This window comes from Pseudophryne corroboree, chromosome 8 (genome assembly GCF_028390025.1).
Source record: "Pseudophryne corroboree isolate aPseCor3 chromosome 8, aPseCor3.hap2, whole genome shotgun sequence".
Taxonomy (NCBI): Eukaryota; Metazoa; Chordata; class Amphibia; order Anura; family Myobatrachidae; genus Pseudophryne; species Pseudophryne corroboree.
Window position 1 is genome coordinate 48,622,737 of NC_086451.1, and position 144,179 is coordinate 48,766,915.

At 49.1% G+C, this 144,179-nt stretch overlaps 2 protein-coding genes across 4 annotated transcripts in view; both read left to right on the forward strand.

The window, feature by feature from the left end:
- The first annotated feature begins 4,829 nt into the window (after positions 1-4,829).
- Positions 4,830-88,537, forward strand: LOC134948394 (HAUS augmin-like complex subunit 7). Of its 3 annotated transcripts, XM_063936334.1 has the most exons (10): positions 4,848-4,994; positions 24,877-24,992; positions 42,890-42,957; positions 48,525-48,586; positions 49,066-49,175; positions 77,399-77,542; positions 82,316-82,406; positions 84,734-84,943; positions 85,047-85,158; positions 88,299-88,536. In XM_063936334.1, exons 1-10 carry the CDS (start codon positions 4,938-4,940, stop codon positions 88,358-88,360), a joined length of 1,032 nt encoding a protein of 343 aa, XP_063792404.1. In that variant the 5' UTR covers positions 4,848-4,937; the 3' UTR covers positions 88,361-88,536. The 3 variants fall into 3 exon arrangements, with proteins under 3 accessions (XP_063792406.1, XP_063792404.1, XP_063792405.1); XM_063936335.1 differs by lacking the exon at positions 24,877-24,992 and having other exon boundaries at positions 4,895-4,994; positions 88,299-88,537; XM_063936336.1 differs by lacking the exons at positions 82,316-82,406; positions 84,734-84,943; positions 85,047-85,158; positions 88,299-88,536 and adding an exon at positions 78,701-78,989 and having other exon boundaries at positions 4,830-4,994.
- A 55,560-nt stretch (positions 88,538-144,097) lies between these two features.
- Positions 144,098-144,179, forward strand: part of LOC134948396 (E3 ubiquitin-protein ligase RNF12-like) — a 10,225-nt gene continuing 10,143 nt past the window's right edge. Inside the window, exon 1 of the mRNA XM_063936337.1 lies at positions 144,098-144,179. This exon is cut by the window's right edge and continues 186 nt beyond it. The gene's annotated coding sequence lies outside the window, so the exon portion shown is untranslated.

Genomic DNA, 144,179 nt, shown 5'->3' on the forward strand with positions numbered 1-144,179 from the left:
TCCGCCCAGCGAAGAATCCCTGCAGCTTCTGCCATTGCCCTCCTGCTTCTTGTGCCACCCTGTCTGTTTACGTGGGTGACTGCCATGATGTTGTCCGACTGGATCAACACCGGCTGACCTTGAAGCAGAGGTCTTGCTAAGCTTAGAGCATTGTAAATGGCCCTTAGCTTCAGGATATTTAAGTGAAGTGATGTATCCAGGCTTGACCCTAAGCCCTGGATATTCCTTCCCTGTGTGACTGCTCCCCAGCCTCGCAGGCTGGCATCCGTGGTCACCAGGACCCAGTCCTGAATGCCGAATCTGCGGCCCTCTAGAAGATGAGCACTCTGCAACCACCACAGGATGGATACCCTTGTCCTTGGTGACAGGGTTATCCGCTGATGCATCTGAAAATGCGACCCGGACCATTTGTCCAGTAGGTTCCACTGGAAAGTTCTTGCGTGGAATCTAACGAATGGGATTGCTTCGTAGGAAGCCACCATTTTTACCCAGAACCCTTGTGCATTGATGCACTGAGACTTGGTTCGGTTTTAGGAGGTTCCTGACTAGCTCGGATAACTCCCTGGCTTTCTCTTCCGGGAGAAACACCTTTTTTCTGGACTGTGTCCAGGAACATCCCTAGGAAACAGAAGACAAGTCGTCGGAACCAGCTGCGATTTTGGAATATTGAGAATCCAATCGTGCTGCCGCAACACTACCTGAGATAGTGCTACTCCGACTTCCAACTGTTCCCTGGATCTTACCCTTATCAGGGAATCGTCCAAGTAAGGGATAACTAAAATTCCCTTCCTTCGAAGGGATATCATTTCGGCCATTACCTTGGTAAAGACCCGGGGTGCCGTGGACCATCCCTACGGCAGCGTCTGAACTGATAGTGACAGTTCTGTACCATAACCTGAGGTACCCTTGGTGAGAAGGGTAAATTTTGACATGAAGGTAAGCATCCTTGATGTCCCGAGACATCATGTAGTCCCCTTCTTCCAGGTTCGCAATCACTGCTCTGAGTGACTCAATCTTGAATTTGAACCTCTGTATGTAAGTGTTCAAAGATTTTAGATTTTAGATTTAGAATCAGTCTCACCGAGCCGTCTGGCTTCGGTACCACAATAGTGTGGAATAATACCCCGTTCCCTGTTGCAGGAGGGGTACCTTGATTATCACCTGCTGGGAATACAGCTTGTGAATGGCTTCCAAAACTGCCTCCCTGTCAGAGGGAGACGTCGGTAAAGCCGACTTTTGAAAACGGCGAGGGGGAGACGTCTCGAATTCCAATATGTACCCTTGAGATATTACCTGAAGGATCCAGGGGTCTACTTGCGAGTGAGCCCACTGCGCACTGAAATTCATTGAGAACGGGCCCCCACCGTGCCTGAGCTTGTAAGGCCCTAGCGTCATACTGAGGGCTTGGCAGAGGCGGGAAAGGGTTTCTGTTCCTGGGAACTGGCTAATCTCTTCAGCCTTTTTCCTCTCCCTCTGTCACGAGCAGAAAAGAGGAACCTTTTGTCCGCTTGCCAACAAAGGACTGCGCCTGATAATACGGCGTCTTATTTTGAGAGGCGACCTGGGGTGCAAACGTGGATTTCCCAGTTGTTGCCGTGGCCACCAGGTCTAAAAGACCGACCCCAAATGTCCCCTTTCAAAGGCAATACTTCCAAATGCCGTTTGGAATCCGCATCACCTGACCATTTTACTGGTAGAATTGGACAACGCACTTATACTTGATGCCAGTCGGCAAATATTCCGCTGTGCATCATGCATATATAGAAATGCATCTTTTAAATGCTCTATAGGCAATAATATACTATCCTTATCTAGGATATCAATATTTCCAGTCAGGGAATCCGACCATGCCAACCCAGCACTGCACCTCCAGGCTGAGGCGATTGCTGGTCGCAGTATAACACCAGTATGTGTGTGAATACATTTTTGGATACCCTCCTGCTTTCTATCAGCAGGATCCTTAAGGGCGGCCATCTCATGAGAGGGTAGAGCCCTTGTTCTTACAAGCGTGTAAGCGCCTTATCCCCCCTAGGGGGTGTTTCCCAACGCACCCTAACCTCTGGCGGGAAAGGGTATACAGCCAATACTTTTTAAGAAATTATCAATTGTTATCGGGGGGAAACCCACGCATCATCACACACCTCATTTTATTTCTCAGATTCAGGAAAACTACAGGTAGTTTTTCCCTCACCGAACATAATACCCCTTTTTGGTGGTACTCGTATTATCAGAAATGTATAAAACATTTTCCATTGTCTCAATCATGTAACGTGTGGCCCTACTGGAAATCACGGTTGTCTCTTCACCATCGACACAGGAGTCAGTATCCGTGTCGGCGTCTGTATCTGCCATCTGAGGTAACGGGCGCTTTAGAGCCCCTGACGGCCTATGAGACGTCTGGGCAGGCACAAGCTGAGTAGCCGGCTGTCTCATGTCAACCACTGTTTTTTTATACAGAGCTGACACTGTCACGTAATTTTCAACAGTACATCTACTCAGGTGTCGACCCCCTAGGTGGTGACATCACTGTTACAGACACTCTGCTCCGTCTCCACATCATTTTTCTCCTCATACATGTCGACACAAACGTACCGACACACAGCACACACACAGGGAATGCTCTGATAGAGGACAGGACCCCACTAGCCCTTTGGGGAGACAGAGGGAGAGTATGCCAGCACACACCAGAGCGCCATATATATATATACAGGGATAACCTTATATAAGTGTTTTTCCCCTTATAGCTGCTGTATGTTTTAATACTGCGCCTAATTAGTGCCCCCCTCTCTTTTTTTTAACCCTTTCTGTAGTGTAGTGACTGCAGGGAAGAGCCAGGGAGCTTCCCTCCAACTGAGCTGTGAGGGAAAATGGCGCCAGTGTGCTGAGGAGCAGGGCCGGTTCAAGGGCGCAGAGCGCCCCGGGCAGGAAAGGGGCGTGGCCTAATACAGGGGGCGTGGTGAGTCACGCCCCCTGTACATTGAAAGCGCCGCTTGAATGCTGAGCGGTGCGCGATGACGTCATCGCGCACTGCACAGCAAAAGGTCCTCTCCACGAAGAGAAACTAGACGCTATGCGTCTAGTTCCCTTCGTGGAGAGGACCTTTGCTGTGCGGTGCGCGATGACGTCATCGCGCACCGCTCAGCAGTTACTCTCCACGAAGGGAAACGACGCATAGCGTCTAGTTCCCTTCACAGGAGGCGCCGAGGACGGGGACGGCAGCGGGCAGCGGAGGCGGACGGGGGACACAGCGGGCAGCAGTGGCGGATCTTGCCACGGTGCGGCGCCCTCCGGATGGCGCCAGCGCCCTCCGGAAGGCGGCGCCCCGGGCAAAAGTCCTGCTTGCCCGTGGCAAGAACCGCCACTGCTGAGGAGATAGGCTCCGCCCCCTTTTCGGCGGCCTTATCTCCCGTTTTTCTGTATATTCTGGCAGGGGTTAAATGCATCCATATAGCCCAGGAGCTATATGTGATGTATTTTTATGCCATGTAAGGTATTTTTATCATGTTTTATTGCGTCTCAGGGCGCCCCCCCCAGCGCCCTGCACCCTCAGTGACCGGAGTATGAAGTGTGCTGAGAGCAATGGCGCACAGCTGCAGTGCTGTGCGCTACCTTATTGAAGACAGGAACGTCTTCTGCCGCCGATTTTTCCGGACCTCTTCGCTCTTCTGGCTCTGTAAGGGGGCCAGCGGCGCGGCTCCGGGACCCATCCAGGCTGGGCCTGTGATCGTCCCTCTGGAGCTAATGTCCAGTAGCCAAGAAGCCCAATCCACTCTGCACGCAGGTGAGTTCGCTTCTTCTCCCCTTAGTCCCTCGATGCAGTGAGCCTGTTGCCAGCAGGTCTCACTGAAAATAACAAACCTAAACTAAAACTTTCACTAAGAAGCTCAGGAGAGCCCCTAGTGTGCACCCTTCTCGTCGGGCACAGAAATCTAACTGAGGCTTGGAGGAGGGTCATAGGGGGAGGAGCCAGTGCACACCAGTTAGTCCTAAAGCTTTCTTTAGATGTGCCCAGTCTCCTGCGGAGCCGCTATTCCCCATGGTCCTTACGGAGTCCCCAGCATCCACTTAGGACGTTAGAGAAATTGGAATTGGGGTTACTATTGTGTGGCCATGCCCCTTGCCAGCAAAAACACACCCCTTTTTGGGCTATGCGCCAAATGTGCGAGCTGTTCCTATTTAAAGTATAGGGGGTACAAATGCCAAAATAAGGACTGCTATAGGTGAGGGGTAGTGGTGCTGGGAAAGAGGTGCAAGGTCAGAGGCGGAACCAGCGGTGGTGCTAGGGGGCACCAGACAAAATCTTGCCTAGGCATCATATTGGTTAGGGCCGGCTCTGCTGCCAGGGCACAGATTCTAAACTGGAGTCTGGAGGAGGGGCATAGAGGGAGGAGCCAGGTCACACACTTTGAAAGTCTTAAAGTGCCCATGTCTCCTGCGGATCCTGTCTATACCCCATAGTTCTTGAAGTGACCCCAGCATCCTCTAGGACGTATGAGAAAATACGTAACATGAATTGGTATTATCTTGTTGCCACTACCCCTTTTTTACATAGAAGGGGGGGGGGGGGGCTTGGATGTAGGACAAGGTGCGCCGATATCCTATCTTGCATACAGCGCTAAGAATGTGTAGTTACGGCACTGGTATAACCCTGTATAAGACACAGTGCTTGGCATCAGCCCCCTAACACAACTGCAATGCACAGACACTAGAACGGCGCAGCCTGGACAAAACACGAGTCTCCTAGCAACAGCAGCGCCCGGTGTACTTATTACAGAGAACTAGGAAGTTGGAACTTGAAGCGATTGCCCTGGCAACCAATAACAATGGCAAGGAGGCGGGAAATGGAACAGTAGCCAATCAGCTCTCTGGAAAGTCAGAGTTTAGAAGCGGCGACTGCTGGCACGTTAGCCAATGAGAATGTGAGCCGGGGACAAGTAATGATGGCGGGAGATGCGGAGCTGAGGAAGGCGGTCTGCCTGTATGAGCGATTACAGGTGACCAGGGCGGCTGGGGGGGGGGTAGGTAATGGTTACTGTTATCGCCGGGGAAAGGTGTCTCGTGTCTGTGTATTGTATAGGCGGTGTGACTCTCCATCTGCAGTGTTATAAGCCATTCTGGGACTTGTAGTGCTGCTCTACTTCTGGTGCCAGTTTGTATAAGGACACACGTACAGTAATGTACAACTACACAAATAAACTATACCATTTCTTTTCTTAATAATTGGGAATGTTCTGAATTAATATAGATTTGGGGCACTAGTTATGTCTGTGCTCGGGACCTAATATATAACTGTAAAACATTCCAGAAACAGACTACAGACTCTGGGGGCAGCTCAGTGAGGAGCGAGCTGGACCCTGGAACCATTCTTACACCATATATTCCCATTGCGGATTGTGTTTGTGGTTCAGTTCCAAACTTGCGTTGCAAAGTCACAATGTTTTGGGAACCCGCAAATATCTGGCTGGAAAGCCGTATTCTCAGCAGTAGGAAGCCAGTTGTTCTAAGCAGGTGTGCTATGGAAGGTATGTAGTAACTAGGTCGACCACTATTGGTCGACAGGTCAAAAGGTCGACCTGAGTTATTTGTTTATTTTGTGTCGGTTTCTTCGTAGAGTGACCGGGAACCCCTATTAGTGCACCGTGTCCCCTCGCATGGCTCGCCATGCTTCGCGTCGTAGTCAGGCTGCGCTGCCAGGGGTCAACCTTAGTTTGATGCACCCGCAATCTAATTGCGGACGCGTCGGTAGGCGGCCCTGTCCTGTGATGGGCGGTCCCCAGCATGTGAGGAGGTGGACGCAGATCTGTCTGCGTATTCAGTGATCTGCGTCCATCTCTCCATCAGCCCCTAAGCTTTGGAGAGAGAAGTACCAGCCAATCAGCTCCTTTACAGTATTACAGGCTGTGTTTGAAAAATGACAGATAGGAGCTAATTGGTTGTTACTTAAACTCCCTCTCAACTTTATCATTCTCCCAGGCTTAGTACATCTGCCCCAATGACCCTCTGTGATCTCAGCCTTGTGGGTGGGGGGATATCAAAATACTGTATGCCGTTGTCTGGACACTTAAAGCTCAAGATTTCTGGTCTCACAAAATTGTCATCAAAAATATTCCCCATCTCCTGATGAAGGAGCTCCAGCAAGGTGTTAGTGGCTCCTGTGGCTGCTCTCAGGAAATGGGGTGTAAAGCGGGTACACACTAGGCGATATATCGCGGGGCGGTTGGCGGGTGTATACAAGAGATAGCTCTATGAACAACGCCGTTTACAGACATATTGCGTCAGCTGTACAGGACAGCCGATATGTCTTCAGGTATACCGGCGTATCTGGCTGTGTGTACGGTAGGTCCGTACCCTTGCTGCAGGGGCTTATATCACAGCTGGGCAGGCAATTTCAAATGCTGGATGACCAGACCGACGCATCGGGCGGCTGATTGGTAAGTGTATATGCTTACCTGGATCAGCCGCTCTATCCGCGATGGCGGGTCAGCCGGGTCTGGGACTCCAGGTCGACAACAAAAAGGTCGACACACCTTAGGTTGACGTCAATTGGTCGACACACCTTAGGTTGACATGGACAAAAGGTCGACAGGAACAAGGTCGACATGGAAAAAGGTAGACATGATTTTTTTATGTTTTTTTTTGTTTCGATTTCTTCGTAGAGTGACCGGGAACCCCAATTAGTGCATCGCGTCCCCTCGCATGGCTCGCTTCGCTCGCCATGCTTCGGGCATGGTGCCTTCGCTCGGCACAGATTACCGTTCCAATCGTAGTCCACGTGGATCGTTAAGTATGAAAAGGTTCCAAAAAACAAAAAAATTTGTGAAAAACTCATGTCGACCTTTTTCCATGTCAACCTTGTCCCTGTCGACTTTTGTCCATGTTGACCTAAGGTGTGTCGACCAATTGACGTCGACCTAAGGTGTCGACCTTTTTGTTGTCGACCTGGAGTCCGGATACCGGTCAGCCGACGTGTCGTTGCAATGTGGACCCTGCATTACTCTGTCTTTATCTAGAAATACCATCTGTGTGACCGGAAAATCGGAGCATATTGCCCGAACTAGTCATGTGATCTCATTCCTACGGGAAAATGACTGAATCATCAATAGGGGAGTACAGATAAACCCTGCACAAGGATACCAGGATGTTGTCCGTCTGGAAGTAGGATTCGTTGTCTATAGATCGGGGTGTATTGCGATGAGAACCGAACTGCATTGAGCTCACTACAGATTCCAGAGCTATATGTTGGTGCGTTTACCTACTTACAAAAATGGTGCAGGGAGTGTGGATCCAAAGGGAAATACGGCAGCAGCACGGAAACCTCTTGGAGATGAGGGCAGTCTGGCACGTGATGCGGATCTTTCAGCTTGTTTGATGACACAAACAACTCGCCATCTTTTTTTCAACACTCTGACAGTAGTTGCTTTTACAAACTGTTAAGTCGGCACCAGGAGCTGCAACGTGACGGCAGCAGTGTCGGTAGTCGTGGGGTGGAAGACTATTTCACATATACTTTTCTCTATCGTCCTAGTGGATGCTGGGGTTCCTGAAAGGACCATGGGGAATAGCGGCTCCGCAGGAGACAGGGCACAAAAAGTAAAGCTTTAGGATCAGGTGGTGTGCACTGGCTCCTCCCCCTATGACCCTCCTCCAAGCCTCAGTTAGATTTTTGTGCCCGGCCGAGAAGGGTGCAATCTAGGTGGCTCTCCTAAAGAGCTGCTTAGAAAAGTTTAGCTTAGGTTTTTTATTTTACAGTGAGTCCTGCTGGCAACAGGATCACTGCAACGAGGGACTTAGGGGAGAAGAAGTGAACTCACCTGCGTGCAGGATGGATTGGCTTCTTTGGCTACTGGACATTAGCTCCAGAGGGACGATCACAGGTACAGCCTGGATGGTCACCGGAGCCTCGCCGCCGGCCCCCTTGCAGATGCTGAAACGAGAAGAGGTCCAGAATCGGCGGCAGAAGACTCCTCAGTCTTCTTAAGGTAGCGCACAGCACTGCAGCTGTGCGCCATTTTCCTCTCAGCACACTTCACACGGCAGTCACTGAGGGTGCAGGGCGCTGGGAGGGGGGCGCCCTGGGAGGCAAATGAAAACCTTTTTTGGCTAAAAATACCTCACATATAGCCTCCGGGGGCTATATGGAGATATTTAACCCCTGCCAGAATCCGTTAAGAGCGGGAGACGAGGCCGCCGAAAAAGGGGCGGGGCCTATCTCCTCAGCACACAGCGCCATTTTCCCTCACAGAAAGGCTGGAGGGAAGGCTCCCAGGCTCTCCCCTGCACTGCACTACAGAAACAGGGTTAAAACAGAGAGGGGGGGCACTAATTTGGCGTTAGAAATATATAAAAAAGATGCTATAAGGGAAAACACTTATATAAGGTTGTCCCTATATAATTATAGCGTTTTTGGTGTGTGCTGGCAAACTCTCCCTCTGTCTCTCCAAAGGGCTAGTAGGTCCTGTCCTCCTATCAGAGCATTCCCTGTGTGTGTGCTGTGTGTCGGTACGTGTGTGTCGACATGTATGAGGACGATGTTGGTGAGGAGGCGGAGCAATTGCCTGTAATGGTGATGTCACTCTCTAGGGAGTCGACACCGGAATGGATGGCTTATTTAGGGAATTACGTGATAATGTCAACACGCGCCAAGGTCGGTTGACGACATGAGACGGCCGACAAACAATTAGTACCGGTCCAGACGTCTCAAAAACACCGTCAGGGGTTTTTAAAACGCCCGTTTACTTTAGTCGGTCGACACAGACACAGACAGGGACACTGAATCCAGTGTCGACGGTGAATAAACAAACGTATTCCTTATTAGGGCCACACGTTAAGGGCAATGAAGGAGGTGTTACATATTTCTGATACTACAAGTACCACAAAAGAGGGTATTATGTGGGATGTGAAAAAACTACCGTAGTTTTTCCTGAATAAGATAAATTAAATGAAGTGTGTGATGATGCGTGGGTTCCCCCCGATAGAAAATATGGGCGGTATACCCTTTCCCGCCAGAAGTTAGGGCGCGTTGGGAAACACCCCTTAGGGTGGATAAGGCGCTCACACGCTTATCAGAACAAGTGGCGGTACCGTCTATAGATAGGGCCGTCCTCAAGGAGCCAGCTGACAGGAGGCTGGAAAAATATCATAAAAAGTATATACACACATACTGGTGTTATACTGCGACCAGCGATCGCCTCAGCCTGGATGTGCAGAGCTGGGGTGGCTTGGTCGGATTCCCTGACTAAAAATATTGATACCCTTGACAGGGACAGTATTTTATTGACTATAGAGCATTTAAAGGATGTATTTCTATATATGCGAGATGCACAGAGGGATATTTGCACTCTGGCATCAAGAGTAAGTGCGATGTCCATATCTGCCAGAAGATGTTTATGGACACGACAGTGGTCAGGTGATGCAGATGTAGCAAGGGCCAGTGTACTCGTGCGGTCACTGGCCCTGCTACTAGCGTGCGCGTCCCTCCTCACCTGGGACGGCCCGGCGCCGTCCCTCCTCACCTGGGACGGCCCGGCGCCGTCCCATGTGGCCGGGGGTAGCGCGGGCTTCGGGCGGTGCTGGGGACCGGATCTGGTCCGGTCTCCACCTGCCCCGCTGAGTGCAGAGTTCGGCAGCGGGCGTGGGGGCGGCGGTGCATACCCACCGCCGCTCCACGCGGGTGATGGCGGCGGGCCTGCATCCTCCGGGACGCAGACCCCGCCAATCGCCGCCCGGCATTTTGAATTTGGCGCCAGCCGCGAGCCAATCACGGCTCGTGAACTGGCAGCCAATCGGGAGTGGCGGCGGCGAGCCAATCCCGGCTCGCCGCGTCATAGCCCCGCCCCCCGGCACTGGCTTGTATTAGCCAGCGCTGGGCGCGAGGGCTCGGAGTCGTCGGCTGGGAGGGAGCAGCGAAGAGCTCCCGAAGACGGAACCGAGACGACGGCGCCAGAAGTCCTGGAGGGCGGCGGCACGTGCAAAAGAGCTGCTACACGCCGCCGCCCGCCGGGTGAAGTCCTCGGAAGCCCTGGGCCAGCGGTGTGCAACGCAAAAGAGCTTGCACCGGCCACCGCTGCCCAGGTGAAGTCTCCAGGAAGCCCGGAGGTGGTGGGAGCCATCCCGCCTCCGGCGAAGACAACGCGGTGGGCGTGGCCGGACCAGGCTTGGTCCGGCCGTGGCCCTTTGGACGGGTAAGTGCAGGTGCCCCCCTCCCCTAGACCACCAGGGATCGGGCAGTAGGCCCGTGGGCATAGTCAGGCCCTTCCGGCCTGTGGGCATAAAGTCGGGCCCTCCCGGCCCGTGGGCATTTCTGGACGGGCCCTCCTGGCCCGTGGCACGGTTGAGCGGGCACTAGGCCCGAGGGGATAGTCAGGCCACCGGCCTGTGGCACCAGTAGGCGGGCACTAGGCCCGTGGGGCAAAAACAGGCACTAGGCCTGAGCTGAAGTCGGCACTAGGCCGCAGGTTGCTGAAGTCGGCGCTAGGCCGCAGGTTGCTGAAGTCGGCGCTAGGCCGCAGGTTGCTGAAGTCGGCGCTAGGCCGCAGGTTGCTGAAGTCGGCGCAAGGCCGCAGGTTGCTGAAGTCGGCACTAGGCCGCAGGTTGCTGAAGTCGGCGCAAGGCCGCAGGTTGCTGAAGTCGGCGCTAGGCCGCAGGTTGCTGAAGTCGGCGCAAGGCCGCAGGTTGCTGAAGTCGGCGCTAGGCCGCAGGTTGCTGAAGTCGGCGCTAGGCCGCAGGTTGCTGAAGTCGGCGCAAGGCCGCAGGTTGCTGAAGTCGGCGCAAGGCCGCAGGTTGCTGAAGTCGGCACTAGGCCGCAGGTTGCTGAAGTCGGCGATAGGCCGCAGGTTGCTGGAGTCGCGCTACGCCGCAGGTTCGCGCAAGTTGGCGCTACGCCGCATGTGTGATGAGTTCTCAGTTTTCCCCACAGCCAGGCCCCCATGAAAGGTAGGCTGTCGGAAGTACGCGTTGGTGAGTACCACAAGGTTGAAACAGTATTACGGTGTTGTGCTATAACCTTTGTATAAGTGTCTCTCCGTCATAAAGCGTAAGCAGCGCCACGTCCCGTGGGCTGTGTTGTGTGTTCTCTTACAGGAGCAAAGAAGAAGGGCCAGTCGTCTGGCGGAAGCCGAGTATATAGCTGGTGCGCATAAAGGTGTTTCGTGTGTGTTTGTGGTGTATGTTGCCCCTCCCCCACTTCCCCTTTGGGCGTTTTCGTTCAGGGTCGCCCCTGGTGCTCCGCACCACTACGGGGGCGCCCAGTCTGAGGCCACAAGTGCCAATGATGACCCTCCACTGAGCCCAGTGTAGGCCACCCCAGCGTCGTGTGCCCCCCCCCCCCCCCATATTCGTTTCAGGTGACCCAGGAAGTTCTTCTCCGTGTTTGAACGTGTGCCAGTATCGTCTGAGCTACCTCGACGGACTGAAGGTGGAGGACGGGAGGCGTGCGGTACGTAGGTCTGGTAAGTGATCGATCCGAATTTTGTTCTCCAGGGCCCCACCCCCGTGCCTCTTACATTTGGCGTAGCTGGCAGGATCCGCGGACGACAGACACGATGTGGAGAACGCCACCAGAACGGATCCACCCCCTGGCATGTGAGGATAGAAGTAACTGGCCCGTCCTCACGTCCGCTGACCTACTACGGGCAGTGCAGCAAGCCGTAAAGCGTAACCGAGAGGAGCGCCGCCAGAAGAAGCGTCATCAAGCCACTTCCGACCCCTACCAGACGGGCCAGCAGACGGAGGAGGACCCCCGGCCACCTGCTGCTAGGGTGGATGTCGAGACGCAGCCGTTGGTCGCAGGGTTCCATAGCGGCGGGCGTTACTGCACAACCGAGCCCCCAAGATCAACGATCCCCGTGGAACATAGGGATTGGCCCCGAGAGGGCAGCGACCAAGCCGTCCAATCGGAGGGGCCACACTGGACCCAGCAGAGCTTGGACGAGCCCTGGTGCGCGCTCTGTGGAGAAGTGGACCATGAATCGCCGGATTGCCCACACGCCTCAGCCCGGGCGATTAGGAATTGGCGCCAAGGGCAAGCCGAGAGGAAGGGAGCGTCGGACAGGCACCAGGAGGAGCGTCGGATGCGGGAGGTCAACTGGTCTGCCTGTGACGACTACAGCGGCGACCACAAGGGCTACACCTGGGACGACGACCCGAGCGAAGGGGAGGTAGAGAGATGTACGGGCTGCGGCGATCCCGACCACGAACGGCCCGAGTGCCCCTGGCCTAGGGACGACCTATCCCCCAGCTGGACTGACCTGGAAGACCCCGACGGCGATGGGTGGGAGACTGTGTCATCTGATGAAGAATCCAGTGTCCCCGACCAGCTTATGGATATCCTTGAAGAATCCAACAACGACGAGTGGGAGACCGTGTCATCCGATGAGGAACCCGGTGTTGCTGACCAACCTGCAGACGACCCGGATGACGACGACGGGTGGGAGGATATGTCACCAGATGAAGAATCCAGTGTCCTAGAGCGCCGGAACCAGCTCCAGGAGGCCACCACCCTCACCATGGAGGGTCTACCACCCACGGTGGTCCCCGAGGGGATAACACCCCCAGGCCAAAGGGGGAAGGTGAGTTTTCCCTCCACAGATGCAAGCGCAGATACACCGGATGGGGCACCTGAACAGGGGCCAACTGCCAAGACAGGTGACGGAGGCCCCGACGCCGGAACCAGGGTGATGGCCAGCTTTGTGGGGACCACAAAGGAAAAAGCCTGGAGGAATGTAGCAAGGGCCAGTGTACTCGTGCGGTCACTGGCCCTGCTACTAGCGTGCGCGTCCCTCCTCACCTGGGACGGCCCGGCGCCGTCCCATGTGGCCGGGGGTAGCGCGGGCTTCGGGCGGTGCTGGGGACCGGATCTGGTCCGGTCTCCACCTGCCCCGCTGAGTGCAGAGTTCGGCAGCGGGCGTGGGGGCGGCGGTGCATACCCACCGCCGCTCCACGCGGGTGATGGCGGCGGGCCTGCATCCTCCGGGACGCAGACCCCGCCAATCGCCGCCCGGCATTTTGAATTTGGCGCCAGCCGCGAGCCAATCACGGCTCGTGAACTGGCAGCCAATCGGGAGTGGCGGCGGCGAGCCAATCCCGGCTCGCCGCGTCATAGCCCCGCCCCCCGGCACTGGCTTGTATTAGCCAGCGCTGGGCGCGAGGGCTCGGAGTCGTCGGCTGGGAGGGAGCAGCGAAGAGCTCCCGAAGACGGAACCGAGACGACGGCGCCAGAAGTCCTGGAGGGCGGCGGCACGTGCAAAAGAGCTGCTACACGCCGCCGCCCGCCGGGTGAAGTCCTCGGAAGCCCTGGGCCAGCGGTGTGCAACGCAAAAGAGCTTGCACCGGCCACCGCTGCCCAGGTGAAGTCTCCAGGAAGCCCGGAGGTGGTGGGAGCCATCCCGCCTCCGGCGAAGACAACGCGGTGGGCGTGGCCGGACCAGGCTTGGTCCGGCCGTGGCCCTTTGGACGGGTAAGTGCAGGTGCCCCCCTCCCCTAGACCACCAGGGATCGGGCAGTAGGCCCGTGGGCATAGTCAGGCCCTTCCGGCCTGTGGGCATAAAGTCGGGCCCTCCCGGCCCGTGGGCATTTCTGGACGGGCCCTCCTGGCCCGTGGCACGGTTGAGCGGGCACTAGGCCCGAGGGGATAGTCAGGCCACCGGCCTGTGGCACCAGTAGGCGGGCACTAGGCCCGTGGGGCAAAAACAGGCACTAGGCCTGAGCTGAAGTCGGCGCTAGGCCGCAGGTTGCTGAAGTCGGCGCTAGGCCGCAGGTTGCTGAAGTCGGCGCTAGGCCGCAGGTTGCTGAAGTCGGCACTAGGCCGCAGGTTGCTGAAGTCGGCGCAAGGCCGCAGGTTGCTGAAGTCGGCGCTAGGCCGCAGGTTGCTGAAGTCGGCGCAAGGCCGCAGGTTGCTGAAGTCGGCGCAAGGCCGCAGGTTGCTGAAGTCGGCGCTAGGCCGCAGGTTGCTGAAGTCGGCGCTAGGCCGCAGGTTGCTGAAGTCGGCGCAAGGCCGCAGGTTGCTGAAGTCGGCACTAGGCCGCAGGTTGCTGAAGTCGGCGATAGGCCGCAGGTTGCTGGAGTCGCGCTACGCCGCAGGTTCGCGCAAGTTGGCGCTACGCCGCATGTGTGATGAGTTCTCAGTTTTCCCCACAGCCAGGCCCCCATGAAAGGTAGGCTGTCGGAAGTACGCGTTGGTGAGTACCACAAGGTTGAAACAGTATTACGGTGTTGTGCTATAACCTTTGTATAAGTGTCTCTCCGTCATAAAGCGTAAGCAGCGCCACGTCCCGTGGGCTGTGTTGTGTGTTCTCTTACAGGAGCAAAGAAGAAGGGCCAGTCGTCTGGCGGAAGCCGAGTATATAGCTGGTGCGCATAAAGGTGTTTCGTGTGTGTTTGTGGTGTATGTTGCCCCTCCCCCACTTCCCCTTTGGGCGTTTTCGTTCAGGGTCGCCCCTGGTGCTCCGCACCACTACGGGGGCGCCCAGTCTGAGGCCACAAGTGCCAATGATGACCCTCCACTGAGCCCAGTGTAGGCCACCCCAGCGTCGTGTGCCCCCCCCCCCCCCCCTATATTCGTTTCAGGTGACCCAGGAAGTTCTTCTCCGTGTTTGAACGTGTGCCAGTATCGTCTGAGCTACCTCGACGGACTGAAGGTGGAGGACGGGAGGCGTGCGGTACGTAGGTCTGGTAAGTGATCGATCCGAATTTTGTTCTCCAGGGCCCCACCCCCGTGCCTCTTACACAGATTCCAAACGGCACAAAGGTGTATTGCCGTATAAAGGAAGAGGAGTTATTTGGGGTCGGTCCATCGGACCTGGTGGCCACGGCAACTGCTGGAAAATCCACCGTTTTTACCCTAAGTCACATCTCTGCAGAAAAAGACACCGTCTTTTCAGCCTCAGTCCTTTCGTCCCTATAAGAGTCATATCTGCCCAGGGATAGAGGAAAGGGAAGAAGACTGCAGCAGGCAGCCCATTCCCAGGAACAGAAGCGTTCCACCGCTTCTGACAAGCTCTCAGCATGACGCTGAGACCGTACAGGACCCCTGGATCCTACAAGTAGTATCCCAGGGGTACAGTTTGGAATGTCGAGACGTTTCCCCTGCGCAGGCTCCTGAAGTCTGCTTTACCAAGGTCTCCCTCCGACAAGGAGGCAGTATGGGAAAAAATTCACGAGCTGTATTCCCAGCAGGTGATAATTAAATTACCCCTCCTACAACAAGAAAAGGGGTATTATTCCACACTATATTGTGGTACTGAAGCCAGAAGGCTAGGTGAGACCTATTCTAAATCTAAAAAAATTTGAACACTTACAAAGGTTCAAATCAAGATGGAGTCACTCAGAGCAGTGATAACGAACCGGGAAGAAGGGGACTATCTGGTGTCCCGAGACATCAGGGATGCTTACCTCCATGTCCCAAATTTGCTCTTATCACTAAGGGTACCTCAGGTTCGTGGTACAGAACTGTCACTATCAGTTTCAGACGCTGCCGTTTGGATTGTCTACGGCACCCCGGGTCTTTACCAAGGTAATGGCCGAAATGATGGTTCTTCTTCGAAGAAAAGGCGTCTTAATTATCCCTTACTTGGACGATCTCCTGATAAGGGCAAAGTCCAGGGAACAGTTGGAGGTCGGAGTAGCACTATCTCGGATACTGTTACAACAGCAGGGGTGGATTCTAAATATTCCAAAATCGCAGCTGATCCCGACAACAAGTCTCCTGTGCTTAGGGATGATTCTGGACACAGTCCAGAAAAAGGTGTTTCTCCCGGAAGAGAAAGCCAGGGAGTTATCCGAGCTAGTCAGGAACCTCCTAAAATCAGTGCATCATTGCACAAGGGCTATGGTAAAAAAATGGTGACTTCCTTCGAAGCAATTCCAGTCGGCAGATTTCATGCAAGAACTTTTCAGTGGGATCTGCTGGACAAATGGTCCGGATCGCATCTTCAGATGCATCAGCGGATAACCCTATATCCAAGGACAAGGGTGTCTCTCCTGTGGTGGTTACAGAGTGCTCATCTTCTAGAGGGCCGCAGATTCGGCATTCAGTTTTGGATGTTGGTGACCACGGAGGCCAGCCCGAGAGGCTGGGGAGCAGTCACACAAGGAAAAAATTTCCAGGGAGTGTGATCAAGTCTGGAGACTTTTCTCCACATAAATATAGCTAAGGGTAAAATTATAATGCTCTAAGCTTAGCAAGACCTCTGCTTCAAGGTCAGCCGGTATTGATCCAGTGGGATAAAACATCACGGCAGTCGCCCACGTAAATAGACAGGGCGGCACAAGAAGCAGGAGGGCAGTGGCAAAAACTGCAAGGACTTTTCGCTGGGCGGAAAATCATGTGATAGCACTGTCAGCAGTGTTTCATTCCGGGAATGGAAACTGGGAAGCAGACTTCCTCAGTAGGCACGACCTCCACCCGGCAGAGTGGGAACTTCATGGGGAAGTTTTCCACATAATTGTAAACCGTTGGGAATTACCAAAGGTGGACATGATGGCGTCCCGTCTGAACAAAAAACGGGACAGGTATTGCGCCAGGTTAAGAGACCCTCAGGCAATAGCTGTGGACGTTCTGGTAACACCGTGGGTGTACCAGTCGGTGTATGTGTTCCATCCTCTGCTTTTCATACCTAAGGTACTGAGAATTATAAGACGTAGAGGAGTAAGAACTATACTCATGGCTCCGGATTGGCCAAGAAGGACTTGGTACCCGGAACTTCAAGAGATGCTCACAGAGGACTTATGGCCTCTGCCGCTAAGAAGGGACTTGTTTCAGCAAGTACCATGTCTGTTCCAAGACTTACCGCAGCTGCGTTCGACGGCATGGCGGTGGAACGCCGGATCCTAAGGGAAAAGGCATTCAGGAAGAGGTCATTCCTACCCTGGTCAAAGCCAGAAAGGAGGTGACCGCACAACATTATCACCACATGTGGCGAAAATATGTTGCGTGGTGTGAGGCCAGGAAGGCCCCACGAAGAAATTTCAACTCGGTCGATTCCTACAGGAGTGTCTATGGGCCTCAAATTGGGGTCCATTAAGGTTCAAATTTCGGCCCTGTCGATTTTTCTTCCAGAAAGAATTGGCTTCAGTTCCTGAAGTCCAGAAGTTTGTCAAGGGAGTATTGCATATACAACCCCCTTTTGTGCCTCCAGTGGCACTGTGGGATCTCAACGTAGTTCTGGGATTCCTCAAAACACATTGGTTTAAAACCAGTCAAATCTGTGGATTTGAAGCATCTCACATGAAAAGTGAACATGCTCTTGGACCTGGCCTGGACCAGGCGAGTGTCAAATTGGTGGTTTTTTTCTCAAAAAAGCCCATATCTGTTTGTCCATTCGGACAGGGCAGAGCTGCGGACTCGTCCCCAGTTCTCTCCCTAAGGTGGTGTCAGTGTTTCACCTGAACCAGCTTATTGGGGTGTCTTGCGCCTACTAGGGACTTGGAGGACTCCAAGTTGCTAGATGTGGTCAGGGCCCTGAAAATATAGGTTCCAGGACGGCTGGAGTCTGGAAAACTGACTTGCTGTTATCCTGTATGCACCCAACAAACTGGGTGCTCTTGCTTTTAAGCAGACTTTTGCTAGTTGGATGTGTAATACAATTCAGCTTGCACATTCTGTGGCAGGCCTGCCACAGCCAAAATATGTAAATGCCCATTCCACAAGGAAGGTGGGCTCATCTTGGGCGGCTGCCCGAGGGGTCTCGGCTTTACAACTTTGCCGAGCGGCTATTTAGTCAGGGGCAAACACGTTTGTAAAATCCTACAAATTTGATACCCTGGCTAAGGAGGACCTGGAGTTCTCTCATTCGGTGCTGCAGAGTCATCCGCACTCTCCCGCCCGTTTGGGAGCTTTGGTATAATCCCCATGGTCCTTTCAGGAACCCCAGCATCCACTAGGACGATAGAGAAAATAAGAATTTACTTACCGATAATTCTATTTCTCGGAGTCCGTAGTGGATGCTGGGCGCCCATCCCAAGTGCGGATTATCTGCATTACTTGTACATAGTTACAAAAATCGGGTTATTATTGTTGTGAGCCATCCTTTCAGAGGCTCCGCTGTTATCATACTGTTAACTGGGTTCAGATCACAGGTTGTACAGTGTGATTGGTGTGGCTGGGATGAGTCTTACCCGGGATTCATAAATCCTTCCTTATTGTGTACGTTCGTCCGGGCACAGTACCTAACTGAGGCTTGGAGGAGGGTCATAGGGGGAGGAGCCAGTGCACACCACCTGATCCTAAAGCTTTACTTTTTGTGCCCTGTCTCCTGCGGAGCCGCTATTCCCCATGGTCCTTTCAGGAACCCCAGCATCCACTACGGACTCCGAGAAATAGAATTGTCGGTAAGTAAATTCTTATTTTCTGTAGTCCCTCACCCCGTTAAGTAGATATAGGGGGCGACAGTTTGGAACACCACAGTTTCTTGATTATACTGGTGTAACGGGGACACTATGTCAGACAGGATATGATATTTTGTCGCTGTAGTGGATGTTCCAGCTCTGCTATACAGTACGTTCCCTCATTTTCTATACCTTGTAGGAAGTCGCAAAGACAGCGGGGAAGGAGGCGTCGCATTATATACAGTAGCTCCCTAAGGTGTTTCCTTGTTCCGCTCGCTACTCAGCTCACTAGGGAGTATTAGAAGGAAATACATTTCTATAATTCTCTCTAGAATACTTAATTTGTCCGGTAGTAGTTATTAACTGCTTATTTTTCTGTGTTCCATGCGTCTGTAAATGAAGCACCCTTGGGTAGCTGAGATTCCCAAATTTCAACCCTGTGTACTATTGGTGATAGATTTTAATGATCCTCCTTTAACTTCTTTTCTTACTTTTGTTTTCTCTAACGTCCTAGTGGATGCTGGGAACTCCGTAAGGACCATGGGGAATAGCGGGCTCCGAAGGAGGCTGGGCACTCTAGAAAGATCTTAACTACCTGGTGTGCACTGGCTCCTCCCACTATGACCCTCCTCCAAGCCTCAGTTAGATTTCGTGCCCGGCCGAGGTTGGATGCACACTAGGGGCTCTCCTGAGCTCTTAGAAAGTTTTAGTCTTAGAATTTGTTTTTTTCAGTGAGACCTGCTGGCAACAGGCTCACTGCAGCGAGGGACTAAGGGGAGAAGAAGCGAACTCGCCTGCTTGCAGCCGGATTGGGCTTCTTAGGCTACTGGACACCATTAGCTCCAGAGGGATCGACCGCAGGCCCAGCCTTGATGTTCGGTCCCGGAGCCGCGCCGCCGTCCCCCTTACAGAGCCAGAAGCAGGAAGATGGTCCGGAAAATCGGCGGCATGAAGACATCCTGTCTTCACCAAGGTAGCGCACAGCACTGCAGCTGTGCGCCATTGCTCCTCATACACACTTCACACTCCGGTCACTGAGGGTGCAGGGCGCTGGGGGGGGGCGCCCTGAGGCAGCAATAAAAACACCTTGGCTGGCTAAAATACCTCAATATATAGCCCCTGGGGCTATATATGACGTAAATACCCCTGCCAGAATCCCAAAAAAAGCGGGAGAATAGGCCGCGAAAAAGGGGCGGAGCCTATCTCCTCAGCACACTGGCGCCATTTTTCCCTCACAGCTCGGCTGGAAGGAAGCTCCCTGGCTCTTCCCTGCATTTCTACAGTACAGTAAGAGGGAAAAGAGAGGGGGGGCACTAAATTGGCACTGTATACAGTATAAGCAGCTATAAGGGACATAACTCAGTTAGTCCCTGTGTGTGTGTGTGTGTGTGTGTGTATATATATATATATATATATATATATATATATATATATATATATATATATATATAGCGCTCTGGTGTGTGCTGGCATACTCTTACTCTGTCCCCCCAAAGGGTTTTTGTGGGTCCTGTCCTCTATTTGAGCATTCCCTGTGTGTGTGGAGTGTGTCGGTACGGCTGTGTCGACATGTTTGAGGAGGATAATGATGTGGAGGGGGAGCAGATGCCTTTAGCAGAGATGTCACCCCCTGCGGGGCAGACACCTGAGTGGATGGTATTATGGCAAGAAATGAGTGCACGTATAGACTCCTTACATAAAAAATTTGACGACATGCCGACTGTGGGACAGCCGAGTCTTCAGCTCGTGCCTGTCCAAGGGTCTCAAAAGTCATCAGGGGCTCTAAAACGCCCGTTATCTCAGGTGGCACAAGTAGATGTCGACACGGATACTGACGCCAGTGTCGACGACGATGAGTCAAATTTAATGCCCGTTAAGGCCATTCGCTGCATGATTGAGGCAATGAAAGAGGTGTTAAATATTTCTGATTTACATCTAGGTACCACAAAAAAGGGTATTATGTTTGGGGAGAAAAAACTACCTGTAGTTTTCCCCCCGTCAGATGAATTAAATGAAGTGTGTGAAGAAGCGTGGGCTTCCCCTGATAAGAAATTGGTGATTCCTAAGAAATTACTAATGGCGTTCCCTTTCCCGCCAGAGGATAGGTTACGTTGGGAAACACCCCCGAGGGTGGATAAAGCGCTCACACGTTTGTCAAAAAAGGTGGCACTACCGTCCCAGGATACGGCCGCCCTTAAGGAACCTGCTGATAGAAGGCAGGAGGCGATCCTGAAGTCTGTATATACACACTCAGGCATTATACTCAGACCAGCGATTGCGTCAGCTTGGATGTGCAGTGCTGCCGCTGCATGGTCAGATAACCTGTCAGAAAATATTGACACACTAGACAGAGACACGATCCTGTTAACAATTGACCATATCAAAGACTCAGTCTTATACATGAGAGATGCACAGAGGGAAATCTGCCGGCTGGCATCTAAAGTAAGTGCACTATCTATCTCTGCTAGGAGATGCTTATGGACTCGCCAGTGGACTGGAGATGCAGATTCCAAAAGGCACATGGAAGTTTTGCCTTATAAAGGGGAGGAATTATTTGGGTATGGTCTCTCCGACCTAGTTTCCACAGCAACGTCTGGGAAGTCAGCATTTTTACCCCATGTCCCCTCACAGCCTAAGAAGGCGCCATTTTATCAGGTTCAGTCCTTTCGATCCCAGAAAAACGAGCGGGGAAAAGGAGGGTCTTTTCTGTCAAGAGGCAGAGGCAGGGGAAAAAGGCTGCAGCAAACAGCAGGTTCCCAGGAACAAAAGTCCTCCCCCGCTTCCTCTTCCAAGTCCGCCGCATGACGGTGGGGCTTCACAGGCGGAGCCAGGTACGGTGGGGGCCCGTCTCAGGAATTTCAGCGATCAGTGGGTTCGCTCACAGGTGGATCCCTGGATCCTTCAAATAGTATCTCAGGGATACAGGCTGGAATTCGAGGCGATTCCACCCCGCCGTTTCCTCAAATCCGCCTTGCCGATTGCTCCCTCAGACAGGGAGGCAGTGCTAGCGGCAATTCACAAGCTGTATTCCCAGCAGGTGATAATCAAGGTACCCCTACTTCAACAAGGCCGGGGTTACTATTCCACACTATTTGTGGTACCGAAACCGGACGGTTCGGTGAGACCCATTTTAAATTTGAAGTCCTTGAACACATACATAAAAAAATTCAAGTTCAAGATGGAATCGCTCAGGGCGGTTATTGCAAGCCTGGACGAGGGGGATTACATGGTATCCCTGGACATCAAGGATGCTTACCTGCATGTCCCCATTTACAATTCTCACCAGGAGTACCTCAGATTTGTGGTACAGGATTGCCATTACCAATTCCAGACGCTGCCGTTTGGACTCTCCACGGCACCGAGGGTATTTACCAAGGTTATGGCGGAAATGATGATACTCCTTCGAAAAAAGGGAGTTTTAATTATCCCATACTTGGACGATCTCCTAATAAAGGCACGATCCAAGGAACAGTTGTTAGTGGGAGTAGCACTATCTCAGGAAGTGCTGAGCCAGCACGGTTGGATTCTGAATATCCCAAAGTCACAGCTGGTCCCCACGACACGTCTAATGTTCCTGGGAATGATTCTGGACACGGCCCAGAAAAAAGTGTTTCTCCCGGAGGAGAAAGCCAGGGAGTTGTCTTCTCTAGTCAGAGACCTCCTAAAACCAAAACAGGTATCGGTGCATCACTGCACGCGGGTCCTGGGAAAGATGGTAGCTTCTTACGAAGCAATTCCATTCGGCAGGTTCCATGCCAGAATCTTTCAGTGGGACCTGTTGGACAAGTGGTCCGGATCGCATCTTCAGATGCATCGTTTAATAACCCTGTCTCCACGAACCAGGGTGTCTCTTCTGTGGTGGCTGCACAGTGCTCATCTTCTGGAGGGCCGCAGATTCGGCATACAGGACTGGGTCCTGGTGACCACGGATGCCAGCCTACGAGGCTGGGGGGCTGTCACAAAGGGAAGAAATTTCCAAGGACTATGGTCAAGTCAGGAGACTGCCCTTCACATAAATATTCTGGAACTAAGGGCCATTTACAATGCCCTAAGTCAAGCAAAATCCCTGCTCCTACACCAGCCGGTGCTGATCCAGTCAGACAACATCACGGCAGTCGCCCATGTGAATCGACAGGGCGGCACAAGAAGCAGGACGGCGATGGCTGAAGCCACAAAAATTCTCCGATGGGCGGAGAATCATGTACTAGCACTGTCAGCAGTGTTCATCCCGGGAGTGGACAACTGGGAAGCAGACTTTCTCAGCAGGCACGACCTCCACCCGGGAGAGTGGGGACTTCATCCAGAAGTCTTCCAAATGATTGTAAATCAATGGGGTCGTCCACAGGTGGACATGATGGCGTCCCGCATAAACAAAAAACTAGAGAAGTATTGCGCCAGGTCAAGAGACCCTCAGGCGATAGCGGTGGACGCCCTAGTGACACCGTGGGTGTACCGGTCAGTGTATGTGTTCCCTCCTCTACCTCTCATACCAAAGGTACTGAGAATAATAAGAAAGCGAGGAGTAAACACAATTCTCGTGGTTCCGGATTGGCCAAGAAGAGCGTGGTACCCGGAACTTCAAGAGATGATCTCAGAGGACCCTTGGTCCCTGCCGCTAAGACAGGACCTGCTACAGCAGGGCCCCTGTCTGTTCCAAGACTTACCGCGGCTGCGTTTGACGGCATGGCGGTTGAACGCTGGATCCTGAAGGAAAAGGGCATTCCGGAGGAAGTCATTCCTACGCTTATTAAAGCCAGGAAAGATGTTACGGCAAAACATTATCACCGCATATGGCGGAAATATGTTGCATGGTGCGAGGCCAAAAAGGCCCCAACAGAGGAATTTCAACTGGGTCGATTTCTGCATTTCCTGCAAGCAGGAGTGAATATGGGCCTAAAACTAGGCTCCATTAAAGTACAGATCTCGGCTCTGTCGATTTTCTTTCAAAAGGAACTAGCTTCAGTACCTGAAGTTCAGACATTTGTGAAAGGAGTGCTGCATATTCAGCCCCCATTTGTGCCTCCTGTGGCACCTTGGGATCTCAACGTGATGTTGAATTTCTTGAAATCACATTGGTTTGAGCCACTAAAAACCGTGGATCTGAAATATCTCACGTGGAAAGTGGTCATGTTATTGGCCCTGGCATCAGCCAGGCGAGTGTCAGAATTGGCGGCTTTATCATGTAAAAGCCCTTATCTGATTTTTCATATGGATAGGGCAGAATTGAGGACTCGTCCCCAGTTTCTCCCTAAGGTGGTGTCAGCGTTTCACCTGAACCAGCCTATTGTGGTGCCTGCGGCTACTAAGGATTTGGAGGACTCCAAGTTGCTAGACGTTGTCAGGGCCCTGAAAATATATGTTTCCAGGACGGCTGGAGTCAGAAAATCTGACTCGCTGTTTATCCTATATGCACCCAACAAGCTGGGTGCTCCTGCTTCTAAGCAGACTATTGCTCGTTGGATTTGTAGTACAATTCAGCTTGCACATACTGTGGCAGGCCTGCCACAGCCAAAATCTGTCAATGCCCATTCCACAAGGAAGGTGGGCTCATCTTGGGCGGCTGCCCGAGGGGTCTCGGCTTTACAACTTTGCCGAGCAGCTACTTGGTCAGGGGCAAACACGTTTGCAAAATTCTATAAATTTGATACCCTGGCTGAGGAGGACCTGGAGTTCTCTCATTCGGTGCTGCAGAGTCATCCGCACTCTCCCGCCCGTTTGGGAGCTTTGGTATAATCCCCATGGTCCTTACGGAGTTCCCGGCATCCACTAGGACGTTAGAGAAAATAAGAATTTACTCACCGGTAATTCTGTTTCTCGTAGTCCGTAGTGGATGCTGGGCGCCCATCCCAAGTGCGGTCTATCTGCAATACTTGTACATAGTTATTGTTAACTAAATCGGGTTATTGTTGAGCCATCTGTTGAGAGGCTCTATCGTTTCATACTGTTGACTGTGTTTCATATCACGAGTTGTTCGGTGTGATTGGTGTGGCTGGTATGAGTCTTACCCGGGATTCAAAATCCTTCCTTATTGTGTACGCTCGTCCGGGCACAGTACCTAACTGAGGCTTGGAGGAGGGTCATAGTGGGAGGAGCCAGTGCACACCAGGTAGTCTAAGATCTTTCTAGAGTGCCCAGCCTCCTTCGGAGCCCGCTATTCCCCATGGTCCTTACGGAGTTCCCAGCATCCACTACGGACTACGAGAAACAGAATTACCGGTGAGTAAATTCTTATTTTTATCCTTTAAGAACTACCAAATGATCTGTATATATAATTTACAAGTGATGAGTGCCTGTAGATAATCTTTGAGATTAAAAACAAACAAACAAACTTACTTGTATACTATATGTAATACATACTCCATTGTGACTTATTGTGGATATTAGAGGTTACCTCAGACTTTGTTTGGCCTTGTCCCATTTTACTTTACGGGCACTCCTTGGGGACATCTAATATTACATAGGCGTGCACTACCCCCTACAGCAGCCATGTTTGTCTCATGCTCTCTCATCAGCACCATTAGCCTGCTGTTAGCATGTCCCTTTCTGCTCTTACAGAAGCTGTCATGTCCGTCTCTGGAGGGAGTTTATATAACTGAGCCACAAAGCATTCATGAGCTGTTATGCACCCCCTCTGTCCGACGCCTTGATGTACTGGAGTGGATATGTACAAGGTAAATGTCACCATTCTACAAGCACAAGGTGCGGCTTCTATTATTGTACAGAGGGCTAACGCTCCGTCTTGGGAAAATGTCTGCAGAACTTTCCCAGCCGCCAGATCTACTTTTATCTCTGCTGCTTATATTTCTCAGCCTAACTCTGAACCTGATAAGTAGGAGAATCTGTGGCCAGTGAGAGCTGAATGCTGATGTGGCCATAATATTACACCCACAGATGTGACCTTGTACCCTATTGCCACAGTCACACCAGACAGACCACCTCGGTGCACCGGGTCCCGCTAGACTTGGCTGGCATCTAGCATCTTTTATGCGTCATTTTAGCTCGTATGTGCATATTAGTCCTAATGGGATGAACAAAACCACTTCTTTAATTAGCTTGATAAGTGACACTTATATGTATGTGACGAAGTCTGAGTCTGTATACAAAGTGCTGTGATGCAGCCGCGGGGGATTTTTCTAGCGCCAAGTTCCATTGTGCATCATCTGTGACTTATACATATATGAAACTGATTCCCGTGCGGTTAAAGTCGCAGACTGAGTGGTGTTTCACTGCGTTCTGAATAATATAAATGAAAAGTCTCTGAGCTACAAAGCTTGGTGTAGCTCACTGGCGCCAGGTGTCTTGTGCCGCATGGTGTATGAGGACACGTCTATATGCTGAGCAGGTAACGCGTATAGCATTGTCTTCTAGAGAAAAAATACAAGTGGTCTTTAATCAATATTGCACTCATATTTGCATGGTAGTGAAATTGATGTTCCCCTCTGTCTGGCATATGTACCACCCTGTATTCAACCAATGAAAGCAATATATTGGGGTAAAGTTTCTGTATTCAAACAATGAAGGCAATATATTGGGGTAAATTTCCTTTAAAGCTGTGGATTAAGTCAATTTATTTTTTTGTGAAGCTGATGTTTGTATTCATCATAGTAATTATAACATTTCTCTTAGGTTGACAGTTTTCCATGTGAATAATAACAATTACCCATTCTTGCGGGCCATGGTGTATAAAGACACGTAAACCTGAAATTGTACTTTTATTCTGACCGCTGTCGCTACTGCTTCCGTCTGTGATTACTGTTTCTGCAGCGGGGTACACTGGGCTCCACAGGGAATAACATCAGTGTGTAGAGTAGGATCTTGATCCGAGGCACCAACAGGCTAAAAGCTTTGACTGTTCCCAGAATGCATAGCGCCGCCTCCTCTATAACCCTGCCTCCCTGCACAGGAGCTCAGTTTTGTAGTTGGTGCCATGCAGTGCAGGCATACAACAGGTAGGGAGCAGCAGTCCTCAGAAGAGCTTTTTTAAGTGAAATCTGAAGACTTCAAGGGCTGCAGCAGAGGCACTGTGTGTGTTAGATGTCAGTCAGACATCTGCTGCAGCTCCATCACCTCCCCCAGCGGCGCTGTATACTCCTGTGCCCTGGTTGCCGGGTACTTACAGCGGAGGCTCCGGTTTGCTTCAGTCAGTCACACACCCCATCGATGCTCTCTAGGATCGCGTGGCCGCACTTTGTGAGGAGGTAAGATGGTCCCCCAGGTGGGACCCGCTGGAAACCGCAATCCGGCGCGGCCGGTGGGAGGCGGGCCGCGCGCGCTGGCGTGGACACTGTGGTAGTACAGGGACCCCACTAGACCACCAGGGCAAGGGCACAGGTCGGTTTTGCTAAAAACCGTTTGTTACATAGCCCACAGTACCCGGTGGTGAAGCCCAGCAAGGGGATAAGGCTTTGACATGTGGCCCCTCCCCCAGGGCGCCATTTAGAGTAAATGTTATCGTCCTGGAGCTGCATATCTCCCTCTCCCTCACTTCCTGTCAGCGTTTGGGCGCCATTATAGCGAGCAGAGCTGATCCTGGGACTGTTTGGGCAAATCCTCCTCTGTAAAGCTGGCTGCATGTCAGCGCTGTGCATTTTTCTACATGTCTGCTGACAGTGTTAGTTAAGAAATAGTGCATTTAGTCAGGGTTATTTAGTACAAGTAACACACCTGTGATATACATCCAGTCTTTACTGTGCATTGTTATATCCATTGATTATATAGCTGTACTTAGTATTACTTTGTATTGCTAGTCCAGTGCAGTTTTATTGCATGTCATAATTTGTGCATTGTACATGTGACTCTGTGTGTGTGTGTGCATATAGCTGCTGTGTGACTTCCATTTCGTGTATCTCACTCAGATTGCTATCCCTATATTCTGTAATCTGAGGGGGCTAAGTGCATCAGCGTTATTGTTTAATATAGGTGTTTCACAGGTTATACTTACTGTGTATTTTTCTCTGTGATTTTCAGTCACCATATAACTCTTGAATTCTCTGTCTGTGCTCGTACACTGCACAGGGGGTTCTTGTTAAGGTATTAGGCTGCTGATATTGTACTGGGTTGCCCGTGAATTGAGCTTTCAAATATGTCAGCTACAAGGGGCGACGGAGCTGGGGCTGATCCCACATTGCGTGGTGGTGACGCTGCAGACATATTAGAGGAAAACATAGCAGCAGAGGGTTCAGGTTCTGGGGGATCCCTGCCCCCCAGTGGAACTGTAGAAAAGGGGGTTCATAATGACCCACCTTGGCCTACTTTCTCCACGTTATTAAGTACGCTGGTGACTAGACTTGCGCCCCCTAAGGACCTCCTGTGCCAGTACAACCGCTTATGGTCCCTGCGGTTAATCCGCCTTGGGCAGATCAACTGTCCGCTCAGTTGCAGCAATTGAACCACTCACTGACTAAACAGACGTCTAACCCTCGCCCACCTAAGACCAAGGGGTCCTCTAAGTGGACCATTACTTCCTCACAATCCACCCACGTCCCAGACACTTCATCTGATGAAGAAGGTGTATATACTGACCCCAACAGACACTGATCCAGATAATTCTGATGGGGAATCAGTCTCTCAGGTGGATGTTTCTGACTTATTGGAGGCTATCAGGCTAATTCTTCAAATTACTGATGATCCAGAGCCTGATGCTACCTCCAAGAAACCGGACAGAAGGTTGTTAAACAAGTTTCTTTTTCATCCACAGGGGGCACTGGAGTACTCTTGGGATATGGACGGTGCGTAGCAAAGGAAGGCACATTTAAATATTTAAATGAGCAACCCTCCTCTTCCCTCCTCCATACTCCCAGGATCCTCAGTGTTTTTATGTGCCTCAAGGAAGCACATCATGAGCTGAAAGCTCAAGTTTGATTTTACTTTTTACACTTTCATTTTTGATTGATTTTACAGACAATACCTTCCCCACTTACTAAGAAGTGTGGGTCCGGAATTGTACTGCCTCCAGCCGCTGCTGACACGTGGGCGCTTGCAGGAGAAGCACGGCCGTGTCAGCCAGGCAGCATGCGGTCCCTTCCCCACTTACAGAGAAGTGAGGGTCCGGGATTGAGCGGCCATCTCCTCCACATGTACACGCTGGGTGGAGGAGATTTCAGAGGAGTCATAATTTTTTTCTAACAGGCGCTTTCAGCGCTGCTGCCGCAAGACAGAGAGACTGCATGCGGTTAGCTTCCGCAAGGTTAGTGCACTCCCCCAGTACTGCACGCTCCCAGACACAGCCCGCTCCATGCTCCCCGCTGGCCGCCGCTACAGACACCCCGCTGGCCGCCGCTACTTAAACCCTGCTAGCCGCCCGATGCCTGCCTCACTGCCCGCCCGGCGCTCAGGCCGCACATCGTTCTCAGCGGGAGCACTCTGATCACAGTGCGTTCCCGCTGCCCGCTATTCAGCCCAGCCGCGGACAGACAGGCTGCCGCCGCTGGCCTTCTGCATCCGTCCCCCGCTGCTCTCCGGCTCCCCTCCGCTAGCTATGTCCGTGGGAGAGGGGAGAGCACTACGGCTGCACAGGGGGAGATCGCGGGACACGGGGGGAGATTATATCCGCAGGTATCCCGATTGCAGGCATATGTTATAAATAATATGCATATGTTATATCTAATATATGCATGGTAATTTATTACACATATTGTAGTATGTCCTATATACGTAGGGAGTATATTACATATGTATATATAGGCGGTAATAACATTACTGTAAATTGGAAATTGATTTCTATTGTTTATTGTTCTTATGCTTAACATATGGTGAAAGCACATGGCACTACGCACATGGCTGGACACCATTTTAACTAGAGATGAGCGGGTTCGGTTCCTCGGAATCCGAACCCCCCCGAACTTCAGCCTTTTTACACGGGTCCGAGGCAGACTCTGATCTTCCCGCCTTGCTCGGCTAACCCGAGCGCGCCCGAACGTCATCATCCCGCTGTCGGATTCTCGCGAGACTCGGATTCTATATAAGGAGCCGCGCGTCGCCGCCTTTTTCACACGTGCATTGAGATTGATAGGGAGAGGACGTGGCTGGCGTCCTCTCCGTTAGAATAGATAGAGACACTTGAGTTGATTACTTAGTAATTTTGGGGAGCATTAGGAGTACTCAGAGTGCAGAGTTTTGCTGATAGTTACTAGTGACTGACCACCACCAGTTTTATTTATTATTTAATATAATCCGTTCTCTGCCTGAAAAAAAACGATACACAGTCACATACCATATCTGTGCTCAGCCTCAGTGTGCTGCATGATAATATCATCTATGTATATCTGACTGCTGAGTGCTCACTGCTCACACAGCTGAATTGTGGGGGGAGACTGGGGTGCAGTTATAGCAGGAGTACAGTGCACACTTTTGCTGCCAGTGTGACTGACCAGTGACCACCAGTATATTGTCTGCCTGAAAAAGTTAAACACTCCTGTGGTTTTTTTTTTTTTTTATTCTATAAACGCATTCTGCTGACAGTGTCCAGCAGGTCCGTCATTCATTATATTATATAAATATTTACCTGCAGTAGTGTTATATTTTTTTTGTTCATCTCTATCATCTTTATCATCTCTATATTAGCAGACGCAGTACGGTAGTCCACGGCTGTGGCTACCTCTGTGTCGTCAGTGCTCGTCCATAATTGTATACCTACCTGTGGTGGGTTTTTTTTTTTCTATCTTCTTCATACTAGTAGTTTAGGAGTCTGCTGACAGTGTCCAGCAGGTCCGTCATTATATTATATATACCTGCAGTAGTGATAGATATATATATATATATATATATATAATATTTTTTTTTATATCATTATCATCTCTATACTAGCAGACGCAGTACGGTAGTCCACGGCTGTAGCTACCTCTGTGTCGTCAGTCACTCGTCATCCATAAGTATACTAGTATCCATCCATCTCCATTGTTTACCTGAGGTGCCTTTTAGTTGTGGCTATTAAAATATGGAGAACAAAAATGTTGAGGTTCCAAAAATAGGGAAAGATCAAGATCCACTTCCACCTCGTGCTGAAGCTGCTGCCACTAGTCATGGCCGAGACGATGAAATTCCATCAACGTCGTCTGCCAAGGCTGATGCCCAATGTCATAGTACAGAGCATGTAAAATCCAAAACACAAAATATCAGTAAAAAAAGGACTCAAAAATCTAAAATAAAATCGTCGGAGGAGAAGCGTAAACTTGCCAATATGCCATTTACCACACGGAGTGGCAAGGAACGGCTGAGGCCCTGGCCTATGTTCATGGCTAGTGGTTCAGCTTCACATGAGGATGGAAGCACTCAGCCTCTCGCTAGAAAAATGAAAAGACTTAAGCTGGCAAAAGCACAGCAAAGAACTGTGCGTTCTTCAAAATCACAAATCCACAAGGAGAGTCCAATTGTGTCGGTTGCGATGCCTGACACCTTCCCAACACTGGACGTGAAGAGCATGCGCCTTCCACCATTTGCACGCCCCCTGCAAGTGCTGGAAGGAGCACCCGCAGTCCAGTTCCTGATAGTCAGATTGAAGATGTCAGTGTTGAAGTACACCAGGATGAGGAGGATATGGGTGTTGCTGGCGCTGGGGAGGAAATTGACAAGGAGGATTCTGATGGTGAGGTGGTTTGTTTAAGTCAGGCACCCGGGGAGACACCTGTTGTCCGTGGGAGGAATATGGCCATTGACATGCCTGGTGAAAATACAAAAAAAAATCAGCTCTTCGGTGTGGAAGTATTTCAACAGAAATGCGGACAACAGGTGTCAAGCCGTGTGTTGCCTTTGTCAAGCTGTAATAAGTAGGGGTAAGTTCGTTAACCACCTCGGAACATCCTCCCTTATACGTCACCTGCAGCGCATTCATCATAAGTCAGTGACAAGTTCAAAAACTTTGGGCGACAGCGGAAGCAGTCCACTGACCAGTAAATCCCTTCCTCTTGTAACCAAGCTCACGCAAACCACCCCACCAACTCCCTCAGTGTCAATTTCCTCCTTCCCCAGGAATGCCAATAGTCCTGCAGGCCATGTCACTGGCAATTCTGACGAGTCCTCTCCTGCCTGGGATTCCTCCGATGCATCCTTGCGTGTAACGCCTACTGCTGCTGGCGCTGCTGTTGTTGCTGCTGGGAGTCGATGGTCATCCCAGAGGGGAAGTCGTAAGACGACTTTTACTACTTCCACCAAGCAATTGACTGTCCAACAGTCCTTTGCGAGGAAGATGAAATATCACAGCAGTCATCCTGCTGCAAAGCGGATAACTGAGGCCTTGGCATCCTGGGCGGTGAGAAACGTGGTTCCGGTATCCATCATTACTGCAGAGCCAACTAGAGACTTGATTGAGGTACTGTGTCCCCGGTACCAAATACCATCTAGGTTCCATTTCTCTAGGCAGGCGATACCGAAAATGTACACAGACCTCAGAAAAAGACTCGCCAGTGTCCTAAAAAATGCAGTTGTACCCAATGTCCACTTAACCACGGACATGTGGACAAGTGGAGCAGGGCAGACTCGGGACTATATGACTGTGACAGCCCACTGGGTAGATGTATTGACTCCCGCCGCAAGAACAGCAGCGGCGGCACCAGTAGCAGCATCTCGCAAACGCCAACTCTTTCCTAGGCAGGCTACACTTTGTATCACCGCTTTCCAGAATACGCACACAGCTGAAAACCTCTTACGGCAACTGAGGAAGATCATCGCAGAATGGCTTACCCCAATTGGACTCTCCTGTGGATTTGTGGCATCGGACAACGCCAGCAATATTGTGTGTGCATTAAATCTGGGAAAATTCCAGCACGTCCCATCTTTTGCACATACCTTGAATTTGGTGGTGCAGAATTATTTAAAAAACGACAGGGGCGTGCAAGAGATGCTGTCGGTGGCCAGAAGAATTGCGGGACACTTTCGGCGTACAGGCACCACGTACAGAAGACTGGAGCAACACCAAAAACGCCTGAACCTGCCCTGCCATCATCTGAAGCAAGAAGTGGTAACGAGGTGGAATTCAACCCTCTATATGCTTCAGAGGTTGGAGGAGCAGCAAAAGGCCATTCAAGCCTATACAACTGACCACGATATAGGAGGTGGAATGCACCTGTCGCAGTGGAGAATGATTTCAACGTTGTGCAAGGTTCTGCAACCTTTTGAACTTGCCACACGTGAAGTCAGTTCAGACACTGCCAGCCTGAGTCAGGTCATTCCCCTCATCAGGCTTTTGCAGAAGAAGCTGGAGACATTGAAGGAGGAGCTAACACTGAGCGATTCCGCTAGGCATGTGGGACTTGTGGATGGAGCCCTTAATTTGCTTAACAAGGATTCACGGGTGGTCAATCTGTTGAAATCAGAGCACTACATTTTGGCCACCGTGCTCGATCCTAGATTTAAAACCTACCTTGGATCTCTCTTTCCGGCAGACACAAGTCTGCAGGGGTTCAAAGAACTGCTGGTGAGAAAATTGTCAAGTCAAGCGGAACGCGACCTGTCAACATCTCCTCCTTCACATTCTCCCGCAACTGGGGGTGCGAGGAAAAGGCTCAGAATTCCGAGCCCACCCGCTGGCAGTGATGCAGGGCAGTCTGGAGCGACTGCTGATGCTGACATCTGGTCCGGACTGAAGGACCTGCCAACGATTACGGACATGTCGTCTACTGTCACTGCATATGATTCTCTCACCATTGAAAGAATGGTGGAGGATTATATGAGTGACCGCATCCAAGTAGGCACGTCAGACAGTCCGTACGTATACTGGCAGGAAAAAGAGGCAATTTGGAGGCCCTTGCACAAACTGGCTTTATTCTACCTAAGTTGCCCTCCCACAAGTGTGTACTCCGAAAGAGTGTTTAGTGCCGCCGCTCACCTTGTCAGCAATCGGCGTACGAGGTTACTTCCAGAAAATGTGGAGAAGATGATGTTCATTAAAATGAATTATAATCCATTCCTCCATGGAGACATTCACCAGCAGCAATTGCCTCCACAAAGTACACAGGGAGCTGTGATGGTGGATTCCAGTGGGGACGAATTGATAATCTGTGAGGAGGGGGATGTACACGGTGATGAATCGGAGGATGATGATGAGGTGGACATCTTCCCTCTGTAGAGCCGGTTTGTGCAAGGAGAGATTAATTGCTTCTTTTTTGGTGGGGGTCCAAACCAACCCGTCATATCAGTCACAGTCGTGTGGCAGACCCTGTCACTGAAATGATGGGTTGGTTAAAGTGTGCATGTCCTGTTTATACAACATAAGGGTGGGTGGGAGGGCCCAAGGACAATTCCATCTTGCACCTCTTTTTTCTTTCATTTTTCTTTGCGTCATGTGCTGTTTGGGGAGTGTTTTTTGGAAGGGCCATCCTGCGTGACACTGCAGTGCCACTCCTAGATGGGCCAGGTGTTTGTGTCGGCCACTTGGGTCGCTGAGCTTAGTCATCCAGCGACCTCGGTGCAAATTTTAGGACTAAAAATAATATTGTGAGGTGTTCAGAATAGACTGAAAATGAGTGGAAATTATGGTTAGTGAGGTTAATAATATTTTGGGATCAAAATGACCCCCAAATTCTATGATTTTTAAGCTGTTTTTTAGGGTTTTTTTGAAAAAAACACCCGAATCCAAAACACACCCGAATCCGACAAAAAAAATTCGGTGAGGTTTTGCCAAAACGCGTTCGAACCCAAAACACGGCCACGGAACCGAACCCAAAACCAAAACACAAAACCCGAAAAATTTCCGGTGCACATCTCTAATTTTAACTCAATTTCCTGTTTCTTTGTCCAGGAAATTTTTCTGCGGTCCTACAACACTTCCCCACTAGAGGAGCAGGGGTGGTGTTAGGACTTTTCTGTCACAAGAAAGTGTGCAGCAATACTTTTCTAGTTTATGTACACGTTACTTATCTAAGGGAATCCACGTGCACAGTGGGAATACCAATCCGCATCCGTACATATATCCTAATCCTATTTGGGCGGCTACATCTAACTGTTTATAACGAAGTCACATGCTCATCTGGAGGGTCATGTTTTCTCTGTGAGAGCGCTGTGGAATATGTGTGCGCTATATAAATAACTGATAATAAATAATAAATAAACAGTACCCATCAGAGGGCGCATGCTAACATCGGCTGGGGGGTACAAAAAGATTCAATGCCAGACGCAAGGTTCTGAGTTTTTAATGCCACTAAGGAACCTATTTCAAATGCAAGCGTTCCTATAGGATAGAACGCAGCGAGCGCCTGTGCGGGTGTGTGTGTGTGTGTGTGTGTGTGTGTGTGTGTTCATTGTTCTAATTCTATTATTCAACCATTCACTATACCAGAGTCTATGACAGCATTTCTTGGTGTCAAAACTGTCCAGGTCCCACTTGCACCTACACTTAATGACTAGTCAGAGTGGACATTCCACCTATGCTAAAGGCAATGTCTATGCTGTAGTTGGGGTTTGGGTTACCGACATTATAGTCGTAGTTAATAGCTAGTTCTGGCCTCAGAACAGTTTCGACGGCTTGTTACTCACATTGGTATATCGCCTGAGAATTATCCGCATGTCTGCTATAGCTGTCAGCCATGTTAGATCTCGTAGTCCACCATCACTCTTTGTGGTTGACAGACGCTTTGCGTGGCCTTACACGGAAATGTGTTATTTACACCTAAATTGGAAAGTTTCAGTTCTCACGCTCCGGCGTGAGAGTCTATTTACAGCCATTGCCACACCAGTTCTTACAAAACTGCACCAGGGTTCAAATCTTTTAAACCTCAGTCTTTTCCAGTTGTCCTACAACACACGACACGACTACACGTGGTCGAGAAGGTGGTTTAACCGTCGTTCAGACACAACGGCTGCTGACAAGCCAATGGCATGGCAAGTTTTTTAATTGTCTTGTTTCTTCTTTTGTGCAAGCAATTCTTCTGATGTCTCATTCGACATTATTACTGAAATCCACAGATCTGCTATTACATAATTAGTGTTCAATCACACATAGAGTTCCATTGTCTACCACCTTTGCTGTGGTTTGTCAAGGCTAGATCCAAAACTAGCCAGCCTGTGTCAGAAGACACAAAGGCAGTTCTGTAGACCGCAATTCAGTGTCTCCTAGATTCAAGGTTATTACAATATTTTTTGTAGTACCGCAGCCGGCCGACTGTTATATACCGAAAGTGGCTCAATCAGTGGAATTCATGCAGTCAGTGATTGCAGGTTTACAACCACTGAAATCATATTCTCCCTAGAAGTCAAGAATGCGTTCTTACACGTTCAAAATTTTGCCACTTCATCTGGCATACTTAGACGTTAGCAGTCCATCATTCAAGCTCTCCTGTTTGGTTTCTCATCAGCGCCTCGGGTTGTCACAGGGGTGATGTCTGTGATAAGTTATTCTCAGATACCGGCTGGTGATAATGGTTCTGTGCTTAGATAACCTTCTCATCACAGCGCTAGTTCAACAAATACTCCTTCAAAATACATTACTAACGTACAATGTACTAGTTCAACACGGTGGAATTGTCAACTTCAAGAAATCACTTCTGAATTCGTCTCAATGACTTCAATTCCTAGGAATGATTCTCGATACGGTAGATCAAAGAAATTACCTACCAGAACATAAAGTACAGAGTATTCGTCATCTGGTACAATTCGTGCTCAAGCCACGCACAGTCTCGGTACATTTGTGCATTCGCCTCTTAGGCACAATGGTGACGGCTTTCGAAGCGCTTCAGTTCGGCAGATTTCACTCACGTCCTTTTCAACTGGATGTGCTCGCACAGTGGTCGGGCTCGCATCTGCAGATTCACCACAGGGTGAGGTTGTCGCCACGGGCCAGAGTATCTCTACTCTGGTGGCTCAAAGTACACAATCTAACCGCAGGAAAACGATTCGGCGCCTGGAATTGGATAGTTCTAATGACGAACTCTAGACTCAGAGGTTGGGGAGCTGTAGTTCAAAATTGTCAGCTCCAGGGTCTCTGGGCGGATCACGAAAGATTGCTGTCTATAAATGTCCTGAAACTACGGGCAATTTACAATGCGCTACGGCAAGCAGTGCACATGCTTCGGTCTCAGACTGTCCAGGTGCAGTCAGACAACGCGACGGCGGTCGCGTACATCAACAAACAAGGAGGAACGAGAAGCCGCATGGCAATGCGGGAAGTAGCTCGAATCCTCATTTGGCCCGAGCATCACCAAGTGTTATTGTCGGCAGTGTTCATTCCGGGAGTGGTCAACTGGAGGGTGGATTATCTCAGCCGTCGGGATTTTAATGCAGAGGAAGGGGCATTAAATCCAGAAGTGTTTCACATGCTGGTCCACAGGTGGGGTTGCCCTCAAGTGGACCTGATGGCATCTCTCCACAATCGCCAAACGCCCCAGTATGTGTCCAGAACGCAAGATCCGATCCAACGGCAGTGGCGGCGGATGCTCTCACAATCGCGTGGCCATACAGCCTCGTGTATCTATTTCCACCGTTTCCGCTCCTCCCTTTGTTGCTAAAACGGATCACAAGAAAGTCCGCCACAGTCATACTAGTAGCGCCTCATTGGTCTCCGAGAGCTTGGTTCTCAGATCTCCGCGGACTACTCGCAGACGATCCTTGTCCGCTCCTACTACGTCCGGACCTCTTACAACAGGGTCCGTTCCTTTACCCCGAGTTAGCACGGCGGCGTTTGACGGGGTGGCTATTGAGACCGCACTCTTAAGAAGAAAGGGCATTCCAGAAAAAAAAACAAAAAACAAAAAACTGTTATACCAACCATGTACGAGCTAGGAAGCCAGTTACGGCAGCTCATTATTACAGAATTGGGCGTGCCTATATAGGTTGGTGTGAAGCTCTGAACTTTCAAGTTATTCCGTCTTTTGTTATTTCTACAGACGGGGTTAGATGGAGGACTGCGTTTATCTACACTAAAGGTGCAGGTATCTGCTTTGTCAATTTACTTTCAAAGACGATTGGCTCTATTGCCGTCTATACACACTTTTCTGCATGGTGTCCTCAGAGTACAGCCTCCATTCATTCCACCTACAGCGCCATGGGACTTGAAGCTGGTTTTAGATTTCAACCAGTCTTCATATTTTGAACCCTTACAACAAGTGAATATTAAGTTTCTCACTTGGAAAACTATTTTTCTTCTAGCCTAGCTTCGGCAAGTCGTGTTTCAACTTTGGGTGCCTTGTCATGCAAGCCACCGTATTTAATGTTTCATGATGACAGAGCAGATCTTCGGACGAATCCCGCTTTCTTGCCAAAGGTAGTGTCATCTTTTCACATCAATCAACCAATAGTAGTTCCTGTGTTAACAGGAAATTCTGGAACTTTGGTTGTGGTACGCGCATTACGCGTTTATGTATCCCGAACGTCTACATTTCGTAAGACGAATACGTTGATGCTGCCAAGATGGGTTGGCCAGCTTCTAAGCAGACTTTATCCAGATGGATTAAACTGTCCATACGTCAGGCTTACCTTCATGCTAGGTTACAGCCGCCTACATTAGTAACAGCTCATTCCACACGTTCTGTGGGAACTTCATGGGCAGCTGGTCGTGGGGCTTCTACGACGCAGTTTTGCCGTGCGGCTACATGGTCAGCAGTGCACACGTTTGTGCGCTTTTACAAGTTTGATACGTTTGCGGCATCAGCTTCTAGCTTTGGCCGCCTAGTGTTACAGGTGCCAAACAGCTCTCCCGCCCACGGGGGAAGCTTTGGTACGTCCCAAGAGTACTCCAGTGGCCCCTAGTGGATGAAAAAGAAAATAGGATTTTGGTACTTACCAGGTAAATCCTTTTCTTTGAATCCATAGGGGGCACTGGACGCCCACCCAGAGCAGTTTTACCTGGTTTGTGGTAAGTTCAGGGGATCTTATGGTAACACATTCTCACCGACTGGTTTAAACTTTCAAGTTCTATCGGTTATGGTGTCAACTGTTTAGTTGTCAGTAACGTTATGTGTCAACTTTTTATGGTTGTCCGTTATTTTATAATGTATGTAATTCTCCATTGTTCACTTCTCTGTCGCTCCTATTCGGCTCAGTAACAAAAAACACTGAGGATCCTGGGAGTTTGGAGGAGGGAAGAGGAGGGTTGCTCATTTAAATATTTAAATGTGCCTTCCTTTGCTACGCATCGTCCATATCCCAAGAGTACTCCAGTGCCCCCTATGGATTCAAAGAAAAGGATTTACCTGGTAAGTACCAAAATCCTATTTTTACCTCATTTTGACCATTTAGTTGAAATACGTCAGAAATCCTGGGAAAATCCAGGAAAGAAATTCACACCTCACAAGAAGATGCTGGCTTGCTGTCCCATCACTGCAGAGCTAAGTAAAAATTGGGAAACACCCCGCCAGTGGATTTGCAAGTGGCGCAGCTGGTGGTGTCCTCGGCTCTGCCTGTAACTACCGTCACTTCTCTGAAAGAACCGACGGATAAGCGTGTGGAGGGCTGTTTAAAAGCGATTTACACCCTAGCAGGTGCCGTGCATCGGCCCACTATTGCAGCAACATGGGCTGCAGAGGCTATTGAAGCTTGGGCTCAGGAGGTGGAAGCAGAGCTGCCATCCAACTTTTCTGATAATGCTAGACAATGTCTCTCGTATAGTGTCACAGCATCTCATTACATTAAGGAGGCGGCTTCTGATGCCGGTATTCTGGCGGCCAAGGCTTCTACTACGTCCATTTTGGCTCGCCGGATTCTCTGGTTACGGTCCTGGTCTGTGGATCTGGACTCTAAGAAAACCCTGGTGGTGCTTCCTTTTAAGGGAGACATTCTTTTTGGAGAGGACCTCAACAAGATAGTGGCTGACTTAGCTTTTGCTAAAACAGCGTGTCTACCTAGCACTGCTCCTTTGGTACCGAAGGCTAAGAGTACTTCCTTTCACTCCTTTCGTCCTTCAGGTAAAGGAAAAGGTCAGGCGTACCCGAAACATGCTCGCACTTCCAAAACTGCTAAGCTCAAACTTAAACGGGCCTTGGCTGCCTGTCGGCCTGCTTCAAATACGGTCAAGCCTGCTGCATGATGGGGCGGGCCTCCCTCTGGGGGGATCCCAGGGTGGGGTGCCGACTTCTAGGGTTTACCCAGGAATGGTTGAAGACCATTTCCAATGCCTGGGTACGGGAAGTCGTCACTCGAGGTTACGCCGTATCCTTCAAGAATCGTCCCCCTCATCGATTTTGCCTGACAGACGTCCCTTCGGATCAGGTGAAGGCAAAAACTTCATTCGGTGGTACAGTCCCTCCTGGACACAGGAGTGGTAGTACAGGTGCCTCTGGTTCAGAGAGGCAAGGGGTACTATTCACCGCTGTTCCTAGTCCCGAAACCGAATGAGTCCTCTCGGCCCATTCTCAACCTCGAGTCCTTGAACAAATATGTGAGAGTCTCCAAGTTTCGTGTGGAAACCCTTCGCTCTATTGTTCTGGGTTTGGAACCCGGGGATTACATGGTCTCCCTGGACATACAGGATGCTTACCTGCACATTCCTATTGCAATGTCGCATCAGCAATATCTGAGGTTTGCTGTTGGCAACCTCCATTACCAATTTTGGGTGTTACCTTTTTGGCTTGACCACGGCCCCGCGAGTCTTCACGAAGGTCATGGCGGTAATGACGGCTGTACTCCTCCGTCAAGAGGTCAGGATCCTCCCATATCTGGACGACTTGTTGATCCTGGCAAATTCCCCAGAAATTCTCTTATGCCATCTGGATCTGATGCTCCAGTTTCTGCAAGCCCACGGGTGGCTCATCAATTGGAAGAAATCTTCCCTGGTCTCTGCACAGAGCATGGTGCACCTGGGGGCGTTGTTAGACACTCGCAACCAGCGGTTGTTCTTGTCTCAGGAGAAGGTCCTGAAACTTCAGGACAAGATTTGATGCTTCCTATCTCGTCTGCAAGTGTCGATACATTCGGCGATGCAAGTGCTAGGTCTCATGGTGTCTGCATTCGATATGGTGGAGTACGCTCAATTCCATTCCCGCCCTCTACAGAAATTGATTCTTGCCAAGTGGGACGGCCTGCCTCACCGGATCAGGTCTCACATGATCTCCTTGTCTCCGGAGGTCCGTCTGTCACTGAGCTGGTGGCTTCAGGACCAACGATTGAGCAGGGGTCGTCCCTTCTGGATCTCCAACTCTGTCCTTCTGACAACGGATGACAGTCAGAGAGGTTGGGGCGCGGTGTTGGAGCAACACTCACTTCAGGGTCGGTGGACCAAGGAGGAGTCTTTCCTCCCGATAAACATTCTGGAACTGCGGGCGGTGTTCAATGCTCTGAACTTGGCCCAGCATTTAATACAGAACAGACCTGTTCAAGTATAGTCTGACAACGCCACCAAGGTGGCGTACATAAATCATCAAGGCGGTATTCGAAGCCGCATGGCAATGAAGGAAGTATCCAGAATTCTTCAGTGGGCAGAACGCCATCTACCAGCCATATTGGCAGTGTTCATCCCGGGAGTCCTAAACTGGGAAGCGGGTTTCCTCAGTCATCAGGACGTACACGCCGGAGAGTGGAGCCTCCATCCAGAAGTATTTTAACTCCTAGTGGACAAATGGGGCCTCCTCCTGTAGTCGTCTCGACACAATCCCAAGGTTCCGGTCTTCGGAGCAAGGACAAGGGATCCTCAAGCAGCGTTCATGGACGCTCTGGCAATTCCATGGAATTTTCGGCTGCCCTACGTGTTCCCTCCAGTGTCCCTCCTGCCCAGAGTAATAAGGAAGTTCAAGCAAGAAGGAGGAATCCTACTATTGATCGCTCCAGCGTGGCCCAGATGGCATTGGTTCTCAGACCTTCAGGGTCTCTCATTGGAGCGTCCTCTTCTGCTTCCACAACGACCAGACCTCCTCGTTCAGAGCCCTTGTGTTTACCAGGATTTGGCCCGTCTGGCTTTGACGGCGTGGCTCTTGAAGCTTCTGTACTAAGGGCCAAGAGTTTTTCTGAGGCGGTCATTCAGACTATGTTGAAGGCCTGTAAGCCGGCTTCTGCTCAGATTTACCATAGGGTCTGGAATTCTTACTTTGCTTGGTGAGCATCTAATAATCATGACGCTTACAAGTTTAGTACGGCCAAACATTTGGCCTTTCTACAACAGGGCCTGGACTTAGGCCTTTGTCTGGCCTCCATCAAGGTTCATATTTCTGCCTTTTCAGTTTGGTTTCAGAGAGAAATTGCCACTCTGCCTGATGTTCATACATTCACTCAGGGGGTTAAATTTACTAAGATGGGAGTTCTATTTAAGATGGGATGTTGCCCATGGCAACCAATCAGATTCTACTTCTCCTTTTATCTAGCACCTTCTAGAAGATAATACCTGAAATCTGATTGGTTGCTATTGGCAACATCCCATATTAAATTGAACTCCCATCTTAGTAAATTTACCCCAGGGTGTGTTACGGATTCAACCTCCTTACATCCCGCCTGTGCCCCCTTGGGATCTGTCGGTGATTCTGGAGGCTTTACAGGAGTCTCCGTTTGAGCCTCTTGAATCTGCGGACCTTAAGTGGCTTTCTCTTAAGGTGGTGTTTCTTTTGGCTATTGCCTCTGCTAGACGAGTGTCGGATTTGGGTGCCTTGTCTTGTAGGTCCCCCTATCTGATTTTTCACCGTGACCGGGCGGTTCTTAGAACACGTCCCGAGTACCTACCTAAGGTGGTGTCTTCTTTCCACCTTAATTAGGAGATTGTGGTTCCAGCCTTTGTCTCTCTCCTGAATTGTCTTCCAAAGAGCGGTCTTTGGATGTGGTACAGGCTCTCCATATCTACGTGAAGAAGACAGCTCCCATCAGGAAGTCTGATTCTCTCTTTGTACTGTTTGGTTTTCACAAACGTGGCTGGCCTGCTCACGAGCAGTCCCTGGCCAGATGGATTAGAATGGTGATTGCACATGCTTATGTACAGGCTGGCCTTCCAGCTCCTGCTACCATCAAAGCCCATTCTACTGTCGGTTGGACCTTTTTGGGCGGCCCGCCGTGGTGTGACCCTTGAACAATTGTGCATGGTGGCTATGTGGTCCTCAGTGAACACGTTCATAAGGTTCTATGCCTTTGATACATCCGCCTCCCAGGATGTTTCATTTGGACGCCGGGTTCTTGTACCTGCTACAGTGCGTCCCCTCCCATGAGGAACTGCTTTAGGACATCCACAATGTTATTCCCTGGGTAGCCCAGTGTACCCCGCAGCAGAAAACGAGATTTATGCTAAGAACTTACCATTGTTAAATCTTTCTGCGAGGTACACTGGGCTCCACAGGGCGCCCACCCTGACGCACTTACCTTCTTTGGGTTTGTATGGCATTAGCCGCTGACACCTTCTCCTGTCGTGAGAATGTGGTGTATGTGGCTACTAACGGTTGTCGTCTCTTTTACCTGCTACTGCAGTGGACTGGTTAACAAAACTGAGCTCCTGAGCACGGAGGCGGTGCTATGCATTCTGGGAACAGTCAAATCTTTTAGCATGTTGGTGCCACGGATCAAGATCCTACTCTACACCCCGATGTTATTCCCCGTGGAGCCCAGTGTACCTTGCAGAAAGAGATTTAACAACGGTAAGTTCTTACCATAAATCTCGTTATTTACTGTATCAGTCTGGTAAAACAAAAAACAGACACGTCATAATCTTTATCTTATTGTATTTGTTTCTTTGTAGCGTTTACCCTCCGCTTCAGGATCAGTTCTCTTCTCTGAAGGAATCCCAAGTAGAAAATAAAGTTAAAGGTACATTTTGTGCTGTGTCCAAACCTTGTTGCCTTTTACATTAGGCCATTTTAATGATTTTAATATCTCTGGTTATGCTTTCTAGGTATGTTTTGCCAAAGGCTGTAATGGATACAGTATTGTGCTTTCCTGATTATTTACTTTTAATGTGTACTAAAAAGTTAATTATACTCCAAATAGGGAGAGAGAGTGGGGGTAGGGACAGGGAGAGAAAGAGAGAGGGTGGGAAGGTTGGGGTACATATGCACTGGGGAGGGTGTGGAGTGGTAAGGGGCAGATAGGGGGGATCAGTACGAGATCCTGTCGGTCGGAATCCCGGTGGTCAGGAGACCGATGCAGAGAGCCCGATAGCCGGAATCCCGGCAGCAAGTGAAGCATGTCCCCTTGTGGGTTCGCTGCGCTTCGGGCCCAGGGCGACCTTTGGTTGCCATAGAGTTCTATTCCCCACCACGTGGTGGCGTGGATCAACACCGAAGAGGGCCGACTACCGGTATTTCAGCTGGTGTCGGGATTCTGACCGCCGGGATCCCGACAGGCGGTAAAGTGACTGCCTCCCAGACAGGGACAGTGGAGAGAGAAATGCAGATTTTATTTTTTTTTCAATATACGGTAGTCACAATACACAGTATACTGCTGCCAGCCACCGGAGGGCGCCCGACTGAACTATACCACATACTCTGTACCCCCTCCTCCATATGAGTATGCTGCAGCCCCAGGTTACTTACCCTCCTGGAACTCTGCAACAAGTAGCAGCAGTAACCAGGAAATGGCAGGAACCATCATACAGTCCCGCAGCGCTCAGAGCGGAGGCACCGGAGACACGTGGCCACTTACTGGCAGAGGGAGAAGGTGAATCCGTCTGAAAGGAAGGGGCGAGACCCTGTGTGTGGGGTGAGCAGTGGGTGACCGGGAGGAGGAGGGGTCGGTGCTGGGGCTGCAGATGATGTGGGTGAGGTGGAGGCACATGTTGGGGCTGTGTTTTGTTTCTGGCATATCTGCAGCATGAATGCATGTCCGGTATGGAAATGTCACTGCGGCCGGGGTAACTATCGCTACAACCCTTCATAAACTATGAAGGGTTACTGTTATTATGTTTATAAATCCATATTACCCCTTGTCAGACTATTACAGCGGTCACAGAGTACAACACTTACTGCACTGCATGACCTGTGATAAGGACTCTGGAAAATGTAACAGGTCTGTGTTTTTCTAGTGTAAAATTACCCTTAGATCCTCAGTCAGGCATGTTGTATAAGACGTAATGTAATCGGAGAGGTTTGTTACGGGTTTTATGTTTCATTGCCTCCTTCAGTGTAGCTCTCTATGGCGTCTGCCGTGTCGCACTATCACCTACAATTGCAGCAGTGGAGATACGGAATAAAGCCAGGTGAAGCCGGCAGATGGGAGCAGTCACACCGTGTATAACCAACTGCTGGCCTGATTCAGAGGTGTCTGCAGATCCCGTCATGACGGCGTGTCTGTACGCAGCGGTTCTGTGATTATATGCTGATGTCACATCCACTGGCGGCGTCTCTACAAAGATGCAGCATCGATCATCTGTGCAAACTCTGTGGTTACTCGGTATGTATTAGAGATAAGACTGCAGAGACCCCCCTGGATATCAAGAATGCGTACCTCCACATTCCAATCTGGCCGCTGCACCAGGCTTATCTAAGACATGCACTGTTAGACAGTCACTCTCCGTTCCAGGCACTGCCATTCGGGCTCTCCACAGCACCGAGGGTGTTCACCAAGGTGATGGCAGAGATGATGGTTCTCCTCCGCAGACAGGGAGTGAGCATAATTCCATATCTGGACGATCTACTGATAAAGGCATCGTCCAGGGAGAGGTTGTTGCAGTCCATTGCTCTCACGACTCGTCTGCTCAGGGAACATGGTTGGATCCTGAACCTTCCAAAGTCACATTTGGAACAGACGAGGAGGTTGTCTTTCCTGGGGATGATCCTCGACACGTGCAGCGAGTGTTGCTACCGGGGGAGAAGGCGTTGGTGATACAATCGATGGTCCGGGATGTCTTGAAGCCTGCCCGGGTATTGGTTCATCAGTGCATTCGCCTTCTGGGAAAGATGGTTGCCTCCAATGAGGCTCTACAGTATGGCAGATTTCATGCTCGATCCTTCCAACTGGACCTCCTAGACAAGTGGTCGGGTTCTCATCTACATATGCACCAGAGGATACGTCTGTCGCCGAAAGCAAGGATTTCACTCCTCTGGTGGCTGCAAATGCCTCACCTTCTGGGGGGCCGTAGGTTCGGAATTTAGGACTGGATCCTTCTAACCACGGATGTAAGTCTCAGGAGATGGGGCACAGTCACTGAAGGGGAAACATTCCAAGGCAGGTGGTCAAGTCTGGAATCCAGTCTTCCAATAAACATTCTGGAGCTAAGAGCCGCGTACAACAGTCTTCTCCAAGCGGCACATCTTCTGCGAAATCTGGCCATTCAAGTGCAGTCGGACAATGTAACGACGGTGGCCTACATAAACCAACAGGGCGTAACGAAGAGCAGAGCTGCAATGTCGGAGTTAACAAGGATCATCCTGTGGGCAGAAAAGCACGCGTTGGCGCTGTCAGCAACTTTCATTCCAGGAGTGGACAACTGGGAAGCAGACTTCCTCAGCAGACACAATCTCCATCCAGGAGAGTGGGGCCTCCATCCGGAGGTGTTCACGGAGGTGACAAATTTTTTGGGGTGTACCTCAAATAGACATGATGGCCTCCCATCTCAACAAGAAGCTTTGGAGGTATTGTTCCAGGTCAAGAGACCCGCAAGCAGTGGCTGTGGACGCCCTGGTGACTCCATGGGTGTTCCAGTCGGTGTACGTGTTCCCTCCACTTCCACTCATTCCAAGGATCCTAAAGCTCATAAGGAGAACAAGAGTTCAGGCAATCCTCATCGCTCTGGATTGGCCAAGAAGGGCTTGGTAAGCAGACCTTCTGGGTCTACTGCTGGAAGATCCAAGGCCTCTCCCTCTTGGGAGGACCTGCTACAGCAGGGGCCGTTCGCCTATCAAGACTTACCGTGGCTGCGTTTGATGGATTGGAGGCTGAACGTCAGATACTAGCTCGGAAGGGCATTCCGAACAAGGTTATCCCTACCCTGATGCAGTAAACATTACCATCGCATTTGGAAACGGTATGTATCTTAGTGTGAATCCAAGAAGTTTCCTACGGTGGAGTTTCAACTGGGTCAATTTCTCCTCTTCCTTTAAGCAGGTGTGGATATAGGCCTGAGGTTGGAATCCGTAAAGGTCCAGATTTCGGCCTTATCCATTTTCTTTTAGAAACAGCTGGCTTTCATCCCTGAGGTTCAGACTTTCTTGAAAGGGGTTCTGCACATCCAGCCTCCCTTTGTGCCTCCTTCGGCGCCCTGGGATCTTAGCGTGGTGTTGCAGTTCCTCCAATCGCATTGGTTCGAGCCTCTACAGGAGGTTGAGGTCAAGTTCCTCACGTGGAAGGTTGTCACTTTGTTGGCCTTAGCTTCTGCTAGATGTGTTTCGGAGTTGGGGGCTTTGTCTTGTAGAAGTCCCTACTTGATCTTCCATGAAGATAGAGCTGAGCTCCGGACACGTCAACAGTTCCTTCCAAAGGTTGTCGGCTTTTCATATCAATCAACCTATTGTGGTGCCAGTTGCTACTGACTCCTCAATTCCATCAAAGTCCTTGGATATTGTAAGGGTTCTGAAAATTTATGTGAAGGGAACTGCTCATCACAGAAAATCAGACTCTCTGTTTGTCCTAAAAAGACAACAGGCGCTTAAACAAATTAAAAAATTAATACTTAGCAGTGCATCCCTAGGGTGGATTCCACACTGCTACGTGGACCGCTTTCTGCCTTCTTCAACAGGATGCTCTTTCCTCTCGTGTGGATGTTACCATAAAGAAAGAATAACATATATGTGTAGTAAAGTTTTTTTTTTTTTTTAACTGCACATGACACACAGAGAAGGCGATATTTGTTTCATTGAAGAGGCGTACTTTCCACACAATGGGTTAAACCCCATAAAGGTATCTTTTATCCACCACTGTGTCACACAATAGCAATCTGGTGATGAACCCTCGCTTCCCACGCAAGTACGGGAAGCATATACAAACTCCACACACACATAGAGCCATGGTGGGTATTGAACCCATGACCTCATTGCTGTGAGGTAGTAATGCTAACCATTACATCATCCGTACTACCCACTATCTTCTCCACCCTGCACCTAGAACAGTGATGGCTAACCTTGACACTCCAGCTGTTGTTGAACTACACATTCCCAGCATGCCCTGCTACAGTTTTGCTATTTGGCCTTGATAAAACTGATGCAGGGCATGCTGGGATGTGTAGCTCAACAGCTGGAGTGTCAAGGTTAGCCATCACTGACCTAGAAAGATGGGGGCGCCCTTGATGGAAAGGTGCCAATACTTCCTTTCAAATGATGTGCTCCCATAGACGTTGTTGCCTGGTAATAAATGTGATCACCAGACAATGACCGCTACACTACAGGAATATCATGAAGTACAGACCAGGCTTTCATACAGTTAGGGCATCCACATTTGGATGGGGCCCCCTTAGTACCCTATAATGACTTAATAGGCTGTTGTGTGGTCAGCAGCATTTTACAGAGGAGTCAACTAATGTGCCCCTCCGAGACACTACTGTGTGGTGATCACCTGTGTCAGATATAGGGAAAACACAACTGGTAATCTCTGAAAATGGCAAAAAAACAAAGTATCTGTTCTGTATGTAATGTGTACATGAGTGATATTGATGTTGGATTGCGAGGAGTGCAATTTTTTTCTTTTTTTCTTAAATACCATGCCTCATACAATTTGTCTTTTTCAAAATCTCTCTGGAGGGGAAGACCGTTGTCTATCAGACACGTGTACACTTGCAGCTCTCAGTGTTTCGTGTGCATGCGTGGAGGGGAAGGTGTGGGAAGATTTTACTGTGCATAATGCAGACCAAGCTCAGAAGGCTGCTCCAGAAGCTCTCTCCTCGTGGGCCAGGTGACTGTGGCTGCCATGGTAGTCGCATGTTATTTTATTTATAATCATAAATGGCGAATATCAGCATGAAGAAATAAAGGGAAAATGGTAATGGTCATATCCTGCCACACTGAAATATGTTTACAAATCAAACAATGCAACTAATACTTTCATAGGTAAATGGGTTACGGTGCCGCTATAGCATTGTTGGGGTGGGGGTATTCCTTACTGTCCCGTAAGAGAAGCTAGTAAAACATCATCCACAGAAACCTGTATAACTTGAAGTGAATTTATCTCATATATTGGAGAACTTTAATTTCCCCGTTTATAATGGCTAACCAAGATCCTGTGTCCTGGGCATGGAAACTTGGAAGGCCCTGTGGTCGTCTGGTAACACGTCCACCAACTTCTGTCTGGTGAAACTATTTGCCTCCGTGGTTCTGGTCTTTGGTGGGAAGGTGACTCAGACGTGTCCTGTAGAAGACTTGTAGGTGGTGTTACCTGACAGATGATGGGGTGGGTAAACCTTTTTGCTAGTATGTAAATTCATGTTTCTTCTTCTTGATGTTTGGCAGAAATGGCAAAACTTGGCTTTGAGCTGATGCTGTGTCGTTCTGAGGACGTGGATCTCATAAAGGTAGAGTAGATGTTTTATGAAGTGTTTTCAGCCTTGAAGAGAACATTGGATTCCTTTCCATACTCTGGGGTTGTCTTGTTCAATCCCAAACTGGTGAGAATTACTTCCAAACTGGGGCAGCTCGGTGTCCAGTTCCCAATCCGGTGACACGCAGTCAGCATGACGGGCAAACTGTCCACTGAGGAACTACTTTTACAGCACAGGGCTTTATGCACGCAGCGGCAATGTGATCAGTTTCCCGACCCCATCCCATATATACCTGACCCCATCCCATATATACCTGACCCCATCCCATATATACCTGACCCCATCCCATATATACCTGACCCCATCCCATATATACCCGACCCCAACCCATATATACCCGACCCCAACCCATATATACTCGTACACTGCATGAAGTAAACACAACAGCTGTTGCATTTTTATCCTGCTTTATAACTTTCCTGTTATAAAATACATATTATTTCCCCCTTCAGGGACATGTCAGCCCGTGCAGACAGCTCTCGTTTATGGGACATTTACTGGATGTTCTACCGAGCCCTACACACGTACCCGGCAATTCAGCGATGGAATCTTCCTCTCACAGGTAGGTACATGCCACTTCAAATGTTTGATTTCTGGGGTATTTGTTGAACACATTGACAATAATTCATTATTTCTACCAAATCCGTATCCCATGGCAACAGCTTTGTAATTCTGTGTTGTGGTTTCCGTACTCTGAGGGAACGTTAGAACTGGTACATGGTGTATAAGCTGCTGTTACAGACTAGAGTACACTGTACATATAACTGCAGAAAACTTACATTTATTTTCTTCACTATACAATATCTTTTCCTTGGCTGTGTATATTTCTCATGTTAATACAGAGCAGGTAAATGACCTTCCTTCCTCTTACCCCTGCCGTGATTGATCCTGTACTGCTGTGTCCGGGCAGATGACACCTAGCACTATGTGATAAAGGGAATTTACCCCTCCCCCTTCCCCCTGCCCCCACACACACAGATGGGCGCAGTCGTGTCCAGGGACGTCCATTATTTTTTAGTATCACCCTTAAGCCAATTTTGCGCTGCTGTTCGTCGGTGGTTGTGATGTTGCGCCGATATAGTCCATAAAGAATGTCAGTGGGTGTAATTATCACTCAGGAAGGGGTTAGATGAGAGATACCATTGTGCGTTATCTTTTTAGAAACTTATTATTTCTCTTACGTCCTAGAGGATGCTGGGGTCCACATTAGTACCATGTGTATAGACGGGTCGCTTGGGAGCCATGGGCACTTTAAGAGTTTAATAGTGTGGGCTGGCTCCTCCCTTTATGCCCCTCCTACCAGACTCCGTTTAGAAAATGTGCCCGGAGGAGCCGGTCACAGCTAGGGGAGCTCCTAGGAGTTTTTCTAGTTGTATTATTTTAAATAGAGTTAGATACAGGGAGGCTGCTGGCAACAGTCACCCTGCTTCGTGGGACTGGGGGGCTTTGGGGGGGGGGGGTAGTAGTGTCCAACCCTCTGAGGTTAATGGCCACTATCTCCGCTGACAGGACACTGAGCTCCGGACGCTCTGTTTGTCTTTTATGTTCCCCACAAGGTTGGGTGTCCTGCTTCTAAGCTGACGATTTCTCGCTGGATCAGGTTTACTATTCAGCATGCTTAATCTATAGCAGGCTTACCGTGTCCAAAATGTGTTAAGGCCCACTCTACTCGTAAGGTGGGCTCTTCCTGGGCGGCTGCCCGGGGTGTCTTGGCTTTACAGCTTTGCAGAGCAGCTACTTGGTCAGGGTCGAACACGTTTGCTAAGTTCTACAAGTTCGATACTTTGACCAAACTTTAGGTCCTCAGAGGCCAATCAGTTCTGCAGGAGCCTCCGCGCTCTCCCTCCCGTACTAGGAGCTTTGGTACTGCCCCATGGTACTAATGTGGTCCCCAGCATCCTCTAGGGCGTAAGATAAAATAAGATTTTAATTACCTACCAGTAAATCCTTTTCTCGTAGTCCGTAAAGGATGCTGGGCGCCCGCCCAGCGCTTTGTTTTCCTGCAGTTGTTACTTAGTTCAGTACTGCCTTGTTACTTGGTTAAGTACTGCATTATTACTTGGTTCAGTAATGTTATTCAGCTGTTTCTGAGTTTTCAAGCTAGTTAGCCTGGTTTGCCTTGTTATGTGTGAGCTGGTGTTAATCTCACCACTGTCTGTCTATTTTCTTCTCTCGAACTTTGTCCGTCTTGTTAAGTTCTATTAACTTTTAGGAAAAACCAATACCTTATTGTACAGTGGTTCGGGCCGTTGCGGCCGCCAAGTGTATGCGCTAAATCCTTATGATTATGTATACACGTTTGCGTAAGCACGCCGACACGCAGTGAGCACAATGTAGCTACACGTGTGGCTGAATACACCTTAAACCCTTAACAGAAATGGAATGCGGCACCAGTAGTTATAATAAGAATTTACTTACCGATAATTCTATTTCTCGGAGTCCGTAGTGGATGCTGGGGTTCCTGAAAGGACCATGGGGAATAGCGGCTCCGCAGGAGACAGGGCACAAAAAAGTAAAGCTTTACTAGGTCAGGTGGTGTGCACTGGCTCCTCCCCCTATGACCCTCCTCCAGACTCCAGTTAGGTACTGTGCCCGGACGAGCATACACAATAAGGGAGGCATTTTGAATCCCGGGTAAGACTCATACCAGCCACACCAATCACACCGTACAACTTGTGATCTAAACCCAGTTAACAGTATGACAACAGAAAGGGCCTCTTAAAGATGGCTCCTTAACAATAACCCGAATTAGTTAACAATAACTATGTACAAGTATTGCAGATAATCCGCACTTGGGATGGGCGCCCAGCATCCACTACGGACTCCGAGAAATAGAATTATCGGTAAGTAAATTCTTATTTTCTCTATCGTCCTAAGTGGATGCTGGGGTTCCTGAAAGGACCATGGGGATTATACCAAAGCTCCCAAACGGGCGGGAGAGTGCGGATGACTCTGCAGCACCGAATGAGAGAACTCCAGGTCCTCCTTTGCCAGGGTATCAAATTTGTAAAATTTTACAAACGTGTTCTCCCCCGACCACGTAGCTGCTCGGCAGAGTTGTAATGCCGAGACCCCTCGGGCAGCCGCCCAAGATGAGCCCACCTTCCTTGTGGAGTGGGCTTTTACAGTTTTAGGCTGTGGCAGGCCTGCCACAGAATGTGCAAGTTGAATTGTGTTACAAATCCAACGAGCAATCGACTGCTTTGAAGCAGGTGCGCCCAACTTGTTGGGTGCATACAATATAAACAGCGAGTCAGATTTTCTGACTCCAGCCGTCCTTGCAATGTATATTTTTAAGGCTCTGACAACGTCCAACAACTTGGAGTCCTCCAAGTCGCTAGTGGCCGCAGGCACCACAATAGGTTGGTTCAGATGAAATGCTGATACCACTTTAGGGAGAAAATGCGGACGAGTCCGCAGTTCTGCCCTATCCGAATGGAAGATTAGATAAGGACTTTTATAAGATAAAGCCGCCAATTCAGATACTCTCCTGGCAGAGGCCAGGGCTAGTAACATAGTCACTTTCAATGTGAGATATTTCAAATCCACCTTTTTCAATGGTTCAAACCAATGGGATTTGAGGAAATCTAAAACTACATTTAGATCCCACGGTGCCACCGGAGGCACCACAGGAGGCTGTATATGCAGTACTCCCTTGACAAAAGTCTGGACCTCAGGGACAGAGGCCAATTCTTTTTGGAAGAATATTGACAGGGCCGAAATTTGAACCTTAATGGATCCCAATTTGAGACCCATAGATAATCCTGATTGCAGGAAATGTAGGAAACGACCCAGTTGGAATTCCTCCGTCGGAACCCTCCGATCCTCGCACCACGCTACATATTTTCGCCAAATGCGGTGATAATGTTTCACGGTGACTTCCTTCCGTGCCTTAATCAAGGTAGGAATGACTTCTTCTGGAATGCCTTTCCCTTTTAGGATCTGGCGTTCAACCGCCATGCCGTCAAACGCAGCCGCGGTAAGTCTTGAAAAAGACAGGGACCCTGCTGTAGCAGGTCCCTTCTCAGAGGTAGAGGCCACGGTTCGTCCGTGAGCATCTCTTGAAGTTCCGGATACCAAGTCCTTCTCGGCCAATCCGGAACCACTAGTATTGTTCTTACTCTTCTTTGCCGTATGATCTTCAATACCTTTGGTATGAGCGGCAGAGGAGGAAACACATACACTGACTGGTACACCCAAGGAGTTACCAGTGCGTCCACAGCTATTGCCTGTGGATCTCTTGACCTGGCGCAATATTTGTCCAGTTTCTTGTTGAGGCGAGACGCCATCATGTCTACAATTGGTCTTTCCCAACGGTCTATTAACATGTTGAAGACTTCTGGATGTAGACCCCACTCTCCCGGATGAAGATCGTGTCTGCTGAGGAAGTCTGCTTCCCAGTTGTCCACGCCCGGGATGAACACTGCTGACAGTGCTATCACGTGATTCTCCGCCCAGCGAAGAATCTTGGCAGCTTCTGCCATTGCACTCCTGCTTCTTGTGCCGCCCTGCCTGTTTACATGGGCGACCGCCGTGATGTTGTCCGACTGAATCAACACCGGCTTTCCTTGCAGGAGAAGTTCCGCCTGGCTTAGAGCATTGTAGATTGCTCTTAGTTCCAGAATGTTTATGTGAAGAGACTTTTCCAGACTCGTCCATACTCCCTGGAAGTTTCTTCCTTGTGTGACTGCTCCCCAGCCTCTCAGGCTGGCGTCCGTGGTCACCAGGATCCAATCCTGAATGCCGAATCTGCGGCCTTCTAATAGGTGAGCCTTCTGCAACCACCACAGAAGTGACACCCTTGTCTTTGGTGACAGGGTTATTCGCAGGTGCATCTGCAGATGCGACCCTGACCATTTGTCCAACAGATCCCTTTGGAATATTCTTGCATGGAATCTGCCGAATGGAATTGCTTCGTAAGAAGCCACCATTTTTCCCAGGACTCTTGTGCATTGATGTACTGACACTTTTCCTGGTTTTAGGAGGTTCCTGACCAGATCGGATAACTCCTTGGCTTTTTCCTCTGGAAGGAAAACCTTTTTCTGAACCGTGTCCAGAATCATTCCTAGGAACAGCAGACGAGTTGTCGGGATTAAATGGGATTTTGGAATATTCAGAATCCACCCGTGTTGTCTTAGCACCTCTTGAGATAGTGCTAAAGCTGTCTCCAGCTGTTCTCTGGACCTTGCCCTTATTAGGAGATCGTCCAAGTATGGGATAACTAATACGCCTTTTCTTCGAAGAAGAATCATCATCTCGGCCATTACCTTGGTAAAGACCCGAGGCGCCGTGGACAATCCGAACGGCAGCGTCTGAAACTGATAGTGACAGTTTTGAACAATGAACCTGAGGTACCCCTGGTGTGCGGGGTAAATCGGAACGTGTAGATACGCATCCTTGATGTCCAAGGATACCATAAAGTCCCCTTCTTCCAGGTTCGCTATCACTGCTCTGAGTGACTCCATCTTGAACTTGAACTTTTTTATGTAGAGGTTCAAGGACTTCAGATTTAGAATAGGCCTTACCGAGCCATCCGGCTTCGGTACCACAAATAGAGTGGAATAATACCCCTTTCCTTGTTGTAATAGGGGTACTTTGACTATCACCTGCTGAGCGTACAGCTTGTGAATGGCTTCCAACACCCTCTCCCTTTCGGAAGAGACGGTTGGTAAGGCAGACTTCAGGAAACGATGAGGAGGATCCGTCTCTAATTCCAACCTGTACCCCTGAGATATTATCTGCAGGATCCAGGGGTCTACCTGCGAGTGAGCCCACTGCGCGCTGTAATTTTTGAGACGGCCCCCCACTGTCCCCGAGTCCGCTTGAGAGGCCCCAGCGTCATGCTGAGGTTTTTGCAGGAGCCGGGGAGGGCTTCTGTTCCTGGGAAGGAGCTGCCTGTTGGTGTCTCTTCCCTCTTCCTCTGCCTCGTGGCAGGTACGACAAGCCCTTTGCTCTCTTATTTTTGTAGGAGCGAAAAGGCTGCGGTTGAAAGGTCGGTGCCTTTCTCTGTTGGGGAGTGACTTGAGGTAAAAAAGTGGATTTCCCGGCAGTAGCCGTGGCCACCAAGTCTGATAGACCAACTCCAAATAACTCCTCCCCTTTATACGGCAAAACCTCCATGTGACGTTTTGAATCCGCATCGCCTGTCCACTGTCGTGTCCATAAGGCTCTTCTGGCTGAAATGGACATAGCACTCACCCGAGATGCCAGTGTGCAAATATCCCTCTGTGCATCACGCATATAGATAAATGCATCCTTTATTTGTTCTAACGACAGTAAAACATTGTCCCTATCTAGGGTATCAATATTTTCAATCAGGGATTCTGACCAAACTACTCCAGCACTGCACATCCAGGCAGTTGCTATAGCTGGTCGTAGTATAACACCTGCATGTGTGTATATATTCTTTTGAATAACTTCCATCTTTCTATCTGATGGATCCTTAAGTGCGGCCGTCTCAGGAGAGGGTAACGCCACTTGTTTGGATAAGCGTGTGAGCGCCTTGTCCACCTTAGGGGGTGTTTCCCAGCGCGCCCTAACCTCTGGCGGGAAAGGGTATAATGCCAATAACTTTTTTGAAATTATCAACTTTTTATCAGGAGCAACCCACGCTTCATCACACACGTCATTTAATTCTTCTGATTCAGGAAAAACTGTTTGTAGTTTTTTCACACCATACATAATACCCTGTTTTACGGTATCTGTAGTATCAGCTAAATGTAACGTCTCCTTCATTGCCAAAATCATATAACGTGTGGCCCTACTGGAAAATACGTTTGAATTTCTACCGTCGTCACTGGAATCAGTGCCCGTGTCTGGGTCTGTGTCGACCGACTGAGGCAAAGGGCGTTTTACAGCCCCTGACGGTGTTTGAGGCGCCTGGACAGGCATTAATTGATTGTCCGGCCGCCTCATGTCCTCAACTGACTGTTTAAGGGAAGATAAACCATCACGTAATTCCACAAATAAAGGCATCCATTCTGGTGTCGACCCCCTGGGGGGTGACATCTGCATATTTGGCAATTGCTCCGCCTCCACACCAATATCGTCCTCATACATGTCGACACCACGTACCGACACACACCGCAAACTCACAGGGAATGCTCTAATGAAGACAGGACCCACTAGCCCTTTTGGGGAGACAGAGGGAGAGTCTGCCAGCACACACCACAAAGCGCTATATATACAAGGGATATCCTTATATTAAGTGCTCCCTTATAGCTGCTTTAATATATATATATATAGCCATTAATGTGCCCCCCCTCTCTGTTTTACCCTGTTTCTGTAGTGCAGTGCAGGGGAGAGACCTGGGAGCCGTTCTGACCAGCGGAGCTGTGACAGAAAATGGCGCCGTGTGCTGAGGAGATAGGCCCCGCCCCTTTTTCGGCGGGTTCTTCTCCCGCTATTTTTCCAGTCAGGCAGGGGTTAAATATCTCCATATAGCCCCTATGGGCTATATGTGAGGTATTTTTAGCCTTGTATAAGGTTTATATTTGCCTCTCAGAGCGCCCCCCCCCAGCGCTCTGCACCCTCAGTGACTGCCCAGTGAAGTGTGCTGAGAGGAAAATGGCGCACAGCTGCAGTGCTGTGCGCTACCTTATGAAGACTGAGGAGTCTTCAGCCGCCGGTTTCCGGACCTCTTCACGCTTCAGCATCTGCAAGGGGGTCGGCGGCGCGGCTCCGGGACCGGACTCCACGGCTGGGCCTGTGTTCGATCCCTCTGGAGCTAATGGTGTCCAGTAGCCAAGCAGCAAATCCACTCTGCATGCAGGTGAGTTTACTACTTTCCCCCTAAGTCCCACGTTGCAGTGATCCTGTTGCCAGCAGGACTCACTGTAAAGAAAAAAAACCTAAACTAAACTTTCTCTAAGCAGCTCTTTAGGAGAGCCACCTAGATTGCACCCTTCTCGTTCGGGCACAAAATCTAACTGGAGTCTGGAGGAGGGTCATAGGGGGAGGAGCCAGTGCACACCACCTGACCTAGTAAAGCTTTACTTTTTTGTGCCCTGTCTCCTGCGGAGCCGCTATTCCCCATGGTCCTTTCAGGAACCCCAGCATCCACTTAGGACGATAGAGAAATGTTATGCTGTGGTCCAACGCAGCAACAAATATTTACTTAAAAGGGGTAAACACAGAATATACAACAACAATTAGAGAAGAAGCTACAACCAATGGATACATACGTTTGTTCGCCTGCGCCAGCTGGATCCGGTCCGCAGTCAGTCTGGTAAGATGACCTTCAGAAAATAGACTGAGGCCAGCCAGGAGACCTTTTATTTTATACAATAGTCCAAAGCATGAAAGAAAGGAAACTGAAAGCTCTTCATCCATAGGTCAAAGGGCAGGTCATTTACAGCATGTGAGGGGTCATAGGTTGGTTTGAACAGGTGGGCGATGCTTAGTCCAGGTGTACTTGCAGGTGTCTTCCACTGGGTTCCCGCCGAATATCAGGAGTACAGTACATACAGTGAGATATGAATATTGTATTCCTGCGCATAACTATGCACAGGAGCATGCGATTATCTGCAAACTGCGATCGGAATATTGCCCTTGAATTACTGTACATGTGGATACCAAACACTATGGCCCTCATTCCGAGTTGTTCGATCGCTAGCCGCTTTTCGCAGCAGTGCACACGCTAGGCCGCCGCCCTCTGGGAGTGAATCTTAGCTTAGCAGAATTGCGAACGAAGATTCGCAAAATTGCGAATAGAAATTTCTTAGCAGTTTCTGAGTAGCTCGAGACTAACTCTGCCACTGCGATCAGTTCAGTCAGTTTAGTTCCTGGTTTGACGTCACAAACACACCCAGCGTTCGCCTAGCCACTCCCCCGCTTCTCCAGCCACTCCCGTGTTTTTCCCAGAAACGGCAGCGTTTTTTCACACACACCCATAAAACGGCCAGTTTCCGCCCAGAAACACCCACTTCCTGTCAATCACACTCCGATCACCAGAACGAAGAAAAATCCTCGTAATGCCGTGAGTAAAATACCAAACTTCTTAGCAAATTTACTTGACGCAGCCGCAGTGCGAACATTGCGCATGCGCAGTTAGCGGAAAATCGCACCGATGCGAAGGAAAATAACGAGCGAACAACTCGGAATGAGGGCCTATGTTCTGACCTATTTCTCTGACGTCCTAGTGGATCTGGGTACTCCGTAAGGACCATGGGGAATAGACGGGCTCCGCAGGAGACTGGGCACTTCTTTAAAGAAAAGATTAGGTACTACATCTGGTGTGCACTGGCTCCTCCCTCTATGCCCCTCCTCCATACCTCAGTTAGAATCTGTGCCCGGCCTGAGCTGGATGCACTTAGTGGGCTCTCCTGAGTTCACTATAAAGAAAAGTATTTGTTAGGTTTTTTATTTTCAGTGAGATCTGCTGGCAACAGACTCACTGCTACGTGGGACTTAGGGGAGAGAAGCAAACCTACCTGCTTGCAGCTAGCTTGTGCTTCTAGGCTACTGGACACCATTAGCTCCAGAGGGATCGAACACAGGGCCCGACCTCGATCGTCCGTTCCCAGAGCCGCGCCGCCGTCCCCCTTGCAGAGCCAGAAGACGGAAGAAACCGGAGAAAATCGGCGGCTGAAGACTCCGGTCTTCAATAAGGTAGCGCACAGCACTGCAGCTGTGCGCCATTGCTCCCACAGCACACCACACGCTCCGGTCACTGGTGGGTGCAGGGCGCTGGGGGGGGGGGGGGGGCGCCCTGGGCTGCAATTAGTATACCTTTTGGCACAAAAAAGCACATAATACAGTGTATAACACTGTATATGTGCAGAAACCCCCGCCATTAATGTTATAAAAAGCGGGAGAAGCCCGCCGCTGAAGGGGCGGGGCTATCTTCCTCAGCACAGCCAGCGCCATTTTCTCTTCACAGCTCCGCTGGAAGGACGCTCCCCAGGCTCTCTCCCCTGCAGTATACACTACAGAAAGGGTAAAAAAGAGAGGGAGGGCACATAAATTTAGGCGCAAAATTGTGATATAAGCAGCTATAGGGGGAAAATTCACTTTGTGTATATATTGTAATACTGTTACATTGTTATATAGCGCTCTGGTGTGTGCTGGCATACTCTCTCTCTGTCTCCCCAAAGGACTTTGTGGGGTCCTGTCCTCAGTCAGAGCATTCCCTGTGTGTGTGCGGTGTGTCGGTACGGCTGTGTCGACATGTTTGATGAGGACGCTTACGTGGAGGCGGAGCAGGTGCCGATAAGTGTGATGTCGACCCCTGCGGGGCCGACACCTGAGTGGATGGATATGTGGAAGGTATTAACCGACAGTGTCAACTCCTTGCATAAAAGGTTCGATGACGCAGCTTTGGGACAGCCGGCATCTCAGCCCGCGCCTGCCCAGGCATCTCAGAGGCCGTCAGGGGCTCAAACGCCCGCTACCTCAGATGGCAGACACAGATGTCGACACGGAGTCTGACTCCAGTGTCGACGAGGATGAGACAAATGTACAATCCACTAGGGCCATCCGATGCATGATTACGGCAATGAAAAATGTGTTGCACATTTCTGACATTAACCCGGTTACCACAAAAAAGGGTATTATGTTTGGGGAGAAAAAGCAGCCAGTGACTTTTCCCCCATCTGATGAGTTAAATGAATTGTGTGAAGAAGCGTGGGGTTCCCCAGATAAGAAACTAGTAATTTCTAAGCGGTTATTAATGGCGTACCCTTTCCCGCCAACGGATAGGTTACGCTGGAAGACATCCCCTAAGGTGGACAAGGCGCTCACACGCTTATCAAAAAAGGTGGCACTGCCTTCTCAGGATACGGCCGCCTTAAAGGAGCCTGCAGATAGAAAGCAGGAGGCTATCCTGAAGTCTGTGTATACACACTCAGGTACTATACTGAGACCTGCTATTGCTTTAGCATGGATGTGTAGTGCTGCAGCAGCGTGGTCTGATTCCCTGTCTGATAACATTGATTCCCTTGACAGGGACACTATATTGCTAACCATAGAGCATATTAAAGACGTAGTCTTATATATGAGAGATGCACAGAGGGACATTTGCCGGCTGGCATCTAGAATTAATGCAATGTCCATTTCTGCCCGGAGAGTATTATGGACTCGGCAGTGGACAGGTGATGCTGATTCTAAAAGGCACATGGAAATTTTGCCTTATAAGGGTGAGGAATTGTTTGGGGACGGTCTTTCGGACCTCGTATCCACAGCAACAGCTGGGAAGTCGACTTTTTTACCTCAGGTTCCCTCACAGCCTAAGAAAGCACCGTATTATCAAGTACAGTCCTTTCGGCCTCAGAAAGGCAAGCGGGTTAGAGGCGCGTCCTTTCTGCCCAGAGGCAGGGGTAGAGGGAAAAAGCTGCACCATACAGCCAGTTCCCAAGAACAAAAATCCTCCCCTGCTTCCACTAAGTCCACCGCATGACGCTGGGGCTCCACAGGTGGAGCCAGGTGCGGTGGGGGCCCGTCTCCGGAACTTCAGCGACCAGTGGGTTCGCTCACAGGTGGATCTCTGGGTTCTACAAGTGGTATCTCAGGGATACAAGCTGGAGTTCGAGACGTCTCCCCCTCGCCGTTACCTCAAATCAGCTTTGCCAGCTACTCCCCAGGACAGGGAGGAGGTAGTACTGGCGGCAATTCACAAGCTGTACCTCCAGCAGGTGATAATCAAAGTTCCCCTCCTTCAACAGGGACGGGGTTACTATTCCACAATGTTTGTGGTACCGAAACCAAACGGTTCGGTGAGACCCATTCTAAATTTGAAATCCTTGAACACTTATATAAGGAAGTTCAGGTTCAAAATGGAATCGCTCAGGGCGGTTATTGCAAGCCTGGAAGAGGGGGATTACATGGTATCACTGGACATCAAGGATGCTTACCTACATGTCCCCATTTACCCACCTCACCAGGTGTACCTCCGTTTTGTGGTACAGGACTGCCATTACCAATTCCAGACGTTGCCGTTTGGTCTGTCCACGGCACCGAGGGTATTTACCAAAGTAATGGCCGAAATGATGATACTCCTTCGAAAGAAGGGTGTTATAATTATCCCGTACTTGGACGATCTCCTTATAAAGGCGAGGTCCATGGAGCAGTTGTTGGTCGGAGTAGCACTATCTCAGGAAGTGCTACAACAGCACGGCTGGATTCTGAATATCCCAAAGTCGCAGCTGGTTCCTACGACGCGTCTGCTGTTCCTGGGTATGATTCTGGACACAGAACAGAAGAAGGTGTTTCTCCCGGAGGAGAAGGCCAAGGAGTTGTCATCTCTGGTCAGAGACCTCCTGAAACCAAAACAGGTGTCGGTGCATCACTGCACGCGAGTCCTGGGAAAGATGGTAGCTTCTTACGAAGCGATTCCCTTCGGCAGGTTCCATGCAAGGATCTTTCAGTGGGATCTGTTAGACAAGTGGTCCGGATCGCATCTTCAGATGCATCGGCTGATCACCCTGTCCCCGAGGGCCAGGGTGTCTCTGCTGTGGTGGCTGCAGAGTGCTCATCTTCTCGAGGGCCGCAGATTCGGCATTCAGGACTGGGTCCTGGTGACCACGGATGCAAGCCTCCGAGGTTGGGGGGCAGTCACTCAGGGAAGAAACTTCCAAAGACAATGGTCGAGTCAGGAGGCTTCCCTACACATAAATTTTCTGGAACTAAGGGCCATTTACAATGCCCTAAGTCAGGCAAAACCCCTGCTTCAAAACCAGCCGGTGCTGATTCAGTCAGACAACATCACGGCGGTCGCCCATGTAAACCGACAGGGCGGCACAAGAAGCAGGATGGCGATGGCAGAAGCCACAAGGATTCTCCGATGGGCGGAAAATCACGTGATAGCACTGTCGGCAGTGTTCATTCCGGTAGTGGACAACTGGGAAGCAGACTTCCTCAGCAGGCACGACCTCCACCCGGGAGAGTGGGGACTTCATCCAGAAGTCTTCCAGCTGTTTGTAAATCGTTGGGAAAGGCCACAGGTGGACATGATGGCGTCCCGCCTCAACAAAAAGCTAAAAAGATATTGCGCCAGGTCAAGGGACCCTCAGGCGATAGCTGTGGACGCTCTAGTGACACCGTGGGTGTACCAGTCGGTTTATGTGTTCCCTCCTCTTCCTCTCATACCAAAGGTACTGAGGATAATAAAAAAGAGAGGAGTAAGAACTATACTCATCGTTCCGGATTGGCCAAGAAGGACTTGGTACCCGGAACTACAAGAAATGATCTCAGAGGACCCTTGGCCTCTGCCGCTCCGACAGGACCTGCTACAGCAGGGGCCCTGTCTGTTCCAAGACTTACCGCGGCTGCGTTTGACGGCATGGCGGTTGAACGCCGGATCATGATGGAAAAGGGCATTCCGGTTGAAGTCATTCCTACGCTGATAAAAGCTAGGAAGGATGTGACTGCAAAACATTATCACCGCATATGGCGAAAATATGTTGCTTGGTGTGAGGCTATGAAGGCCCCAACAGAAGAGTTTCAGCTAGGTCGATTTCTGCACTTCCTACAGTCAGGAGTGACTATGGGCCTAAAATTGGGATCCATTAAAGTCCAGATTTCGGCCCTGTCGATTTTCTTTCAAAAAGAACTGGCTTCACTGCCTGAAGTTCAGACGTTTGTTAAGGGAGTGCTGCATATTCAGCCCCCTTTTGTGCCTCCAGTGGCATCTTGGGATCTCAACGTTGTGTTGGATTTTCTAAAATCACATTGGTTTGAGCCACTTCAGACTGTGGAGTTGAAATATCTCACGTGGAAAGTGGTCATGCTTTTGGCCTTGGCTTCGGCTAGGCGTGTGTCAGAATTGGCGGCTTTGTCATGTAAAAGCCCCTATCTGATCTTCCATATGGACAGGGCAGAATTGAGGACTCGTCCCCAATTTCTCCCTAAGGTGGTATCAGCGTTTCATTTGAACCAACCTATTGTGGTGCCTGCGGCTACTCGGGACTTGGAGGCTTCCAAGTTGCTGGATGTAGTCCGGGCCCTGAAAATCTATGTTTCCAGGACGGCTAGAGTCAGAAAAACTGACTCGCTGTTTATCCTGCATGCACCCAACAAGCTGGGTGCTCCTGCTTCTAAGCAGACTATTGCTCGCTGGATCTGTAGCACGATTCAACTTGCACATTCTGCGGCTGGACTGCCGCATCCTAAATCAGTCAAAGCCCATTCCACGAGGAAGGTGGGCTCTTCTTGGGCGGCTGCCCGAGGGGTCTCGGCTTTACAACTTTGCCGAGCTGCTACCTGGTCGGGATCAAACACGTTTGCAAAATTCTACAAGTTTTGATACCCTGGCTGAGGAGGACCTTTGAGTTTGCTCATTCGGTGCTGCAGAGTCATCCGCACTCTTCCGCCCGTTTGGGAGCTTTGGTATAATCCCCATGGTCCTTACGGAGTCCCCAGCATCCACTAGGATGTCGGAAAAAATAAGATTTTACTCACCGGTAAATCTATTTCTCGTAGTCCGTAGTGGATGCTGGGAGCCCGTCCCTAGTGCGGAATTCTGCAATACTTGTATATAGTTATTGCTTAACTATAGGGTTTTTTGTTCTGAGCCATCAGTTTAATGAGGCTCAGTTGTTGTTCATACTGTTAACTGGGTATAGTTATCACGAGTTGTACGGTGTGATTGGTGTGGCTGGTATGAGTCTTACCCTGGATTCCAAATCCTTTCCTTGTAATGTCAGCTCTTCCGGGCACAGTTTCCCTAACTGAGGTCTGGAGGAGGGGCATAGAGGGAGGAGCCAGTGCACACCAGATGTAGTACCTAATCTTTTCTTTAAAGAAGTGCCCAGTCTCCTGCGGAGCCAGTCTATTCCCCATGGTCCTTACGGAGTACCCAGCATCCACTACGGACTACGAGAAATAGATTTACCGGTGAGTAAAATCTTATTTTCTGTCCCCTCACATCCTGTAAAGTTGAATATCTCTATTGTTCCATTTCTAAAGTAAATGTACCTTGCTGGTATGGTGTGTGTGTGGGCTATGTGTAAATTATGCACTACGTGGATGAAATGTCAGTTATGTCTTTGTGGCTTTTCCATGCAAATGCGTATGCTACCATATTTACTCATACCATGCGCTAGTACGCAGGGCTTCGTGAGCCAATGTACGCAGCGTGCGGGCATGCGCACGCACGGCAGCACAAGCACCCGCACGGAGGCCACTCTGTGTGGTGTTTGTACTTGATGCATGTGAGTATAATATTTTCGACTTCGACAGTCTCCTCGGGCACAGTTTCTAGACTGAGTCTGGTAGGAGGGGCATAGAGGGAGGAGCCAGCCCACACTCTCAAACTCTTAAAGTGCCCATGGCTCCCAAGGTACCCATATATACCCCATGGTACTAATGTGGACCCCAGCATCCTCTAGGGACTACGAGAAAAGGATTTGCAGATAGGTAATTAATTACCTATTTCCTCTGACATAAATAAGCCTTGGACATTGACTTTAATCCCGATGTGTGGCTGAAGCAGTGTCTGGGGTTTCGCCCTAGATGGGTGGTTCTATGTAATTCGCTATGTAGCTATATTAGCAGCAGCCTAAATGGTCCCATAACAATCTCATGGCTGAGTAGCTCAGGAAATGTATATCTAGTAAGGAGGAAACCCACATAAGCACAGGGAGAATATACAAACTCCACACAGTAAGGGACATGGTGTGGATCAAACCCATGACCTCAGTGCTGTGAGTAATGCTAACCACTACACCATCCATGCTGTCCCTAATTTTGTTTCTAATTTGTTTTTCTCTGACGTCCTAGTGTATGCTGGGACTCCGTAAGGACCATGGGGAATAGCGGCTCCGCAGGAGACAGGGCACAAAATAAAAGCTTAAGGATCAGGTGGTGTGCACTGGCTCCTCCCCCTATGACCCTCCTCCAAGCCTCAGTTAGATTTTTGTGCCCGGCCGAGAAGGGTGCAATCTAGGTGGCTCTCCTGAGCTGCTTAGAATAAAAGTTTAGTTTAGGATTTTTTATTTTCAGTGAGTCCTGCTGGCAACAGGCTCACTGCATCGTGGGACTAAGGGGAGAAGAAACGGACTCACCTGAGTGCAGAGTGGATCGGGTTTCTTAGGCTACTGGACATTAGCTCCAGAGGGACGATCACAGGTTCAGCCTGGATGGGTCACCGGAGCCGCGCCGCCGTCCCCCTTACAGAGCCAGAAGAGACGAAGAGGTCCGGTGAAATCGGCGGCAGAAGACGATCCTGTCTTCAGACTAAGGCAGCTGTGCGCCATTGCTCTCAGCACACTTCACACTCCGGTCACTGAGGGTGCAGGGCGCTGGGGGGGGAGCGCCCTGAGACGCAATATTACAGTATATACCTTAGGTGGCTAAAAAGAATACATCACATATAGCTCCTGGGCTATATGGATGTATTTTACCCCTGCCATTTTACACAGAAAAAGCGGGAGATAAGGACGTCGTGAAGGGGCGGAGCCTATCTCCTCAGCACACAAGCGCCATTTTCCCTCACAGCTCCGCTGGAAGGACGGCTCCCTGACTCTCCCCTGCAGTCCTGCTTCAGAATCAGGGTAAAAAAGAGAAGGGGGGGCACGTTTGGCAGCAAATAAATATATTAACAGCAGCTATAAGGGAGTAACACTTATATAAGGTTATCCCTGTATATATATATATATATATATATATATATATATATATATATATATATATATATATATATATATATATATATATATATATATATATATATATATATAGCGCTGGGTGTGTGCTGGCAGACTCTCCCTCTGTCTCTCCAAAGGGCTAAGTGGGGTCCTGTCCTCTATCAGAGCATTCCCGGTGTGTGTGCTGTGTGTCGGTACGCGTGTGTCGACATGTATGAGGAGGAAAATGAGGTGGAAGCGGAGCAGTTGCCTGTGTTAGTGATGTCACCCCCTCGGGAGTCGACACCTGACTGGATGATTGTATTTAAACAATTAAGTGATAATGTCAGCAATTTGCAAAAAACTGTTGACGACATGAGACAGCCGGCAAATCAATTAGTGCCTGTCCAGGCGTCTCAGACACCGTCAGGGGCCCTAAAACGCCCGTTACCTCAGTGGGTCGACACAGACCCAGACACAGATACTGAGTCTAGTGTCGACGGTGACGAGACAAACGTGATGTCCAGCAGGGCCACACGTTACATGATCACAGCAATGAAAGAGGCATTGAACCTTTCTGACACTACAAGTACCACAAAGAAGGGTATTATGTGGGGGGTGAAAAAACTACCAATAGTTTTTCCTGAGTCAGATGAAATAAATGAGGTGTGTGATAAAGCGTGGGTTTTCCCCGATAAAAAACAGCTAATTTCTAATAAATTATTAGCACTATATCCTTTCCCGCCAGAGGTTAGGACGCGCTGGGAAACACCCCCTAGGGTAGATAAGGCGCTCACACGTTTATCTAAACAAGTAGCGTTACCGTCCCCTGATACGGCCACCCTCAAAGAACCGGCTGATAGAAGACTGGAAAATATCCTAAAGAGTATATACACACATACTGGTGTTATACTGCGACCAGCAATCGCCTCAGCCTGGATGTGTAGTGCTGGAGTCGCATGGTCGGATTCCCTGACTGAGAATATTGATACCCTGGATAGGGACAGTATTTTGTTAACTATAGAGCATTTAAAGGATGCATTGCTATATATGCGTGATGCACAGAGGGATATTTGCACCCTGGCATCAAGAGTCAGTGCTATGTCCATCTCTGCCAGAAGAGCGTTATGGACGCGACAGTGGTCAGGGGATGCAGATTCCAAACGGCACATGGAAGTATTGCCGTATAAAGGGGAGGAGTTATTTGGGGCTGGTCTATCGGACCTGGTGGCCACGGCAACGGCTGGAAAATCCACCTTTTTACCCCAGGTCACTTCACATCAACCGAAAAAGACACCGTCTTTTCAAACTCAGTCCTTTCGTTCCCATAAATACAAGCGAGCAAAAGGCCATTCTTTTCTGCCCCGGGGCAGAGGAAGGGGAAAAAGACTGCACCATGCAGCCGCTTCCCAGGAGCAGAAGCCCTCCTCTGCTTCTGCCAAGTCTTCAGCATGACGCTGGGGCTTTACAAGCAGACTCAGATATGGTGGGGGCCCGTCTCAAGAATTTCAACGCGCAGTGGGCTCACTCGCAAGTGGATCCCTGGATTCTACAGGTAGTATCACGGGTACAAACTGGAATTCGAGGCGTTTCCCCCTCATCGGTTCCTGAAGTCTGCTTTACCAAAGTCTCCCTCCGACAGGGAGGCAGTTTTGGAAGCCATTCACAAGCTGTATTCCCAGCAGGTGATAATCAAGGTACCCCTCTTACAACAGGGAAAGGGGTATTATTCCACGCTGTTTGTGGTACCGAAGCCGGACGGCTCGGTGAGACCAATCTTAAATCTGAAATCTTTGAACACTTACATAAAAAGGTTCAAATTCAAGATGGAGTCACTCAGAGCAGTGATAGCGAACCTGGAAGAAGGGGACTATATGGTGTCTCTGGACATCAAAGATGCTTATCTCCACGTCCCAATATACCCTTCTCACCAAGGGTACCTCAGGTTTGTAGTACAAAACTGTCATTATCAGTTTCAGACGCTGCCGTTTGGATTGTCCACGGCACCTCGGGTCTTTACCAAGGTAATGGCCGAAATGATGATTCTTCTACGAAGAAAAGGCATCTTAATTATCCCTTACTTGGACGATCTCCTGATAAGGGCAAGAACCAGGGAACAGTTAGAAGTCGGAGTGGCACTATCTCAGGTAGTGTTACGTCAGCACGGGTGGATTCTAAATATTCCAAAATCGCAGCTGATTCCAACGACACGTCTACTGTTCCTAGGAAATTTTCTGGACACAGTCCAGAAGAAGGTGTTTCTCCCGGAGGAGAAGGCCAGGGAGTTATCCGAGCTAGTCAGGAACCTCCTAAAACCAGGACAGGTCTCAGTACATCAGTGCACGAGGGTCCTGGGAAAAATGGTGGCTTCTTACGAAGCGATTCCATTCGGAAGATTCCATGCAAGAACGTTTCAGTGGGATCTACTGGACAAATGGTCCGGTTAGCATCTTCAGATGCATCAGCGGATAACCCTGTCGCCAAGGACAAGGGTGTCTCTCCTGTGGTGGCTGCAGAGTGCTCATCTTCTAGAGGGCCGCAGATTTGGCATTCAGGATTGGATCCTGGTAACCACGGATGCCAGCCTGAGAGGCTGGGGAGCAGTCACACAGGGAAGGAATTTCCAGGGCTTGTGGTCAAGCATGGAAACATCTCTTCATATAAACATTCTGGAACTAAGGGCCATTTACAATGCCTTAAGTCAAGCAAAACCTCTGCTTCAGGGTCAGGCGGTGTTGATCCAATCGGACAACATCACGTCAGTCGCCCACGTAAACAGACAGGGCGGCACGAGAAGCAGGAGGGCAATGACAGAAGCTGCAAGGATTCTTCGCTGGGCGGAAAATCATGTGATAGCACTGTCAGCAGTGTTCATTCCGGGAGTGGACAACTGGGAAGCAGACTTCCTCAGCAGACACGACCTTCACCCGGGAGAGTGGGGACTTCACCCGGAAGTCTTCCACCTGATTGTAAACCGTTGGGAAAAACCAAAGGTGGACATGATGGCGTCACGTCTAAACAAAAAACTGGACAGATATTGCGCCAGGTCAAGGGACCCTCAGGCAATAGCAGTGGACGCTCTGGTAACGCCGTGGGTGTACCAGTCAGTGTATGTGTTCCCTCCTCTGCCTCTCATACCAAAAGTATTGAGAATCATAAGAAGGAGAGGAGTAAGAACTATACTCGTGGTTCCGGATTGGCCAAGAAGGACTTGGTACCCGGAACTTCAAGAGATGCTCACGGACGAACCGTGGCCTCTACCTCTAAGAAAGGACCTGCTACGGCAGGGGCCTTGTCTGTTCCAAGACTTACCGCGGCTGCGTTTGACGGCATGGCGGTTGGACGCCGGATCCTAAAGGAAAAGGGCATTCCAGAAGAAGTCATCCCTACTCTGGTCAAAGCCAGGAAGGAAGTAACCGCAAAACATTATCACCGCATTTGGCGTAAATATGTTGCGTGGTGTGAGGCCAAGAAGGCCCCTACAGAGGAATTTCAACTGGGTCGTTTCCTGCATTTCCTGCAAACAGGACTGTCTATGGGCCTAAAATTAGGGTCCATTAAGGTTCAAATTTCGGCCTTGTCGATTTTCTTCCAGAAAGAACTGGCTTCAGTACCTGAAGTTCAGACATTTGTGAAAGGGGTGCTGCACATACAGCCTCCTTTTGTGCCTCCAGTGGCACCTTGGGATCTCAATGTTGTATTGAGTTTTCTAAAATCACATTGGTTTGAACCACTTTCCACTGTGGACTTAAAATATCTCACGTGGAAGGTGTCGATGCTATTAGCCTTGGCTTCAGCCAGGCGGGTGTCAGAATTGGCGGCTTTATCATATAAAAGCCCTTACTTAATTTTTCATTCTGACAGGGCGGAATTGAGGACTCGTCCTCAATTTCTACCTAAGGTGGTTTCTGCATTTCACATGAACCAACCTATTGTGGTGCCTGCGGCTACTAGGGACTTGGAGGACTCCAAGTTGCTAGACGTTGTCAGGGCCCTGAAAATATATGTTTCCAGGACGGCTGGAGTCAGGAAAACTGACTCGCTGTTTATCCTGTATGCACCCAACAAGCTGGGTGCTCCTGCTTCAAAGCAGACGATTGCTCGTTGGATTTGTAGTACAATTCAGCTTGCACATTCCGTGGCAGGATTGCCACAGCCAAAATCAGTAAAAGCCCATTCCACAAGGAAAGTGGGCTCATCTTGGGCGGCTGCCCGAGGGGTCTCGGCTTTACAACTTTGCCGAGCAGCTACTTGGTCAGGGGCAAACACGTTTGCTAAATTCTACAAATTTGATACCCTGGCTGAGGAGGACCTGGAGTTCTCTCATTCGGTGCTGCAGAGTCATCCGCACTCTCCCGCCCGTTTGGGAGCTTTGGTATAATCCCCATGGTCCTTACGGAGTCCCAGCATCCACTAGGACGTCAGAGAAAATAAGATTTTACTTACCGATAAATCTATTTCTCGTAGTCCGTAGTGGATGCTGGGCGCCCATCCCTAGTGCGGATTGTCTGCAATACTTGTATATAGTTATTGTTACAAAAATTCGGGTTATTATTGTTTGAGCCATCTTTTCAGAGGCTCCTTTGCATTTATCATACTGTTAACTGGGTTCAGATCACGAGTTGTACGGTGTGATTGGTGTGGCTGGTATGAGTCTTACCCGGGATTCAAGATCCTTCCTTATTATGTACGCTCGTCCGGGCACAGTATCCTAACTGAGGCTTGGAGGAGGGTCATAGGGGGAGGAGCCAGTGCACACCACCTGATCCTTAAGCTTTTATTTTGTGCCCTGTCTCCTGCGGAGCCGCTATTCCCCATGGTCCTTACGGAGTCCCAGCATCCACTACGGACTACGAGAAATAGATTTATCGGTAAGTAAAATCTTATTTTCTCTAACGTCCTAGTGGATGCTGGGGACTCCGTTAGGACCATGGGGAATAGACGGGCTCCGCAGGAGACAGGGCACTTTAAGAAAGAATTTGGATACTGATGTGCTCTGGCTCCTCCCTCTATGTCCCTCCTCCAGACCTCACTTAGAATCTGTGCCCGGACGAGCTGGGTGCTGTTCAGTGAGCTCTCCTGAGCTTGCTATAAAAGAAAGTATTTTGTTAGGTTTTTTTTATTTTCAGAGAGATCTGCTGGCAACAGACTCTCTGCTACGTGGGACAGAGGGGAGAGAAGCAGCCCTACTCACTGAAGATAGGTCCTGCTTCTTAGGCTACTGGACACCATTAGCTCCAGAGGGATCGTACACAGGATCTCACCCTTTGTCGTCCGATCCCGGAGCCGCGCCGCCGTCCCCCTCGCAGAGCCGGAAGACAGAAGCCGGTGACAGAAGCAAGAAGACTTCGAAATCGGCGGCAGAAGACTCCAGTCTTCATATGAGGTAGCGCACAGCACTGCAGCTGTGCGCCATTGCTCCCACACTACACCCACATACTCCGGTCACTGTAGGGTGCAGGACGCAGGGGGGGGCGCCCTGGGCAGCAATTAGAGACCTCTTGGCAAAAGTGGGCATATATACAGTTGGGCACTGTATATATGCATGGGCCCCCGCCATATTTTTACACAGAGACGTGGGACAGAAGCCCGCCGCTGAGGGGGCGGGGCTTCTTCCTCAGCACTCACCAGCGCCATTTTCTCTCCACAGCTCCGCTGAGAGGAAGCTCCCCAGGCTCTCCCCTGCAGAAACACGGTAGAAGAGGGTAAAAAGAGAGGGGGGGGGGGGGCACATAATTTAGGCGCAAAAACAGTATATACAGCAGCTACTGGGTTAACACTAAGTTACTGTAGGATTCCTGGGACATATAGCGCTGGGGTGTGTGCTGGCATACGCTCTCTCTGTCTCTCCAAAGGGCCTTGTGGGGGAACTGTCTTCAAAAAGAGCATCCCCTGTGTGTGTGGTGTGTCGGTACGCTTGTGTCGGCATGTTTGACGAGGAAGGCTATGTGGAAGCAGAGCGGGAACAAATGAATGTGGGGTCGCCGCCGACACCCGATTGGATGGATATGTGGAAGGTTTTAAATGATAATGTTACTTCCTTGCATAAAAGGTTGGCTAAAGCTGAAGCCTTAGGACAGCCGGGGTCTCAGCCCATGCCTGATCCTATGTCGCAGAGGCCGTCAGGGTCTCAGAAGCGCCCACTATCCCAAATTGTTGATACGGATTCTGACTCCAGTGTCGATGGCGATGATGCAAAGTTACAGCCTAAATTGGCTAAAGCCATCCGTTATATGATTATAGCAATGAAGGATGTGTTGCACATCACAGAGGAAACCCCAGTCCCTGACAAGAGGGTTTATATGTATGGGGAAAAAAGGCAAGAGGTGACCTTTCCCCCTTCACATGAGCTAAATGAGTTATGTGAAAAGGCTTGGGAATCTCCAGATAAAAAACTGCAGATTTCCAAACGGATGCTTATGGCGTATCCTTTCCCACCAACGGACAGGTTACGCTGGGAATCCTCCCCTAGGGTAGACAAAGCTTTAACACGCTTATCCAAGAGGGTAGCCCTGCCGTCACAGGATACGGCCACCCTAAAAGATGCTGCGGATAGAAAGCAGGAGGGTACCCTGAAGTCCATTTATACACATTCAGGTACCTTACTAAGGCCGGCGATTGCGTCGGCCTGGATGTGTAGTGCTGTAGCAGCATGGACGGATACCTTATCTAAGGAACTTGATACCTTGGACAAGGATACTATATTACTGACCCTGGGGCATATAAAAGACGCTGTCCTATATATGAGAGATGCTCAAAGAGACATTAGCCTACTGGGCTCTAGAATAAATGCAATGTCGATTTCTGCCAGAAGGGTCCCTCACAACCTAAGAAAGCACCGTATTACTAAATGCAGTCCTTTCGATCACAAAAAGGCAAGAAAGTCCGAGGTGCGTCCTTTCTTGCCAGAGGCAGGGGTAGAGGAAAGAAGCTGCACAATACAGCTAGTTCCCAGGAACAGAAGTCCTCACCGGCTTCCACTAAATTCACCGCATGACGCTGGGGCTCCACAGGCGGAGCTAGGCCCGGTGGGGGCGCGTCTCTGAAATTTCAGCCACAAGTGGGTTCACTCCCAGGTGGATCCCTGGGCTATAGAGATTGTGTCTCAGGGATACAAGCTGGAATTCGAAGAGATGCCCCCTCACCGTTACCTCAAATCGGCCCTGCCAGCTTCCCCCTTAGAGAGGGAAATAGTGTTAGCTGCAATTCACAAATTGTATCTTCAGCAGGTGGTGGTCAAGGTTCCCCTCCTTCAACAAGGAAAGGGTTACTATTCGACCATGTTTGTGGTACCGAAACCGGACGGTTCGGTCAGACCCATATTGAATTTAAAATCCCTGAACATATACCTGAAAAGGTTCAAGTTCAAGATGGAATCGCTCAGAGCGGTCATCGCAAGCCTGGAAGGGGAGGATTTTATGGTGTCTCTGGACATAAAGGATGCTTACCTTCATGTCCCCATTTATCCACCTCATCAGGAGTACCTCAGATTTGTGGTACAGGATTGTCATTACCAATTCCAGACGTTGCCGTTTGGTCTCTCCACGGCACCAAGAATATTTACCAAGGTAATGGCGGAAATGATGGTGCTCCTGCGACGGCAAGGAGTCACAATTATCCCATACTTGGACGATCTCCTCATAAAGGCGAGGTCCAGAGAGCAGTTGCTGATCAGCGTAGCATGTTCTCGGGAAGTGTTACAACAGCACGGCTGGATTCTAAATATTCCAAAGTCGCAGTTGATTCCTACGACTCGTCTGCCCTTCCTGGGCATGATTCTGGACACAGGCCAGAAGAGGGTTTATCTCCCGATGGAGAAGGCTCAGGAGCTCATGACACTGGTCAGAGACCTATTAAAACCAAAACAGGTGTCGGTGCATCACTGCACGCGAGTCCTGGGAAAGATGGTGGCATCATACGAGGCCATTCCCTTCGGCAGGTTCCATGCGAGGACCTTTCAATGGGATCTGTTGGACAAGTAGTCCGGATCACATCTACAAATGCATCGGCTGATCACCCTATCCCCCAGGGCCAGGGTGTCTCTCCTGTGGTGGCTGCAGAGTGCTCACCTTCTCGAGGGCCGCAGATTCAGCATTCAGGACTGGGTCCTGGTGACCACGGACGCAAGCCTCCGAGGGTGGGGGCAGTCACACAGGGAAGAAATTTCCAAGGTCTGTGGTCAAGTCAGGAGACTTGCCTTCACATCAATATCCTGGAACTAAGGGCCATATACAACGCCCTATGTCAAGCGGAGACCCTGCTTCGCGACCAATCGGTGCTGATTCAGTCAGACAACATCACCGCAGTGGCTCATGTAAACCGCCAAGGCGGCACAAGGAGCAGGGTGGCGATGGCGGAAGCCACCAGAATTCTTCGCTGGACGGAGAATCGCGTAAGAGCACTGTCAGCAGTGTTCATTCCGGGAGTGGACAACTGGGAAGCAGACTTCCTCAGCAGGCACGACCTCCACCCGGGAGAGTGGGGACTTCATCAAGAAGTCTTCACGCAGATTGCAAGTCGGTGGGAACTGCCACAAGTAGACATGATGGCATCCCGCCTCAACAAAAAGCTACAGAGGTATTGCGCCAGGTCAAGAGACCCTTAGGCGATAGCTGTAGATGCACTAGTGACACCGTGGGTGTTCCAGTCTGTTTATGTGTTTCCTCCTCTTCCTCTCATACCCAAGGTGCTGAGAATCATAAGAAGAAGAGGAGTGAGAACAATACTCATTGTTCCGGATTGGCCAAGAAGGACTTGGCATCCAGAGCTGCAAGAAATGCTCACAGAGGACCCATGCCTCTGCCTCTAAGACAGGATTGTTGCACAGGGGCCCTGTCTGTTCCAAGACTTACCGCGGCTGCGTTGGACGGCATGGCGGTTGAAAGCCGGATCCTAGCAGAAAAAGGCCTTCTGGATGAGGTTATTCCTACGCTGATAAAGGCTAGGAAGGACGTGACGGCTAAACATTATCACCGTATATGGCGAAAATATGTTGCTTGGTGTGAGGCCAGGAATGCCCCTACGGAGGAGTTCCAGCTGGGCCGTTTCCTTCACTTCCTACAGTCGGGAGTGACTTTGGGCCTAAAATTGGGTTCCATTAAGGTCCAGATTTCGGCCCTATCCATTTTCTTTCAAAAAGAACTGGCTTCTCTACCTGAAGTTCAGACGTTTGTTAAGGGAGTGCTGCATATTCAGCCCCCTTTTGTGCCTCCAGTGGCACCTTGGGATCTTAACGTGGTGTTGAGTTTCCTGAAGTCACTCTGGTTTGAGCCACTTAAAACAGTGGAGTTAAAATTTCTCACGTGGAAGGTGGTCATGCTATTAGCCTTGGCTTCAGCTTGGCGTGTGTCAGAATTTGCGGCTTTGTCACATAAAAGCCCCTATCTGGTTTTCCATATGGACAGGGCAGAATTGCGGACCCGTCCGCAATTTCTGCCAAAAGTGGTATCATGTTTTCATATGAACCAACCTATTGTGCTGCCTGTGGCTACTCATGACTTGGAGGATTCCGAGTTACTAGATGTGGTCAGGGCTTTGAAGGTTTATGTAGCCAGAATGGCTAGAGTCAGGAAAACTGAGTCGCTGTTTATCCTGTATGCATCCAACAAGCTGGGTGCTCCTGCTTCAAAGCAAACTATTGCTCGCTGGATCTGTAACACGATTCAGCAGGCTCATTCTGCGGCTGGATTGCCGCTGCCAAAATCAGTAAAAGCCCATTCCACAAGGAAGGTGGGCTCTTCTTGGGCGGCTGCCCGAGGGGTCTCGGCGTTACAGCTTTGCCGAGCAGCTACTTGGTCAGGTTCAAACACTTTTGCAAAGTTCTACAAGTTTGATACCCTGGCTGAGGGGAACCTTGTGTTTGCTCATTCGGTGCTGCAGAGTCATCCGCACTCTCCCGCCCGTTTGGGAGCTTTGGTATAATCCCCATGGTCCTTACGGAGTCCCCAGCATCCACTAGGACGTTAGAGAAAATAAGATTTTACTTACCGGTAAATCTATTTCTCGTAGTCCGTAGTGGATGCTGGGCGCCAGTCCCAAGTGCGGACTTCTTCTGCAATGCTTGTATATAGTTATTGCTTACAAAAGGGTTATGTTATAGTTGCATCAGGGTTGATCTGATGCTCTATTGTTGTTCATACTGTTAACTGGGTAAGTTTATCACAAGTTATACGGTGTGATTGGTGTGGCTGGTATGAGTCTTGCCCTGGATTCCAAAATCCTTTCCTTGTACTGTCAGCTCTTCCGGGCACAGTTTCTCTAACTGAGGTCTGGAGGAGGGACATAGAGGGAGGAGCCAGAGCACACCAGTATCCAAATTCTTTCTTAAAGTGCCCTGTCTCCTGCGGAGCCCGTCTATTCCCCATGGTCCTTACGGAGTCCCCAGCATCCACTACGGACTACGAGAAATAGATTTACCGGTAAGTAAAATCTTATTTTTTTTCTTTTGTTACAATTTCATTTTTATTTTAGTTACAGTCCATGGATTGTAAAGAGAAATTTGTTAAAATACCTGTATATTATTTTTTTAAAGATTGTTCTCTTTCTGCAAACTTATGGTCCAAAGAATCAGGACTTTCTTGGCGCAAGGTTTATCCAATCCCATGTTGCGCATAGGGTGTCTACACCTGATTAGCCACCAGCTATTCTGAAGTGACCTTTGGGGCATTTGGAAAAAAACAAAACTCACTGTAAGATGGGAAATTCCATTACTAGGAAGTGTCAATAGGGAGCCGCGCAATTTATTACAATGATACTCGGAGGTGATAGGAAGGAAGAGCTACAGGCATTTATGGTGATGAAGCCATAAGATTACTTGGGAATAACCACAGCTACCGGCACTGCTATGCACATGGGAATAACCCCAGCTACCAGCACTGCTATGCACATGGGAATAGCCCCAGCTACCGGCACTGCTGTGCACATGGGAATAGCTCCAGCTACCGGCACTGCTGTGCACATGGGAATAACCCCAGCTACCGGCACTGCTATGCACATGGGAATAGCCCCAGCTACCGGCACTGCTACTGTATGCACATGGGAATAGCTCCAGCTACCGACACTGCTGTGCACATGGGAATAGCCCCAGCCACAGGCACTGCTATGCACATGGGAATAGCCCCAGCTACCGGCACTGCTATGCGCATGGAAATAGACCCAGCTACCGGCACTGCAGTGCACATGGGAATAGCCCCAGCTACCGGCACTGCTATGCGCATGGAAATAGCCCCAGCTACCGGCACTGCTGTGCACATGGGAATAGCCCCAGCTACCGGCACTGCTGTGCACATGGGAATAGCCACAGCTACCGGCACTGCTATGCACATGGGAATAGCCCCAGCTACCGGCACTGCTATGCACATGGGAATAGCCCCAGCTACCGGCACTGCTACTGTATGCACATGGGAATAGCTCCAGCGACCGGCACTGCTATGCACATGGAAATAGACCCAGCTACCGGCACTGCTGTGCACATGGAAATAGCCCCAGCTACCGGCACTGCTGTGCACATGGAAATAGCCCTAGCTACCGGTACTGCTGTGCACATGGGAATAGCCCCAGCTACCGGCACTGCTATGCACATGGGAATAACCCCAGCTACCGGCACTGCTATGCACATGGGAATAGCCCCAGCTACCGGCACTGCTACTGTATGCACATGGGAATAGCCCCAGCTACCGGCACTGCTACTGTGTGCACATGGGAATAGCCCCAGCTACCGGCACTGCTGTGCACATGGGAATAGCCCCAGCTACCGGCATTGCTACCGTATGCACATGGGAATAGCCCCAGCTACTGGCACTGTTACTGTATGCACATGGGAATAGCCCCAGCTACCGGCACTGCTACTGTATGCACATGGGAATAGCCCCAGCTACCGGCACTGCTACTGTATGCACATGGGAATAGCCCCAGCTACCGGCACTGCTACTGTATGCACATGGGAATAGCCCCAGCTACTGGCACTGTTACTGTATGCACATGGGAATAGCCCCAGCTACCGACACTGTTACTGTATGCACATGAGAATAGCCCCAGCTACCGGAACTGCTACTGTATGCTCATGGGAATAGCCCCAGCTACTGGCACTGCTACTGTATGCACATGGGAATAGCCCCAGCTACTGGCACTGTTACTGTATGCACATAGGGTGTCGGCTTTATCATTGACCTTATTTTTGTGGCTTGTTTGCTTTCTTATCATTGGCTCATGTCGTTTCCTCTTGCAGCGCTGTTTCTTGTGCCCGTGAGAATGAGGAGTTTTTGAGAGAGCTGTTCTCTAGCGCCCACTTCCAGGCCACCCTCACGCCTGAATGCAACCCCTGGCCGGCCGACCTGAAACCCAACTTGCTCACAGAGGAGCAGCAGAAACGGTATGGCATGCTTGTTATATATGCATGTATATGCTGAGCAGGTTAATGCCGCTGTAGTTACAGAATACCATCCTCTCCACCTCCTACCAGTCTCTGATATATAATATTCTACCAGTCTCTGATATATAATATTCTCACCCTAGCTCTATCCATGCCTCCAGTGTTCTACCAGTCTCTGATATGTAATATCTCACCCTAGCTCTATCCATGCCTCCAGTGTTCTACCAGTCTCTGATATATAATATCTCACCCTAGCTCTATCCATGCCTTCAGTGTTCTACCAGTCTCTGATATATAATATCTCACCCTAGCTCTATCCATGCCTCCAGTGTTCTACCAGTCTCTGATATATAATATTCTCACCCTAGCTCTATCCATGCCTCCAGTGTTCTACCAGTCTCTGATATATAATAATCTCACCCTAGCTCTATCCATGCCTCCAGTGTTCTACCAGTCTCTGATATATAATATTCTCACCCTAGCTCTATCCATGCTTCCAGTGCTCTACCAGTCTGATATATAATATCTCACCCTAGCTCTATCCATGCCTCCAGTGTTCTACCAGTCTCTGATATATAATATCTCACCCTAGCTCTATCCATGCCTCCAGTGTTCTACCAGTCTCTGATATATAATATTCTCACCCTAGCTCTATCCATGCTTCCAGTGCTCTACCAGTCTGATATATAATATCTCACCCTAGCTCTATCCATGCCTCCAGTGTTCTACCAGTCTCTGATATATAATATCTCACCCTAGCTCTATCCATGCCTCCAGTGTTCTACCAGTCTCTGATATATAATATTCTCACACTAGCTCTATCCATGCCTCCAGTGTTCTACCAGTCTATGATATATAATATTCTCACCCTAGCTCTATCCATGCCTCCAGTGTTCTACCAGTCTCTGATATATAATATTCTCACCCTAGCTCTATCCATGCCTCCAGTGTTCTACCAGTCTCTGATATATAATATTCTCACCCTAGCTCTATCCATGCCTCCAGTGTTCTACCAGTCTCTGATATATAATATTCTCACCCTAGCTCTATCCATGCCTCCAGTGTTCTACCAGTCTCTGATATATAATATTCTCACCCTAGCTTTATCCATGCCTCCAGTGTTCTACCAGTCTCTGATATATAATATTCTCACCCTAGCTCTATCCATGCCTCCAGTGCTCGCCCATCTGATGGGTGTAGGATCATAGAGAACTGTGGCCTCCCCCGCCACGTGTTTCTACAGACTGCAGCTCGCCCTACACTTACCCCTGTACTCCTGTCTCTGTCAGTGGTGTTACGGTCATGTATTCATGCTATGTACTATGCAGTGGTTATCTGTTCCATATTGTACTTGTGCCGTTTGGTTTCATGTCTGCCCCATGTACAGCACTGCATACAGCGTGTGGCACAAATAATAAAACTAATTGATTAATGGCAGATTTTGTCTGCCTTTCTGTATGCCGCATAGAAACAACTTTACAGGCCTGCTGTGTGTGTGTGTGTGTGTGTGTGTGTGTGTGTGTGTGTGTGTGTGTATATATGTATATATGTATATATATATATATATATATATATATATATATATATATATATATATATATATATATATATATACACATACACTATATACACATACACTATATACACATACACTATATATATATATATATATATATATATATATATATATATATATATATATATATAGTGTATGTGTGTATATATGTGTGTATATGTATATATATATATATATATATATATATATATATATATATATATGTATGTATATATATATCTCCTATATAATAGCCCTATTCTGTGACCTTGTGATTCATTTGCTAACGCTGGGCGGAGTTACAACACTGGGCGGAGTTAGTCAAATGAGTCACAGAGATCTGGCCAAATCTACAGGAGACTAGGAGCAGAAGCAGATAGCATGGGCATTGGGCATGGCACAGGCAGGGGTGCAGACCTCCCAGCTTTCTGCAGGAGCTTTCTCCAGGCAGAAGGAGGGAAACACACTCGGCGAAAAGGGGGCGTGGCTTCACGGGAGGGCCCCGTTTTCGTCAGTGAGGGAGCATGCCCAGCGCTCTGTGAGCTGCTGGCATGCTCCCAGGGGCTGATTATGCAAATTTCGATTTTTTTTTTTTTTTTTTGATGGGATTTTGGCCTTTCAGCTAGGGCCAAATCCAGAGGAGGTGGTCGCTCCCCCCTACACACCCGCACAGGGAGAAGAAAGCAGGGAGGCTGCTGCCTCCCTGCAACACCACAGACCTGCCAATATGCAGCAGCGTGTGCTGACTGTAGCACAATGCTGCCACTGTTGCTGGCAGGACGGGGGGGGGGGGAGCTTCTGAGCTGGGACAGAGCTACTCCAGCCGGGGGGCCCCCTAAAACTGTGGGGCCAACGGTACGTATCCCCTGCCCCCCCCCCCCCCCACCTTAATCCGGCTCTGCTGCTGGAACCCCCCCATTAATCCGTACCCCCTGATGCCCCCTCTCCCTCTGTCTCCACTATTCACCGCTGCTCTGCTAAGCAGAACAGCGAGTACAGGAGCTTTCCAACTGACCCCCCCCGTTACCGCGGGACACTGCGACCCGCGGGTGGGACAGCGGGACAGACCCCCAAAAATGGGACTGTCCCGCGAAAATCGGGACATTTGGGAGGTATGGGGGTGTGTGAGGGGTATGTCATACAGACAGATGGGCACCGGCTCACTGTGTGCTTGACCCCCCACATCGGCATACTCAGCAGGGTCTCTCTGGTGCGGAGGAGCGTCACTTTCTGGCACACTCCACGCTTCTTAGCTGCAGTTTAGTGGGGCACCTGCCGTTGTGCAGGTTCCGTACTGCCTCTGTTATCTCCAGCCCCAGCAACCCCACCGCTAGCTGCAGCACTGCCACCCGCAGTGAGGTGCACCCAGCTCCTTCACACACTTTAGCTGGCGGGTAGCGCTACAGAAATCCGAGCTGCTTGCAGGCTCTGACCCACTCCCTCCAGCCGCAGCGTCTCCTGGGAGCTAACCAGTCACTCCCAGTCTCCCCTTAAGACAGTGCACGGAAGCCGTGAGGTCCGCGCCACGTGCATGCTATGACCCCCTCCTCCCTCCAGCCGCAGCATCTCCTGGGGGCTAACCAGTCATTTCCAGTCTCACCTTACCACAGTGCCCGGCAGCTGCGCGAGGTCTGCGGTGTGTGACTGAGGAGGGGGGGAGGGATGCGGATGGGCAGAGGAAGCAGGAATCCAGCCTGAGAGAGTCAGCCATGCCAAGTCTCCAGCAGCAGCAGATCCCAACAGGTTGGAGTGGAACAACAGCAGCTAGCAGCAGTGACTCCGGTAAGACACATCTGTCTGTCACCACTGTTTTGTCCCTAATACCAATCTCTCCCGTGCCCTGTGTTCTGTCATGTCCCTGTCACCCCTGGCCTTGCCCTGCCACCCTTATCCTGGCCCTTTCACCCTTATCCTGGCCCTGTCACCCTTATCCTGTCCCTATCATTTCTGTCCTGGCCCCGTCACCCCTGTCCTGGCCCCATCACCCCTGTCCTGGCACCGTCACCCCTGTTCTGACCCTGTCACCCCTGTCCTGGCCCCGTCAACCCTGTACTGACCCTGTCACCCCTGTCCTGGCCCTGTTACTGCATACCCTCCAACTACCTTTTATGGCATATACAGTACCCGCAGCGCCTCCAGACCTCTCCCCAATGCACCACACCTCCGCACCTTCCCCTCCACCACATGCGGCACTCCACCCCTCCCCCACATGCTGTGCCTCCAGACCCCCTACACCACCCGTGGCTCCCACTCCTCCACCACCCACAGCACCTCCAGGCCCCTTCCACCATTCACCCCCCTTATATGTCTTCCCCCACACCTGCCCCCCTCCACCCGCAGCATCTGCAGACACCCTCCTCCATCAGCGGTCCCCCCCTCACCCACCCCTCCCCCACCAATGGCACCCCCGCACCTGCCCCTCCACCACCTGCAGCACCTCCGGACCTCCTTTCCCATCCGCCGCAACACCCGTACCTGCCCCTACCCTACCCATGGTGCCTGCGGTCCCCTACCCCACCCCCGGCACTCCCGTCCCTTCCCATCCCACAGCACCTCCGGAACCCTTCATCCATCCACAACATCCCCACACCTGCCCCTCTCCCACCCGTGGCACCCCTACCCCTCCCCCACCTTCAGTGCCTCCGGACCCCTCCCCCATCTGCATCCCCCACTCCTCTGCCCCTCCCCCACGCGCAGCACCTCCCGAACCTTCCCCATCCGGGCCCCACTTCTGCCTCCCCTCCACCCGCAGCATCTACAGACACCATCCGCAGTCCCCCCCGCACCCGCTACATTCTGTACATCGTGCCCTGCAGGTGCTGTTCACGCCGTCGCAAGGGGCTGCGCCTTCTTCACCATCGCACGCCCTTTCATTGTGCAATATTTAACCACTAACAAAGGAATGCAGGTAATACTCCATATAATACAAATATTAAACCCCAGAAAGGCATGCAAGGGTTAAGGGGGCGTAGCCCCTTGCGACGGTGTGAAGAGCGCCCGTAGGGCGCGATGAAGCACCTAGTATAAGTATATATATATATATATATATATATATATATAACTAAGCACATTAAACTGCTTCACTGCAGTGTTGCCACAATAATACCATGTGCAGTGCTGGCATGGCGCCCCCTAGCTGTGTCCTGTCTGATTACATCTACACACATTTTATGCTGAGATGTTTTTTTTTTTATTGTAATGTCTTCATGGTTTCTCAGGACAGTTCCAGCTGACAAGGATAATGTAATTACTGACTATTTAGAGGAATTGCAGAAAATCACTATGGATCTTCAAGACCTTAAAGAAGAGGTGTGTATGTCCTTGTCCTGCTTCCCTTTCATCGCTGTATCTTTCCCTTACATCCCCGCACCTTATCCTATTTCACCACTTTGTCCTGTTTCCCTTGCATTCCCGCACCTTGTCCAGTTTCCCTTGCCCCCCCCTTCCTTCCCCCATCCTCTTGTCCTGTTTCCCTTGCATCCCCCCCACCTTGTCCTGTTTCCCTTGCCCCCCCTTCCTTCCCCCATCCTCTTGTCCTGTTTCCCTTGCATCCCCCCCACCTTGTCCTGTTTCCCTTGCCCCCCCTTCCTTCCCCCATCCTCTTGTCCTGTTTCCCTTGCACCCCCCCCCCTTCCTTCCCCCATCCTCTTGTCCTGTTTCCCTTGCATCCCCCCCACCTTGTCCAGTTTCCCTTGCCTCCCCCCTTCCTTCCCCCATCCTCTTGTCCTGTTTCCCTTGCATCCCCCCCACCTTGTCCAGTTTCCCTTGCCTCCCCCCTTCCTTCCCCCATCCTCTTGTCCTGTTTCCCTTGCATCCCCCCCACCTTGTCCAGTTTCCCTTGCCTCCCCCCCCCCTTCCTCTTGTCCTGTTCCCCTTGCATCCCCCCACCTTGTCCAGTTTCCCTTGCCTCCCCCCCCTTCCTTCCCCCATCCTCTTGTCCTGTTTCCCTTGCATCCCCCTACCTTGTCCTGTTTCCCTTGCATCCCCCTACCTTGTCCTGTTTCCCTTGCATCCCCCTACCTTGTCTGTTTCCCTTGCATCCCCCCACCTTGTCCAGTTTCCCTTGCTCCCCCCCCTTCCTTCCCCCATCCTCTTGTCCAGTTTCCCTTGCCTCCCCCCCCCCTTCCTCTTGTCCTGTTCCCCTTGCATCCCCCCACCTTGTCCAGTTTCCCTTGCCTCCCCCCCCCTTCCTTCCCCCATCCTCTTGTCCTGTTTCCCTTGCATCCCCCTACCTTGTCCTGTTTCCCTTGCATCCCCCTACCTTGTCCTGTTTCCCTTGCATCCCCCTACCTTGTCCTGTTTCCCTTGCATCCCCCTACTTGTCCTGTTTCCCTTGCATCCCCCCACCTTGTCCAGTTTCCCTTGCTCCCCCCCCTTCCTTCCCCCATCCTCTTGTCCAGTTTCCCTTGCTCCCCCCCCTTCCTTCCCCCATCCTCTTGTCCAGTTTCCCTTGCCTCCCCCCCTTCCTTCCCCCATCCTCTTGTCCAGTTTCCCTTGCATCCCCCCACCTTGTCCAGTTTCCCTTGCCCCCCCCCCCCTTCCTTCCCCCATCCTCTTGTCCTGTTTCCCTTGCATCCCCCCACCTTGTCCAGTTTCCCTTGCCTCCCCCCATCCTCTTGTCCAGTTTCCCTTGCATCCCCCCCACCTTGTCCAGTTTCCCTTGCCTCCCCCCCTTCCTTCCCCCATCCTCTTGTCCTGTTTCCCTTGCATCCCCCCCACCTTGTCCAGTTTCCCTTGCCTCCCCCCCCTTCCTTCCCCCATCCTCTTGTCCTGTTTCGCTTGCATCCCCCCACCTTGTCCAGATTCCCTTGCCTCCCCCCTTCCTTCCCCCATCCTCTTGTCCTGTTTCCCTTGCATCCCCCCCACCTTGTCCAGTTTCCCTTGCCTTCCTTCCTTCCTTCCCCCATCCTCTTGTCCTGTTTCCCTTGCATCCCCCCCACCTTGTCCAGATTCCCTTGCCTCCCCCCCTTCCTTCCCCCATCCTCTTGTCCTGTTTCCCTTGCATCCCCCCCACCTTGTCCAGTTTCCCTTGCCTCCCCCCCCTTCCTTCCCCCATCCTCTTGTCCTGTTTCCCTTGCATCCCCCTACCTTGTCCTGTTTCCCTTGCATCCCCCTACCTTGTCCTGTTTCCCTTGCATCCCCCTACCTTGTCCTGTTTCCCTTGCATCCCCCTACCTTGTCCTGTTTCCCTTGCATCCCCCTACCTTGTCCTGTTTCCCTTGCATCCCCCTACCTTGTCCTGTTTCCCTTGCATCCCCCCACCTTGTCCAGATTCCCTTGCCTCCCCCCCACCTTGTCCAGTTTCCCTTGCCTTCCTTCCTTCCTTCCCCCATCCTCTTGTCCTGTTTCCCTTGCATCCCCCCCACCTTGTCCAGTTTCCCTTCCTTCCTTCCCCCATCCTCTTGTCCTGTTTCCCTTGCATCCCCCCCACCTTGTCCAGATTCCCTTGCCTCCCCCCCTTCCTTCCCCCATCCTCTTGTCCTGTTTCCCTTGCATCCCCCCCACCTTGTCCAGTTTCCCTTGCCTTCCTTCCTTCCTTCCCCCATCCTCTTGTCCTGTTTCCCTTGCATCCCCCCCACCTTGTCCCACCTACCCTATTAGGCTCTGACATGTGACATTCTGTCCCCTCTCCGCAGTGCACTTTCCTCTGTAGCGCAGTTCCCGGCGGGGATACGGTTACACAGACATTGAGATTGGCGCTGACTGATTTCCACCAGCTCATCACGGCTTTCACTGAAGTGTATGAGAACGAGTTTCATGAACATTGCGGTCACCTAGCGCCCCAAATAAGCTCTTCAGGACCTCTCTTCCAATCCATCCACAGCTTGCTGGGTATCTGCATCAAGGTACGTACATGTATAATGTCTTTTATTTAGTGTTTCATTAATAGTTCTGTAATGCACTTGTACTTATACTCCTCCGTTCTGTCTTCCCCGTGTTCCTCCTTAGAAGCTGGAAGCTATAGCACAGTTCACAGAAACCTCAAATACCATAGTGGAGGTGGTGAGAAAAAGACAGCAATGTAAAGAGTCCTGGGGAGGCAGCAGCGCGGCCACACTGTGTAAGTAACAAGCCCTTTACTTGGCTCATTCATTGTGTACACCACACACTAGTTACCCCATGTATTTCCAAATCCAATGAGAATCACAGAAAACACTGGCCTAGAAATGCAGAGCAAGATCGTGCTGTACCAAAGGGTCTTTCTTACAAATGTCTACAGAATAAGGCTCTCATTCAGTAAGCATCGCAGAAGTCTGAAAATCTAGTGATTTTCGGACTTCTGCGCAATTGTTGAAAATGCGAACGCATCTCAGAAGGATTCACGGCAGCGGCCGTCAGAAGGCAGGGGGGCCTCGACGTGGCTTGGCGCGGGCATGGTCCGTACAATGGAAGCGCATATGGATCGTTTTTGCGGTGGCCGTGTGACGTCACCGCTGCAACCCAAAAAATGGGGGGTCATCCCTAATTTCTTGTTCTGCGTTGCAATTGAATTGTGATCGCATCCCTGGGCGGTCCCCAGCGTGTGATTGTACTCAGTAGCAGTTTCTGCTTCCCCAGAGATGTGTGCTGAGCGATCTAGCACAGACCGCTCAGCACACATCTCTCCCCCCGCTCTGCACAGCGCGTTGTGTGCTGAGCGAGGTGGGGGGACCACTCATTTCACCCAGCGATCCCCCGATGAGCGATGTGCTAGATTGTGCCTGCATGCAGGCCAATCTAGAGTCAGCGATAGCAACGCGTGGGGCCGCACATCATTATGGGCTGTACACATGGAGAGATCCATGCTTAATTTAAGCATATAGTTCTCATACAGACATTGTACAAGCATTAAAAGGTCTTTATTACCTGTCCCATCCAGAATCTCCCATGCTGGCAGTCTACAGGCTTATCCGTCTATTACACAGGCCTTTATAGTATAGCTTACAATGTGAGATCTATACCCCCATATCTTGCTCTCTAACGCTACACTAAATACAAAAATTCCACTGAATTAATTCACCAGAAACTGTGTTAGTTTAGTACAAGCAGTATACGGAATTCTGGGTCTGTTTTTACTATTTAGCTTCTCCAACGGGGCTGGAGAGGAATTGAATGAGCAACTTGATCACTCTACAGTGATATAGTCCAAAAGGATGGTAACCAAAGCCATACTGTAGACAAGCTGACCTCGTATATATGTATACTGGGGGTACATTCTGTCTCCACAATTAAGGCGCACCCCCTTCCTCCCATCACATCTCTCACTGGCTGCCAGGACATAGCTTCCTCCTGCCCTTGCCCCCGTATTCCCTCACTATTAGTGATTCCAAAACCTATACAGCCCCGATTTGCTGCCGCTCCCATTGCGTAAGTTCCTGGTAAACAAACCCAGCCAGAAAGGTAAATACAGGAGAATGCAGAGCCATCCGTGTCCACACAAGACAGACCCTTATCAACATACAGCTGCGGGGAGGAATTGAGGGAGTCACCAGACCCAGTCCAAAATTACATAGTCAGCTGTTAAATAATGGTTGGAAACTCAAGTTCAGCTGCAAAATGCAGACGGCAGGGTCAGGATTTGGGCCCTATTTCCGAGTTGATCACTAGCTGCCGTTGTTCGCTGCGTAGCGATCATTTAAAAAAACTGCGTATGCACTGCAATGCGTACGCGCGGCGTACTGGTACAAAGAGCATTGTGGTTTTGCACAGGTTATAGCGACTTTCAGTGGCACTGGCGGACGCAGGGAGATTGACAGGAAGTGGGAGTTTCTGGGTGGCAACAGACTGTTTTCTGGGAGTGTTTGGAAAAACGCAGGCGTGGCCGGGCGTTTGCTGGGCGGGTTTCTGACGTCATTACCGTGTCATTCGTCGCAGCAATCATTGCACAGAATAAGTAACTACAGGGCTGGTCTTGTTTTGCACAAAATGTGTTTGCAGCCACTCGACTGCACAGGCGTTCGCACTCCTGCGGCGACTATGCGTTTGCACGGCTGCTAAAAGTAGCTAGCGAGCGATCAACTCGGAATGACCCCCTTGGTGTAAACAACATGGATCTTTACTGTTTTCCATCAGAAGTCCATGATGGCGGTGCAGTGGCGTAGAGAGTGTTGCCTTGGCACATTTTATACCTCTTAATACCAGATGAGCATTATATAGTTACACCGTCAGTCTGAGTATTGTAGCTGACCATGTGCATCATGTTGAGAGCACAGTGCTACCCGTACTCTGATGACTTACAGCAAGATAGCACAACATATCACAAAGCTGGATCCGGTCAGGATCTCTGCGCTCGGAATCCCAACACTGTTCGGCATCCCAAATAGGGCCACAAGCCCGGAGCCAGAATCCTGAAGGACTGTGTGCTGGGCCGCAGAACAGGTAAGCCGTGGGGGAGGGGAGGGTTAGGTTGCAGAGGGAGGGTTAGGCTGTGGGGAGAGGGGGGGGGGGGGGGGTTAGCTTTAGGCACCCCCAGGAAGGATTAGGCCACGGGGAGAGGGTTAGGTTCAGGCTACAGGAGGGGGGTTAGGTATAAGCACCACCGGGGAGGAGCGTTAGGTTTAGGTTGCCGACATGGAGAGTTAGGGGACCATTGGAGAGAGGTAAGTATACTTGCCTTCACCTGTAGGGAATCTGATTATCGGGATGCTGCACCCGGTATTCTAATCAATGCCAGCCCTCACATTGCCTATGTCATTTCCAAGCTTGCTCCACAAACATGACAATGACTTCTACAGGTACGGCCGCAGTGACCAGGCCACAACCCAGCACAGCATCTTTGGGAATCGGGGGAACAGGAGACTGGGAGCGTGAATGTGCCGCGCACAGATCTGCAGGAACCGTGTGATGCCATCATGTCCGCATGGAAAATAATCGCTGCGGACTGTTTCCAGCACCTTGTTCTATCCATGACGCAAAGAATTCACCCCCCCCCCCCCGCCCTCCAACCCCACCCCACGGTGCCAGCAATAGAAAGGTGTGTGTGCCTACTAGTGGCCACTGAGTATACATAGCACCATGTTATGCTTAGTGCTTTCATGTCCTGAAAGGAGGAGGGTGGGGTGGGGTGGACATGGTCCTGTGGATCAGGTGTTGTTTCTTATTATACAGTCACTACTGGTTCCCTGTGCACCGAGCTGGTGATAGGTCGTTTTGCTGGTCTATAGTAAATGGGATTTAGTCTGACCATTCATTTACCTTTTTTTTCTTTTCTTTTTTTTTTAGATGAGAAAATCCAGGAGCTGAAGCAGAACTATGAGGTGTTCCGGCGTCCTTGGCAGGAGTAGGGAAACGTGTCTATCATTGAGGCCTGGGTTGATGAGCAGCCACCAGCTGGACTCCACAGGAGGAGAACATTTGGATATAGTACTGACTTTTGGTTGACCTGAAATGGTCTCTGCTGTTACTACTTCTTCTAAGCTATCTGCAACAAAGGTAAGGAAGAGAAGATTGTCTCTTTGTTGGCGCACTATAAGAGAGAAAAAAATATTTTGTCTAAAATATAACTTTTAATGTTAGTCAATTAAAAAGTGATGTGAAATATATATGGAAAAATATAACAAATAAAAAAGATACTGTATCAATTAAAAAGTGTGTTCACTGTGTTTTATTTACTGTATTCTAGTATCACTTGTAATTGTGTTCATATATTATAAGACCAGACCCTTTGAGCGGTAATCTCACACTCCCACTCTTAGTATATAGTATAATACATCATATGATGTATTACAATCTAGGTCTAATGGAAAAGTCAGAACAGTAATTTTAATATTGTGATACATCCCATAATAATTTTTTGGACCCGAAATTGTATAGGTGGCACTACTTGTGTTAATCAATATACCAACAGTGGGATTATGTGATCATCACTCAAAGGGTCTGGACCTATAATACATTTACAGGTGATATAATAATGATCACAGGCATACTGTGAGGGATCAAATATATATTGTAAAGTCCGAATAACATTTTCAACATTGTGACACATCCCACAGTAATGTGTTGGACCTAAAATTGTATAGGTGGTATTACCTGCGTTAGCTAATATATTAAGAGTGGGAGTGTGAGATTACCACTCAAAGGGTCTGGTCTTATAATATATGAACACAATTACAAGTGATACTAGAATACAGTAAATAAAACACAGTGAACACACTTTTTAATTGATACAGTATCTTTTTTATTTGTTGTACTTTTCCATATATATTTCACATCACTTTTTAATTGGCGAACATTAAAAGTTATATTTTAGACAAAATAATTTTTTCTCTTATAGTGCGCCAACAAAGAGACAATCTTCTCTTCCTTACCTTTGTCTTCAATTTTATTGTCTATGGCAGCACCCCCAACATAAGATTGTGAACCAAACCATAATACATGTACTAATGGGGTACTTACTATATTCAAAAGAATGCTAATAGTTTTTTGACTTTTGCAGAAGATATCCACCCTTTCCCTTATTGAAAACTATCTGCAACCCCAGAGGACAATGTCCATCTTATAGGGGTCTATTCATAAAGCAGTGAAAAGTGTGGAGAAGTGAGCCAGTGGAGAAGTTGCCCATGGCAACCAATCAGCATTCAAGTAACATTTATAATTTGCATAATATACAGTTGCACGGAGCAGCTGATTGGTTGCCATGGGCAACTTCTCCGCTGGCTCACTTCTCCACTCTTGTCACTGCTTCATGAATAGACCCCATAGAATGAGCTACATGGATCTCCGAGAAGCCTTTCTGTATGTTTTGGAGACACTGTGGATCAGCCTTCGCACTTGTGTTGCGTTTGGTTCTGTAGAATGGATTACTTTGTCCCAATGATACATTCTTTCTCTTTTGTATAACTAGGTTTTTATGCACCGTCTTGAAGATGGATGGAAATTGGATATATACAATATTTTTGCTTCTAATGTAATTGTCTGATAAATTCCTTATTAAACTTTCTATTTATTGTATCCATTTCTAATTTTCCTGCCCTTGATGAAATCTTCTGGTCTGCACATGCGGGAAACTCCCATTATCCCAGATAAGTGACTTACATCTCACAGGATTGGTTACAGCAGTGAGGCTGGGGGAGGGGGGTTCGGGGTCTTCCATATTTAGATGTACTAAGCAGTATGGGTTTAGGTCTCAGCAATGCCTATGGATAAGGGGGTAATTCATAGAGATGAGCGGGTTCGGTTTCTCTGAATCCGAACCCGCCCGAACTTCATGGTTTTTTTCACGGGTCCGAGCAGACTCGGATCCTCCCGCCTTGCTCGGTTAACCCGAGCGCGCCGGAACGTCATCATGACGCTGTCGGATTCTCGCGAGACTCGGATTCTATATAAGGAGCCGCGCGTCGCCGCCATTTTCACACGTGCATTGAGATTGATAGTGAGAGGACGTGGCTGGCGTCCTCTCCATTTAGATTATAAGAGAGAGAGATTTACTGGAGTTTAGGACTAGGAGGAGTACTGTAGAAGTGTAGAGAGTGCAGAGAGTTTACTAGTGAGTGACCACCAGACAGTGCAGTTTATTTAATATATCCGTTCTCTGCCTGAAAAAAGCGATACACACAGTGACTCAGTCACATACCATATCTGTGTGCACTGCTCAGGCTCAGGCCAGTGTGCTGCATCATCTATATATATTATATATCTGTCTGACTGCTCAGCTCACACAGCTTATAATTGTGGGGGAGACTGGGGAGCACTGCAGTGCCAGTTATAGGTTATAGCAGGAGCCAGGAGTACATAATATTATATTAAAATTAAACAGTGCACACTTTTGCTGCAGGAGTGCCACTGCCAGTGTGACTGACCAGTGACCTGACCACACTGACCACCAGTATAGTTAGTAGTATACTTATATTGTGATTGCCTGAAAAAGTTAAACACTCGTCGTGTGACTTCACTTGTGTGTTGTTGTTTTTTTTATTCTATAAAAATAAAACTCATTCTGCTGACACAGTGTCCAGCAGGTCCGTCATTATATAATATATAATATATACCTGTCCGGCTGCAGTAGTGATATATATATATATTTTTTATATCATTTATCATCCAGTCGCAGCAGACACAGTACGGTAGTTCACGGCTGTGGCTACCTCTGTGTCTGCACTCGGCAGGCAGTCCGTCCATAATTGTATACCACCTAACCGTGGTTTTTTTTTCTTTCTTCTTTATACATACATAGTTACATAGACATCTCTTTATCAACCAGTCTATATTAGCAGCAGACACAGTACAGTACGGTAGTTCACGGCTGTGGCTACCTCTGTGTCTGCACTCGGCAGGCAGTCCGTCCATAATTGTATACCACCTAACCGTGGTTTTTTTTTCTTTCTTCTTTATACATACATAGTTACATAGACATCTCTTTATCAACCAGTCTATATTAGCAGCAGACACAGTACAGTACGGTAGTTCACGGCTGTGGCTACCTCTGTGTCTGCACTCGGCAGGCAGTCCGTCCATAATTGTATACCACCTAACCGTGGTTTTTTTTTCTTTCTTCTTTATACATACATAGTTACATAGACATCTCTTTATCAACCAGTCTATATTAGCAGCAGACACAGTACAGTACGGTAGTTCACGGCTGTGGCTACCTCTGTGTCTGCACTCGGCAGGCAGTCCGTCCATAATTGTATACCACCTAACCGTGGTTTTTTTTTCTTTCTTCTTTATACATACACAGTTACATAGACATCTCTTTATCAACCAGTCTATATTAGCAGCAGACACAGTACAGTACGGTAGTTCACGGCTGTGGCTACCTCTGTGTCTGCACTCGGCAGGCAGTCCGTCCATAATTGTATACCACCTAACCGTGGTTTTTTTTTCTTTCTTCTTTATACATACATACTACTACGACATCTCTTTATCAACCAGTCTATATTATTAGCAGCAGACACAGTACAGTACGGTAGTTCACGGCTGTGGCTACCTCTGTGTCTGCACTCGGCAGGCAGTCCGTCCATAATTGTATACCACCTAACCGTGGGTTTTTTTTCTTTCTTCTTTATACATACATAGTTACATAGACATCTCTTTATCAACCAGTCTATATTAGCAGCAGACACAGTACAGTACGGTAGTTCACGGCTGTGGCTACCTCTGTGTCTGCACTCGGCAGGCAGTCCATAATTGTATACTAGTATCCATCTCCATTGTTTACCTGAGGTGCCTTTTAGTTGTGCCTATTAAAATATGGAGAACAAAAATGTTGAGGTTCCAAAATTAGGGAAAGATCAAGATCCACTTCCACCTCGTGCTGAAGCTGCTGCCACTAGTCATGGCCGAGACGATGAAATGCCAGCAACGTCGTCTGCCAAGGCCGATGCCCAATGTCATAGTACAGAGCATGTCAAATCCAAAACACCAAATATCAGAAAAAAAAGGACTCCAAAACCTAAAATAAAATTGTCGGAGGAGAAGCGTAAACTTGCCAATATGCCATTTACGACACGGAGTGGCAAGGAACGGCTGAGGCCCTGGCCTATGTTCATGGCTAGTGGTTCAGCTTCACATGAGGATAGAAGCACTCAGCCTCTCGCTAGAAAAATGAAAAGACTCCAGCTGGCAAAAGCAGCACAGCAAAGAACTGTGCATTCTTCGAAATCCCAAATCCACAATGAGAGTCTAATTGTGTCGGTTGCGATGCCTGACCTTCCCAACACTGGACGTGAACAGCATGCGCCTTCCACCAATTGCACGCCCCCTGCAAGTGCTGGAAGGAGCACCCGCAGTCCAGTTCCTGATAGTCAGATTGAAGATGTCAGTGTTGAAGTACACCAGGATGAGGAGGATATGGGTGTTGCTGGCGCTGGGGAGGAAATTGACCAGGAGGATTCTGATGGTGAGGTGGTTTGTTTAAGTCAGGCACCCGGGGAGACACCTGTTGTCCGTGGGAGGAATATGGCCGTTGACATGCCAGGTGAAAATACCAAAAAAATCAGCTCTTCGGTGTGGAGGTATTTCACCAGAAATGCGGACAACAGGTGTCAAGCCGTGTGTTCCCTTTGTCAAGCTGTAATAAGTAGGGGTAAGGACGTTAACCACCTCGGAACATCCTCCCTTATACGTCACCTGCAGCGCATTCATAATAAGTCAGTGACAAGTTCAAAAACTTTGGGTGACAGCGGAAGCAGTCCACTGACCAGTAAATCCCTTCCTCTTGTAACCAAGCTCACGCAAACCACCCCACCAACTCCCTCAGTGTCAATTTCCTCCTTCCCCAGGAATGCCAATAGTCCTGCAGGCCATGTCACTGGCAATTCTGACGATTCCTCTCCTGCCTGGGATTCCTCCGATGCATCCTTGCGTGTAACGCCTACTGCTGCTGGCGCTGCTGTTGTTGCTGCTGGGAGTCGATGGTCATCCCAGAGGGGAAGTCGTAAGCCCACTTGTACTACTTCCAGTAAGCAATTGACTGTTCAACAGTCCTTTGCGAGGAAGATGAAATATCACAGCAGTCATCCTGCTGCAAAGCGGATAACTGAGGCCTTGACAACTATGTTGGTGTTAGACGTGCGTCCGGTATCCGCCGTTAGTTCACAGGGAACTAGACAATTTATTGAGGCAGTGTGCCCCCGTTACCAAATACCATCTAGGTTCCACTTCTCTAGGCAGGCGATACCGAGAATGTACACGGACGTCAGAAAAAGACTCACCAGTGTCCTAAAAAATGCAGTTGTACCCAATGTCCACTTAACCACGGACATGTGGACAAGTGGAGCAGGGCAGGGTCAGGACTATATGACTGTGACAGCCCACTGGGTAGATGTATGGACTCCCGCCGCAAGAACAGCAGCGGCGGCACCAGTAGCAGCATCTCGCAAACGCCAACTCTTTCCTAGGCAGGCTACGCTTTGTATCACCGCTTTCCAGAATACGCACACAGCTGAAAACCTCTTACGGCAACTGAGGAAGATCATCGCGGAATGGCTTACCCCAATTGGACTCTCCTGTGGATTTGTGGCATCGGACAACGCCAGCAATATTGTGTGTGCATTAAATATGGGCAAATTCCAGCACGTCCCATGTTTTGCACATACCTTGAATTTGGTGGTGCAGAATTTTTTAAAAAACGACAGGGGCGTGCAAGAGATGCTGTCGGTGGCCAGAAGAATTGCGGGACACTTTCGGCGTACAGGCACCACGTACAGAAGACTGGAGCACCACCAAAAACTACTGAACCTGCCCTGCCATCATCTGAAGCAAGAAGTGGTAACGAGGTGGAATTCAACCCTCTATATGCTTCAGAGGTTGGAGGAGCAGCAAAAGGCCATTCAAGCCTATACAATTGAGCACGATATAGGAGGTGGAATGCACCTGTCTCAAGCGCAGTGGAGAATGATTTCAACGTTGTGCAAGGTTCTGATGCCCTTTGAACTTGCCACACGTGAAGTCAGTTCAGACACTGCCAGCCTGAGTCAGGTCATTCCCCTCATCAGGCTTTTGCAGAAGAAGCTGGAGACATTGAAGGAGGAGCTAACACGGAGCGATTCCGCTAGGCATGTGGGACTTGTGGATGGAGCCCTTAATTCGCTTAACAAGGATTCACGGGTGGTCAATCTGTTGAAATCAGAGCACTACATTTTGGCCACCGTGCTCGATCCTAGATTTAAAGCCTACCTTGGATCTCTCTTTCCGGCAGACACAGGTCTGCTGGGGTTGAAAGACCTGCTGGTGACAAAATTGTCAAGTCAAGCGGAACGCGACCTGTCAACATCTCCTCCTTCACATTCTCCCGCAACTGGGGGTGCGAGGAAAAGGCTCAGAATTCCGAGCCCACCCGCTGGCGGTGATGCAGGGCAGTCTGGAGCGACTGCTGATGCTGACATCTGGTCCGGACTGAAGGACCTGACAACGATTACGGACATGTCGTCTACTGTCACTGCATATGATTCTCTCAACATTGATAGAATGGTGGAGGATTATATGAGTGACCGCATCCAAGTAGGCACGTCACACAGTCCGTACTTATACTGGCAGGAAAAAGAGGCAATTTGGAGGCCCTTGCACAAACTGGCTTTATTCTACCTAAGTTGCCCTCCCACAAGTGTGTACTCCGAAAGAGTGTTTAGTGCCGCCGCTCACCTTGTCAGCAATCGGCGTACGAGGTTACATCCAGAAAATGTGGAGAAGATGATGTTCATTAAAATGAATTATAATCCATTCCTCCGCGGAGACATTGACCAGCAGCAATTGCCTCCACAAAGTACACAGGGAGCTGAGATGGTGGATTCCAGTGGGGACGAATTGATAATCTGTGAGGAGGGGGATGTACACGGTGATATATCGGAGGGTGATGATGAGGTGGACATCTTGCCTCTGTAGAGCCAGTTTGTGCAAGGAGAGATTAATTGCTTCTTTTTTGGGGGGGGTCCAAACCAACCCGTCATATCAGTCACAGTCGTGTGGCAGACCCTGTCACTGAAATGATGGGTTGGTTAAAGTGTGCATGTCCTGTTTTGTTTATACAACATAAGGGTGGGTGGGAGGGCCCAAGGACAATTCCATCTTGCACCTCTTTTTTCTTTTCTTTTTCTTTGCATCATGTGCTGATTGGGGAGGGTTTTTTGGAAGGGACATCCTGCGTGACACTGCAGTGCCACTCCTAAATGGGCCCGGTGTTTGTGTCGGCCACTAGGGTCGCTAATCTTACTCACACAGTCAGCTACCTCATTGCGCCTCTTTTTTTCTTTGCGTCATGTGCTGTTTGGGGAGGGTTTTTTGGAAGGGACATCCTGCGTGACACTGCAGTGCCACTCCTAGATGGGCCCGGTGTTTGTGTCGGCCACTAGGGTCGCTAATCTTACTCACACAGCTACCTCATTGCGCCTCTTTTTTTCTTTGCGTCATGTGCTGTTTGGGGAGGGTTTTTTGGAAGGGACATCCTGCGTGACACTGCAGTGCCACTCCTAGATGGGCCCGGTGTTTGTGTCGGCCACTAGGGTCGCTAATCTTACTCACACAGCTACCTCATTGCGCCTCTTTTTTTCTTTGCGTCATGTGCTGTTTGGGGAGGGTTTTTTGGAAGGGCCATCCTGCGTGACACTGCAGTGCCACTCCTAGATGGGCCCGGTGTTTGTGTCGGCCACTAGGGTCGCTAATCTTACTCACACAGCTACCTCATTGCGCCTCTTTTTTTTCTTTGCGTCATGTGCTGTTTGGGGAGGGTTTTTTGGAAGGGACAACCTGCGTGACACTGCAGTGCCACTCCTAGATGGGCCCGGTGTTTGTGTCGGCCACTAGGGTCGCTTATCTTACTCACACAGCGACCTCGGTGCAAATTTTAGGACTAAAAATAATATTGTGAGGTGTGAGGTATTCAGAATAGACTGAAAATGAGTGTAAATTATGGTTTTTGAGGTTAATAATACTTTGGGATCAAAATGACCCCCAAATTCTATGATTTAAGCTGTTTTTTAGTGTTTTTTGAAAAAAACACCCGAATCCAAAACACACCCGAATCCGACAAAAAAAAATTCGGTGAGGTTTTGCCAAAACGCGTTCGAACCCAAAACACGGCCGCGGAACCGAACCCAAAACCAAAACACAAAACCCGAAAAATTTCAGGCGCTCATCTCTAGTAATTCAGATGTGATCATAGATGTGCTAAATCTATCACATCCACGATCAGTGTCTCTGACATGCACGGGGACGCCCAGCAGAGCAGCGATGCTTTCACACCAGGCGAGTAGGGCTCCGCAGCCTAGCTGTGCTGGCAGGCGGCTACCCGCCGTGTCCCAGTGGCTGCTTGTCACGTCCGGACATGCCTGCGTTGTCCGGGCCCCGCCCCGCCAAAGGCGTTCTAACGCCGTTGGCACGCCCCCTTCTGCCTCTGCCTGTCAATTGGGCAGAGGCGATCGCTGTTAGCATCTCACTGGGTCTCCCGGGGTGCTCACGCAGATCCAGTTTGAATTACCCCCAAGGACAGAACTCCAATCTGGATTAGGCCCATAATACTTCAGAAGAATATGTTGTCTGTGGAATCCCTTTTGGGAACTGGTTTTATGCACTTGTAGATGGATAAGGGTGAACTTGAATACAAGTAAATGGCATGTTAGTAGCGTTGCTTCCATACATATAGCTGTATATATTAGCGGTAATAAACGTAATGAAATCTTTTTGATAGTGATCTTTTTAATTCTGAATACTCTCTTTATTTCATTAACACTGTGGATGTAGACAGTCTAGGGCACATATGTTGGTGGTTTTGGTGTGGCCTTTTTTTTAATTATATCAATTTAATGGAAGTTACACCAACAATGAGAACAGCAGGTTGCTGGGTGATCGATACGTATTCAAAGGAGATATCCACAGTGTACATAATAATCACATTTCTACATGGATAAAACCTCATACTCGTATAAAAAAAGGTATTTGAACACTTTTTTATTAAGAAGAGAAAAAAAAACTATTTATAGAATACATTCATAACAATGGGTGCAACCTCGCTTACATTTACTAGAACTAAAGAGAAAATGGAGTATTTAGGTTTTGGGGGGAATTCTGTTAGCCGTGGTAGATTAGCCCCCGGGGGATCAATTAGCCCGCAGTATCCAATTTGTCACAAAGCCAGCAGTCATCTGGGATTTTTTTTCCACCTCCCTCAGCAGGTCGAAAAAAAATTCCAGATAATTTGGGGTTAACACATGCCGCGTGACCTTTTCCCGGATTGTGAGTTAACGCCTGTTAACCCTTTGCTAACACCTGATAGCCTAGATAACACCCGTTAATGGGTTATTCGGATAAATTGGGACTCTAATATTAACGCCTGAGGCTACGTCCCGTTTTCTTCCGCAATAATTTGTCGTGGGTCGTTGAATTTCCCCTTTAATCGTTATAGAAGATGGTAATTCCTGAATGACATGTCATGTTTTTACTTTTTATAGTGAATATATATTGTGCATATTTGTTTATTACTTTATGTATTATATGTATTGTATGTTTTATCCTATGGGTCTGGTTGACCGGTCATCAGATATTTAAGCTATACAGCAAAATAAAAGAAAAACATTTTTTTAGGTAATTTGGTGTAATGTGTGTATTCTCCAGACCTTTCTTCACTTGTGGGATTACTGCAGAGCCTATTTTTGTAATACACCTGTTCTAAAGCATACTATTTCCTTTGCTTGATTATAGAAACAGTGCGCGCTATAGCGCATATTTTACCCTATAATTGATGGTGGGGACCCGAAAAACAAACAAACGCTGGGTTCCTTATGATGCGCTCTGACCAATCAGCAGCGCTGTCCTGTGCTGTCAGTCAGATACATTCTATAAACTGCAGAGGAAGGGGAGGAGACCATGGAGAGAAAGAGATCTCCCTCCCCTCACCCTCTGCTCCGCTCGGTACCCGGATCATCCAGCCTGCTGTGTGTGGCTGGGGGCGGTCACCTCCGGGCACAGGATGAGACATTCCGAAGCGACCTGGCAGGCTCACACAGCAGGGAGCAAGCTGGGTGAAGGGCCGAGGTAGCCAGTCACAACCAAGGCCCCAGGAGGCGGGCCGCACAACAGTGACCAATCGAGAGCAAGGTCTTCCCACTCAATGTCACGGCGCCCGCATCCCTCATTAGCCGACACACACTGTAATCGGAGAGAGACAGCAGGGGAGCGCTCCACATACTGGCGTGCAGACTCCAGAGGTGACGGAGCAGACCCAGAGGCACAGAATGGGAGAGGAGAGGCTGCGGGCATATGTGGTACTAATAGATGGCTGGGCAGCCCTGTGGTTATCTGTCACCCCCCACTTCAGATGCCAGTGGCAGGCGGCTGGGGATGGTACAGTGTAAGGCTGGCACGGGCAGGAACAGAACAGTCCAGCTGGAGAAGAGCAGGCGACACTTTCTGCAGGACCAGGCCTGCCCTTACCTGTCGCTCTAATCTGATTACTTCTGTTCCCTTCCCTCCACCCTGTCACCTGCAATTCTAATGTGCTCCCTCATTCCACTCACCCCTGCCTGCGCCCTCATTCTACCCATAGGACAGAGGAGCTGGGAAGTTATCTGGAGGGATAATCCTAATGTTAATGTGTAGTGTACTGTAGTGATTTAGTGTAGCGCATAGGGAGGGGATATAGTATAGTGATGTAGTGCAGCACATGGGGGGGGATGTAATGTAGTGCAGTGTATAGAGGGGAATGCAGTGCGGCGTATAGGGTAATGTAGTGCAGTGTATAGGGTTATGTAGTGCAGTAATGTAGTGCAGTGTATAGGGTAATGTAGTGATGTGCAGTGTATAGAGGGGGATGCAGTGCGGTGTATAGGGTAATGTAGTGCAGTGTATAGAGGTGGATGCAGTGCGGTGTATAGGGTAATGTATTGCAATGTATAGAGGAGGATGCAGTGCAGTGTATAGGGTAATGTATTGCAATGTATAGAGGGGGATGCAGTGCAGTGTATAGAGGGGGGTGTAGTTCGGCGTATAGGGTAATGTAGTGCAGTGTATAGAGGGGAATGTAGTGCAGTGTATAGAGGGGGATGCAGTGCGGCGTATAGGGTAATGTAGTGCAGTGTATAGAGGGGAATGTAGTGCAGTAATGTAATGTAGTGCAGTGTATAGAGGGAGATGCAGTGCAGCATATAGGGTAATGTGGTGATGTGTAGTGCAGGCTATAGGGAGTATTAGTGCAGTGTATAGGGTAATGTAGTGATGTGTAGTGCAGGCTATAGGGAGTATTAGTGCAGTGTATAGAGGGGGATGCAGGGCAGGAATGTAGTGTAGGGGGACTGTAGTGCAGCATATAGGGTAATGTAGTGATGTGCAGGGTATAGGGAGTATGTAGTGCAGAATGTAGGGGGGACTGTAGTGCAGTGTATAGAGGGAGATGCAGGGCAGTAATGTAGTGTAGTGCAGCATATGGGGTAATGTAGTGATGTGCAGGGTATAGGGAGTATGTAGTGCAGAAAAGTAGTGTAGCATGTAGGGGGACTGTAGTGCAGTGTATAGAGGGAGATGCAGGGCAGGAATGTAGTGTAGGGGGACTGTAGTGCAGCATATGGGGTAATGTAGTGATGTGCAGGGTATAGGGAGTATGTAGTGCAGAAAAGTAGTGTAGCATGTAGGGGGACAGTAGTGCAGTGATGTATGTAGGGAGGAATGTAGCACAGTGACGCTGTGTAGTGGGGAACATGTTGCTGTGGATGCAGCATGCCAGTTAGAGAATGGGTGCATTTGGGGCACAGGAGGAGCATGTGGGGTAAACGCCTCTGTGGAGTGAGTAAAGCCACGTGCAGCCATGTCTTATTTTTCTTTAGCATGGGTGGGGGGAGGCGTGTCAGTGGGGGACACAAAGCACAGTTTTTGCACTTGGGGGCAACTCTCACTAGTTCCACGACTGTATATACTGTATCTGCAGTGTCGCTATAGATGGGGAAGTCTGAGGGCATGTGGGGGATCTGAAGGGCATTTTAGGGGTATGTAGAGTGATCTAATGCCAGGATATGCGGAGCGGCTGAGGGTTATTAAAGGGGCACATAGAGAGGTCTGATGGCCATTAAAAGGTTTTAATATCAATAAATTATGATGGAACCCAAAAAGAATGAAATGTGACCCCCAATTGTATAAATGATGGGTCCCTGGGAGCCACATAATTTTTGTCCCGGCGCGATCACTGAGAAATACATCACATAACTATGTCAGTACATAGTAACGTGCATATATTAGTGCCGGGATAGTAGTGTTTCTTTTCATCCTCTCTCCCTGCCCAATGTGCTACTGACCCGGGCCCCGGCCACGCCTCTCCCACTGTCCCGGGCCGTGTACATAGTACCCACTCTCCCCCACTTCCCGGCACCGCTGGTGAGAACTAGTCCTGTGTCTACTAGGCTGTCCTTCACACACATACACACACATACATACATACACACATACACACAGATACTGTACATACATACACATACGCACACACATACATACATACATACATACATACACACATACATACATACACACACACACACACAGATACTGTACATACATACACATACGCACACACATACATACATACATACATACACTGTACGTACGTACGTACGTACATACATACATACATACATACATACATACACACACACAGATACTGTACATACATACACACAGAGCTGGATTAAGGCTTTGGGGGGCCCGGGGTACTTAAGGCAGGGGGGGCCCTAAGATTGTTTCACATTCCGTTTTCAGTAAGAGGTGTGTGTAGTGGAAGTTATAAATGTAAGGGGGCACTGTAATGTGGCATAATATGAACTGGGGACACTGTAAGTTATAAATTATAATATGAATTGGAGGTACTGTGTGGCATAATGTGTACTGGCAGTACTACAATTATGCATAATGTAATTAGGGCACTACTATGGTTCATAAAATAAACTATGGGGCATAAAATTAACTAAGGCACTACTATGTAATTAGGGCATAATATTGCCAACTACTGAGGAGAGGTGTCTCTAAAGCATTAGGACAGGGGCCCTTTCAAAATGGTGCAATTGGGCGCACAAAGGGGGTAATTCAGATCTGATTGCTCGCTAGCTGTTCACATAGTCGCCGCCTACCGGGAGTGTATTTTAGCTGTGCAAGTGTGCGATCGCATGTGCAGCCGAGCGGTACAAAAACAGTTTGTGCAGTTTCTGAGTTGCCCAGGACTTACTCAGCCGCTGCGATCACTTCAGCCTGTCCGGGGCCGGAATTGACGTCAGATACCCGCCCTGCAAACGCTTGGACACGCCTGCATTTTTCCAAACACTCCCAGAAAACGGTCAGTTGCCACCCACAAACGCCCTCTTCCTGTCAATCACCTTGTGGCTGTGCGAATGGATTCTCTGTAAAACCCATCGCACAGCAACGATCCGCTTTGTACCCATACGACATGCCTGCACATTGCGGTGCATACGCATGCGCAGATCTGACCTGATCGCAGCGCTGCAAAAAAAACTAGCGTGCGATCAGGTCTGAATGACCCCCAAAGTTCTGGCTACGTCCCTGCATATGAGTACTGCTGTACATACACACGATAACAATGATATATAAGACTTATAAACTTTAATTCATATACATGCGTATATATATATATATATATATATATATATATACACACACACACACACACACACACATACAGTATATACAGGAGGGTGGCACTTTAGCACTTATCTGTAAATTAAGCGGTACTGGAACCAGTGTCCGTCATTTCAGTTTTATTTAAAAAATAACACGGAAATGATGGCCACTGCAAGTACTATTCTTTGCTTTGGTACAGCACCTTAGCCCATTGCATTACTTTCATGCGAGTGCCTGATTTTGGATAGACAGATAAAATATATATTTCTCTAACGTCCTAGTGGATGCTGGGGACTCCGTAAGGACCATGGGGAAAAGATGGGCTCCGCAGGAGACTGGGCACTCTAAAGAAAGATTTAGTACTACTGGTGTGCACTGGCTCCTCCCTCTATGCCCCTCCTCCAGACCTCCGTTAGAATCTGTGCTCGGCCAGAGCTGGGTGCTTTTAGTGAGCTCTCCTGAGCTTGCTAAGAAGAAAGTATTTTAGTTAGGTTTTTTTATTTTCAGAGAGCTTCTGCTGGCAACAGACTCTCTGCTACGTGGGACTGAGGGGAGAGAAGCAAACCTACTAACTGCGGCTAGGTTGCGCTTCTTAGGCTACTGGACACCATTAGCTCCAGAGGGATCGAACACAGGACCTGACCTTGATCGTCCGTTCCCGGAGCCGCGCCGCCGTCCCCCTCGCAGAGCCAAAAGTACAGAAGCAGCAGAAGCATGAAAACATCGAAATCGGCGGCAGAAGACTCCTGTCTTCACTTAAGGTAGCGCACAGCACTGCAGCTGTGCGCCATTGCTCCCGCAGCACACTGCGGTCACTGTAGGGTGCAGGGCGCAGGGGGGGGCGCCCTGGGCAGCAATTAAGGTACCTTTTGGCAAAATAACACATATATCCAGTCAGGCACTGTATATATGTTCGAGCCCCCGCCATTTTTTACACACAGAAGCGGGACAGAAGCCCGCCGCTGAGGGGGCGGGGCCTTCTTCCTCACCACACCAGCGCCATTTTCTCTTCACAGCTCCGCTGGAAAGACGCTCCCCAGGCTCTCCCCTGCAGTATCCAGGTGCAAAAAGGGTAAAAAGAGAGGGGGGGCACATAAATTTAGGCGCAAAACGATCACAAACAGCAGCTACTGGGTAATCACTAAGGTACAGTGTAATCCCTGGGTTATATAGCGCTGGGGTGTGTGCTGGCATACTCTCTCTCTGTCTCCCCAAAAGCCTTTGTGGGGTCCTGTCCTCAGTCAGAGCATTCCCTGTGTGTGTGCGGTTTGTCGGTACGTCAGTGTCGACATGTTTGATGAGGAAGGATATGTGGAGGCAGAACAAGTGCAGGTGAATGAGGTGTCGCCGCCGACGGTGCCGACACCTGATTGGATGGATATGTGGAAGGTGTTAAATGATAATGTAAGCTCCTTACATAACAGGTTGGATAAAGCTGTAGCCTTGGGACAGTCAGGGTCTCAACCCATGCCTGATCCTACAATGCAGAGGCCGTCAGGGTCTCACAAGCGCCCACTATCCCAGATGGTTGACACAGATGCCGACACGGAGTCTGACTCCAGTGTCGATGACGATGATGCAAAGTTGCAGCCTAAAATGACTAAAGCCATCCGCTACATGATTATAGCAATGAAGGATATATTGGCCCTCATTCCGAGTTGATCGCTCGCAAGGCGATTTTAGCAGAGTTACACACGCTAAGCCGCCGCCTACTGGGAGTGAATCTTAGCTTCTTAAAATTGCGACCGATGTATTCGCAATATTGCGATTACAAACTACTTAGCAGTTTCAGAGTAGCTTCAGACTTACTCGGCATCTGCGATCAGTTCAGTGCTTGTCGTTCCTGGTTTGACGTCATAAACACACCCAGCGTTCGCCCAGACACTCCTCCGTTTCTCCGGCCACTCCTGCGTTTTTTCCGGAAACGGTAGCGTTTTTAACCACACGCCCATGAAACGCCGTGTTTCCGCCCAGTAACACCCATTTCCTGTCAATCACATTACGATCGCCGGAGCGAAGAAAAAGCCGTGAGTAAAAATACTATCTTCATTGTTAAATTACTTGTCGCAGTGCGAATATTGCGCATGCGTACTAAGCGGAATTTCACTGCGATGCGATGAAATATACCGAGCGAACGACTCGGAATGAGGGCCATTGCACATATCAGAGGAAAACCCTGTCCCTGACAAGAGGGTTTATATGTATGGGGAGAAAAAGCAAGAAGTGACTTTTCCCCCTTCACATGAATTAAATGAATTATGTGTAAAAGCGTGGGATTCCCCTGATAGGAAAGTAGTAATTTCCAAGAGATTACTGATGGCGTATCCTTTCCCGCCAACGGACAGGTTACGCTGGGAATCCTCCCCGAGGGTAGACAAGGCGTTGACACGCTTATCTAAGAGGGTGGTCCTGCCGTCTCAGGATACGGCCGCCCTAAAGGAACCTGCAGATAGAAAGCAGGAAGCTATCCTGAAGTCTATTTATACACATTCTGGTACTCTACTGAGGCCAACAATTGCTTCGGCCTAGATGTGTAGTGCTGTAGCAGCTTGGACTGATAATCTCTCGGAGGAGATAGATACCCTGGACAGGGACACTGTTCTACTGACCCTGGGACATATCAAGGACGCTGTCCTATATATGCGCGATGCCCAGAGGGACATTTGCCTGCTGGGCTCTAGAATAAACGTAATGTCCATTTCTGCCAGAAGGGTCTTATGGACTCGGCAATGGACAGGGGATGCCGACTCTAAAAAACACATGGAGGTTTTGCCTTATAAGGGTGAGGAATTATTTGGGGACGGTCTCTCGGACCTAGTTTCCACTGCTACGGCAGGGAAGTCAAATTTCTTGCCTTATGTTCCCTCACAGCCGAAGAAAGCACCGTATTACCAAATGCAGTCCTTTCGTTCGCAAAAGAGCAAGAAAGTCAGAGGGGCATCTTTTCTTGCCAGAGGCAGGGGTAGAGGAAAATAGCTGCACCATGCAGCTAGTTCCCAGGAACAAAAGTCCTCCCCGGCTTTCACTAAATCCATCGCATGACGCTGGGGCTCCACAGGCGGAGCCAGGAGCGGTGGGGGTGCGTCCCCGAAATTTCAGCCACCAGTGGATTCGCTCACAGGTGGATCCTTGGGCTATACAAATTGTGTCTCAGGGATACAAGCTGGAGTTCGAAGTGACGCCCCCTCACCGTTACCTAAAATCGGCCTTGCCAGCTTCCCCCATGGAAAGGGAGGTAGTGCTGGCGGCAATTCACAAGCTATACCTCCAGCAGGTGGTAGTAAACGTTCCCCTCCTTCAACAGGGAAGGGGTTACTATTCCACTATGTTTGTGGTACCGAAACCGGACGGTTCGGTCAGGCCCATCTTGAATTTAAAATCCCTGAATATTTATCTGAGGAAATTCAAGTTCAAAATGGAATCGCTCAGAGCGGTCATTGCAAGTCTGGAAGAGGGGGATTTCATGGTGTCTCTGGACATCAAGGATGCTTACTTGCATGTCCCCATTTATCCGCCTAGTCAAGAGTACCTCAGGTTTGTGGTACAGGACTGTCATTACCAATTCCAGACGCTGCCGTTTGGCCTGTCCACGGCACCGAGAATATTTACCAAGGTGATGGCGGAGATGATGGTGCTCCTTCGGAAGCAAGGAGTTACAATTATCCCATACTTGGACGATCTCCTCATAAAGGCGAGGTCCAGGGAGCAATTACTGATCAGCGTAGCACACTCTCAGGAAGTGTTGCGGCAGCACGGCTGGATTCTGAATATTCCAAAGTCGCAGCTGATCCCTACGAAGCGTCTGCCCTTCCTGGGCATGATTCTGGATACAGGCCAGAATAAGGTATTTCTCCCGGAGGAGAAGGCTCAGGAGCTCGTGACTCTGGTCAGGGACCTCCTGAAATCAAAACAGGTGTCGGTGCATCACTGCACGCGAGTCCTGGGAAAGATAATGGCGTCATACGAAGCCATTCCCTTCGGCAGGTTCCATGCCAGGGGCTCACCTCCTCGAGGGCTGCAGGTTCGGCATACAGGACTGGGTCCTGGTGACCACGGATGCAAGCCTCCGAGGTTGGGGGGCAGTCACTCAGGGAAGAAACTTCCAAGGGCTGTGGTCAAGTCAGGAGACTTGTCTGCACATAAATATCCTAGAACTAAGGGCCATATAAAACGCCCTGAGTCAAGCGGAGCCTCTGCTTCGAGACCAACCAGTACTGATTCAGTCAGACAACATCACTGCAGTGGCCCATGTCAACCGACAGGGCGGCACAAGAAGCAGGGTGGCGATGGCAGAAGCCACCAGGATTCTTCGTTGGGCGGAGAATCACGTGCAGGCACTGTCAGCAGTGTTCATTCCGGGGGTCGACAACTGGGAAGCAGACTTCCTCAGCAGACACGACCTCCACCCGGGAGAGTGGGGACTTCATCAAGAAGTCTTCACGCTGATTGCAAATCGATGGGAACTCCCACAGGTGGACATGATGGCGTCACGCCTCAACAAAAAGCTAAACAGGTATTGCGCCAGGTCAAGGGACCCTCAGGCGATAGCTGTGGACGCACTAGTAACACCATGGGTGTTCCAGTCGGTCTATGTGTTTCCTCCTCTTCCTCTCATACCCAAGGTGCTGAGAATTGTAAGAAAAAGAGGAGTGAGAACAATATTCATTGCTCCGGATTGGCCAAGAAGGACTTGGTACCCGGAACTGCAAGAAATGCTCACAGAGGAACCATGGCCTCTGCCTCTCAGACAGGACCTGTTACAACAAGGGCCCTGTCTGTTCCAAGACTTACCGCGGCTGCGTTTGACAGCATGGCGGTTGAACGCCGGATCCTAGCGGAAAAGGGCATTCCGGATTAAGTTATTCCTACGCTGATAAAGGCTAGGAAAGACGTGACAGCAAAACATTATCACCGTATATGGCGAAAATATGTTGCTTGGTGTGTGGCCAGGAAGGCCCCTACAGAGGAATTCCAGCTATGTCGATTCCTGCACTTCCTACAGTCAGGAGTGACTATGGGCCTAAAATTAGGGTCCATAAAGGTCCAGATTTCGGCCCTATCCATTTTCTTTCAAAAGGAACTGGCGTCACTGCCTGAGGTTCAGACGTTTGTTAAGGGAGTGCTGCATATTCAGCCCCCTTTTGTGCCACCAGTGGCCCCTTGGGATCTTAACGTGGTCTTGGGGTTCCTGAAATCCCACTGGTTTGAGCCACTTAGGACCGTGGAGCTAAAGTATCTCACATGGAAAGTGGTCATGCTGTTGGCCTAAGCGTCGGCTAGGTGTGTGTCAGAATTGGCGGCTTTGTCCTGTAAAAGCCCCTATCTGGTTTTTCATATGGACAGGGCAGAATTGCGGACTCGTCCGCAATTTCTACCAAAGGTTGTGTCTTCGTTTCATTTGAACCAACCTATTGTGGTGCCTGCGGCTACTCGTGACTTGGAGGATTCCAAGTTGCTGGACGTGGTCCGGGCTTTGAAGACTTATGTTAACAGAACGGCTGGAGTCAGGAAGACTGACTCGCTGTTTATCCTGTATGCATCCAACAAGCTGGGTGCTCCTGCTTCTAAGCAGACTATTGCTCGCTGGATCTGTAACACGATTCAGCAGGCTCATTCTGCGGCAGGATTGCCGCATCCAAAATCAGTGAAAGCCCACTCCACGAGGAAGGTGGGCTCTTCTTGGGCGGCTGCCCGAGGGGTCTCGGCGTTACAGCTTTGCCGAGCAGCTACTTGGTCGGGTTCAAACACTTTTGCAAAATTCTACAAGTTTGATACCCTGGCTGAGGAGGACCTTGTGTTTGCTCATTCGGTGCTGCAGAGTCATCCGCACTCTCCCGCCCGTTTGGAGGCTTTGGTATAATCCCCATGGTCCTTACGGAGTCCCCAGCATCCACTAGGACGTTAGAGAAAATAAGATTTTACTCACCGGTAAATCTTTTTCTCGTAGTCCGTAGTGGATGCTGGGCGCCCGTCCCCAGTGCGGACTTTCTGCAATACGTGTATATAGTTATTGCTTAATAAAGGGTTATGTTATATTGGCATCCATTGGTTGATGCTATGTTGTTTGTTCATACTGTTAACGGGGTATAGTTATCACGAGTTATACGGTGTGATTGGTGTGGCTGGTATGAGTCTTACCCTGGATTCCAAAATCCTTTCCTTGTAATGTCAGCTCTTCCGGGCACAGTTTCCTTAACTGAGGTCTGGAGGAGGGGCATAGAGGGAGGAGCCAGTGTACACCAGGTAGTACTAAATCTTTCTTTAGAGTGCCCAGTCTCCTGCGGAGCCCGTCTATTCCCCATGGTCCTTACGGAGTCCCCAGCATCCACTACGGACTACGAGAAAAAGATTTACCGGTGAGTAAAATCTTATTTCTCTGACGTCCTAGTGGATGCTGGGACTCCGTCAGGACCATGGGGATTAGCGGCTCCGCAGGAGACAGGGCACAAAAATAAAAGCTTTAGGACTAGGTGGTGTGCACTGGCTCCTCCCCCTATGACCCTCCTCCAAGCCTCAGTTAGGTTTTTGTGCCCGTCCGAGCAGGGTGCAATCTAGGTGGCTCTCCTAAAGAGCTGCTTAGAAAAAGTTATTAGGTTTTTTATTTTCAGTGAGTCCTGCTGGCAACAGGCTCACTGCAACGAGGGACTTAGGGGAGAAGAAGTGAACTCACCTGCGTGCAGGATGGATTGGCTTCTTAGGCTACTGGACACCATTAGCTCCAGAGGGATCGAACACAGGCCCAGCCATGGAGTCCGGTCCCGGAGCCGCGCCGCCGACCCCCTTGCAGATGCCGAAAAGTGAAGAGGTCCAGAAACCGGCGGCAGAAGACTTTTCAGTCTTCATGAGGTAGCGCACAGCACTGCAGCTGTGCGCCATTGTTGTCAGCACACTTCACACCAGCGGTCACTGAGGGTGCAGGGCGCTGGGGGGGGGTGCCCTGGGCAGCAATGATAATACCTTGTTCTGGCTAAAAATACATCACATATAGCCCCTGGGGCTATATGGATGTATTTAACCCCTGCCAGGTCTCACAAACACCGGGAGAAGAGCCCGCCGAAATAGGGGACGGGGCCTATCTCCTCAGCACACAGCGCCATTTTCCTGCACAGCTCCGCTGCGAGGAAGGCTCCCAGGACTCTCCCCTGCACTGCACTACAGAAACAGGGTAAAAAAACAGAGAGGGGGGGCACTTTTTTGGCGATATTGATATATTAAGCTGCTATAAAGGAAACAACACTTCTGTAGGGTTGTTCCTATATATTTATAGCGCTTGGGTGTGTGCTGGCAAACTCTCCCTCTGTCTCCCCAAAGGGCTAGTGGGGTCCTGTCTTCGATAAGAGCATTCCCTGTGTGTCTGCTGTGTGTCGGTACATGTGTGTCGACATGTATGAGGACGATGTTGGTGTGGAGGTGGAGCAATTGCCGGTAATGGTGATGTCACCCCCTAGGGAGTCGACACCGGAATGGATGGCTTTGTTTATGGAATTACGTGATAATGTCAGCACGTTAAAAAAATCAGTTGACGACATGAGACGGCCGGCAAACCAGTTAGTACCTGTCCAGGCGTCTCAGACACCGTCAGGGGCTGTAAAACGCCCTTTACCTCAAACGTATTTTCCAGTAGGGCCACACGTTATATGATCACGGCAATGAAGGAGGCTTTGCATATCTCTGATACTGCAAGTACCACAAAAAGGGGTATTATGTGGGGTCTGAAAAAATTACCTGTAGATTTTCCTGAATCAGAGGAATTGAATGAAGTGTGTGATGAAGCGTGGGTTAACCCCGATAGAAAACTGCTAATTTCAAAGAAGTTATTGGCATTATATCCTTTCCCGCCAGAGGTTAGGGCGCGCTGGGAAACACCCCCTAGGGTGGATAAGGCACTCACACGCTTATCAAAACAAGTGGCGTTACCGTCTCCTGAAACGGCCGCCCTCAAGGATCCAGCTGATAGGAGGCTGGAAACTACCCTGAAAAGTATATACACTCATACTGGTGTTATACTGCGACCAGCCATCGCCTCTGCATGGATGTGCAGTGCTGGGGTGGTTTGGTCGGATTCCCTGACTGAAAATATTGATACCCTGGATAGGGACAGTATTTTATTGACTATAGAGCAATTAAAGGATGCTTTTCTTTATATGCGAGATGCTCAGAGGGATATTTGCACTCTGGCATCGAGAGTAAGTGCGATGTCCATATCTGCCAGAAGAAGTTTATGGACGCGACAGTGGTCAGGTGATGCGGATTCCAAACGGCATATGGAAGTATTGCCGTATAAAGGGGAGGAATTATTTGGGGTCGGTCTATCGGATTTGGTGGCCACGGCAACAGCCGGGAAATCCACCTTTTTACCTCAGGTCCCCTCCCAACAGAAAAAGACACCGTCTTTTCAGCCGCAGTCCTTTCGTTCCTATAAGAACAAGCGGGCAAAAGGACAGTCATATCTGCCCCGAGGCAAAGGAAAGGGTAAGAGAGTACACCAAGCAGCTCCCTCCCAGGAGCAGAAGCCCTCCCCGGCTTCTGCAAAGCCCTCAGCATGACGTTGGGGCTTTACAAGCGGACTCAGGGGCGGTGGGGGGTCGACTCAAGAATTTCAGCGCACAGTGGGCTCACTTACAGGTGGACCCCTGGATCCTGCAGGTAGTATCTCAGGGTTACAGGTTGGAATTCGAGAAGTCTCCCCCTCGCCGGTTCCTAAAGTCTGCTCTGCCAACGTCTCCCTCAGACAGGGCGACGGTATTGGAAGCCATTCACAAGCTGTATTCTCAGCAGGTGATAGTCAAGGTACCCCTCCTACAACAGGGAAAGGGGTATTATTCCACACTATTTGTGGTACCGAAGCCGGACGGCTCGGTAAGACCTATTCTAAATCTGAAATCTTTGAACCTGTACATACAAAAATTCAAGTTCAAGATGGAGTCACTCAGAGCAGTGATAGCGAATCTGGAAGAAGGGGACTTTATGGTGTCCCTGGACATCAAGGATGCTTACCTGCATGTCCCAATTTGCCCTTCACATCAAGGGTACCTCAGGTTCGTGGTGCAAAACTGTCATTATCAGTTTCAGACGCTGCCGTTTGGATTGTCCACGGCACCTCGGGTCTTTACCAAGGTAATGGCCGAAATGATGTTTCTTCTGCGAAGAAAAGGCGTATTAATTATCCCTTACTTGGACGATCTCCTAATAAGGGCAAGGTCCAGAGAACAGCTGGGGGACGTAGTAGCACTAACCCAAGTAGTGCTGCAACAGCACGGGTGGATTCTGAATTCTCCAAAATCTCAATTGACCCCGACGACACGTCTGCTGTTCCTGGGAATGATTCTGGACACGGTTCAGAAAAAGGTGTTTCTTCCGGAGGAGAAAGCCAGGGAGTTATCCGAACTTGTCAGGAACCTCCTAAAACCAGGAAAAGTGTCTGTGCATCAATGCACAAGAGTCCTGGGAAAGATGGTGGCTTCTTACGAAGCGATTACATTCGGCAGATTCCACGCACGAACTTTTCAGTGGGATCTGCTGGACAAATGGTCCGGATCGCATCTGCAGATGCATCAGCGGATAACTTTGTCTCCACGGACAAGGGTGTCTCTTCTGTGGTGGTTGCAGAGTGCTCATCTGTTAGAGGGCTGCAGATTCGGCATACAGGACTGGGTCCTGGTGACCACGGATGCCAGTCTGAGAGGCTGGGGAGCGGTCACACAGGGAAGAAACTTCCAGGGAGTGTGGTCAAGCCTGGAGATGTCTCTTCACATAAATATACTGGAGCTAAGAGCGATTTACAATGCTCTAAGCCTGGCAAAACCCCTGCTTCAGGGTCAGCCGGTGTTGATCCAGTCGGACAACATCACGGCAGTCGCCCACGTAAACAGACAGGGCGGCACAAGAAGCAGGAGGGCAATGGCAGAAGCTGCAAGGATTCTTCGCTGGGCGGAAGATCATGTGATAGCACTGTCAGCAGTGTTCATTCCGGGAGTGGACAACTGGGAAGCGGACTTCCTCAGCAGACACGATCTACACCCGGGAGAGTGGGGACTTCATCCAGAAGTCTTCCACATGATTGTGAACCGTTGGGAAAAACCAAAGGTGGATATGATGGCGTCCCGCCTCAACAAAAAACTGGACAGGTATTGCGCCAGGTCAAGAGACCCTCAGGCAATAGCTGTGGACGCTCTGGTAACACCGTGGGTGTTCCAGTCAGTGTATGTGTTTCCTCCTCTGCCTCTCATACCAAAAGTACTGAGAATTATACGGCAAAGGGGAGTAAGAACGATACTCGTGGCTCCGGATTGGCCAAGAAGAACTTGGTACCCGGAACTTCAGGAGATGCTCACGGAAGATCCGTGGCCTCTACCTCTAAGACGGGACCTGCTTCAGCAGGGACCGTGTCTATTCCAAGACTTACCGCGGCTGCGTTTGACGGCATGGCGGTTGAACGCCGAATTCTAAGGGGAAAAGGCATTCCGGAAGAGGTCATCCCTACCCTGGTAAAAGCCAGGAAGGAGGTGACTGCACAACATTATCACCGCATTTGGAGAAAATATGTTGCGTGGTGTGAGGCCAGGAAGGCCCCGACGGAGGAATTTCAACTGGGTCGATTCCTACATTTCCTGCAAACAGGATTGTCTATGGGCCTCAAATTAGGGTCCATTAAGGTTCAAATTTCGGCCCTGTCGATTTTCTTCCAGAAAGAATTGGCTTCAGTTCCTGAAGTCCAGACTTTTGTAAAAGGAGTACTACATATACAGCCCCCGGTTGTGCCCCCAGTGGCTCCGTGGGATCTTAATGTAGTTTTGGATTTTCTCAAATCCCATTGGTTTGAGCCACTCAAATCGGTGGATTTGAAATATCTTACATGGAAAGTAACCATGCTACTGGCCATGGCTTCAGCCAGGAGAGTGTCAGAATTGGCGGCTTTATCGTATAAAAGCCCATATCTGATTTTCCGTTCGGACAGGGCAGAACTGCGGACGCGTCCTCAGTTTCTGCCTAAGGTGGTTTCAGCGTTTCACCTGAACCAGCCTATTGTGGTGCCTGCGGCTACTAGCGATTTGGAGGATTCCAAGTTGCTGGACGTTGTCAGGGCATTGAAAATATATATTTCAAGGACGGCTGGAGTCAGAAAATCTGACTCGCTGTTTATACTGTATGCACCCAACAAGCTGGGTGCTCCTGCTTCTAAGCAGACGATTGCTCGTTGGATTTATAGCACAATTCAACTTGCACATTCTGTGGCAGGCCTGCCACAGCCTAAATCTATCAAGGCCCATTCCACAAGGAAGGTGGGCTCATCTTGGGCGGCTGCCCGAGGGGTCTCGGCATTACAACTCTGCCGAGCAGCTACGTGGTCGGGGGAGAACACGTTTGTAAAATTCTACAAATTTGATACCCTGGCTAAAGAGGACCTGGAGTTCTCTCATTCGGTGCTGCAGAGTCATCCGCACTCTCCCGCCCGTTTGGGAGCTTTGGTATAATCCCCATGGCCCTGACGGAGTCCCAGCATCCACTAGGACGTCAGAGAAAATAAGATTTTACTTACCGATGAATCTATTTCTCGTAGTCCGTAGTGGATGCTGGGCGCCCATCCCAAGTGCGGATTGTCTGCAATACTTGTACATAGTTATTGTTACAAAAAAATCGGGTTGTTATTGTTGTGAGCCGTCTGTTCAGAGGCTCCTACGTTTGTCATACTGTTAACTGGGTTCAGATCACAAGTTGTACGGTGTGATTGGTGTGGCTGGTATGAGTCTTACCCGGGATTCAAAATCCTTCCTTATTGTGTACGCTCGTCCGGGCACAGTATCCTAACTGAGGCTTGGAGGAGGGTCATAGGGGGAGGAGCCAGAGCACACCACCTAGTCCTAAAGCTTTTATTTTTGTGCCCTGTCTCCTGCGGAGCCGCTAATCCCCATGGTCCTGACGGAGTCCCAGCATCCACTACGGACTACGAGAAATAGATTTATCGGTAAGTAAAATCTTATTTTTTTTAATAAAACCAAGACTTAGAAGCATTTACCATTATGTTTCTTGCATGACCGTGTGTGCCACTGCCATTCCAAGATAGATATATCTAGAGCTATATCATGTATGTATGTATGTATGTATGTATGTGTGTGTATATATATAATAAGATTTTACTTACCGATAAATCTATTTCTCGTAGTCCGTAGTGGATGCTGGGGACTCCGTCAGGACCATGGGGATTAGCGGCTCCGCAGGAGACAGGGCACAAAAATAAAGCTTTAGGATCAGGTGGTGTGCACTGGCTCCTCCCCCTATGACCCTCCTCCAAGCCTCAGTTAGGATACTGTGCCCGGACGAGCGTACACAATAAGGAAGGATATTGAATCCCGGGTAAGACTCATACCAGCCACACCAATCACACCATACAACTTGTGATCTGAACCCAGTTAACAGTATGACAACGTAGGAGCCTCTGAACAGACGGCTCACAACAAGAACAACCCGATTTTTTGTAACAATAACTATGTACAAGTATTGCAGACAATCCGCACTTGGGATGGGCGCCCAGCATCCACTACGGACTACGAGAAATAGATTTATCGGTAAGTAAAATCTTATTTTCTCTAACGTCCTAGTGGATGCTGGGGACTCCGTCAGGACCATGGGGATTATACCAAAGCTCCCAAACGGGTCGGGAGAGTGCGGATGACTCTGCAGCACCGAATGAGAGAACTCCAGGTCCTCTTTAGCCAGGGTATCAAATTTGTAGAATTTTACAAACGTGTTCTCCCCCGACCACGTAGCTGCTCGGCAGAGTTGTAATGCCAAGACCCCTCGGGCAGCCGCCCAGGATGAGCCCACCTTCCTTGTGGAATGGGCCTTGACAGATTTAGGCTGTGGCAGGCCTGCCACAGAATGTGCAAGTTGAATTGTGCTACAAATCCAACGAGCAATCGTCTGCTTAGAAGCAGGAGCACCCAGCTTGTTGGGTGCATACAGTATAAACAGCGAGTCAGATTTTCTGACTCCAGCCGTCCTTGAAATATATATTTTCAATGCCCTGACAACGTCCAGCAACTTGGAATCCTCCAAATCGCTAGTAGCCGCAGGCACTACAATAGGCTGGTTCAGGTGAAACGCTGACACCACCTTAGGCAGAAAATGAGGACGCGTCCGCAGTTCTGCCCTGTCTGAATGGAAAATCAGATATGGGCTTTTATACGATAAAGCCGCCAATTCTGACACTCTCCTAGCTGAAGCCAGGGCCAGTAGCATGGTTACCTTCCATGTAAGATATTTCAAATCCGCCGATTTGAGTGGCTCAAACCAATGGGATTTGAGAAAATCCAAAACTACATTAAGGTCCCACGGAGCCACTGGGGGCACAACCGGGGGCTGTATATGTAGTACTCCTTTTACAAAAGTCTGGACTTCAGGAACTGAAGCCAATTCTTTTTGGAAGAAAATCGACAGGGCCGAAATTTGAACCTTAATGGACCCCAACTTGAGGCCCATAGACAATCCTGTTTGCAGGAAATGTAGGAATCGACCCAATTGAAATTCCTCCGTGGGGGCCTTCCTGGCCTCACACCACGCAACATATTTTCTCCAAATGCGGTGATAATGTTGTGCAGTCACCTCCTTCCTGGCTTTTACCAGTGTAGGAATGACCTCTTCCGGAATGCCTTTTTCCCTTAGAATTTGGCGTTCAACCGCCATGCCGTCAAACGCAGCCGCGGTAAGTCTTGGAATAGACACGGTCCCTGCTGAAGCAGGTCCCGTCTTAGAGGTAGAGGCCACGGATCTTCCGTGAGCATCTCCTGAAGTTCCGGGTACCAAGTTCTTCTTGGCCAATCCGGAGCCACGAGTATCGTTCTTACTCCCCTTTGCCGTATGATTCTCAGTACTTTTGGTATGAGAGGCAGAGGAGGAAACACATACACTGACTGGAACACCCACGGCGTTACCAGAGCGTCCACAGCTATTGCCTGAGGGTCTCTTGACCTGGCGCAATACCTGTCCAGTTTTTTGTTGAGGCGAGACGCCATCATGTCCACCTTTGGTTTTTCCCAACGGTTCACAATCATGTGGAAGACTTCTGGATGAAGTCCCCACTCTCCCGGGTGTAGATCGTGTCTGCTGAGGAAGTCTGCTTCCCAGTTGTCCACTCCCGGAATGAACACTGCTGACAGTGCTATCACATGATCTTCCGCCCAGCGAAGAATCCTTGCAGCTTCTGCCATTGCTCTCCTGCTTCTTGTGCTGCCCTGTCTGTTTACGTGGGCGACTGCCGTGATGTTGTCCGACTGGATCAACACCGGCTGACCCTGAAGCAGGGGTTTTGCCAGGCTTAGAGCATTGTAAATCGCTCTTAGCTCCAGTATATTTATGTGAAGAGATATCTCCAGGTTTGACCATACTCCCTGGAAGTTTCTTCCCTGTGTGACCGCTCCCCAGCCTCTCAGACTGGCATCCGTGGTCACCAGGACCCAGTCCTGTATGCCGAATCTGCGGCCCTCTAACAGATGAGCACTCTGCAACCACCACAGAAGAAACACCCTTGTCCGTGGCGATAAGGTTATCCGCTGATGCATCTGCAGATGCGATCCGGACCATTTGTCCAGCAGATCCCACTGAAAAGTTCGTGCGTGGAATCTGCCGAATGGAATCGCTTCGTAAGAAGCCACCATCTTTCCCAGGACTCTTGTGCATTGATGCACAGACACTTTTCCTGGTTTTAGGAGGTTCCTGACAAGTTCGGATAACTCCTTGGCTTTCTCCTCCGGAAGAAACACCTTTTTCTGAACCGTGTCCAGAATCATTCCCAGGAACAGCAGACGTGTTGTCGGGGTCAACTGAGATTTTGGAAAATTCAGAATCCACCCGTGTTGTTGCAGCACTACTTGGGTTAGTGCTACTCCGTCCTCCAGCTGTTCTCTGGACCTTGCCCTTATCAGGAGATCGTCCAAGTAAGGGATAATTAATACGCCTCTTCTTCGCAGAAGAATCATAATTTCGGCCATTACCTTGGTAAAGACCCGAGGTGCCGTGGACAATCCAAACGGCAGCGTCTGAAACTGATAATGACAGTTTTGCACCACGAACCTGAGGTACCCTTGATGTGAAGGGCAAATTGGGACATGCAGATAAGCATCTTTTATGTCCAGGGACACCATAAAGTCCCCTTCTTCCAGATTCGCTATCACTGCTCTGAGTGACTCCATCTTGAACTTAAATTTTTGTATGTACAGGTTCAAAGATTTCAGATTTAGAATAGGTCTTACCGAGCCGTCCGGCTTCGGTACCACAAATAGTGTGGAGTAATACCCCTTTTCCTGTTGTAGGAGGGGTACCTTGACTATCACCTGCTGAGAAAACAGCTTGTGAATGGCTTCCAATACCGTCGCCCTGTCTGAGGGAGACGTTGGCAAAGCAGACTTTAGGAACCGGCGAGGGGGAGACTTCTCGAATTCCAACCTGTAACCCTGAGATACTACCTGCAGGATCCAGGGGTCCACCTGTGAGCAAGCCCACTGCGCGCTGAAATTCTTGAGTCGACCCCCCACCGCTCCTGAGTCCGCTTGTAAAGCCCCAGCGTCATGCTGAGGGCTTTGCAGAACCCGGGGCGGGCTTCTGTTCCTGGGAAGGAGCTGCTTGCTGCCCTCTCTTACCCTTTCCTCTGCCTCGGGGCAGATATGACTGTCCTTTTGCCCGCTTGTTCTTATAGGACCGAAAGGACTGCGGCTGAAAAGACGGTGTCTTTTTCTGTTGGGAGGGGGTCTGAGGTAAAAAGGTGGATTTTCCGGCAGTTGCCGTGGCCACCAGATCCGATAGACCGACGCCAAATAATTCCTCCCCTTTATACGGCAATACTTCCATATGCCGTTTAGAATCCGCATCACCTGACCACTGTCGCGTCCATAAACTTCTTCTGGCAGATATGGACATCGCACTTACTCTCGATGCCAGAGTGCAAATATCCCTCTGAGCATCTCGCATATAAAGAAAAGCATCCTTTAATTGCTCTAAAGTCAATAAAATACTGTCCCTATCCAGGGTATCAATATTTTCAGTCAGGGAATCCGACCAGACCACCCCAGCACTGCACATCCAGGCTGAGGCGATGGCTGGTCGCAGTATAACACCAGTATGTGTGTATATACTTTTTAAGGTAGTTTCCAGCCTCCTATCAGCTGGATCCTTGAGGGCGGCCGTATCAGGAGACGGTAACGCCACTTGTTTTGATAAGCGTGTGAGCGCCTTATCCACCCTAGGGGGTGTTTCCCAGCGCGCCCTAACCTCTGGCGGGAAAGGGTATAATGCCAATAACTTTTTTGAAATTAGCACTTTTCTATCTGGGTTAACCCACGCTTCATCACATACATCATTTAATTCCTCTGATTCAGGAAAAACTACAGGTAGTTTTTTCACACCCCACATAATACCCCTTTTTGTGGTACTTGCAGTATCAGAGATATGTAAAGTCTCCTTCATTGCCGTGATCATATAACGTGTGGCCCTACTGGAAAATACGTTTGTTTCTTCACCGTCGAAACTAGATTCAGTGTCCGTGTCCGTGTCTGGGTCTGTGTCGACCGACTGAGGTAAAGGGCGTTTTACAGCCCCTGACGGTGTCTGAGACGCCTGGGCAGGTACTAACTGGTTTGCTTGTCGTCAACTGATTTTTGTAATGTGCTGACATTATCACGTAATTCCATAAACAAAGCCATCCATTCCGGTGTCGACTCCCTGGGCGGTGACATCACCATTACCGGCAATTGCTCTGCCTCCACACCAACATCGTCCTCATACATGTCGACACGCGTACCGACACACAGCAGACACACAGGGAATGCTCTATTGAAGACAGGACCCCACTAGCCCTTTGGGGAGACAGAGGGAGAGTTTGCCAGCACACACCAAAGCGCTATAATATATATGGGAACAACCCTATATAAGTGTTGTATCCTTATAGCAGCTTAAATATAGTAATATCGCCAAAAAAGTGCCCCCCCTCTCTGTTTTACCCTGTTTCTGTAGTGCAGTGCAGGGGAGAGTCCTGGGAGCCTTCCTCACAGCGGAGCTGAGCAGGAAAATGGCGCTGTGTGCTGAGGAGAATAAGCCCCGCCCCCTATTTCGGCGGGCTCTTCTCCCGGAGTTTGTGAGATCTGGCAGGGGTTAAATACATCCATATAGCCTCAAGGGCTATATGTGATGTATTTTTAGCCATAAAAAAGGTATTATACATTGCTGCCCAGGGCGCCCCCCCCCAGCGCCCTGCACCCTCAGTGACCGCTGTGTGAAGTGTGCTGACAACAATGGCGCACAGCTGCAGTGCTGTGCGCTACCTCATGAAGACTGAAAAGTCTTCTGCCGCCTGTTTCTGGACCTCTTCAATCTTCGGCATCTGCAAGGGGGGTCGGCGGCGCGGCTCCGGGACCGGACTCCATGGCTGGGCCTGTGTTCGATCCCTCTGGAGCTAATGGTGTCCAGTAGCCTAAGAAGCCAATCCATCCTGCACGCAGGTGAGTTCACTTCTCTCCCCTAAGTCCCTCGTTGCAGTGAGCCTGTTGCCAGCAGGACTCACTGAAAATAAAAAACCTAAAAACTTTTTCTAAGCAGCTCTTTAGGAGAGCCACCTAGATTGCACCCTGCTCGGACGGGCACAAAAACCTAACTGAGGCTTGGAGGAGGGTCATAGGAGGAGGAGCCAGTGCACACCACCTGATCCTAAAGCTTTATTTTTGTGCCCTGTCTCCTGCGGAGCCGCTAATCCCCATGGTCCTGACGGAGTCCCCAGCATCCACTAGGACGTTAGAGAAATATATATATATATATATATATATATATATATATATATATTCTCTATGTATTCACACATATACACATAAATGCATATATACAGTATAATAACACAGAACCTAACTTATAAAAAAAAACCAGTACAGCCAGCCTTACTGTTCCTTTGTTAGCAGGCTGCTGTCACATTGATATAACAGGAGAGCGGGAGTTCCTCTCTCTCTCTCTGTCTCTCCTCCAAGCAGCTCCTGTCCGCTGGGCACTGGCTCCACACAACCCCCCTCACTCGAGAAGCCATCATCCTCTCCTGCAGCCTGCGCGCCCAGCCAATGACTGAGCCGCAGGCTGCTTCTTTACAGATTACTGGACAGCTGAGCCGTCGCTTAATACAACGCAACCCGGCTGCCCTACATGGCAGGCGGCGCCTGCGCTCTTATTTTAATAATTAATGCAGATGGGAGGCGGGAGAGCCGTCGCAAGCCTGCCCGCGCTGCTTGTGGCGCCGCCGCGGCCCCACAAGTGTCTGGCAGTGCAGGGAGAGCCGGAAGCACAGCACCGCAGATCGATCCGATCTGTGGTGGGTTGCGTGGACACGGGGGGCCCTTTTAAAAAGGGGGGCGCGGGGTACTAACCCCTGGGGACCCCCCTTAATCCGGCTCTGCATACACATACTGTACATACGCACACAGGAAGCAAATATACAGAGACTCCGTATTACTTGTGCAGGACGACTCCTGCCAATGTGTTATACCTGACATTTATATACGGTAAGTGTGGAAACAATGCATAACCTTTGTGCACATTATATACTGCATAAGATGTACCTTTATTATTATCTTTTATTATATGATGCAATAAGTGTCACTAGCACCGTATAGAGAGAATAACAATTATACGCACAGACAATACTTATATACAGACAGCACAAGGGGGATCACTGTGAGGTGCTCAGACAATGAAGTGAGTGACAATCATACAGCTTGGATCACCCTATGCCATTCTATGGTGGAACTGACAATTACTGTCGGCCCATTGTTCTGCTATTGGAAGGTCCTGATATCTGCGCTACACACAAAGCGATCTGTTCTTATTTGTGATTCTCTGCCGCACCGCACTGAGGGGTAAATGTATGAAGCAGTGATAAGAGTGGAGAAGTGAGCCAGTGGAGAATCTGCCCATGGCAACCAATCAGCTGCTCTGTATAATTTTATAGTATGCAAATTATAAATGTTACTTCAATGCTGATTGGTTGCCATGGGCAACTTCTCCACTGGCTCACTTCTCCTCTCGTATCATTGCTTCATACATTTACCCCTGAATGTGCACACGTCTGCCGCACCGCACTGAATGTGCACACGTCTGCCGCACCGCACTGAATGTGCACACGTCTGCCGCACCGCACTGAATGTGCACACGTCTGCCGCACCGCACTGAATGTGCACACGTCTGCCGCACCGCACTGAATGTGCACACGTCTGCCGCACCGCACTGAATGTGCACACGTCTGCCGCACCGCACTGAATGTGCACACGTCTGCCGCACCGCACTGAATGTGCACACGTCCACCGCACTGAATGTGCACACGTCTGCTGCACCGCACTGAATGTGCACACGTCTGCCGCACCACACTGAATGTGCACACGTCTGCCGCATCCATCAGATAATCTAAGTTGTGTGTTTCTGGAAGTTGTTTGGCCATTTAATCAGCGTTTGGACAAAACCCTCATGCCTGCACACTACACAATTACAACAGGCGATTACCCCGGTCCAATAATTGTGTAGTGTGTAACCAGCAATACAGCAGCAAATCCACTCAGAGAGGCCAAATCCAGCCACTCTCTAGTGCCCCACTCTGCAAATCCTTACACGTGTCCCAGTATCCCACAGCGATCAAATCAAGTCACTTACTCTCCATCTCAGCGCATTCACGCACTGTTTCCCTTTCCATCACATTACTTACTTTCACCCAGGACCGACGTAACAGCATTGTAGGCCCTAGGCAAAGCAATGTACTGGGGCCACTACCCACCCATTCACAAGAACCAATTATAAAAAATCAGAACATGTCAGATACGTGCATGGGACAAACCACACATAGGGGGTAATTCCAAGTTGATCGCAGCAGGAAATTTTTTAGCAGTTGGGCAAATCCATTGTGCACTGCAGGGGGGGGGCAGATATAACATGTGCAGAGAGAGTTAGATTTGGGTGGGTTATTTCTCTAACGTCCTAGTGGATGCTGGGGACTCCGTCAGGACCATGGGGAATAGCGGCTCCGCAGGAGACAGGGCACAAAAGCAAGCTTTTAGGATCACATGGTGTGTACTGGCTCCTCCCCCTATGACCCTCCTCCAAGCCTCAGTTAGGTTTTTGTGCCCGGCCGAGAAGGGTGCAATCTAGGTGGCTCTCTTAAAGAGTTACTTAGAAAAAGTTTTTAGGTTCTTTATTTTCAGTGAGTCCTGCTGGCAACAGGCTCACTGCATCGAGGGACTTAGGGGAGAGATTTTCAACTCACCTGCGTGCAGGATGGATTGGATTCTTAGGCTACTGGACATAGCTCCAGAGGGAGTCGGAACACAGGGCTCGCCCTGGGGTTCGTCCCGGAGCCGCGCCGCCGACCCCCCTTGCAGACGCTGAAGATGAAGAGGTCCGGAACCAGGCGGCAGAAGACTCTCAGTCTTCATCAGGTAGCGCACAGCACTGCAGCTGTGCGCCATTGTTGTCAGCACACTTCACACAGCGGTCACGGAGGGTGCAGGGCGCTGGGGGGGGGCGCCCTGGGCAGCAATGTATAATACCTGTATGGCGAAAAATACATCACATATAGCCCTTGAGGCTATATGGATGTATTTAACCCCTGCCAGATATCTAAAACTCCGGAGAAGAAGCCCGCCGAAAAGGGGGCGGGGCCTATTCTCCTCAGCACACAGCGCCATTTTCCCTCACAGAAAGGCTGGTGGGAAGGCTCCCATGCTCTCCCCTGCACTGCACTACAGAAACAGGGTTAAAACAGAGAGGGGGGGCACTGATTTGGCGATATGTATATATATATTAAAATGCTATAAGGGAGGAACACTTATATAAAGGTTGTCCCTGGATAATTATAGCGTTTTGGTGTGTGCTGGCAAACTCTCCCTCTGTCTCCCCAAAGGGCTAGTGGGTCCTGTCCTCTATCAGAGCATTCCCTATGTGTGTGCTGTATGTCGGTACGTGTGTGTCGACATGTATGAGGAAAATATTGGTGAGGAGGCGGAGCAAATTGCCTGTAATGGTGATGTCACTCTCTAGGGAGTCGACACCGGAATGGATGGCTTATTTATGGAAATTACGTGACAATGTCAACACGCTGCAAGCCGGTTGACGACATGAGAGGGCCGGCGAACAAATTAGTATCTGTCCAGGCGTCTCAAACACCGTCAGGGGCTGTAAAATGCCCATTTACCTCAGTCGGTCGACACAGACCCAGACACGGACACTGATTTCAGTGTCGACGGTGAAGAAACAAACGTATTTTCTTTTAGGGCCACACGTTAAGGGCAATGAAGGAGGTGTTACATATTTCTGATACTCCAAGTACCACAAAAAAGGGTATTATATGTGAGGTGAAAAAACTACCTGTAGTTTTTCCTGAATCAGATAAATTAAATGAAGTGTGTGATGATGCGTGGGTTTCCCCCGATAGAAAATTATTGGCGGTATACCTTTTCCCGCCAGAAGTTAAGGCGCGGTGGGAAACACCCCTCAGGGTGGATAAGGCGCTCACACGCTTATCAGAACAAGTGGCGGTACCATCTACGGATAGGGCCGTACTTAAGGAGCCAGCTGATAGGAGGCTGAAAAATATCCTAAAAAGTATACACACACATGCTGGTGTTATACTGCGACCAGCGATCGCCTCAGCCTGGATGTGCAGAGCTGAGGTGGCTTGGTCGGATTCCCTGACTAAAAATATTGATACCTTTGACAGGGACAGTATTTTATTGACTATAGAGCATTTAAAGGATGCATTTCTATATATGCGAGATGCGCAGAGGGATATTTGCACTCTGGCATCAAGAGTAAATGCGATGTCCATATCTGCAAGAAGATGTTTATGGACACGACAGTGGTCAGGTGATGCAGATTCCAAACGGCACAAAGATGTATTGCCGTATAAAGGGGAGGAGTTATTTGGGGTCGGTCCATGGGACCTGGTGGCCAGGGCAACTGCTGGAAAATCCACCGTTTTTTACCCTAAGTCACATCTCTGCAGAAAAAGACACCGTCTTTTCAGCCTCAGTCCTTTCGTCCCTATAAGAGTCATATCTGCCCAGGGATAGAGGAAAGGGAAGAAGACTGCAGCAGGCAGCCCATTCCCAGGAACAGAAGCCCTCCACCGCTTCTACCAAGTTCTCAGCATGACGCTGGGACCGTACAGGACCCCTGGATCCTACAAGTAGTATCCAAGGGGTACAGATTGGAATGTCGAGAGGTTTCCCCCCTCGCAGGTTCCTGTAGTCTGCTGTACCAATGTCTCCCTCCGACAGGGAGGCAGTATTGAAAACAATTCACAAGCTGTATTCCCAGCAGGTGATAATAAAATTACCCCTCCGACAACAAGGAAAGGGGTATTACTCCACACTATATGGTGGTACTGAAGGCTAGGTGAGACCTATTCTAAATCTGAAAAATTTGAACACTTACAAGGGTTCAAATCCAGATGGAGTCACTCAGAGCAGTGATAGCAAAGAACAAGGGGACTATATGGTGTCCCGGGACATCAGGGATGCTTACCTCCATGTCCCAAAATTTGCCTTTTCTCACCAAGGGTACCTCAGGTTCGTGGTACAGAACTGTCACTATCAGTTTCAAGACGATGCCGTTGGATTGTCCAAGGCACCCCGGGTCCTTACCAAGGTAATGACCGAAAGGAGGATTCGTCTTCAAAGAAAATGGACGACCTCCTGATAAGAACAAGGTCCAGAGAACAGTTGGAGGTCGGAGTAGCACTATCTCAAGTAGTTCTACGACAGCACGGGTGGATTCTAAATATTCCAAAACCGCAGTTGTTCCGACGACACGTCTGCTGGTCCTAGGGATGATTCTGGACACAGTCCAGGAAAAGGTGTTTCTCCCAGAGGAGAAAGCCAGGGAGTTATCCGAGCTAATCGGGATCCTCCTAAAACCAGGAAAAGTGTCAGTGCATCATTGCACAAGAGTCCTGGTAAAAATGGTGGCTTATTACGAAGCGCTTCCATTCGGCAGATTTCACGCAAGAACTCTTCAGTGGGATCTGCTGGACAAATGGTCCGGATCGCATCTTCAGATGCATCAGCGGATAACCCTATATCCAAGGACAAGGGTGTCTCTCCTGTGGTGATTACAGAGTGCTCATCTTCTAGAGGGCCGCAGATTCGGCATTCAGGATTGGATGCTCGTGACCACGGAGGCCAGCCTGAGAGGCTGGGGAGCAGTCACACAAGGAGTGTGATCAAGTCTGGAGAATTCTCTCCACATAAATATACTGGAGCTAAGAGCAAATTTATAATGCTCTAAGCTTAGCAAGACCTCTGCTTCAAGGTCAGCCGGTATTGATCCAGTGGGATAACATCACGGCAGTCGCCCACGTAAACAGAAAGGGCGGCACAAGAAGCAGGAGGGCAGTGGCAAAACTGCAAGGATTTTTCGCTAGGCGGAAAATCATGTGATAGCACTGTCAGCAGTGTTCATTCCGGGAGTGGACGACTGGGAAGCAGACTTCCTCAGCAGGCACGACCTCCACCCGGGAGAGTGGGAACTTCATCGGGAAGTTTTCCGCATGATTGTGAACCGTTGGGAAAGACCAAAGGTGGACATGATGGCGTCCCGCCCGAACAAAAAATGGGACAGGTATTGCGCCAGGTCACGAGACCTTCAGGCGATAGCTGTGGACGTCCTGGTAACACCGTGGGTGTAACAGTCGGTGTATGTGTTCCCTCCTCTGCTTCTCATAACCAAGGTATTGAGAATTATAAGACATAGAGGAGTAAGAACTATACTCGTGGCTCCGGATTGGCCAAGAGGGACTTGGTAACCGGAACTTCAAGAGATGCTCACAGAGGACTAATGGCCTCGGGAGCTAAGAAGGGATTTGCTTTCAGCAAGTACCATGTCTGTTCCAAGAGGAACCGTGGCATCGGCCTTTAAGAAAGGACCTGCTCCAGCAGGGACCTTGTCTGTTCCAAGACTTACCGCGACTGCGTTTGACGGCATGGCGGTTTGAACGCCGGATCCTAAGGGAAAAGGCATTCCGGAAGAGGTCATACCTACCCTGGTCAAAGCCAGGAAGGAGGTGACCGCACAACGTTATCACCACATGTGGTAAAAATATGTTGCGTGGGTGAGGCCAGGAAGGCCCCACTAAAAAATTTCAACTAGGTCGATTTCTGCACTTCCTGCAAACAGGAGTGTCTATGAGCCTCAAATTGGGGTCCATTAAGGTTCAAGTTTCGGCCCTATAGATTTTCTTCCAGAAAGAATTGGCTTCAGTTCCTGAAGTCCAGACGTTTGTCAAGGGAGTATTGCATATACAGCCCTTGTGTGCCTCCATTGGCACCGTGGGATCTCAACGTAGTGTTGGGATTCCTCAAATCATATTGGTTTGAACCACTCAAATCTGTGGATTTGAAATATCTCACATGGAAAGTGACCATGCTGTTGGCCCTGGCCTCGGCCAGGCGATTGTCAAAATTGGCGGCTTTGTCTTACAAAAGCCCATATTTGATTTTCCATTCGGGACGGGGCAGAACTGCGGACTCGTCCCCAGTTTCTTCCTAAGGTGGTGTCAGCGTTTCACCTGAAACAACCTATTGTGGTGCCTGCGGCTACTAGGGACTTGGAGGACTCCAAGTTGCTAGACGTTGTCAGGGCCCTGAAAATATATATATATATATAATTCCAGGACGGCTCGAGTCAGAAAGTCTGACTTGCTGTTTATATTGTAGGCACCCAAAAAGCTGGGTGCTCCTGCTTCTAAGCAGACTATTGCTCGTTGGATTTGTAGTACAATTCAGCTTGCACATTCTGTGGCAGGCCTGCCACAGCCAAAATCTGTAAATGCCCATTCCACAAGGAAGGTGGGCTCATCTTGGGCGGCTGCCCGAGGGGTCTCGGCTTTACAACTTTGCCGAGCTGCAACTTGGTCAGGGGCAAACACGTTTGCTAAATTCTACAAATTTGATACCCTGGCTGAGGAGGACCTGGAGTTCTCTCATTCGGTGCTGCAGAGTCATCCGCACTCTCCCGCCCGTTTGGGAGCTTTGGTATAATCCCCATGGTCCTGACGGAGTCCCCAGCATCCACTAGGACGTTAGAGAAAATAAGATTTTACTTACCGATAAATCTATTTCTCATAGTCCGTAGTGGATGCTGGGCGCCCATCCCAAGTGCGGATTGTCTGCATTACTTGTACATAGTTATTGTTACAAAAAAATCGGGTTATTATTGTTGTGAGCCATCTTTTTTAGAGGCTACTTCATTGTTATGACAATGCTAAATTCCCTTGTCGTATAAACAACCCTTTATGAAGCTAAGAACACTGTACGCTGTTTACTTAAGAAGTACCGTAATGGTACGCTAGTTGCGTAACGATCGCTCAGCCGTAGGCGAGACGCTCAAGCGTCACGTTCGCTCACGGCCCAGCGATCACAGGACACGTTATTGGCTATGACTAGAGTAATGATTCGCTATGGCGTAGCGGACGCTCGAGACCACGAGGAGATCACCAGCGGCGCAGACGCTCACAACGCTATACCTTTATGTCTAAACCTTATACCAATGAAATACACGGAATACCTTAATGTGAATACAGGGTGTAAGTGCAACCTTGTGTAACCTGACTAACTACAAAGCTGCTTGAGCGTCACCGACGCTCAAGTGAACACTTAACACTATAGGAAATACACAGATACTGGTTTAGGTTCCAAAGCCTATTAACTGTATTATATCTAGTATACTTGTAAAAAGGGGATAACAGTACAAATGATACACTACAATATAACAAAGACTTCCTAACCAAAATACAATACTATCTAATACAATACAATACTAGTCTAGGGGAGATACGAGTGAAAGAGAAGGGAAAGAGAGAGAGAGAGATGAGAGAAATTGGCTCACAGAAAGACAATGATAACGGAGAGAAACTTACGCACAAGGGTAAACGATCGCATGCGCCTGGACATCCAGCACCCGATTTTCAGCAATGAGAACCGTTGAAGAGTGAGAGCTGGATGTGGTCGGCCTGCCTATTTATGCCCCACACACAATGCAATCTCATAGTCCCTACAATCCCATTGTCTATTGGATGAAGGAATTCGACCCTGTATCACAACAAAAGGTCATAGGTTGATTCATACAGGTGGGCTGTGACGATTTCAAACAGCTCAGGTGGGTGGGGAACTAGGTTTCCCGCCGCATACCTGAGTATGAGTAAATAGTAGAAATGGACATAAACTTCTTATGTCCATAACTATTCGCACGAGCGATTAATACGCTCCAAACCAACACCGGAATATTGCTAATTAAATACTCTTCCGATGGGTACCAAACACTGCTGTATGATTCCTGTTAGACCCTTCGTACGATACAAAGAGGGATTCCTTAGCTCAGGGACCTTCTATATTAACCAAACTTTCAGAAACTATCAAAGGGACCATGATCTATAAACTACATTAATTGTGAAAATATGTAACGAATGAGTCGCACGCTACGACTACATAAACTCTACCGTAAATACGCATACCGCGCCTGCGAGTGCACGCTATTGCGGGTATGCGCCTTCACGGGAGAGCGTACGCATGCGCAGCACGGACCAGTGTGCGGTGCAAATATGGCAACGTGCATAGAGACATTTTTCTGACTTTGACAGTCCACCCTTTGGCAGTCAATAATAACTGCCACAAAACATTTAAGGAGAAAAATGCAAGTCAGGGGTTAGTTGATTTCCATGGTGGGGTAAGGAAGAAGAGAGGAGTAGGTGTGAAGAGGGTATGACCTAGTGAGAAAGTAGAAGCATGTGTGTATGAGTCCATGTTTGGAGGGTCATGTATCATCGTGCCGTACGTGTTGTAAATCAAGCTTCGAGGTATTGCGAAGTATACATTTGAATTCCTTCTTATCCTGTGGTACAGGTCTGTGGATGGGCTGTCAAACTTTACCGAGCTCTTTTCGGATTTTGAACAAAATGGGGAGCACATTTTAGTTGATGATACATGAATGGGGGAGGTATGTGGTTGCTGATATCTGTGCCTGTATTCCCTATCGTCTATGTGTGTCATTACCTGAGGGTTGTAGAGATGAAGATAAAGAACACTTATGGAAAATGCAATGATATTCTATGTCAGGGAAATGTACATCTGTCGTCGAAGTTGTGTTCGGTATCTGTTGAGAGTCGTCTTCTTTGCGCTGTATTGCTCCTTGGGCATGAGCAAATAGCTTTGTCTGAGCCATCAGATTTACAAAAAATGTTGGGCTAGCGTGAGTTTAAAAGTACTAGGGAAACTGGGGATCCATGGCAAAGTTCATCAAGTGTCCATATCATAGGTTGTCAAAACTTCATCTTTGGTGCTTGTCTGTTGTCTGTATAGCGTCTCGTCAACTTCCTTGTCCAAGGGGGTCTTTGTATCTTGGAGAAAAGCAGAAAAACAGGTGAAAGAAACGGACCGTATAATCGCATTTTCATCACATTCTGGTTTCTATCATTGGGTCATAAATCAAATCCAGGTTAATTACAGTTTCCTCGCTCCTCAAGCTCATCACTCTTGTACTTTGTTTGCACCTCATTAAAGCCTGCCCGCATCTAAATATCAATCCAATCGATATAACGACACCCAAGATACATAGTAGAAACTTTCCAACATCCATTATGACTCCTTGAGCCCAGTCTCCTAAACCGGAGAACCAATTTCGCGGGTTCAACCATGACACCCAACCAGTCAGCTCATTACCTACAGCAGCAAGGGTGAGATTGTGTTTTCGACGAAATTCCCACTTCAATTGGAGAATATCGTCCATCTTTTGGTCTATGACCTCTACCGGATCCTCGGTGCTATTGGTGATATACGTGCAACACTTTATGCCGTACTGTGTTGCCAATGTAACACAATATCCGCCTGTTACTGCTGTAAGATAATTAAGAACCATCCTATGCTGAACTAGTTCTGTTTTATAAGCTTGAAGTTCTCTTCCAGTGTATCTAAACGTGTCATCATACATTTCAGTGATATTATCTAACAAATTGGCGAGTGCGGAAATGTATCTATAATTCATCACTCCTCGAGCGGTGCGAGTGAAATCTAACGCTACCAGAACCTGAATCCCGGTGGATTCATGGATAAGATCGGAGGCCGGATGCTCTAACCTTTCTGACAGTTGTCTTTTAACTCGGTGCTCGTAATGAGTGTGAGTATAAGGAGCTTGGGCACCACGGTGTATGTCCTTCATTTTGTCATGTGTTACAGTCATCACTTCAGGCAATACTTTTCCAATATAACACAATCCTTCAGAGTTTGGGGCAAGCCACTTGTACGCCTTTCTCCCGCATATGAAATATGCGTCATCGGGGAGAACATATGGGATGGAGAAGGACATGACCATGTTACAAACCTTCCAGGTGAAATCTCCTGACCCTAATTCTTCCATCTGCCTAATGCACGTATCAGTTTGTACGATATGTGCACAGTATCCTGGTGATACCTCTCCAACTCTAGTAATCCTATTTCCTAAGGTATATCGATACCGGAAAGATTTTCCTCTACTGGCTATGTGGCGTACCAGCTCTGTATCTGTAGGCATTCTATCTGCTCTGTGTGAAAAGGTCATGGTATGGTTGCTCCATGACACTTCCCAATTTCCCGGTTTTCTGGGATTGGAGATGTTGAAACATAAGAGGGACCTATCCACATGGTATTGGTGGAGCTTCAAACTAGGAGGGCTGGAGATATTAAACCTCCGGTCCACCGGTCTCCCACCATTTAGCTCAAGTACCTCCCCTAACGTTAAAGGAAATGGTACTAGCCCTGATTTGCTATGACCCTGAGGTACTTGAGAGCATACCCAACAATCTGTTTGGTTTAACACATTACCCACTAAAGAGTGATAGTCACTCAATGGATGCCGGTCTATATGGATATTAAAACTGGATTGGCATTTCTTTATGCATCCATCTTCAACCAGATTATCACAGAGCCTACAGATACAATTTTCTTCAGCTAACAATCCATCACAATTTCTTCTATCGGATCGTTTTCTGATACTCGCCTTTGCTTGTTGGTTTGGTTGATCTTGGAAAACTACGCCTCCATCATCATAGTCGGAACCCATTCCAGAACCTCTCTCGACCTCTATGGTACTCTCGCCGGAACAGACTGCTCTGGTCAACATCATGGTTAACATCAAAATCTGGATCACAGTCTCTTGGGGCAAGTCCATCTTTGAGGAGGAAATAGAGAAGAATGAGAAGGGGGAAAAAAGAAATTTCAAGGAAGAGGGGATGGGAAGTGGAGAAAAACAATAAAAGGGAGAAGGGAGTCGACAACTGCTTTCGGTCTTCAAGGCTCAGGTGCCGCCTCAGTCCTCCTGGAACAGACACTCCAGTGATACAACCTCTACCGTCTGTTCCTTATCACGGGACTTCTCTGGATCAGCAACCTTTTTGCAGTGGGATGAATGGACCCAAGTCTCTCTCTCAGCCACTTTCAATGCTGTGGTGCTAGTCAATAAGACCTGGTATGGTCCTTCCCATCTATCAATAAGACAACCTGAGCGTAGAAAATTTCGTATCATTACATAATCCCCAGGTTCAATGTCATGACAATTACTATCTGGTAAATCAGGAATCACCAACTTCAGATTATCATTTTGATTCCTCAACTGCTTACTCATGTTAATCAAGTACTTTACAGTTACTTCATTGTTACATTTCAAATCATCCTGGGGGTTAATCATGACATGCGGTTGTCGACCAAACAAGATTTCAAAAGGAGACAGATTAAGAGGGGACCTGGGAGTGGTTCTGATGCTATACAAAACAATGGGTAAAGCTTCTGGCCACGTCAATCCTGTCTCTGCCATTACTTTACTCAATTTATTTTTAATAGTGCTGTTCACTCTTTCGACCTTCGCGCTCGCCTGTGGACGGTACGGAGTGTGCAGCTTGCTATCAATTCCCATCAACTTACACATTCCTTGAAAGACATCACCTGTAAAATGGGTACCCCTATCACTTTCAATGATTCTAGGGATACCATATCTACATACAAATTCCTGCACAATTTTCTTAGCTGTAAACATAGCGGTATTTGTAGCTGCTGGGAAAGCTTCGACCCAATTCGAGAAAACATCTATACAAACAAGTACATATTTCAAATTTCGACATGGGGGTAATTGAATGAAGTCAATTTGTATTACCTGGAAAGGGCCGCCGGCAGGTGGGATATGGGATGGTTCTGTAGGTATTGCTTTTCCAATATTCTTTCTCAGACAGGTAAGGCATGTCATTGCTCTTTTACTCGCATGAGAGGAGAATCCTGGGGCGCACCAGTATGCTCTTACCAATTTGCACATCCCCTCCTTGCCTAGATGAGTCAGCCCGTGAGCTGCTTCAGCCAGACATGGAAGGTATGCCCTGGGGGCCACTGGTTTACCATGTCCATCCGTCCAGAGCCCTGAGGACTCCTGGCCATATCCCTTTGCCTTCCAGACTGCTTTTTCCTGTGTGGAACACAAATTCTGCATCTCACACAACTTCTGTGTGTTGATGGTATTAAATACCATCAGTTGTGTGGTGTCTGTCTGTATGGGGGTAGCAGCTGCAAGCTTTGCGGCTTCGTCTGCTCGGCTGTTACCAAGGGATACTGGGTCTTGGCTATATGTATGTGCTTTACATTTGATAACAGCCACTCTGTCGGGTTCCTGTATCGCTGTTAGAAGCCTTTTTATGTGAGCTGCATGCGCTATCGGTGTACCAGCCGCCGTCATGAAATTTCTGAGCCGCCATAGGGCTCCGAAATCATGGACTACCCCGAAGGCGTATCTAGAATCGGTGTAGATATTGGCTGACTTACCCTTAGCCAATTCACATGCTCTGGTTCGGGCGACCAGTTCAGCAACCTGGGCTGAGTGAGGTGGGCCTAGCGGTTCCGCTTCTATGGTGTCTTGGTCATCTACGACTGCGTATCCAGTACACAAGTCTCCCGAGTCTGACTGTCTATGACAACTACCGTCCGTGTAGAACGTGAGTTCTGCATCTTCCAGTGGGTTGTCACTGATGTCAGGCCTTGCGGTAAAATTTTGGGTCAAATATTCCATACAATCATGTGTATCCCCCTTTGCATTAAATCCTCCTTCCCCATCACTCTCACCTTCCACCCTTTGTGTCTGACCAGGCACACCTGGGAGAAATGTTGCAGGATTTAATGCACTGCATCTCCTTATGGTGATGTTTACTGGGGCCATTAATGCCAATTCCCATCTTGTAAACCTTGCTGATGAGACGTGTCTGGTTTGGGCAGAATTCAATAAGGCAGATACCGCATGCGGTGTATGGATTGTGAGATTGTGGCCTAGCACGACATCTTCGCTTTTCGTCACTAGCAATGCTATCGCCGCAACGCTACGCAAGCATGTGGGGAGGGATCGCGCTACCGTGTCTAGCTGGGCGCTGTAGTATGCGATTGGCCTGCTGGCGTCACCGTGTTTTTGGGTTAGTACACCTGCTGCGCACCCAGCACTTTCTGTTCCGTATAGTTCAAAGGGTTTCCCATAGTCTGGCATACCTAGTGCTGGTGCCTGTGTTAGGCATTGTTTGAGTCTCTCAAATGCTGTTTCGGATTCGTCTGTATGCGAAATCCGATCAGGTTTGTTTGAAGAGACCATTTCCTGCAAAGGTAACGCCAATATGGAAAACCCTGGGATCCAATTACGGCAATACCCACACATTCCTAAAAACGTCCTGATCTGTTGCTGGGTTTGTGGCAGTGTCATGTCTCTAATGGCTTGGATTCTATCAGCGGTCAGGTGTCTCAGTCCTTGTGTTAGACAGTGTCCCAAATATTTTACCTTAGTTTGGCATAATTGTAACTTGTCTTTGGAAACCTTGTGACCTGTGTCTGAAAGATGAAACAGGAGCTGTTTCGTATCCTTCAGAGATGCTTCCAGTGAATCTGAACACAGTAATAAATCGTCCACATACTGTATCAATACTGATCCACTGTCTGGTTGGAAAGACTGTAAACAATCATGCAAAGCCTGAGAAAATATACTTGGACTATCTATGAAACCTTGGGGTAACCGAGTCCACGTGTATTGGACTCCTCTGTATGTGAATGCAAACAAATATTGGCTGTCAGGGTGCAGAGGTACCGAAAAGAAAGCGGAGCAGAGGTCAATAACAGTGAAAAATTTGGCAGTGGGAGGAATTTGCATTAGGATGACAGCTGGATTAGGCACTACGGGGAACTGACTCTCAACTATTTTGTTAATCCCCCTTAGATCCTGCACTAGCCTGTAACCCCTCCCCCCACTCTTTTTAACAGGGAAGATGGGACTATTGGCTGTGCTGGACGTTCTTACCAGAATGCCCTGTTGCAGCAAGCGTTCTATTACTGGGAAAACTCCTAACTCCACCTCTGGCTTCAGAGGATACTGTGGGATTTTTGGAGCTATCCTACCATCTTTTACTTGTACAACTACTGGAGCTACGTTTGCCATTAATCCAGTGTCCTGTCCATCTTTTGTCCAAAGTGACTCTGGTATCTGAGATGTCATCTCTTCTACTTGGGATGGGTTCCTATTTGTCATAATGGAATGTGACATTAATTTTGATGGGGAGTCTAACATGTCTCGTACCTCCTGAGCGTGATTCTCAGGAATGTCCAAGAATACACCTTCAGGAGTACAATAAATGACGCAACCCATTTTACATAGTAGGTCTCTCCCCAGGAGATTAGTTGGTGCCGATGCAGCCAGCAAAAAGGAATGCTTGGTATGCAAAGGCCCTATTGTAATCTCGGCTGGTTTGCTAACAGGGTAGTGCTGGACTACTCCTGTTACTCCCATGGCTGGAATTGTCCTACCAGTGGTTCTCATGCCCACTGTCGAATTTATCACTGACTTGGCCGCCCCTGTGTCTACAAGAAAGTTTAAAGTTTTACCAGCTACATTGATTGCAATCTCTGGTTCGCTTCCAAGACTGGCAATCAATTTAACTGGCTGCAGATTACAGGTGTGGCCACACCCCTATTGGGTATGCTGACCTCCCTGAATCCCATTGGCAGCAACTACTTGTGGGGGAGTTAGCTGGGAACTACCAGAGGCCTGCCAGTCTCTGTTCGGGGGATATCTTTTTGTTTCCCCTGTATGTGGCTCAAAACTCCGCCTCTGTGGACCCTGCTCCCAATGTCGTGTGTTGTGTTGTTGTCTAGGGGGTTGAAAAGATCTTTGTACATTCTTTGTTCTACATTCTCGTGCAAAGTGTCCCGGTCTGTTACAAGAAAAACATGTTATTACACTTGCCTTACCCACAGGATTCGGTGGTACATACGCAGGCTGCCTTGTGGTCAGCGCCTGTATACTTACGGACATCAACTTATCACTTTGCGACTCCCTGTGTCTAGTGATGTTTTTGTCGTGATCAACAGCAGCCTCTCTCAAGGTGGACACTGACAGACCTCGCCAACATGGTTGTGTGGTCTGTACCCTAGCCTTTAATGTTTCTTTCAAACCATCCATCAGTACAGATACTGCTACTTCTCGATGGTTTGGGTTGGTCTTAATGTCTTCTATACCAGTGTATTTTGCCATTTCTGATAGTGCCCGGTGGAAATATTCTGCTGCCGTTTCGGACTCCTTTTGCTTAATGGAAAATATTTTATTCCATTTAACAACGGCTGGGAAATACTCCTTTAGCTGTAAATTTATCCTTTTTACATTATCCTGGTCGTACACATCTGTAAGCGGTACATCTTTATCTAGTCCACAATCAGCCAAGAATTTAACTGAGTCGACATTGGAAGGTAAGCAAGCTCTTAGCACTATCTGCCAATCCTTATTATTGGGCTCTAAAGTGTTTCCTAGATCCCTGATGTATTTTTGGCTTGCCACTAAATCTTTTCTGGGGTCTGGGAATTCAGACACTATGGTCCTCAATTCCATTCTAGTGAACGGGCAATACATGGCAATGTTCCTGACGGGTGTGGCTCCTGATGCATCTGTTTTCCCATTGGGAACTACTATCACCTTTACAGGAGCAATTCTAACAGCCTCATTCTGCGTAGATTCTACAACTTGTGGTACAATTGTTTCAGTGTAGTGCATGGTGCCGTACTTACCCGTTGACACGACCTCACCTATCCCTCCGCTAGGGGCCTTAACTAATCTCGTGGGTGGTGCAGTTCCTACTGTGGTTTCTGATATGGTGGCCGCTAGAGAGAGCGCTGAAATTGTTGCCGAATCTTCTTCTTGATCACACTCCTGAGGAAGGTTCAAAACAGGGTACATCTTGCACGGGTTAATACTTGCATGAGTTATTTGGTTAACATCATTAACATTTACAGGGTTACTAAGAGTTTGTGTTTTACAACCCAGTGCGTTTCTCTCCGTAATCAACTTCTCTCCTGCAATGTATGGTGGAGGTGGAGCTGTGGCTATCAGCTTCCGGACTGCCCCAGATCCCGCCGCCAGAGCCAAACCTCTCTGTATCTCACCTTCCTGGTGCCATAACTGTAAGTAATCATGGTGCTGAATTCGTCTCTTTGATGATTTTACGAGACATATCCTCCTCCTTAAATTTTGTAACACGTCTGGACTGAAGCTACCTATTCTTGGGAATTTGTCCCTGTCTTGTACAGTCATTCTCTCCCATTCATCACATAAAGATTCTGTGTGACTTCCGTATTTTTCACACATTACATATCGTGCCGACCCAACTGGTCGGTTCACAGAATCAACCTGAACCAGGGTTGATCGCCCCCTACCTGAGCAACTGGCCCCCATAGTCTGCAGGTGTTGCTTAGTCCTCCTTGGATTTCTGTATCAAGGTTTTCAGCAAGCCTTTACAGACAACCAAATTACTCCACAGTAGGCCGGCGGTGGCGGTTTACCGAGTACCCCACTCACTCGCCCACCTCGACCAATACGACCTGATCACACCGATATGGTGCTGGCGTACTCGATACAGGGCCCCTATGGAACCTTCAGTTTACTGGAACATATGAGGGTTACCCGCAGGACACTTACTCTTTCCAGTAAAGGTGGGGTTGTTAGATAGTTCCTGAGTGACCAGCGAACTTCCCTTCCAAAAATAAAAAATTACACAAATCACGTCAGAATGTACAGATAGCGTTTGTGACCACTTTACTCTAATGGTATTAGGTCAGATTACTAACTACTGCACACAATTACGTGTGGTCCAATCGTTCAGTACACAAGCACTACTTGTTATGTACTGAGAGATCAATGGAATCGATGTTTCCGGCCGCGATTCCTTCAGCAAGAGCTTATGGCCTATATGGGTTCTGCACCAACACCCCAGGCGTTGTGCCACTGGACTTTTATAGCGGACCTCTTTAGTACCTTACGACCTCCTGGTCTTGTTCTGTTAATGACCTCCTGGTCTGTTACCTTCTGTTAATGACCTCCTGGTCTGTTACCTTATGTTAATGACCTCCTGGTCTGTTACCTTATGGTCCGCTATACTCTAATGCTCAAATATTATTTAACCAGGGATGCCTCCCTAGCCACCGTATATGTCACTTACACGTGTGTCCCTTGACGAGTACCCGACTTTCCTTTTGGTTCCACCTTAAAGTTATATAAACTTTTGTATACAAAACCACACTCACTCAACACATGTACACTTTTGTTTCTATATCTATTTCTGCGCAGAAATTGTCTTCAGTCCAACAGTGTTACTAATTAGGAGCAGGATCTGTTAAACTAAATTTCAGATTTTCCAAAAATAGATTTGCGTTATTTACCGCTGTGCGTTACTTATCGCCTTTGCGCTAATTATCGCTTTGCGCTAATTCAACTTTTCGTGACTTGAGCTACGTTGCGTAACCAGACGCTACGTTGCGTAATGTACGCTGCGTGCGTCTGCCGTTTGGATTGCGTACGCAAGTCTTTTGTTAGGGACACGTGTACGCAAAACAAAGATCCACCGTAACACAATTTCTACCTTTATCAATGTAGGTGATCCCTGATCATCTACCGCGCACCACACTGACTGTCTTATCTCCCAGACAAGCCGTGTGTTGGTCTATACTTTAACTATTACCTCTACTATGAAATAACAGCAAATCTCTTTTTGCACTTTCTATCAACTATAAAACTTGGCAAACAGGAATAGTGATATACGAAATTTGAAAAAGAAATGCAGATAAATGTATGCGTGCGTGTATACGCAAGACAGAAGAGAAATAAAACAGTTTTAAAAGACACAAGCGTTTTGTTCTTACTTCCGGTTCCCGGATTCCTTCAGCACTCTTTATCTAAGCGAAGCAGACGCTTATCCCGTCAGCACTGCGAGACAACCTCCCACCCTTTGCTGGGGGGATAATGTCTGCTGATCTACCTAGTGCAGATATGAGAAGGATAGGACGAGTCCCCAATTGACAATGCTAAATTCCCTTGTCGTATAAACAACCCTTTATGAAGCTAAGAACACTGTACGCTGTTTACTTAAGAAGTACCGTAATGGTACGCTAGTTGCGTAACGATCGCTCAGCCGTAGGCGAGACGCTCAAGCGTCACGTTCGCTCACGGCCCAGCGATCACAGGACACGTTATTGGCTATGACTAGAGTAATGATTCGCTATGGCGTAGCGGACGCTCGAGACCACGAGGAGATCACCAGCGGCGCAGACGCTCACAACGCTATACCTTTATGTCTAAACCTTATACCAATGAAATACACGGAATACCTTAATGTGAATACAGGGTGTAAGTGCAACCTTGTGTAACCTGACTAACTACAAAGCTGCTTGAGCGTCACCGACGCTCAAGTGAACACTTAACACTATAGGAAATACACAGATACTGGTTTAGGTTCCAAAGCCTATTAACTGTATTATATCTAGTATACTTGTAAAAAGGGGATAACAGTACAAATGATACACTACAATATAACAAAGACTTCCTAACCAAAATACAATACTATCTAATACAATACAATACTAGTCTAGGGGAGATACGAGTGAAAGAGAAGGGAGAGAGAGAGAGAGAGAGAGAGAGATGAGAGAAATTGGCTCACAGAAAGACAATGATAACGGAGAGAAACTTACGCACAAGGGTAAACGATCGCATGCGCCTGGACATCCAGCACCCGATTTTCAGCAATGAGAACCGTTGAAGAGTGAGAGCTGGATGTGGTCGGCCTGCCTATTTATGCCCCACACACAATGCAATCTCATAGTCCCTACAATCCCATTGTCTATTGGATGAAGGAATTCGACCCTGTATCACAACAAAAGGTCATAGGTTGATTCATACAGGTGGGCTGTGACGATTTCAAACAGCTCAGGTGGGTGGGGAACTAGGTTTCCCGCCGCATACCTGAGTATGAGTAAATAGTAGAAATGGACATAAACTTCTTATGTCCATAACTATTCGCACGAGCGATTAATACGCTCCAAACCAACACCGGAATATTGCTAATTAAATACTCTTCCGATGGGTACCAAACACTGCTGTATGATTCCTGTTAGACCCTTCGTACGATACAAAGAGGGATTCCTTAGCTCAGGGACCTTCTATATTAACCAAACTTTCAGAAACTATCAAAGGGACCATGATCTATAAACTACATTAATTGTGAAAATATGTAACGAATGAGTCGCACGCTACGACTACATAAACTCTACCGTAAATACGCATACCGCGCCTGCGAGTGCACGCTATTGCGGGTATGCGCCTTCACGGGAGAGCGTACGCATGCGCAGCACGGACCAGTGTGCGGTGCAAATATGGCAACGTGCATAGAGACATTTTTCTGACTTTGACAGTTATCATACTGTTAACTGGGTTCAAATCACAAGTTGTACGGTGTGATTGGTGTGGCTGGTATGAGTCTTACCCGGGATTCAAGATCCTTCCTTATTGTGTACGCTCGTCCGGGCACAGTACCTAACTGAGGCTTGGAGGAGGGTCATAGGGGGAGGAGCCAGTACACACCATGTGATCCTAAAAGCTTGCTTTTGTGCCCTGTCTCCTGCGGAGCCGCTATTCCCCATGGTCCTGACGGAGTCCCCAGCATCCACTACGGACTATGAGAAATAGATTTATCGGTAAGTAAAATCTTATTTTTATTTCTGTGCAGGGTAAATACTGGCTGCTTTACTTTTACACTGCAATTTAGATTGCAGATTTAACTCACCACACCCAAATCTATCTATCTCTGCACATGTTACATCTGCCTCCCCTGCAGTGCACATGGTTTTGCCCAACTGCTAAAAAAATTCCTGCTGCGATCAACTTGGAATTACCCCCATAATAGGCTTTATCGTCAGAATTCACACCAAGAGCTCTCACAGGTTCTGAAACATAGATCAGACAATGGCGCCCCCTAGTGCAGCAACAAGTGACAACACCAATTGTGCAAAATATATAATCAATCCGTACCAAAAATATGTGAAAATTTTACTTTCACTGATATCCAATATGACCCCACAAGTATTCCCAATAACAGGAATTTCTGCCTTTTTATTTATGGCTCCATAACGTAAATTGAATGAAATATAAAAAGAACACATAGGGGTACATTTACTAACATTCGTAATTTCCGAAAATAGGTCAAAGTTCAATCACGAATGACATCGACAGTGTAAAACTGCAACTTTTTGAATTTATTACGATGGATTTACTAAGCTGTCGTATTCGGGTTTTTCTTTTCTTCCGATGTCGATGTCATTCGTTTTTTTTTACCTAATTTTACGGCAGTGATTAGCAAAACACTGCCGTTTTTTTTAACAATCAATCTCGGCCGGATCTGTGTGATCCGTGCTGGGGTTCTTTTTTTTTTTTTTTTTTAATTAAACAATGTAAAATCCCAAAAAAAAATGCGTGGGGTCCCCCCTCCTAAGCATAACCAGCCTCGGGCTCTTTGAGCCAATCCTGGTTGCAGAAATATGGTAAAAAAAATGACAGGGGTTCCCCCATATTTAAGCAACCAGCATCGGGCTCTGCGCCTGGTCCTGGTCCCAAAAATACGGGGGACAAAAAGAGTAGGGGTCCCCCGTATTTTTAAAACCAGCACCGGGCTCCACTAGCTGGACAGATAATGCCACAGCCGGGGGTCACTTTTATACAGCGCCCTGCGGCCGTGGCATCAAAAATCCAACTAGTCACCCCTGGCCGGGGTACCCTGGGGGAGTGGGAACCCCTTCAATCAAGGGGTCCCCCCCCCCCAGCCACCCAAGGGCCAGGGGTGAAGCCCGAGGCTGTCCCCCCCCATCCAATGGGCTGCGGATGGGAGGGCTGATAGCCTTTGTTGTAAAATAAAAGATATTGTTTTTAGTAGCAGTACTACAAGTCCCAGCAAGCCTCCCCCGCATGCTGGTACTTGGAGAACCACAAGTACCAGCATGCGGCGGAAAAACGGGCCCGCTGGTACCTGTAGTACTACCACTAAAAAAATACCCAAAAAAACACAAGACACACACACCGTGAAAGTATAATTTTATTACATACATACACACATACATACATACATACTTACCTTATGTTCCCACGCAGGTCGGTCCTCTTCTCCAGTAGAATCCAAGGGGTACCTGTTGAAGAAATTCTACTCACCAGATCCAGTGGTCCAGGCTCCTCGGGGAATCCAGGGGTAATCCACGTACTTGAATAAAACAAAAAAACGGTTGCCCGACCACGAACTGAAAGGTGACCCATGTTTGCACATGGGTCACCTTCCCACGAATGCCAGAAACCCACTTTGCCTTCTGGCTAAGTGGGTTTCTTCAGCCAATCAGGGAGTGCCACGTTGTAGCACTCTCCTGATCAGCTGTGTGCTCCTGTCTTCACTGACAGGCAGCACGCGGCAGTGTTACAATGTAGCGCCTATGCGCTACATTGTAACCAATGATGGGAACTTTCTGCTCAGCGGTGACGTCACTTTAGGTCAACCGCAGGGCACAAAGTTCACATCATTGGTTACAATGTAGCGCATAGGCGCTACATTGTAACACTGCCGTGTGCCGCCTGTCAGTGAGGACAGGACCACACAGCTGATCAGGAGAGTGCTACAACGTGGCGCTCCCTGATTGGCTGAAGAAACCCACTTAGCCAGAAGGCAAAGTGGGTTTCTGGCATTCGTGGGAAGGTGACCCATGTGCAAACATGGGTCACCTTTCAGTTCGTGGTCGGGCAACCGTTTTTTTGTTTTATTCAAGTACGTGGATTAACCCTGGATTTGCCGAGGAGCCTGGACCACTGGATCTGGTGAGTAGAATTTCTTCAACAGGTACCCCTTGGATTCTACTGGAGAAGAGGACCGACCTGCGTGGGAACATAAGGTAAGTATGTATGTATGTATGTGTGTATGTATGTAATAAAATTATACTTTCACGGTGTGTGTGTCTTGTGTTTTTTTGGGTATTTTTTTAGTGGTAGTACTACAGGTACCAGCGGGCCCGTTTTTCCGCCGCATGCTGGTACTTGTGGTTCTCCAAGTACCAGCATGCGGGGGAGGCTTGCTGGGACTTGTAGTACTGCTACTAAAAACAATATCTTTTATTTTACAACAAAGGCTATCAGCCCTCCCATCCGCAGCCCATTGGATGGGGGGGGACAGCCTCGGGCTTCACCCCTGGCCCTTGGGTGGCTGGGGGGGGGGACCCCTTGATTGAAGGGGTTCCCACTCCCCCAGGGTACCCCGGCCAGGGGTGACTAGTTGGATTTTTGATGCCACGGCCGCAGGGCGCTGTATAAAAGTGACCCCCGGCTGTGGCATTATCTGTCCAGCTAGTGGAGCCCGGTGCTGGTTTTAAAAATATGGGGGACCCCTACTCTTTTTGTCCCCCGTATTTTTGGGACCAGGACCAGGCGCAGAGCCCGATGCTGGTTGCTTAAATATGGGGGAACCCCTGTCATTTTTTTCACCATATTTCTGCAACCAGGATCGGCTCAAAGAGCCCGAGGCTGGTTATGCTTAGGAGGGGGGACCCCACGCAATTTTTTTTGAAAAAATAAGCACTTTCCCACCCCTTCCCACTGATATACATGCACGGATCTCATGGATCCGTGCATGCCTATCCAATCACGAATAAAAAAAAAAGGTCTGTTTTTTTTTAGCACTTTTTTACGAGTTGTAATTTTTCACGGCAGTGTTTGTTCTTTTTTGGCTTTGCACTTCTTAGTAAATGACCGAGATTCATACTTAAACAGCCGCGTTTTGACCGATGGTGTATTCATTCGTAATTTTTTACCTGAACTTGCAAAAAATTACGAATGCCCTCATCACTGCCGTGATTAGTGTTTAGTAAATGACCGAGATTAACCGAGATGACACTTTGAAGAAAAAACGGCATCTCGGTCAAAATCGGGAGCTTAGTAAATATACCCCATAGTGTAATCCTGCTTACAAATATACCACTAAAATCATACAATATTCCACGTACACTGAATATAAAGCTGGATACCTTATGTGAACTGATAACAGCTAACCAGCGGATAACATCCAATGCGTTTCACCACGACGGAGCTATGTCCTGTCACGCAGACACATTTTGTTAGGATCTGGAAGAAGCGCAGTTCTGCAGCTCCTGCTGAGGATAGTTCTAGCGGCTGTAATCAGTCTCCTGGCCACAAGATTGATAAGCAAGGCTGCAGATAAGAAATAATATGGAAATTATTACAGTATCAATTGGGGCCTATGGATTACTATGTTGCAGACTGTAGAGTAATGATTTGGAATTGAGAAGAATTTATCATGAGACATACCAGCCCACTGTCACTATTACATCAAAAAGTCCCAATCTGTGACCGCACTGGGGGTGGTGCTTATGGGGTAGTGGGTGGGGCTTCATTGGAAAGTTTGTAGAAATATTGTGTAAGCCAGTCAGCAGTAAAATTCATGATAATACAGATACTCAGTAGCTGGTTTTCTCCATGCCAGTAAGAAATATGGCTGACTGACTGTAGTGATGTGAGCAGTCAGCCATTTTGTATATGGACAGGTATATGAGCCCAGTGCACAGCCACATCAGTGGCAGTTGACAGTTGAAGCTCTGGTGGCTGATACTATAGTCTTGCCTTGGAAGAGCGAGCTAGTGTGCTTTGCAGCTA

Coding starts and splice junctions, on each gene's coding strand:
- LOC134948394 (XM_063936334.1), top strand. CDS start 4,938: ATGATGGCGGGAGATGCGGAGCTGAGGAAGGCGGTCTGCCTGTATGAG. Junction 4,995..24,876: donor GCCTGTATGAGCGATTACAG/GTGACCAGGGCG, acceptor CTGCTCTTACAG/AAGCTGTCATGTCCGTCTCT. Junction 24,993..42,889: donor CTGGAGTGGATATGTACAAG/GTAAATGTCACC, acceptor GTTTCTTTGTAG/CGTTTACCCTCCGCTTCAGG.